This window comes from Tachypleus tridentatus, chromosome 12 (assembly GCF_004210375.1).
Source record: "Tachypleus tridentatus isolate NWPU-2018 chromosome 12, ASM421037v1, whole genome shotgun sequence".
Taxonomy (NCBI): domain Eukaryota; kingdom Metazoa; phylum Arthropoda; class Merostomata; order Xiphosura; family Limulidae; genus Tachypleus; species Tachypleus tridentatus.
In genome coordinates this window covers 76,748,684-76,892,862 of record NC_134836.1, presented here as the reverse complement: position 1 = coordinate 76,892,862, position 144,179 = coordinate 76,748,684, and the positions used below count along the sequence as shown (strand labels likewise).

The window sequence follows — 144,179 nt, the reverse complement described above, 5'->3', positions numbered from 1 at the left end:
CCCGTCCTCACACAGCCCGACTCACCACTGTCTTCTTGAGACACCACAACATCAATGTTCTTCCCTGGCCTTCCAGATCACCAGATTTAAACGCCTTCAAACATCTTTGGGACGAGTTGGACCGACGTCTGCGACGGCGACAACCTCAACCGCAGACTCTATCTTAGCTTGCAGCAGCTTTGCAGGCTGAGTGGACAGCCATTCCACAGGATGTGATTCGTCATGTCATCGCTTCCATGGGCAGGAGATGCCAAGCAGTTATTGATGCTAACGGGGGGCATATTCGTTATTGCGTTGAGTTACGTTAAACTCCACCTAGTGAGCGTGTACTTCGCCTTTGCAGACTTTGAATATTCAGCAGTGAATGTGCAAAGTTTCACACATGTCATACAGAACTATCCGGAATAAACTCGTTAACAATTTGTCTCATATTTTGCCTTTTGTGTTTCTTTTTTTGAAGAGTATATATTTTTACGTGTTACAGACACTCTCATATCAACCAACAAATTATATATTTTTACGTGTTATTGACAGTCTCGTGTCAACCAACAAGTTTTTTTTACGTGTTATTGACAGTCTGTTGTCAAGGTTGAAGTATGAGAATGCAGTTGACTGCGATGACCATCAACATTCAAAATGATTATTTCAACCAGTAACTTAATGATCTCTGAAATTTCTTTAAGCCAACACCACATTCACACCAGCCCCCACTAGTACAGCGGTATGTCTACGGATTTACACCGCTAAAATCAGGGGTTCGATTCCCCTCGATGGGCTCAGCAGATAGCCCAATGTGACTTTACTATAAGAAAACACACACACATTCACCACAATATTGAAATAAAAAAGAACACAAATCATGCAGACTGCCTAAGCACTATAAGCTCATTGTTTGTTTTGTTTTTCTCTTCTATTTCCTAAGAAACAAGGAGTGTGTTTATTTTCTGTCTTTCAAACAAATGGAAAATCATTTGTCAAGGGTTGCGCTACTTCAATTATGCCTTATAACAAAGAAATAACCGATAATCATTTGGAAGGCTAGAATTGAGTACAACTTCTATGTAGCGACACATACACACGTTTATACATACAAACAGAATATTAATACTGAAGAGTTAAGTACAGTAAAGTCAAACAATATATGTGTATACATATAATTCAAGATCTCCTGTTCACTTGGTCCGTATAGGTTAGTAAATATATATATATATGTTATGTACTTGTGTTTGTGTGTATGTATATATCTATATTCGGTGTGTGTTTAATTGTCTATAATATACTGATTGTAACAGTAACACTGTTGTCCTAGTAGCGATAAAAAACACGTATTGTTGATGAACACGTATTTCGGGTTGATAATGATAAAAGCACTTGTTGTTATTAGTCGAGATGAGTCTTTATTGTTTTTAACATGATGAAGGGAGTTTGAAAACTTACAATAATTAATATCTAATCAGTACGCCAGAGACACTTGAAATGTTACCAAATAGCAAGCGAAACGGCGGTGAAAATGTCGCTTTGAACAGAATAACAAGTGTAACAGTGTCCGGAAGTTATAATACTAATGTTTGACATTTATCACTAGGTGTTCATAGCAGAAGAGTTAGATATAATGACGTCAAGCGCTCTTACTAACGATGTTTGCTCACACTGTACTCAAATATTGGGGTTAGGGTTATAGAAATAGAGAGACTTGTGTAGGAGTCGTCTGAGCTTTGTGTGTTATCATTTTGATGTTAAAACAAGTTTGGTGTCGTTAAACTAATTATAGCACACATCAATACCATTCACTAATATGTATGTGTCTACGTATACGGTTCATAACATTTATAAAGTTAATTCTTAGTATATTTTCTCTTAGAGGTTTTCTGTGACATTTTAAAAAAAAATTCATATCGACATTTACAAATTTGAAAATTGATGGTAAGGTTTTGTCAAACAAAATTTAAACCTTTTTGGAACTTGTTAAGATACAAGTTATCAGCGTAGAATGTATAAGATATGTTTTCGGTTTCTCCGGAAAACAAATATTAAACAGTTGTGTTTGCTTGTTATTCGCTTCTCTTTTTTAAGTTTGTTTCACAACGTGATTAACATCGTTAACTTGAACTCGCTTTAATCAAGTTTGCTTTCGTTTTGTTCTGTAACTGAAAGATTTGAACTGGTTTCCTACTTGTATCGCCCCCCAAGTGGCACAGCGGTGTGTTTGTGGACTTACAATGCTAGAAACCCGGTTTCGATACCCGTAATTGGCAGAGCACAGATGGCCCATTGTGTAGTTTTGTGATTAAGTTCAATCAAAGAAATCTACTTATCTCTAACGGTTCTGGTATATATAAAAATGACGAGACGGTTTATTAATTATGGGATAATCACTGTACTGTCTCAAAATAGAAAGCGTTCCTTTGTGAGAAAGTAACAAGCTTATGTTCAAATCAGAGGCTCGATTCCGACGGTGAGCTCAACAGATAGCCCAGTGTGACTATGCTCTAGAACAAAAGACAAACCAGGGTAGGAAGCAGTTTTAAGCCTAGTCTATCTACTTCCTTTGATCTGCTTTCAATTGATTTAGGTCCGGCATGACCAGGTAGTTAGGGCTCTGATGATTTCCACGTGATAACTAGTTGCCTTCCCTCTAGTTTATCACTAATAAATTATGGACGGCTAGCGGAGATAGCCCTCGTGTAGCTTTGCGTAAAATTCAAAACAAATAATATCTTTCATACATTACTCTCTTACTTGTAGTAAATCGGGAAGTTTACTCCTAGAATTTTTTTTTTTTTTTTTACAATTTGTTACTGAGCAGTAGGCTTGAAGGCTCATAACGCTAAAATTTTGGATTCGATACCCGCACTGGGTTAGGCACAAATGACTCATTACGTAGCTTTGCGCCAAACAGTAGACACGCAACGACAATTGGTTACAATGAAAACTAGTAGTCAATCAGGATATTATGTGCAGAGATTTGTATCAGAATATCAACTCATTACCATAAAACAAGTTATAGTTTCTTTCAAACTTCCATATAAACTTATTGATTCCTCTTCCACCACTGAAAAGCGTAGAAATTAAAACACTGGTGGGAAAACGTATGTTTGATGATGAGTGAAACAAGAGTAAATCTGAAAATTACAGATAAAGTCTAGTTCCTAGTTTCTGTTTACCACAAAGACAGTGTATTCAGGATTGAAGCTCCCGCCAGTTAGAGACTCGAATACTCATTGAATATTGTTCATCTCATCATTTTTTAAAAGCCTAGATAATCAAAGACAAGAACCTGGATTCTGATTATTATAAAACCTGTGTTTTTAGGGGTTCACATCATGTCCATACGGATGCTGAAATGACATCACATTACCTTTTCTATATAATATGATATATTTATATTAGTTCCTTTTTTTACTTTCAGATGCAACTGGCAAAGCCCTGGTAAGATCTCGAGAAATAAAAATGAATTATGTGGTATGTAAACTTGAGTTTAAAAGTCACAATTTTGCGCAAAGTGACACGAGAGCTACCTGCGATAACCATCCCTAATTTAGTTACGTAAGACTAGAGGGAAGGCAGCTAGCTAGTCATCACCACCCACCGTCAACGAATAGTGGGATTGACCTCACATTATAACATCCTGAAAGGGCGAGCATGTTTGGTGTGACGGGGATTTGAACCCGCGACTCTCAGAATACGAGGCGATTGCCTTAACCACCTAACAATGTCGGGACTGTATGAAAGAATATTTCAGACAAAATTCTACCTTGTTTGTATGCCTTTTTGGATTGCCGAGCGAAAACAAAATAGTATGGATTTAGAATGGTTAATAAACAGTCTGTGTTAACAGTTTCATTTGGAATTTGTCAGTATGATATAAACATAAACTGATACTTTGCAACTTTGCACAAAATGTTTATATTCATTAAGGTAAAATCACGAAAATGTGAAACCAAACTTAAGTAATATATCGTTTATTACGTTGTTTCGTTTCTTTCCTGATATTAATACACTATTTCATAGAGTTTACAGAATGTTAATGTATAAAAAATATTCAGCTTGTTCGAAGATTTTGTTTTTTTTCTCAAACGACTAAAACTACCCGACGTGATATGATAAAACTGCCTCACCTTAACTATGAGAAAAGCTAATAAACATAGGCTTTGGAAACAGTGACAGTACAGGGACTTCGAATCTGAAAGACATTTTTTTTTCTTGTAATTAAACGACACGTAGGATTTGAGTTCATTAAATAAACACATCAAACTTGAATTAAAACCAAACTTTGCTAATAATAACCGCGAAGAAATAAGAAAGAATTACTTAAAAAAAGGAAAAGTCGTTATGAAAGATTAATGTACTTTTTCTAATCTAAACTTCCAATCTCCATTCATTTATTTTTCCGAGTATAATTTTTGCTCACGACTATTTCCATTTTCTTGTTGGTCTAGACGAAAAGATTTCGACTGACGAGAACATCATTACAGTTAACGTTATTCTTTTTTACAAAACTTCTTCGTCAGAAAAAAACAACATCCAATTAATGATGATTTATTTTAAATATCTTTGAGAAAACGGCTTTTAAACACTATAAATGGTTTGTTTGCTGTTAAGCGCAAAAAATGTACAATTAACTTCACGTTCCATGGCAAGGATCGAGCCACAGATATAATGAGTTCTTAAACTTACTGCTGAGTCATAGAGGTTTCGGCCCGGCATGTCAAGGTGGTTATGGCACTCGACTCGCAACTCGCGGGTTCGAATCCCCGTTACACCAAACATGCTCGCCCTTTCAGCCTTGGGGGCGTTAAAATGTGTCGATCAATCTCACTATTCGTTGGTAAAAGAGTAACCCCAGAGTTGGCGAGGGGTGATGATGACTAGCTGCCTTCCCTCTAGTCTTATACTGCTAAATTAGGGACGGCTAGCGCAGATAACCCTCGTGTAGCTTTGCGCGAAATTTGAAACAAACCAACCAAACAAATATAGAGGTTTCGTTCAGATGGCTTGTATTCTTTTGTTGAATTCAATAGTTTTAAGAGTTTTTATAAATTTTCATTTTGAGACGCTTTATTACGTCAGAAAGAAAACTCGTACAATTTGATGGTACTTATTTTTCTCACTAACTGTTCTCTTATTTATAAACTAACGAATGATAAACTGCGAAACTGAAGAGGCGTAGTTCTGTTGCAGCAGAACTAAAATACGTGATTAAACAACGTAATAACGAAAAGGTTAAAAAAATATTTATCGTAAATTACAGGGAAAATATGTTTATAATTTCATCTTGATAAACATGCACTATGATTATGATCATTTAGAATCTTGATATTCTGATATTATTACACGTATCACGCGCGCGCGTGATTATGTGTTATCCTAGCAGTTCTTTGGTAACAAGCAAAAGGGAATCCTAAGTAGCCGTCGCTGCACTTTAAATTATTTTAGGCAGAAATGAAATAAATTAACCAAAAGAGAGCTTTTTTATAATCCGTTTTTAGTAACTATAATTTTGTGTGTCAGCAATTTCAAGAATAGGGCGTATACACACCCGATTCGATTTTATTACTTTTCAGGATTTCTACCAGCCACCCTCAAATTTAAATCCTTTTAGGTATTAGCAAATTAAAATAATCAACGAGGCCTTGGACGAAGTCAAATACGTCAATCCAAGAGATCTTATCTCCAAATTCCAAAATTGTAATTATATATATCAAATATGTCAGGAAATGGAGCTATGAGGTAAAAGTTTGTACTTGAGAAAAACAACTCAGGTTCTATGAGCCGTTATGCCGCGGTTAAAATTAAAAACAAACATTTTTCTTTCCCTGCACGTCACCACAGACTATTTTACAAGTAATAAAGAAGTTCACACAACATAAAAAATGTTCGAATTGTAATTTTTTGACACAATAAAATACTCTTCCGACTTAATTTGGGAACTGGAATTTTCAACTGAACGACAATTTATTCGCACGTGGACTAAATTAACAGGTTAGATACTATTAGGTTTTAAGTTTAGCTGTTGCTTATACTGAACTACTAACCTGAAGGAAGATAGCTAATCAGCACGAGCCGTCTTAACAGCTTCATCTGACTCCTGGAACAGAAGAACGTTATTGGGTGGAATTTTTATAACGTTACACACCTGCAAGTATACAAGGTCTTCAACAGTATCACTTCTCGAACTTCGGACCTTTCGATAAGGTAAATTTGGTACAATACCAAGTTTTTCAGAGATCTGAAGTCTTACCCTAGACAACCTTTAAGAATATTTACATGTTGCTATAGGGAATTTTTTACAGAATTTATTGAATATTACAGAAAATCTTAGAGGTTTTATTTCCACAGATGATCTCTTAAAATGTTTATTTATTATTTAAGAAAATCTTTTATATAGGTTATATAATTTCTTTCTAAAAAAATATACCTTAGAGACAGTGTTTGTCACTACAGACGCTCCCCTTTCCCAATGATACACTGGTATGTCTGCGAACTTACAATGCAAGAAACTGGATTTTGATACTAGTAGTGGGTGAAACACAGATAGCCCATTATGTAGCTTGATACTAATTTCAACATCATCACTGCAGATGGACCCAGCATTGACAATAAAAGTTCGTTTTCAGACATAGAGTAAAGTTACTCGCAATTCGTTTTTTTTTTAATAATTTACTTCAAAAATGGAACGAGGGTTGTTGGTTGTTTTTTTTTTTCAAATTATATAACTGCCAATTTATGACTCTGTTAAAGAATATATCAAACAATATGTACCTGGTCCAACATCTCCAGAATACCAAGCGATGAGTGCTAATCAAAACAAATAATATAATAATACTAGTAACCGCTTCTAATAAGACTGGGCCCGATATAGCCAAGTGGTTAAGGCACTTGACTCGCAACTCGTGGGTTCGAGTCCCTGTCACACCAAACTTGCTCGCCCTTTCAGCCGTGGGGGCGTAATAATTTGACGGTCAATCCCACTCTTTGTTGGTAAAAGAGTAGCCCAAGAGTTGGCGGTGGATGGTGATGACTAGCTGTCTTCTCTCTAGTCTTACAATTCTAAATTAGGGACGGGTATCGCAGATAGCCCTCGTGTAGCTTTGCGCGAAATTCAAAACAACTGAGTTGGTGTGGAAATGTAAAGAAAGAAAATGATTGTTGTTAACGCTTATTTTGTATTTATTTTTTAAGAGAGTTGTTTTGAAAGTACAGAATATTTTTCAGAGAGATTATTTGAGTCTGTAGAAATATCTAAGTATGCTCATTTCAGATTAGAAAGAACACAACATGGACTTAAGTGGCACATCTCATAGTTGGCGATCATGATCAAACCTCTGTGTGTGTGTTATTTATAATCTTAAAATTTTTCCAATTTGTTTCTATCTGAATAACGTAAATTTTCTCTTACATTCATATCTACGTTAAATGAAAATGTGTTTTTAAGTTTATTTTTCTTTTTTGATTTTTTTTTCAAAACGAAATACGAGTATATCCTATGTTACCTAAAATGCTCGTCTGCACCTTGAACATTATATTTTGATAGCTCATAGATAATGCATACTTATACAGGAACTTGTACAGATTTTATTACGTTCTCTAGATTTGGTTTAAATATTTTTATGTTTAATTCATGTAAAGGATAAATGGTTAATCCCTCATGGTGTAAAAAAATATTTCATTTATCAGTATTCTTATCTTTTAACCTTCTCGTCTGTCAATACTAAATTAAGGACGGCTAGCGAAGATAGCCCTCAAATAGCTTTGCGCTTGCACGATATTCAAAACAACCCACCAGATAGCAAGCTTAGTTTTCAGTACATAAATATATGTATACACATATTTCAAGTGAGGCTTAGTATTGAAGTCTTATATTAATTCTGTCTTTTACGTTTACTAAGTTACGAAAAGACTTTTAGGGGCTCGTTTATTGAATTCCAAGTTCCCAGTTTTTGTGGGTTTTTTTCATTACGTTTTCTATAACCATTTTTTTTTCCTCCCCATTACGGTGGTTCAGCGGTAAGTGCAAATACTTATAACGCTAAAAATTGGGCTGTAATACCAGAAGTGAGCACAATACAAATATACTATTCTGCAGCTCTGTGCTCAAAGTCAAACAAACAAAACTATCTTTATTATTCAACTACAACACTTGACAGAGGTTTAATATAACAAAACCATACGGAGTTGAGTGCGTTATGTGAAAATAATTTTGTTTATCCCAAATCAGAAAGTCGTGTGATAACCACAGTCGCTTTGGAATGGTACGTATAAAAATTACATTTTGATATTAATATATGTTTCGTAGGTAATATTATCTTACCAATAATTGATTGATTTTTGTGAATGGTATGTAACAGGCCTTTACGATGTAAAATATCCGTACTCTCAGATAATAAAGATACGTTAAATTAGGGAGTTTTTTTTTTTTTCAAGAAGGATACGTCTCTTGTACTTAATGACATTGGAAAATAAAAGAAAATGGATCAATAGGGGGCACCAGGATCACACAGAAAGAGATCTTCAGCAAATCGTACTTGAATCGTGGCAAACTAATTCTTTGTTTTTTGTAAAATATGAAAATGCACATCATGAAGAACAGTGATAAAATGAGTGCACGTACCCCAAGTAACAGTACGTAACATAACCAAAAATGGTTACCTTCTAGAAAATCGACACAAGTCGCGTATACGCAAGTTGATCTTTTGACATTTCAGTTCAACCGTTACATACCTCAAGCAACTGAGGTATCCGCGCTATTACATACACAGGCACACTGAAAAAGTGACAAGACACAGTGTCTATGGATTTCTGTTCAATTGGAACATTAAACGAGTATTTGGATACTATCAACTTCATACACTAGACTGATTATGAAAAGTAACAAGGACGGGGTGTGTGCGTTGAACACGACATCGTTACAAGGAAGCATTTTTGTAATGCAAACTTTGCTATATATAGAAACTCGATCGTCAGAAAGAGCATGACAAGAAGTGGTGACAAGGACTATAACGACGTGATGAGATTCCAAACTCTTTTAACAAATCCTATTCAGCTCCTGTGCATCCGTTATTTTTCGGAAAAGTCAGTATATTGATTATGTGCATTAAAAAACGATAGACGCTAGATATGCTTGACTATTTTCCACGTGACTTAGCTTGTATTACTTTAACTTTTCTATTACCAAGATATCAAAGAGATCCATACGAACAACATGACTTACGTATGCCTCTCTCGATTACTTTAGCCACAAAGCGTGTAATAAAAACAAAGAGTGAGGAATTGTGAATCAGTTATTATAAGGCATGGAACTAAAATTTATTTGTGTTGGTACTTTTTTATACAGAATATATCTTTACTGGTTAACCAAAGGGTTAACTTCTTGATTTCAATTACGAAATAATTCATATCCCAGAGTTTTTGTGGTTAAATATGGCCTTATTACCTTGAGGTATGTATGTATGTATGTGTGTGTGTGACTCGTAATCTGAGCGTCGCGGGCTCGAATCCTCGTCACACTATATATACTCGCCCTTCAGCCGTAAGGGCGTTATAACGTGACGCTCAATCTCACTATTCGTTGGTAGAAGAGAAACCCAAGAGTTGGCGGCGGGTGGTGCTGACTAGCTGCCGTCCTTCTAGTCTTACACTTCTAAGTTAGGAATGGTTGGTATCAGTACTTTGTAAAGTCACATCTTAGTACATTTCTAGAATGTATCAGTACTTTCTAAGGTTACATCTTAGTACATTTGCAGGATGTATCGGTACATTCTAAAGTAACATCTTTATACATCTTTAGAATGTATCAATACATTGTAAAGTGACATCTTAGTACATTTGTTAGGTATATCAGTGCATTCTGAAGTCACGTTTTAGTATATCTGTAGGATGTGTCAGTACATTATAAAGCCATATTTCAAGGAATGTGTCAGTTTTCTAAAGCCACAGAGCACGTTGTTGGTTTAATTAAATAAGTAATTTTTGCAGACAAGAAAATGCACTCTTGTTAAACTTTATTTTGGAGTTACAGTACTGTTAGAAATATAAGTTTAGAACATACTTTCAAGTTTTCCTCCTTTAAATTGAGAGCGACGTGCTAGCTGTGAATATTTCCCATTGCACGTATCCTTCTTTGATTGTTTATTTGTTTGTTTTTGAAATTCGCGCAAAGCTACACGAGGGCTACTCGCACTAGTCGTCCATAATTTAGCAGTGTAAGACTATAGGAAAGGCAGCTAGTCATCACCATTCACCCCAAACTCTTGAGCTACTCTTTTAACAACGAAGAGTGGGATTGATCGTGACTTATAATATCCCCACGGCTGAAAGGGCAAGCATATTTTGTGCGACGGATATTCAAACCCGAGACTCTCGGGTTACGAGTCGAGCGCCTTCCTCTTTTGAAGGTAATTTTCCACATTTACATTGAAAACATGTACGTTAAATTTAGAAGCTCAAGTTTTACCCATGAAACATTTCATGTTTTACACTTGTGCTAAATATAAACATGGATATAACTATGCCTTACTTGTGTGTATATTTGTGTAAAAAGAAAGAAAACTGTATGTTTTCAAATAGATCTTATATACTAAAAACGATTCTTTAGTGTATTTACAGAACTTTTGTAATGCATTATCCAAGAGCTTAAACCTCTATATATTCTTTCTGTAATACACTGCTTTGTTACGCACAAAACTACGCAATCGGCTGCAAGTGCTTTGCTAACCCCATGTTTCGAAACCTGATTTGTAGCGTTATGAATCCTCAGAATTACCACTGAGCCGCTGGGAGACATCAACATATCTTGCTATTTTTGTCTTTATTTTTAGCGCAAAACGAAACAATGAGCTATCTACACTGCCCATATCGAGGAATCGAACTCCAGAATTTTACGCTATAAGTCTGTCTCACGGAGGGACTTGATGTTAGTAACGGCTAATATAGAAGTTTGAGCATGCGATCTTATAATGAATAAAATATTGAATAAATATGTGCCGCTGTATTGTGCAATATGCTGAAAACTATGCCTTCACAGAGGCCTTCTCCACTTAAGAACATGTTAAATCTCCATGCTTGTATTATTAAAATATTCAAGGTATTTGGAAGAAACCTGACTTTCATCAGATGCAACAAAAATACTTATGAAACAAAATTATTTAATTAAATAAGACGTAAAATAGGATGATAAAAAATCATAAGTTTTAATAAGTAAATGTATATTTCTATGGATACAAAAAGATCGTTAACTTGACCTTATTCATTTCGTTATATCTTATGGTATATTTTATTAAATATTCATATCTTATGGCACTTCCAGTACATTGTAAATTAAAGAATTTCCAATTCTTAGCCAAGTAACACATACTTAGCCAAGTAACACTTGAAAGGTTCACTTTATACGTCGAGCACAGATGTTTTTGTGATTTTTTTTTTTCAGAAATACTGTACCTTTTCTCGTTACTAGCATAGGAAAGAAGGAAGTGTGTCTATTTCTATGTTACTTTTTTTTCTTACGTAGATAGTTATTGATTGACCAATAACTGTTCTTAGAAGGAACATAGGTTTTTGATTTCACATAGAAGCCAGTTCTCTGGTTACTTTGATTCAAATGTAGCGTGCTCTTAGCGATATATATATCTCCCGTCTTTACTTTTTGTAATTCCTAACATGTACACGGGGGTTATCTCTTCTCTTAAATGTTTAAATTGCATGATTTGACAAATTATTTTTATCTAAAGGATAAGAAGTACTTTGATAACACGTATCTACACACATACATACGTGCAAAAAGCATCAGTCATTCGAATGTGCTGTGCTCGCATTTGTTCGAGGAGACATACTGGGACTAGAGTTAAAACGTATTTTCAACATCGAGCTTTTTTATTATAATATGTGTTATTGCATCATGATAACTCGTATTTGTTTGTTCGTTATTAAACGCGAAACAACACCACAAGTTTACTGTGCTCTGCTTACCGTGGGTTTCACAACAGAATCTTAGTTTGGTAAGATAAGTTATTGTGATTGTTATCAAAGCATTATACTTTTCTCCAACAATATCTACGCCAATATTTTATTATTTAGTGGGATAATATGGAATAAATTACTCTGTTTCTTAATTTGATGAAAGGTTCGCCCTCTGTAACTCGCACAAAAAATATTTCATCAAAACCAGAAGTTGTTAGCTCCAAATAATCTAACTGAAAGTTTTGGTTTTGTGTGTGACATTCAGTATAAGAAAGGATATCTCATTTAAACCAAATGATTAAATGGTTCTCAAATCTGTTACTATACAAGATAATATGTTTTTTTAACATGGAATACAGCGAAAGTTTGTTTGTGTGTTTTGAATTTCGCGCAAAGCTACACGAGGGCTATACGCGCTAGCCATCCCTAATATAGCAGTGTAAGGCTAGAGGGAAGGCAGCTAGTCATCACCACCCACCGCCAACTCTTGGGCTACTCTTTTACCAACGAATAATGGGATTGACCGACACATTAGAACGCTCCCACGGCTGAAAGGGCGAGCATGTTTTGTGTGACCGGGATTCGAACCCGCGACGATCAGATTACGAGTCGAGAGCCTTAACCACCTGGTAATGTCGGGTCTGGGAAAAGAATGTTCAATATTTGTGAAAATTACATTATATGGCAAAATCACAAAAACAATTTCACGTTATGCGTATTTAAAAGTTGTTTCAATTTTTGTATTCAATAATTATTTACTCTGTCTGCTGATAATTAGTATAGTTTTATCACGTGTAAGGATTTTTTTAGAGGCGTCATAGGCAGGAACAGTAGTGACAGTGTTGTTGAACAAACCTATGATTTATTGTTATTTAAAGTGGTATAAATATGACAAAAGATTTCAAATGATAACCTGTTCTACGTAAACATTAAATGTTAGTAATGTTACATTTGGCTCAACACATTGGTTCGAATTGCTTGCATATGTGACGTACTTCCCCTGGCGGAATGTTATGTAAATATAAACACTGTAAATGACACGGTTGGAAACAAGCAAATTTGTTTGAAGACTAAAAGCAAAATAACTAGTAAATATTGGGTTGAGGAATAATTCGTGAGCGTTTTTTCAAGTTAAAAAAATATATTCATAAATGAAACGCTTTCGCAAAATATTTCATGTCATTTGGTAGATAATTTTTTGCTCTAATAGATGGTGTGTTTGATTTTCATATGTCTTTAATTTTTGCTTTCATTTTCAGCTCATTAAATGGAATGTCAAGTGGATAAAATCGAGCGTTTTCGACACCATCTGCTTTTCGCATTTAATTTCTTGCAATTTCGTTTACAACAATGCATACTATATACCTAGGTATTACATGAAATAAAGTATCATAATAAATGTTTTGGGTGTAATGTGTTCATGCATTGAAGTATTGTATAGTCTTGCATGTAATGCTTGAATGAAATTATTTAAAAACGCTCACGAATTATTCCTCAACCTAATAGATCTTAAGGTTATAACTAATATTATGATAATTTAATTTTTGTATTCAGTATAATAAGGTGGAATTCGTAAGATATAAATTTAAAACATGATATATGAATACATGCCCATTATAAATATGATATATTCCAGTAAATCAAAATGTGGATTATGCAGTAATTTGTACTAAAACATGGCTCATGTCGCACATTACAACATAATATACGACATGCTTGTAGAGTACTAACAGGTAACAATACAAGTCATACATTTCAACACAGGTAAAGTAATGCATTACGCTACGCCATAAGTTAAATAATAGTAACATGAGTCGTATGGTGCATTTTATATCATATACCATAAAATACTCTACGTTACAATGCAGGTTATATAGTATACTACCTAATAAAATAAGCTACGTTTTTCACTTCGTTACAACACGTGCATTACGTTACAAGATAAGTCGTGCGGTACATTTTATCACAATATGGGTCATATAGTGTATTATAACACAGATCGTGTAATACACCACAAATAACATCGTTACAATATAATAAGGGTCGTTAAGTCCTTTACACTTGTGCTCAGGACGTGCATTACATTATATTACAACGTACGTCGTTTAGTTATTTAAGCTACGACATTGATCTTATAGTTGCTATAGTACATTATCAAGTAGTTAGCGTAGTATACTACGCTTATATCATGAGTCACATTGACATTTCAACATATGTTATGTAATAAACTACGTTAACAACGTTTGGCATATAGTACAACACATTGTAATATATAATATATATATATATATATATATATAGTGTAATACATTGCGTTACATCGTTGGGTTGCATACCTCATTACACAACACCGTACGTTGTATAATGCACTACATTACAGCATGGATCGCGTAGCATATTACATTAGAATATAAGTCCTGCATTACTCTAAATAATGAAAGTAATTGTATATTACTTCACAACAGGAATGTGTTAGTATATTATGAAATACCACACGTGTTTCAAAAGTACCTTACTTTAACAGTACTGCTATCTAAATACAAACCTAACTTTACTTCATACTGAATACAAGCTTAACTATACAAGTTACGTAATACATCTTTGAGGTTTTGTTACTGTATGCTAATAATAAGGACATGAACCGTCCTTCTGAGGTTGTGTTACTGTCTGCCAACAATAAAAACTTGAACCATTGTTTTAAGATAGTGTTACAGTCTGCTGACAACAAGAACCACTCCTGATTAGAAATCCCTCTGTTAGAAACTACTTACGTTGACGCCCGGCATGGCCAGGTGGGTTAAGGCGTTTGACTCGTACTCCGAGCGTCGCGGGTTCGAACCCCGATCGCACCAAACATGCTCGCCCTTTCAGCCATGGGGGCGTTACAATGTGACGGTCAATCCCACTATTCGTTGGTAAAACGGTAGCCCAAGAGTTGACGGAGGGTGGTGATGACTAGCTGCCTTCCCTCTAGTCAGTCTTGCACTGCTAAATCAGGGACGGCTAGCGCAGATAGTCCTTGAGTAGCTTTGCGCGAAGTTCAAAATTAACAAATAACTTATGTTGAACATAAAACTAAGTGTGTTAATACCACACAACAACGTGATCTCACTTTGTTTGTTCTCACGAAGCACATATTGTGTCAGATTAAAACAAAATTGGACTGTGACAAAATTTTATCGGTTTGTTCTTAGGATAATCAAGTCCGAAACTACTCGTATAGTTGCAAAGAAAATTTTAAGTACGAATAATGACGAGAGTGTGGCAGTCAAAATATCCGAAGTGTAATTACGTTTCGGATTTAAATCCGGGCTCGATTTCCCGTAAAGAATTGACCGCAAATAACCCAATGTGTAGCTCTGAGTTAGAATGAGAACAGTAATACCTCGAAACGTTTAATTAAATTCAAAGTCACTTTTAATATAGCATTAAAAAAACTTCAGTTGCTACAACAAAGAACAGAAATCATGTCATCATAGCTTTAAGTACCGAACAAACTGGTCAACAGGAATGTGTTATTACCATTACTCGTGTGCTAAAAAAAAAAGAAGGAAAAATTGCGCAGATTATCAAAGTTATTTGACTCACAAAAGTAAATTTCAAACAGACTTAGTACAATTACTTTTCCAAACATTATTTCAGTCTCAGATATGAAGCAGTTTTATTGTGCATTGTTCAACACTGACATTCACGTGCTCCAAACGTCAGAACAGTTTACTGAACAATGTCGATAATTTAACAACTTGAAAACATTCTAATTTAAAAAGTAGATATGAAACCAGAATTACGTGAATGCTAAACAATGTTAACAGTATTTGGTATTATGTATGTATTTGTGTGTTTAGAAAGTGTGAAAACTAGATTAGTCAATAGAAACCGTATGACACGAACATTATGTTACGTTTTCTTTAACAAACTTTCTCCACACGATAACGTGTAGTTATTTAGAAATGGGTATTAATGTCCAGTTTTCAAACCACCTGTGCAGCGTTAATGACATCTGTCGGAGAGAATAATCTTTCAAACACGTGAATCTGACACATCAAGAATATGTCAGTCCTACGACATCGTCGCTCGACAGATGTAATTACAATACCACGTTTTCTAATTTTCCTAATTTACTCCACTGCTTCGAATATAATGCTTAACTTTCTTCCGACAGCTTGAAAGATCGGTTGACAAGCCTACAGCTGAAAACGTGTATAAGTTATTAACGACGGGTAACCGAGAACTAGAACTTACTCTTGAGATTTAAATTTGTATACGAAAGTTTAATTAATTTTGGATTAATTATATTTTAAGTGGACTAATAAGAGTTCTGGAATGCCAAAAAGCTTATTACAACACTTAGATATACGCAAGATCATAGAAAACAACAACACATGCATAAACAGGATTACACACACATATATGCATACATATGGGAAACCATAACGGTGCACATAAACGAGGCTCGGCATGGCCAGGTCGATTTGTTTTTGAATGTCGCACAAAGCTACTCGTGGGCTATCTGTGCTAGCCAAGTGAGTTAAGGCGTTCGACTCGTAATCTGAGGGTCGCGAGTTCGAGTCCCGGTCGCGCTACACATGCTCGCCCTTTCAGCCATAGGGGCGTTATAATGTGACGGTCAATCCCATTATTCATTTGTAAAAGAGTAACCCAAGTGTTGGCGGTAGATGGTGATGACTAGCTGCCTTCCCTCTAGTCTTACAATGCTAAATTACGGACGACTAACGCGCGAAACTCAAAACAAACAAACAAACAAAAGCATATAAACGTAATGATAGTCCGGTAGAACAGTGAAACGACAGAAAAAAGTAGTTTGATAAAACAATTATCGCAATGTTTAAAGAGACACAAATGGTTTGAAGTTAACAATTAGAACTAAGTACCAGTTTCGAATTACTGTTTTGTTATTAATTGGACTGACTAGAACTGCATCTAGAAAATTGAAGAATCCGTTAAGTCGTAAGTAACCTTTCTTAAAACATTGTAATCTGTCTTACTGCTTTTTTGAAAATGTAGTGAAGTGGAGAGACAAAAGTGTAACTTAAATGTATAAGAAGAACGTTTTCTACACACACATATATACACACTATGTTCTAACTAATATTTATATAGGCCCGGTATGGCCAGATTGTAAAAAAGCTTGACTCATAATCTGAGACTCTCCAAACAAACAAATCAATCTTAGTTTAAAATTTAAAAAACCAAAACTTTTGTTGTTGCTCTGACGACAGCTTGCTTTAATTGTTGTATTTTTTTTACGATGGTTGTGACGTAGCGGTTAGGCGCTTAACTGAGGATTTGAAGATCCAAGGTTCGAGCCACAATATTTTGCTGAGCATTTTCCGCACTTTCAAACACGGATAAAGGTGTTATAATATTGACAACTAAAATCGCTATTCGGTTAAAACCAGTTTGTAAGTGGTGATTTCTACTGAAGTGCTAGTCTTTCCTCTGGTTAGGCCCGGCATGGCTCGGTGGTTTAAGGCACTCGATTGTAATCCAAGGGTCGTGGGTTCGAATTCCCGTCACACCAAACATGCTTGCCCTTTCAGCCGTTGGGACGTTATAATATACGGTCAATCCCACTATTCGTTGGTAAAAAGGATAGCCCAAGAGTTGGCGGTGAGTTCACTGCTAAATTGGGGACGGCTAGTGCAGATATCCCTCGTGTAGCTTTACGCGAAATTCAGAAACAAACGAAACAATATTTATATTGCACATATTTACCACAACATTTATGTTGATAATCATTTTGTATTTCTTGGAGGTTTCTTAACTTAGAAAATGAGCTACTTAGTATAATCGTTAACCCTCTCAGATTATTTCCTCATTAACGTTATAAATGTATTTACGGAGATAAATAAGGGTATAAAAATGTTTTGCTAACATAAGTAAGTCATAAAAAAGCCAGTAACCTAGGTAACAAACGTATATCAGTTTAAATGCTAAATTTTGTCAATACTTACTTATACAATATGATTATATATTATAAAGTCATATGTAATACAGAGTGAAAAAATACACACTGATTATATATTATAAAGTCATATGTAATACAGAATGAAAAAATACACACGGATTATATATTATAAAGTCACATGTAATACAGAATGAAAAAATGCACACTAACATTTCATAAGTTGTTGCTTATTTGTTTTTGGATAATGCATACAACACCAAGTCTAATAAAAAGGCTTAAAATCAAGTTTCGTGAAGTATTAAAAGCAGCAGTTTTAAAGGTTACATAACCTTTCAGATATGAGGATAAGAAGTCAATGCTAGTGATGTCAAGCTCAAAGTAATTCTGTCATTTTGTTTGGTCTGACAATTCATCCCACCTCCAATCGATATTGTCATATGTTTAGTGGCTAAGATAAGTCTACTATTCTCTGTTTTGTTAAATATTTGCTTACAGTGCACACTTTCCATAGCAGACCCTTACAATCAGAAGCGTGTTACAGTAAATGAAACACGCACACATTTCTCTCTGTAACCTTTAAACTTATATGTTAATATTCTGTCCCATTGCTCTGCTTGTAGTTTATTAACACGTGATAAAACCCAAGAACATTGATACGACAACGTGAAACGTTGAATACCGTTTTAAATTGTTTAAAATAATTTTGACGCCCTCTACACAGTTACGTTCATGGATTTAATCTTGTCAGGGTTTCATGTGTTTTATGTTTTAACTAAAGAAAATCGAATACGGAGATTATTTAATAGTTAAAGATCATCTCTTTCATGCCAAGAAGAGAAAACAACATTAAACAAAGTTATCTACACATATTTCCAATGTAGCCATTGCTGTTGTTTTTTTCTATATACGAACTTAAAAGTTTAGCTACAGAAGCTTTTAGAAAACTCAACAGAATCGTTCTTTAGGCCTAAGTCTAGATATTCACAACAACTCCAAACATGCTCTCCCTTTCAGCCGTGGGGGCTTTATAATGTGATGGTCAATTCCACTATTCGTTGGTAAAAGAGTAGCCCAAGAGTTGGCGGTGGGTGGTGATGACTAGCTCTCTTCCCTCTATCTAGTCTTACACTACTAAATTAGAGTCGGCTAGCACAGATAGCACTCGAGTAGTTTTGCGCGAAATTAAAAACCAAACCAATTTGGTTTAGTTTTCTAGTTCTTTCTTTTGGTTTTCCTCAAACACATCTCGTTGAAACATAAACTTTAGACTTATATTGACTAATCGGGTCTTCCTTATTCTGTTTATTAGGATATGGCTATTGTTAGGAGTTTTGTAGACGTTAAGTAGGCGTAGTTCTACTATAAGAATATTATATTATTATTTATAACACGAATTAAAAGAGTAGAGACTGAGAATATTACTTTTAAAGTTATTTACAAATATTAAAGATTAGTGCCTTTCCACAACTGACTGCAGACAACGAAAGGCAGTTGGAGTTTAGATGTTGTGGGTTCAAGCACTCAGCTCGTAACACTCAGCTGATCCTCCTTAAAGACTGATAAGTTTTAGATCGGCGTTTGGAGTTTGCTTGATAGATGAAAAATCCCAACGGATTTGGGTGCTTTGACAACAAATATTATTGATTGTGACAACGAGGAATGGTAGCGGAGACGTGGTTTTGAGTTTCAATTTTATTGTATTGCTTCTGGTTCATATTAAGTTCATTATTGTTTGAAACTGGTGATTTTAGTCGCTTATGAACAATTAACGTATTGCTTAGCATTGTATGTATTGATATATAAATAATTAACTGCAATTTTACGTAGAAACAAAATTATATAAAACAGACTTGTATCACTTGGGTACATACCATAAGGTGGAGGATAGGCTTGTTTGTTTAGAATTAAGCAGAAAGCTACACAGTGGGCTTTGCTCACCACGGGTATTGAAACCCGGTTTATAGCAGTGTAAGTTCGCGGATATACTGTTGTACCACTGGGGAACGTAGAGGATAGAAGCTATACTAATAAGGCTCACTACAGTAATGCCTTACCCATCTTATGGTGTGTGCCCAGATGATACAAGCCTGTTTTACAGCTGTGTTTTTATTTTATCATGTAATATTAAAATTACTTTCATCTAAGGTTTAAATACGTCGTGTAAAATTCCCACTATTACTTCTTATGATGAAGTCTTTCCTCTTTTCTCTTTAAACTATTTATATAATTGATATATATATATATATACATATTATATATTTCCTTCACATCTTGTCTATATATAGCTAAGGTGCTTGCTTTATTGTAGCTTATGGAAGTGAAGAACGTAAGCAACATTAAGAATCGTGCTTCAAACGAAAAACCAATTTGACGATCTATTAAACTTGTAACAGTATACACTGAACAAACAACCTTCTGGTGAATAACGAGATACTTCATAATAAAATACGACAATGTGTTCCTTTAAGTAATTATATTTCATATTTTTGACTTGAACAGTATCTTCTAGTACAAAACGGTTTGGCCTGAGAATCCTAAGGTTCAAACATAGTCAAGTTAAATTTAACTACAAATCTACCAGGACTACCAGCATGGAACAATTTCATCTTATCAAGTATACTTCTTGTCAGACAGAATTGTCGTTTGTTACAGTTATTTTAACTCACAACTGTAGATACAGAACGTGTTCAACAGTATATCGTGGTTTGAACCTTCCGATCCATGCCACTAGACCGCGCCAGGGTCGTAAAGTTTACTTTTTATAAATCTACATAATTATTATTGTTTTAGGCTTAGCTCTTTGTTTTAGTAAGATTTATACTAACCGTATTACTGGCTTTTGTTCTACTACTTTTACATACAAAATAAAAAGTATAATTTATCTGATTTTAGTATTGTTGCCATGCAGAATATCATTGATAAGGTATTTATTTACCTGTTTATCTTGAACTCTGTTATATGCATTTTATAGATTTTATTAAAAAACAACACTAAAAAGATAATATATTACTCTTCACGTCACTAAAGTAAATCAAAGCATTAAGCCTAATATGACTTTCATGTAGCTTCTATCGTGACCGAAGTAGTTGCATATTATGCCTAAGTTTGGAAAATAAATTCGAAACATTAAGCCTAATGTAGCATAAATTACGACCGTATTTTTTTCAACTTTGAAATGATTCTACATTAATATAATGACTCGCAAAATTATTTTAAAATTGCCCAAGTAAGCTTAGTAATGATATCGCGTGAAAAAGTATAAGATAAATAAACCACGTATCTAAGAATCATATGGTAATGGTCGTCCACTTCTATAAATGAAGATATATGTTATATTTTTGTAGCACACATTAGACTCATATGATCCTATTATGTCACATTAATTAAAACAGCTTATTCCATATACTGGACTAATTACGATGTAATGTTGTAAAGCAAAAACTTATAATGATTATAATACATTGATTTATGAATTTGGTATATCCTTGCCTAACAATATTTTTGGCTTACGTCACTGTGACTAGTTCTAAATATTTATGTCGACAATAAATTACAGAACAATCCAATATATCTTTCTTTAATGAGTAACGTGTATTGATCTTAAATCCGAAATTTAACTAAGTGAAACAGCGCATATGTGCATACGTATTTATCGAATTTTCTCATGCGTGGGCGTGAATCATGCTCGAACTGTAAATCACGGGATTCGTGACTCGCGTTCCTTTGTTAAAACGTATTCCACACTTTGGAGCTGCGAGTGCGTCATAAATGTGACTGTTAACTCCCACTACTCTGTCAAATAAAAGTAGCCAAAAGTTAAGAGCGTATTCTACTATTCTAACTGTTTTCCGATTAGTGTAACAGTACAAAATTAGTGACGGCTATTCGTTTTCAACCCTTGTGTAGCTTAGCGCCCAAAAATCTGAACTAGATTTTATGCCCACGCGTTACTTGTGGTTCCAAACTTAAAAAAGTTCTTTCTTCAATGTTGTTTTAAATATCATTGCTTAAAATCACCTCACAAAAAAACAAATGCTTTCTCTTAGGTGGAATTGTTAATCATAAGATCTTAATCGCTAGACCATATGAGAAATACATTCATAATCGCATCGCAAGGTCTCTTTCGCAGGAAGCCTACGAATTTGTTATCTGCTCTTTGTCCACCGCGAGTATCGAAACTCGATTTTTAACGTAGTAAGCCCGCACACTTACCGCTGAGCCATTGTGGAAACTTAAATCTTTAGAGGGAGAGAGAGACAGAAGAGAATGCGAAGAACCATTTCAAAACACATTTTAGTTACAATGTTCAAACGTTTCGGAATACCCTTATCGCATCTTCAGAGCTGTCTAAAAATAATGTCACAAACATATTTATTAACTACAACTACAGCGCCACTGATCGCTAGTTTACTTAGTTATTGAGTGAAGTGGTAAACGGAAAGATAACATAACAAGAATAAAAACAATTACAGATCATATTATGAAACAGCTGAGGTTTAACGGTTTTTTTTTAGTTTTAGAATAATTTTACGTATAAATTTATTATTTAACGTAAAGGTCAAGGTCTGAAGACCCTACTTTATTGACAGAGGAATCGTTAAATGAAATATAGTGACCTGTGGTTTCAGAATGTGAACGAATGGATAAGTGGTTAGGTTTAGGCAATGGACGGTCAATTCTGTTAAATACTACTAAATGCTCACATACGTTAGTTTACAAGTGGCGTTTCGTTTTTTAAATGTACGTGACCTTACAGTCATTAAATGTATATTTATACACGAGCTATTACTGTAGAATATTAGGTGGATGATCTGTATATTGAAATCAGTGCTAAACGAGGAGGCCAGGTCTGTATATTAGTTTGAACTGAATTTGAGGGTAGAAATTATTTATCAATGAGATGAGATTTTTATTATTATTTTGTAAAGATTGTGAACCCGCTAAAAGAAAAGGAGATAATGAAAAGAAATATAGAAGCGGTGTACAACAAAGTTAACAGGTAACCGAATCCAAAGATCAGGAAATTACGTGTAATATTTGTTAGAAAATCAGTGGAATAGCCGTTATTTAACAGGTGTTTACACACAAGTGTAATTTCTCAATGTAAAAGAAAGTAACTCGAGTAGAAATTAAAATTTCTTCCATGATGACAATGACTAGGTTTTATTTGAAAACGTTGGAAATACAATTATTATAATTAGTATAAAAGCATTTATACAGGTGTATAAAAGTAAGTATAAAGATATATAATGTATGTATCAAGGTAAGTATAAAGAGATATATAATGTAAGTATAAAGGTAAGTATAAAGAGATATATAATGTATGTATAAAGGTAAGTATAAAGAGATATATAATGTATGTATCAAGGTAAGTATAAAGATATATATAATGTTAGTATAAAGGTAAGTATAAAGAGATATATAATGTATGTGTAAAAGCATGTATAAAGAGATTTATAATGTATATCTGAAGGCACGTATAAAGAGATATATAATGTATGTCTAAAGGCATGTATAAAGAAATATATAATGCATATCTGAAGGCATGTATAAAATATGTCTAAAGGTATGTGTAAAGAAGTATAATGTCTAAAGGTATGTATAAAGAAGTATAATGTCTAAAGGTATGCATAAAGAAGTAGAATGTCTAAAGGTATGTGTAAAGAAGTATAATGTCTAAAGGTATGTATAAAGAAGCATAATGTCTAAAGGTATGTGTAAAGAAGTATAATGTCTAAAGGTATGTATAAAGAAGTATAATGTCTAAAGATATGTGTAAAGAAGTATAATGTCTAAAGGTATGTATAAAGAAGTATAATGTCTAAAGGTATGTCTAAAGAAGTATAATGTCTAAAGGTATGTATAAAGAAGTATAATGTCCTGAAGGTATGTGTAAAGAAGTATAATGTCCAAAGGTATGTGTAAAAGAAGTATAATGTCCAAAGGTATGTGAAAAAGAAGTATAATGTCCAAAGGTATGTCCTAAAGGTATGTCCAAAAGAGCTTATAATGTCTAAAGGTATGTGTAAAGAAGTATAATGTCTAAAGGTATGTCTAAAGAAGTATAATGTCTAAAGGTATGTATAAAGAAGTATAATGTCTAAAGGTATGTATAAAGAAGTATAATGTCTAAAGGTATGTATAAAGAAGTATAATGTCTGAAGGTATGTGTAAAGAAGTATAATGTCTAAAGGTATGTCTAAAGAAGTATAATGTCTGAAGGTATGTGTAAAGAAGTATAATGTATAAAGGTATGTATAAAGAAGTATAATGTCTAAAGGTATGTCTAAAGAAGTATAATGTCTGAAGGTATGTGTAAAGAAGTATAATGTCTAAAGGTATGTGTAAAGAAGTATAATGTCTAAAGGTATGTATAAAGAAGTATAATGTCTGAAGGTATGTGTAAAGAAGTATAATGTCTAAAGGTATGTATAAAGAAGTATAATGTCTAAAGGTATGTGTAAAGACATGTATATGGATCAATTAAATATAAAGGAATGTATAAAGACAGTCTTTGTTAACAATTTGAAGTTGTCTTTACAACTCAGTCCATTTCTGGTCAGTGGTGAAAGAAAGATACCAATTATTGTGTTGGTTTAGTATCATTTTAATGTTCCAGACGATCGAGTTATCAGCCTATTTAATTATCGGTATGATATAGATGTTGAGTGACTGATGTTTTTTTCCCTTTATTGATTAAAGATATGCCGGCTTTTAATCCGGGTTATTTCATATTTATTCTCACAATCCTCCCCCCCCTCTCCCACCACCAGCAAACAAGACGACCTTGTATAGGCCACTTGGTTTAAGTTTGGTTTGTTTAGAATTTCACTCAAAGACACAAGAGGGCTATCTGCACTAGCTGTCCCTAATTTTGTAGTGTAAGACCATAGGAATGGCAGCTAGTCAGTACCACCCACCGCCGATAACTCTTAGGCTACTTATTTACCAACCAATAGTGGGATTGATCGTACATTATAACACCACCACGGCTGAAAGGGCGAGTATATTTTGTGGGACAAAGATTCGAACCCGAGCCCCTCAGATTACGAGTCGAGTTCCTTAACCACCTGGCCATGTCAGACCATAGGCCTCTTTATCACGTAATTCACGTTCCCATACATTATGAGGTAACGAAGTGTCACAGCGAAAGTGATTTTATTTTCAGAAGCCTCAATTAGAAACATGCCATAAGTCATTTTGATATTTACATTATAATCGATTTTTAAAAATATGTTTCTATATGTATTTTAAGTCGGCTGTACGATTACGTCACTCTGTAACATAAATCGTATTATTGACGTTTTTGATACAAAACTAATACGGTAACTTGGCAATAATGTAGCACTTGCTTCCACAAAAAAAAAAAAAAAAAAAAATATCGAAATCGAAAAACCGTCACTCCAAAGTCGCAGTTTCTTCTCCCTAACTCTGCTTGTTCTAAAGAGGTTATGAGAGTGTTACGACCTGGTTTTACAAGGTATTTAAATGGTACTACATTTTGGATTAATTACTACGTAATTCCTAATTGCCTGATAGTGACGAATTCTTCTGTAGATCCTAAATAAAGACATTAATGATAAACAAAGTTATCTCATAAAACAGTTCACCAAACTATTAACATTAGTATAGAAAAAGATTTGTCTGGACTAAACGATAACAAGGTTCACACAACTGATGTATCAGTGTGTGTGTGTGTGTGTGTGTGTCTTATAGCAAAACCACATCGGGCTATTTGCTGCGTCCATCAAGAGGAATCGAACCCCTAATTTTAGCGTTGTACGTCCTTAGATTTACCGCTGTCCTAGCTGTGGAACTGGTGTATCATCAAACGTTAGATCAAATGGTCAATTAACACTTTTCCTCCAGCACAAAAATTAGACCAAAATTAGAGATGCTGAATTTATGTTGACTCTAAATGAATAAAAATCCGATAAAGATTCTGTTGAATTAACTAGGTGATACAATATGTCGAAAGGAGGTTCTATTGTTTCTCAACACCGTGCTAAAGTTGGAGCCTGAATATTTTTATTCATGTTAGGGAAACCTCAGATTAAAAAAGTTTGGAAACCACTGCAGTTTAGTAGACAGTAATGAATCTCGTAAAGACGGTTAAACTTTATTATAATTTCATTTTCAACCAAGATAATGAAATCAGCTTATGTATATGTAATTTTGCTCTAGTTTATAAAGTATTAAATGAAAAATATCATCATGATGCCCGGTTTGAGAGATCTTTTATTATCATCTTCTTTTTCCTTTAGAAATTTCGAAATGATTCATCGCAAAAAAAATCTTTCAACCTGGTTACTATGTCCAACATTGCAGAACTAATACGATTATAAAAACAACAAAATTACACTATTAGAAATTGGTCTGGTATGATTCATGACGCTGTAATTTCTGTGATGCTTTAGATTACACAATCTCAGAGAAATCTTACTTCATAAAATATGACTAATTTAGATAAGAAGTTGTTTACAGACAAAAATGGGATTCAGTAAGAATGTTCATCTCTTTAACAGTATTAGAGCACCACACATAAAAAACATGACTACAAACACTTGATATTAGAAAAGCTCATGTAAGCTAATTTATAGATGAATGTCATTGGTAAATTTATTTTCTTTCATAGCTGGGCCCGGCATGGCCTAGCGCGTTAAGGCGTGCACTTCGTAATCTGAGGGTCGCGGGTTCGCGCCCGAGTCGCGCCAAACATGCTCGCCCTCCCAGCCGTGGGGGCGTTATAATGTTACGGTCAATCCCACTATTCGTTGGTAAAAGAGTAGCCCAAAAGTTGGCGGTGGGTGGTGATGACTAGCCGCCCTCCCTCTAGTCGTACACTGCTAAATTAGGGACGTCTAGCACAGATAGCCCTCGAGTAGCTTTGTGCGAAATTCCAAAAAACAAACAAAACAAACAAACCTTCATAGCTTGTTTACTATGATATTATGTAATGTAACTAAGAGCCTAGAACTTAAGTACGGCGTCAGACGAATTGACCGACCTCGTGACCAAATTATACTCGTAAATTTGGCAGTGTAGTATTTTATGATTCACCAGACCTAATGCGTCTTCTTGCATTTAAATCGGAGATGACGATTAAAGTGCTTTCTTTGGTCATTCGAAGCTGAATGAATCTTCCTTGCTTGAGTCAAGTAAGATGGTTAAAGCTGTTTAAAGTTTGCTGGTGAAACAGGCCAAAGGAGCTGGTGCTTTTCCTTCATTCTTTTTTGACGTATTTGTCACATCGTCGATGAATAGGAGGTAACTTATGGCAAATATGTAATATTATTCATTTACCACCATTGTACGTAGCGTCAGTAGCTCCGATAGATTTGTGTGAGAAGTCAGTTTTGTCTTCAAGAAATGAAAGTAGATGTGTATGAGATTAATTAACCTACATATTCTTATTGCTACCCTTTCTTAAAAGAAATAGTATATAATCAGTTAAGTGGAATTCTAGTTAAAGAAATCATTGTTAGGAAAGCTTGCACTCAAGCTACATTTATTCAGTTCAGGTTACATTAGACAGAGCCATCTTGAGAAAAGTAATTTAATTAGGTAAAAATATACTCAAAAGTAAAATATGTTTGTTAATGATTTCAGTATGTATTTTTGGAAAGGTTATTTTAAAGGTTATGTATGGCATTATTGTCGTACTGGAGTGATAAACAAAAAGCAATATATTTTTAAAGTTATCATTCTTGGTAACTAATGGATAAACCATTGAGCTTATAACGTTAAACGTCGGGTTCCAATGTCAACGGTGGGCGGTGGTGCAGCTTTGTTCTTTTAAAAAAAAAAGAACAAAACCTAAAATCTGTTTCACATAGCAGACATGTTGGTCTACCAGATTCATGATTGAAAGTATTATTTTCTTCATTTATCACATTATATTATTTCTAACATACCGATTGATTTGGTTATTAAATTATAAAATTCAAAAGACATTTCTTAACACCAGCTTTCTGTGCAAAACTCTTCAGAAAGCTTCATAAACGAAGAAAATATACTTAGGCTGAGGATTGTGGAGTCTTGGACGGGCGTTTCCAATTTATCTTTCTGGTTTTGAAATGTCACGTATGATAAAGTAATAAACCCGTATTTTGGCAAAACAAAGGTTGCGCGCTGTCAGGTTTCATTCACTGGCTGACAAAGCGGTTGCGGGTATTTTAAATGTACAGTAGAAAGGAAATACAATGCATAAGTTAATCCTTGTTCATTGTCCGTTGTACAAAAGTATAATATTTATGGTTACAACGTGTGATCAGGTTAAACAAGAATCTTCTCGAACGGAACAGAATGTGTTGTTTTTTATTTAATAATTGTATGCATGATTTTGACAGTGGTGAAACTTGTGCATTATGACTTTTAAATGCGTTACGAGTGTTAACATTTTGGTCTGTAAACAGTAAAATTATATCGGACAGTGATATCAAGTTTATTTGACTTTGAGACATCTTCACAGTAACCCAAGTCGTTTGATTTTTTGAAAATAAACAAGAAAAACTGAACCCGTTTTCTAAGGAAGAAATTTTAAATTTATTCATGGAACAAATAATTTGGTTCACTAATTTATTTCCTAAATCTGTGTCTGAAATTTCATTACTTAATTATGTTTTTCGTGCGTTTCGATGAGCTTCCAAAATATTGATTTAACACTGGGTTAGAATGTGTAAAATTAAATTTCGTAGTTGATGCCAGCAAGTGTTCTTACATGTTTTTAGAGAGAATTATCGAAGATTAGTTGTGATCGAAACCAACTGGCAAAGAGACAATTACCGGGCTCGAGTTTTGTTTAATTTTTTTTCTAGTCTGGGATACGAGTGGATTCGTAACCGTATTTACAATCTTTCGTTAAATTATTAATTTTTATGAGTTTGTTTATGTATCTTTTTCTCAAGTTACTTGGAAGTGGTATGGTTGAATAACGTGAATGAATCATTTAGAATATTTTGCTCTAATTGTTTTTCATTAATTTCTAATGTCATAATAATGCTATTAGAAGTCAATACTTTCATTGGAGAAATGAAACAATACATGATAACGGAACAGACAAACTATGATTGCCAAGTTTATAATAGCTGAGAAAATCCTTTATCTTCCGCATATATCAAATAATTTCAAAAGTATTTATTAGTATATAGCAGATAATCTGCAAGAGTAGAGGTCGTTGTGTGTCAATCAAGCTGCAAAAACAATGTTATTTGAAACATATCTGATCAATATATATCATAAATGAAATAGGTGGATTGTTAATCATTGTACATCAAGATAGCTATAAGTAGATTGTTAACCAGTGTACATCAAAATAGCAATAAGTGGATTGTTAGCCATTATACATCAAAATAACAATAAATGGATTGTTAATCATTATAGAACAAAATAACAGTAAATGGATTGTTAACCAGTGTACATCAAAATAACAACAGCTGTTTTTCAGTGGAAGACATACGTTACCATATATGTAATATACTCATATAGGCGGTTAAATTTCTAATCTACGTCATGCATTTACCAAAAAGGTTTTGTTTTGGATTTTTTTTCTGATAAATTAGGCATCAAAACTGTTGCTAAACCTCTAACAGTTCAAAATAATTGTAAAAAATTAGTGTCCCAAACATTTTGTGCTTTCGTAAGTAATATATATATATATGTAGATTAAGGTATATTCAGGTACCTTATTCTTTTAAACCGTATGTCATATTTCTTAACGTCCATCGTGACTATTTTGTGACGTTTCAATTGAGTTTAAGATCCCATTTTGTAACAGATGTGCGTAAAAGCCATTTTTCTGTGCCATAAATGAGTGGAATAAAATTATAATTTCATATATTTACTTAAAATGCTAACGGTTTTCACAGATGTACATCTTAGATAAACTTTGAATTACACGTGTATTTTTTCTATTTACTTGTATATTGACGTATTCTTACAGATACGCACGTAAAGGTCGCTTTAGTACATCTGCTTACTTGCTATTATTATGTTCTTTATTTTGGTGTGATGAGTGTGTGTCAATTCACTATGATGATTCTGAAACTCTTCTTTATAAAACACATAAATTAGGCTCGTGATAAATGTGAGAATTTTATCAAGGACTGCTTTCTTACGGAGAATAATGTCAGGTTGCCAGCTTTCTCTGTTCTCAGTGGAAACCCATAGATTCAGAATCGGTGCGTTAGATTTAGTATTAATGTTCACAAGAAATCACTGTGTCTAGAGGTGCACAAGTATCCGGCCACGATTTACGAGCTACGTGATTATGAGCTGTTTCGCGTGTTGTAAAATTTACGATGTCCCTGTTATTTCGTGTCGTTTTTCTTGCCATAAAATTAACGAGGCTTATAGTTCCAGAGGCCGCTCTCGTCAGTAAATTTATGAGTGCGTGCTCTGAATTGATTTGTTACTTGTAAAATGTACAAGATTTGTATTTTCAACTGCCCTCAATATCTCCTCAGCTATGGCCTTCTCAAGATAATGGGATTTTTCTCTGCTCAAGACTTTCTTTGCTGCATGAAATTTGTAATGAAGTGTCTTAAAAATGCTATGTACATAATTATTCAAAAGAGAAAGAAAGTTTCCGACGCTCCTAGACTACCGTATGACACTAGCCATAAATTGTTAAGCCTAACAGCTACGTTGGTTAAGTCTTGTTCAACTGATGGCGTTCATATATATAGATTTATATTAATACATTTAATCAAATATACAAACAAAAATATATGTCAAAAACACTTGTGACATGTATATATACCTTGCATTTTTTGTTATAATTTAAAAGTGAATAACGAACACAATAAATCGAAACCCATGTTTTTTGAGTAAGCGATGCTATCTTGCTTTGTTTGTTTTGTAATTTCGCACAAAGCTACTCGAGGGCTATCTGTGCTAGCCGTCCCTAATTTAGCAGTGTAAGACTAGAGGGAAGGCAGCTAGTCATCACCACCCACCGCCAACACTTGGGCTACTCTTTTTATCAACGAATAGTGGGATTGACCGTCACATTATAACGCCCCCACGGCTGAAAGGGCGAGCATGTTTGGCGCGACTCGGGCGCGAACCCGCGACCATCAGATTACGAAGCGCACACCTTAACGCGCTAGGCCATGCTGCTATCTTGCAACATAAAGAAATCGTACCAGACCAAATCTCTTAGCAAGCTAACTTGGTATTAGACAGTGCAATAGAATAAAAATTTACTGTTTTTGTTTTAAATAACAATACACGAAATGTTTTCAGTCTTATGTAAATCAGAAATCTTACAAAGTTGATTAAGTCTTACAGTAATCAACGTCGTAACATGTTACAATTGTTTCCGAAATGTTAAACTATTGTGTGTTGTAATATTTTCAGCAATTAACTTTTGATAGAAACTTGAGATACCATATTCAGAAAATTTACAGTGTTATTACAATAAAACAGAGAAATTGATCCAAGCACGAGAATAATGATGGGCTACTGAGATCTATGAGATTTGTTTACATATTTTGTGTTTTTTTCTTATGAGTTTCATACAAGGAGCGTGTAAAAATAGTGTTTCAGAACTATGTTTTGTGTCTTACAAGTAACTGCTCGCGAGACCTTTCGTTCGATGTCAGAACCCATCAGTTGCGCTAATCTCATGTGCAGTACAGAAAACAAACAAACAACAACTTAATTTTTAAAGCCGTAAGCATCCAAATTGGTGAATCAGTGAAAGCCAATTATTTAATTTTTGTGTGTTTATGTGTGTTTTTCTTATAGCAAAGCCATATCAGGCTAACTGCTGAGTTCACCGATGGGAATCAAGCCCCCTGTATTTTTTTCGGAAACGTTTGTGATCAGCTTTGTATCTTTATACCAGAAGTACTCTTTATAAATAAAGAATTTATAGAATTAAACAAGAGAATGATTGTTGCAGGCACCGAAATCCAAGTCCACTTGTTTTTGGCCTAACATTAGTTAAGTCTTTATTAGGTACGGCCAATATTAAATAAAGACATAAATTAACACTAACTTATTTACATTTTTTGCTTCAGTTTAGTCCGGTTTAAACTTTACCGTGCTTATAATGTTATTTTATAACATAATGTAAGAACTTCCTACAATTTTGGATAAGTTTGTAATGTGTAATTGTACAAAATTTCTACTAAAGTACCTTTGTCTAGATCTGCTTACACGCATGCGCATTTAGCCAGTGAAGTGTGCGTGCATAAATAAAGACTATGTTTTATAATAATCACAGATGAAAAGAAATGTAAATAAACACGTCAAGGATTATATTTATTTTAGCCTTTATATTTTTCATTGCTACACTAATTTTAATTGGTTATCATTGTAACAATAATTTTGTATAGTTTGAAAATAAATATTTTGGGTTATTTCTTTTCTAATCGAATTGTTCCTTTAATTAGCCCTGTTAAATATTCACTATAGTTACTTATTTTTGGAATATGACATTATATATCGTCCTATCAGGTTGCGCCTTGCATTCTGTTATGTAATGCGAGATGAAGGTTTGTTTGTTTTGTTTTTGAATTTCGCACAAAGCTACTCGAGGGCTATCTGTGCTAGCCGTCCCTAATTTAGCAGCGTAAGACTAGAGGGAAGGCAGCTAGTCATCACCACCTACCGCCAACTCTTGGGCTACACTTTTACCAACGAATAGTGGGATTGACCGCAACATTATAACGCCCCCACGGCTGAAAGGGCGAGCATGTTTGGCGCGACCGGGATGCGAACCCGCGACTCTCAGATTACGAGTCGCACGCCTTAACACGCTTGGCCATGCCGGGCCCCGCGAGATGAAGGGAAAATTTAATCTTTCAATCATGTATTTCTTGGGGTTATTTTCACTCTCAAAATCATCGTCAGATAATTCAGGTGCAAGTGAAAATCATTGTCAGATAATCTAGGTGCAAGTGAAGATCATCGTCAGATAATCCAGATGCGAATGAAAATCTTTGTCAGCCAGCATAAATTCAATTGTCTTCTCAAGTGTAAATACAGTGAGGTGATTTGTTGCCTTTTTTGGGTCTGTTTTCTCAAAAAATTAAACAGTGTTTAAATGCAAATACTCCTGACGTGTTGAATAACAACATACCTTATACTGACAGCAAGAATCCCAGTTTCTAGAAAACCAGATTTGATTACAGCCTGAATGAGTAGTGAAAAAACTTTATTATAAGTGTACAACGTTTCGATAAGTTTATATCATCACAATAACATAAGCATGTCGAAAGGTTGTACATTTTTAATAACGTTTCTTTCACTACTCTTCAAGCTGTCTACAAACTTTATACACAATGGTGGATATGAATCGGCAGCTAAGATCGAAATATATGCAGGTTAGGCTTTATATATTGATTTTATGCCATCGATTTGCACTTCTAGAGAGAAATTCTAAACTTATTATGCACTCGCCCAAGAAACCTACATAGCACTTGACATTTCTAGATTCTTGAAAGTTCAAGATCACTCAATCATGTGGTTTGTTATGGTTACCTTTGAGATTTTCTGTGATTCTGGAAAGAAGGAAATATTTCCGTTCCAAATGTAGTATCATTTTACATCAGTAAAGAACGTGGTTCTTGTTCACAGTTTACTCTAATGTGTTCATTATCACTCTATGACTCTGTCGAGTCGTGGTGTCTGTGCAATGCGAGAAATCAAAATTACATTATTAACAGTAATTTATGTTTTATACACTAACCGAGTTACCAGAATATAGAAACATAAAGCCCATTCGATAAGATTATCCACCTCACACTTACATACAGATTGTTGGATTTTGTATCACGAGCTACACTCTTCTACGTACCTATCAAATTAATTCAAAATTGATCTATTTTTTCAATTTGGGTTTTATTCAGAAAGTTTGCCATAGACATGTTTATCTTGGGTATTTCTAGTCCACACTGTCGCTGTCTTTTCACTAATCCGTTATACTTAGATAGACCTCAGTCTGATCACATAAGACATCCACTGCTGTTCGGGATCACTCAGTTATTATTAGTTTAGCTAGCAGAAGTAATAATACCTATTGGATTAGCTGAAGCATAGAAGGGGAGGTTACCTACATAGATCTGTGCGTAATTCAGTGTGTAACTGGTTGGGCGTAACCTAGTGGCTAATGTGCTGGACTGTGCATCTGAGGATCCATAGCTGACCTATGGTTACCACAAAAATGCTTTCTGGATTTTGGGAGCATAGTTGAATTATAAGAGTGATTAGAGAACCGCAAGAGATGGCTAAGGGCCGTCTTGACTAGTTTCCACCCTTGTGGTTTAGCACTTCAAAATTCCAAAATAATCTAGCACTAAATAGTTTACTGTGGTCTTATTTTATCGCTATATTTCAACGAATTTCCTTTTAATTTGACTTACGTTCATTTGAATTTTCTTACCGTTCACCATTTCTATTTGTTAATAATTAACCCTGAGTTTCATTTGTCGGATCTGATATTATCTTTGTTTATACACATATTGCTGTACGTTTTTCTTTGCTTTCACTCAGGAGTTCTTAGAACTGTAAGTTCATTGGTCTAATTCTGTGCGACTCCTACCACTGCGGAAGATACTAAAGATATAGTTATAGTTTATTGAAGCTCTTTCAAAAAAAATACACTTCTACCATGATGGCATGTGTCACGTGCATTTGTAATGTTATCGTTTTGACTGAAATCCTGTTATATATTCTATAAACTGCATTCGTCTTTCACGTTTCTTACGTACGTCACTATTTTTCTTTCCAAACATTGAATAGTGACATCATGAAGTTAATTCTTTTTAGCAACCTCCAAAATATTCTGACATGGCAGGATTCGAGAAATCGGCCATTAATATGAGATGAGGAGTAATAAAAATTGACATTAATTTGTGGATAATACTGTAAGTTCGATTATCCTTTCAAATATATAAACAATGATAAATAGATACTACGTAGGATAGTTAGATGAACATCTTTAAATTGAGTTCAAATCCATCTCTTCTGGCTCTTTATATCATATAAAACTTTCGAAACAGTTTAATGCTACAAACGTATACGTAGGTGATAAACTGTCAGTCTTGATCAAAGTTGCATTAGACCACATATTTATTTTACCATATTCTGTTTAATTTATCTGGTATTAATGCCAAAACAGATGTGTGTGAAATTTTCACATCTATCTTTTGTCTGCCACTAGTCACTACTCAGAAATTATTATGATTAATACAAACTCGTCAGCCGGACTGGACTGTAAAAGCCAGACGTCTATCAGAGACGTTATTTACGCACGTGAAACGTGATACTTTGAGAGTTAAAATGCTTAATACTGTAACACGAAGATGTTATTCGTAGAACTCAAACCCATATGTTGCTTAGATGCCGCAGTATAACACAACTTCTTCAAATTTTCTTTGATCAGTAATGTAGTTGAAAACAAATATTTTAGCAGTTACATCTTAGCTGGCTCACTATGGGTAATGAAACAAAGAGCCAGAGGTTAGTTAGTGATACGATTTATCACTACCAAGGTCCCTGGTTGAGAATAATAGCATTCTTGGGACACTGTTTATAACAATTATAAGAAGTTAAGTTTCCATTGTCGAAAATACTGAAACTGGCGAATGGCGAAGTGCTGACAGTTACAATTTCTTCACAACTGAGCTAAAGAAGCCCATAACAAATAAATATAATATAGTAACTGATGTACCTTTCAACACACTGAAAAGACATAGGGGTCAAATCCAAACAAAAATAATCCATATCACCTTCTTGGGAATCGTAATAGTAAATAAAAGTTTGGTGAAAATTGATGCAACGATTCAATAGTTAAGCGAACACAGCGAAGGGGCAAGACACGGGGATCTCTTAAATGACATTGGGCATCAAAACCATACCACGGCCCACCTATGTACTCCCAAGAATGGCCCATTTGTTGAAAATCGGTTCAGTTTTTCGTCAGTTAGAAACTTTTGTAAAATAATATATTTTATAGACTAGAGTTTATACTAACCCATTATTTATGACAAAACTATTATTGTAAATTCAAACCAAGCAAACTTGAAATATCCACCTTCTCTTGTTTGCGAAATCAAAAAAGAACCATACACAAAATCACGTTTAACTTAGTACGTCTTCATGAGAAGAGGTAACATTTGGGGCTATCGTCACTGAATTGGACTTCTGATCTCTGGGGCAGCTTTGAGAGCTTTAAACATTCTACCAGATTTAAAACTAAATTATAGATTGACTTGTAATGGAAATTTTCTGCGTAATTACGCAGAGTTATATGGTATATACATATAATACATATAAACACACACGTATATATGTTGTGAGCTATCAGTGCCTTTAGTGAAATAATCGAAACAGGGATATCGGGTTTCGAGTATCTTATTGATATAAAAAACTAGGTAGTGGTTATAATAAAAAACATTTAAGATAACGTATATCTAAAAAAAATATGAATTTTTATTTTTACATATTTCACACGGACTATTTATTGCTATATGGGACACTTTAAACCAGATAAGTAGATCCTTATAAGCTCATCGGTACTGAAAGGAAACAAAAACAAACATAACACATTTCAAAGCACGTTTGTTGGACTTCTTCCTAACCCTAACATTCCTGGTTGTTGATTATTTATCAAACGTTATTAAATAATATTTTTCCTCTAAATTAATAAGCACCATAAACTACTATTTTTAACACAAGTAAGTGGAGAATTTTAAAGTCCACTGTATTCAGTATTGGACAACGTAAAATAGTGAGAATGATAACACGATAGATTTAGTTATTTCTCTTCGTAACTAATAGAGGGGGTTGTTGCTGCGGTCTTTTTTGTATTATCTGTTTGTTTTGAATTTTGCGCAAAGCTATTCCAGGGATATCTGTGCTAGCTGTCCCTAAATTAGCAGTTTAAGACTAGAGTGAAGGCAGCTAGTCATCCCTACCCACCGTTAACTCTTGGGCTACTCTTTTATCAACGAATAGTGGGATTGACCGTAAAATTATAATGCCTACACGGCTGAAAGGGTGAACATGTTTGGTGTGACAGGGATTCGAACCCGTGACTCTCAGATTTCGAGTCAGAGTCTTAACCACCTGGTCATGCTGGACCTTTTTGTATTGTCCTCTCCAAATTCTGTGTTGTTATTATTAGCAGAAGTAAGAATAGCAGTTACGATATAATATAGTTGTCGTTCATACTACTGAAAATGTTCGAGTCCTGTCTAATCTGTCTAGACCTGTAATGATTGGTCTCCTTAACACATGGACTGTCTTGATTACCAGGTGATGATGGCTCTTTCATGTCCCCATCCATAGGCACAGCGTTATGTCTGTGAACTTATAAGTCTAGAAACTTGGTTTCGATGGCCGTGGTACGCAGAACACAGATAACCCGTTGCATAGCTTTGTGTTTGATTGTAAACAAACAATCAAAACCGTAGTGCAATGTTACTCAACGAGCTATCAGCAGGAATCGAACCACTCATTTCAGCATCGCAAGACCGCAAATTTCCTGGCGACAGATCTAAGAGCGAAAAAGAATAAAACTCCTTGAGATTACGTTCTATTCGTGTTTTATAAATTCCAGTTGCTAGACACTGCAAAGTCGGATTATATCTTGGAACATTCACATTTCTTGCTTGAATGGCTCGGCTATATTGATAGGCTTAGTGATATTGTCTCTTTATAAGACATTCACTTCATGGAACTCCTGTGTAGAGAACCGTGCACTTGGTGACATAAATAATTCGTTGCGCATTGCTGGAACTTCGGTACTTGGTTGTAATGCCACGGGAAGAAATCGATAGACAGACGACCATGATAACTCTATTTTATGGGTTTGACACTAATGGACCGTGTTGCTGTTCAAAGATTAGTTTTGCAGGTGTTGCTACCAGCTTCATCAACGCAGTGTAACTATCACTAGACGGTTAAACTGAACATGTAATAGACTCCACCCCCCACCCCTACGCCTATGCGAAAGCACGTTTCTATGGTTACTAGTTATATGGCGCAAGATGAACTTAAATTGTATCCGTACGTATTAAGTCAAAGTTATTTAGATAAACGATAGATCACTCAGGGCATTTAGAATTACAATATATTTTTTTTATTTAAGTTTCATTTCACTCATGCTAGCAGGTTCGTGTTTTTCATCCACGTGCATGTAATATCTTCACGCGTTGTGCACAATAAATGAAAATAATAAAAAATGCACATGAGTCTCTTACTGATCTCACCATAAATTATAAACTAAAACTTTTCCAAACACGATTTTTAGATATCTACTCTTTATAGGATAAGGTGCGTTAAGATGAACTCTCCTTATATTCGTGTTCACAATAAACGTCTATAAACTACAAATATATGTGGCATGTGCTTGTGCCTGAATCTAAGCATTTCTCAGTTTACAAACATGCTTACACGAATTATATATTAAGAAATATTATCGCATTTTCTTCTCTCGCATAAGCACTATCCATGCGCAATAGAGGCTCGGCATGGCCATGTGGTTAGGGTGCTCGACTCGTAATCTGAGGGTCGCGGGTTCGAATACATTACACCAAACATGTTCGCCCTTTCAGCCATGGGAGCGTTATAATGTTACAATAAATCCCGCTATTCGTTGGTAAAAGAGTAACCCAAGAGTTGGCGGTGGGCGGTACTGATTAGCTGCCTTCCCTCTAGTCTTATACTGCAAAATTATGGATTGCTAGCGTATATAGCCCTCGTGTAGCTTTGCACGAAATTCAAAAAACAGACCATGCACATTAAACAGAAAATTGCTTAATTATATTTAACGACGAAACCTTTAAATTACTTCTTTCAGTCTTTTTTTTTTTGACGAAATCATTAGAAAGTTCCAAACGACTCTGATGTTTGAGTGTATTATGAATCTAGAATTACATTACTTTAACTATTTCAAAGTAAAATAACAAACGTCTTATGCTACCTGTAAAACTAAATCTAATCATCACACAAATAGGTTATGTGCTAACCCTAGTCATTATATTAATATGTTGTGTTTCCAAACCATGTAAAAATGAAAAAAAAACGTTTGAGATACGAGTTACAATTATTCTGTTAAAATAAGATACAGCGTAGAACAAACACAAGAGGATATTTTAATGATAATCTTGCCCATTAAATGGTATGTGGTTCAAACATCAAATAAATTATTAGCATGGACCTGGCACAGACTCATGATTAGGACGTTGAACTCTCAATCTATAGGTCAAAGGTTTGAATTCCGTCATTTGCTCTTTCAGTAGTGGGGGCGTTATAATGATAAAGAGTAGCACAAGAGTTGGCGGTGGATAATGTTTAACACTTGCGCTCCTTCTAATCTATCGTTCCAAAATTAGGGACGGCTACCACTTGCAGCCCTCAGACAACTTCGCGCGAAATTCAATAAATAAAGTCCTTTTTAACAACTTTAATCATAATTATTATGGACAAAATATTACTTAATATCTTAATATTTCCGCTGTGTAACAACGTTCTCTCGGTTCACGTGCAGCACTCTAGTAATAAAACACAGCCGGTACTTAGAGACTCTGTTACTCTACTAAATTATCCTTTACCACCAGGGTTAATTAACCTCTAAGACTCCTTAAGACTCAACGCAGCTAATTAGTGTAAAATTTCGACAAGCTACTGGTTATATTTACAACGAACATTTAAATGTGTGAACAAGAAATTGGTATTTATTCACCGGAATGCTGGCCTTACACTTTGACTTCGTATCTAACGACTGTCTTTAGTTCTTTCCAGAAATCTGTAATATGGTAATTTTAAAACAACCAGTTAAATCACAGGATTTTAATTTTGAATATTTTTCTGATCAAACATGAGGTTTAAAATAACCGTATAACAAAATAAAGAACAAAACTTCAGAATGAGAATAGAAACAACAAAGATACTTTATTGAAAATGACTATAATGTTGTTTATGGTTTTCTTCGTTACAATTGTTACACTGGATCGTTATTACTTACGTTAGAATAATACATAATATATCAACTGTAATATAATTTCGTCAAGTCTTTTGGTATAAATTGATAATTCTTAATGTTCAGATATTTTTCGACATTAATACCAAATTTTAAATTAGTTACTCTCATGTATCAGTTTCAGAATCTTGTAGGCTTGAAAATATCTTTTTGTTCCTTATTTTCACCATTTCAACTAAATCTTAAAGCTTTATACTACTTGCTTGGCTCGGCGTATTTTTATGTTACTTTTTGCACGTTGTCCATTTTCTTAAGCTTCCTTGCAGCAGAGAGCTATATCTTTGAAAAATCTAGGCTTATCTGCTTTAATGTTAGTTGTGAGTTTATCTACCTTCTGCACCTGCGTGTTTTCCATAGAATTCTTCGCTTCTGCACGTAGACTAGTAACTTGTCTCACCACAGCATTAGAATGGTAAAATAATCTTAATGTAAACATAAGATATGTCTTTCTATTTCTAAACGTTTAGGAAACAAAATGTTCTCTGTAAACTTCAATGTATTCTAAATATTTTATCTACTTATTTGGTGTGTGTTTACGTTTGCTTGAATCTCGGTAAACTATTCGTAAATCCAATCAAATGTGTTATAAAAATGTAGCTCCACGTATTTTGCGCGAATCTCGTAAAACATCCATTAATCCAACTGAATGTTGTTTTGTTTATTTTTGCGCGAATCTCGTTAAATATTCGTCAATCCAACCATAATACTTCTAATGGTCAAACATCCACCAAATAAATTGTCTTTATCACTAATTTAATATAAATTTTACGGTTCATTGTCTTCGTAAACATGATAAAAGTGTTTTAATTACTACCTGCATATTATCAATTATTATAGCTCAAAAGTGAACGACTCGTGATAACTATATACGCAACGCTGGTCAGATTAATTGTAACGACAGAAAGTCACAAGGTGGACCAGGAGAAGAGATTTTGTTGGAAGAAGTGAACAGTCATGCCCTTAAGAAAACACCTTTTCGGGAAGGAAATAAAACTTTACTATTGGCTAGATTTTTGCATAGTTAGCCAATGAATACAAGCAAAATACCTCCACTAAATCATTCTCAAATATTTTTTTAATTAAGATGTATTAAGCGTCAGACGTTAGCGTTTTGGAGGCAGGACCTTGCCCACGAATCGGCTACAAGGAACTAGATATGTTTAGTATAATAGGTTTGATAGTTAGAAGGTAAAATTTTGGTCACTTAAACTGTTTTTATTAAAACACCGTATAAGTAATTACGAAAGAGATAAAACACATTTCAGGATCCATTTGTAGGGTGAAGAATTATACAAATCGAAACTAGGCGTTGATAAATATATTCAAATCCACTGGGTAAAATACGAGACACGTGCATAACCCCGTTAGGTGGGTTTTTCAAAAGAACATGTAAGTAGGACAGAATAGCGCGTTATACAGGTTTGTTTCTTTGTTTTTGGAGCCACCTGATTCAAGTGAACACATACTGTTAATATCTATGTCCTTCAGATGGCTCAGCGGTAGGTTTCAGGTTTTAAAATACCAATGATTAAAATTCTGGGTTTGAGCCTCGCGGCAGACAGAATGTGGGTTCTTTATTGTGTAGCTCTGTACCTACACAAATAAACTGTAGAAATCATTTATAACAATGTATCTTCTTATTTCATATGCTATTTCTAAAAATGACTGTGACCGACGCATCGTATTTGGGACGTTCCTAAGCGTGATTCTTCGAACTTACAACAATAGAAACTGAGTTTCGATACCCCTTTTGCAGCTTTGAGCTTAACTACAAAGAAACACGTAAGCATGATTAGCATTTTTGTTAAAATAAAGCCTCTTTATTTTCGATAATCGAGGAAAGCTACATAAGAGTTACCTAAGATAGTCTCTCGACTATCCACTTGATAGATGAGATACCTCCACCAACTTTCGGGTTATTCTAATCAAATAGTGAGATTCAACCGTAACTTTCGTGACACGTCCATGACTTTTAAAGGTCGAAGCACGAATATAAAGTAATGGAATGCGAACATTATATCCTATGATTCACAATCCTGTAAGATAATCAATAGACCACGCCTGGAACTTAAAACATAGTTATTTATCTCCAAAAGGAAGTCATTCCAAAAATGATTGACATATCTCTGTTACTATGTTTCTGAACACACGTATATATATCTACAAAACTTTAGTTTCCTGTAATAAAAGAAAAAGCAGACATAAATGAAAATATTAAACTTAGCCTCAATAAATCAACAAGAAAAAATATTATGATTAGCATACGCTTACCATTTCTAAAATCTAATTATCTAACAATAGTTTAACTCAAAATTTAGAATATATTATTATTAATGATTGCGTTAGAACAAAACAAAATTTAAAGGTTATCGTGGAATGTCGATTAGAAACATAGCACATGGGAGATTCGAATTCCCATCCCACCAAAGTTAGCGCAAAGATCAATGGTGTAGCTTTACGCGAAATTCAAACCAAACCATAACCTATGATTTTAAGCCTGTTTCAGGGATCATTCACATAAAAATATTTTGCTGTTTTTTTTCTTGTAGGCCTTTGTGTTTTTTTTATTTGATGCTGGCATTTGTGTATATCATACTAATTGGATTCTATAGACGTACCACAAATGTTCAAGAAGCTATTGTATATCGTATTAGTTGGATCTTGGAGACGTACTAGAAATGTTTAAGAAATTCTTCTATATCGTACTAGCTGGATTGTATAGAAGTACTATAAATGTTTAATAAACTCTTCTATATCGTACTAGTTGGATCCTATAGATGTACTAGAAATGTTTAAGAAACTCTTGTATATCCTATTAGTTGGATCCTATAGACGTACTAGAAATGTTTAAGAAACTCGTGTATATCATTATTGTTATTCAGCCATGCAAATACCCATGCTTATTCAGATATCTTGTGAAATAATACTGTTTAGAGGCTAGCCCAAATACCTGTTTTTCGGAACATTTTTCAATTTGTAATGTATAACAAAACGTGCTCTGTCTCCTGGAGATAAGATAGACTGAGTTGCTTGTTGCAGTCACTTGAAAGTAACCATCTAGTTGGAACTTCAAACGACTGTTTTATTGCTAAATTCTATGGAAGCATGCGCATAAACTGTAAATTTTGCAAACAAGTGAGAAGAAAAATAAATTATTAAACTACAGTTTTTGTTACCGAAAACAAAAAGGGAAGAATTTTAAAAAAATGTCAAACACGGACTATGCTTTTATAAAAGGTTATGGAACCAAAAATAACCCTTAAACAATGAAATTTGGAGATGGATTGAATGGTTAGTGAAGAAACTTTATTAGAAATGTGCAACGTTTGGATAAGCTTATGTCATCACCATGCAGATTCAAGTGTCTAAGATTTTCTAAATGTTGTACATTTGTAATGGTTTCTTTCACCATCCATTCAAGCAGACTTTTCTTTAAAACCTTATAATAAACATTATACTAAAGTATCAAAAAGTGGTAAAAGCTATATAAGAATAAATATGACCGATAGTCTAGATAGACATTGTTATTAATAAAAACCTCAAGATCTGTAAAACGTAGTTGAAGATGACGAACATTAACTCAATCTGTAAAAGTAGTTGAAGGTAACCAACAGTAATTCAAGATCTGTAAAAACTAGTTGAAGGTAACCAACAGGAAATCAATATCTGTAAAAAGTAGTTGAAGATGGCCAATAGTAATTCAAGATCTGTAAAAAGTAGTTCGAGGTGAGCAACAGTAACTCAATATCTGTGAAAATTAGTTGAAGGTGACCAAAAGTAGCTTAAGATCTATAAAAACTAGTGGAAGGTGACCAACAGTAACTCACGATCTGTGAAAAGTAGTTAAAGGTGGCCAACAGTAACTCAAGATCTGTAAAAACTCTTCGAAGATGACCAATATTAGCTCAAGATCTGTATAAAACTAGTTAAAGGTGGTCAACAGTAACTCAAGATCTGTAAAATCTAGTTGAAGGTGGCCAACAGTAACTCAAGATCTGTAAAAACTAGTTGAAAGTGAGCAACCTAACAAACGCAAAATAACACATTTAGACCATCAGTTTTATCTAGCAGATGTCAACGTACCAGTTGAATAAGTCAGTTGAGTAACTGATGTAATAACTTCGTGCTCTAACTCAATGTTATCATACAAGTAGAAAAAATATATAAAGAAATGAATGAATAAGACAAATTAATCCACATAAAACATACAGTGCTGTTAAACTTAAAGGTTTTAGGAAGTTAAAATATTATTATATTATGTGTCTTTTCTTCTTTACTGTCTGCAACCTTTCAAATGTATAAAATAATATAATACAAATACAGCCCACCTTTTTCCCAGAATTAGTAATAATATTAAACATGCATGGCTATTCATACAGCACAGAAGGTTAAAGTATCAACCTTAAATAGGTAATTTATGTTTTTCTACATACACTCTACTGTTTTATTATTAATATTTATAGGACATGCAACTTTGAAACGCTGCATTTGTTCAGCTTAGTTGATTTTAGTATCAAATATTCGTGAATGTATTACTCTTTAGTATTAATCCCACTGGAGATTTCTCTTTCCCTCTCTCTAATGAATGGGTTTCCTTCTACGAATAAATATGAAATAACGTTAAGTTTTACGAATAATTCTTACATTTCCCACTAGTGTATAGTAGTTTGCACTGGGCTCAACCTTATTAGCTTCGCCCGATATCATATCTTTTAACGAATATAAAATTAGAGTGAAACTAACAGGAACCCTTACAAATATAACCATTGTAATATATTTTCGCCTCAAATTAATTGTGATCATAATATCAAAACCAAAGTCTTATTGTTTCTCTGTCGTTAATTAATTATAAAAAATAAAATGAAATTCAAGCAAAAAATTCTTCTTGCGTAAATTTGAACTTTATTTGTCCGCTATTAGTTCAAACCTGAATCTTTGATTCGTGATTGCCACGTTTTGCCATTTTTCCACTATTGAGTGAATGGAAATCAAGGGTTGAGGCACCAATTAGCAAAGGAACAAAAAGCAAAACATGAGCAAGTGAAATGTTTCTCTAGCTTTTTCCACACAAATTAATATCCATTTAACATATTCAGGTTATTAAAAACCTACTAACTGTGGATATGGTCACTGAGGCTGTACTCAAAAACACATCCTTGTGCAGCTTTTGTGTAAATAACAATTAATAAAGGTTTCTAATTGCCATCAAAAGTAACTTAAAACCACCACAAATAAATTTCTACAAGAGAATACTGTAGACATAATTTTTCGTTAGTTTCATGAAATATATATATATATATAATGAACTGGTGCAGGGACGCATTTATAAACAAAGTTAGGTCTAAGTGAAATAAACATTAAAAATACATTGTTCTCTTTGATTTGGCCTCTTTCATTGACTGTTGTTGATGAACAAAAAGTATATACATATATATATATATACATCATCTATTCATTAAAGATATACAGTAAACAAATCGTATCAAACGTGCTATATATGATTACCCATCACTGTCAAAATTATCAAACGTTTTATGTATGATTACTCATCACTGTCAAAATTATCAAACGTTTTATGTATGATTACTCATCACTGTCAAAATGCGAATGGTTATTGTTTTTCAAGTATTATCATTCCCTCAAATTTTTCGTCTGGGGATAGAGTTTTCCTTCAAGGTGACACCACAGCTTTAAACAAGCTTCAATAAAATATATTATGAAGTGAATGTATGTTATAGATATACATGTTATGTACATATATGTATGTTATAGATATACATGTTATGTACATATATGTATGTTATAGATATGCATGTTATGTACATATATGTATGTTATAGATATACATGTTATGTACATATATGTATGTTATAGACATACATGTGTCAGATTAAACGTTCTTCATCACGGTTATCCATAAGTTTCTGTCTTTCGTACTCTTTAACATCCGTTTGCTTATGTTACTGAGTACCCTGATATCTGTCCGTTTGTTTATGTTACTGAGTCAGTCACTCTGACATCCCTCCTTATGTTACTGATGTAGTTTAACCTAGGTATTGTTCGACTTTTTCCACCCTCTATTTTTTCTCAGTTTATTTTAAAAAGTTAAAAACGTGATGTGAATCGTTTCACAAAGAAGGGATAAACAAAGATCTTTCATCCACAGTTTGTGTGTTTTGTTATTAGTACGTTTAAACAAGGTGTAATATTTATATTCATGATTGAATTAATCTGTTCACAATTCAACTGTATTGTTACTTTTCTTGACTGTACTAACACCCCATTCGTTAAGAAGTGTCTGGTTAATTTCTGTCTAACCAATCAGTGGAGATTTTCGTTCGTTCCTATGAAATCGACTGATACTTATGATTTGAATACACAAGTTTAGTGTGTGTGCCTGAAATTATATATATATATATATGTATAAATCAGATATTTACTCTTAACCTTTCAGTGGCATTGCTGTACGTCTGAGGCTCAGATCACTAAAACCGGCTTCCATACGTGTGATGGGCTGTGCACCTGTGAATTTCTAAACTCAACTTATAGCGTGATAAGCCTTCAGACTTATCGCTGTGTCACAGGGGTTGGATAGATGTAGTAAATATAGACGGCTGGAAGATAGATCGAACTATTATATTCTTCAGATACCTTTACAAGAGTGTAATCTTAAATACTACGTTTCATACAATAATATACTATTCCATTCTCTATGTTTTAAGTCGGTAAGTTGTAAATATCTTATGTTACTCACCCACCTATCCACAGTTGCTGGGCAATAACACTAAAATTTATAACGCGGAAAATCCGATTTCGATACCCGTGGTTCACATAGCACAAATAACTACCTCATTATGCAACTTATAGCACAGATAACTACCTCATTATGCAATTTATAGCACAGATAACTACCTCATTATGCAACTTATAGCACAGATAACTATTATGCATTATGCACAACTTATAGCACAGATAACTACCTCATTATGCAATTTATAGCACAGATAACTACCTGTTATAGCACAGATAACTACCTCATTATGCAACTTATAGCACAGATAACTACCTCATTATGCAATTTATAGCACAGATAACTACCTCATTATGCACTACCTCATTATGCAACTTAGCACAGATAACTACCTCATTATGCAACTTATAGCACAGATAACTACATCATTATGCAACTTATAGCACAGATAACTACCTCATTATGCAATTTATAGCACAGATAACTACCTCATTATGCAATTTATAGCACAGATAACTACCTCATTATGCAACTTATAGCACAGATAACTACATCATTATGCAACTTATAGCACAGATAACTACCTCATTATGCAACTTATAGCACAGATAACTACCTCATTATGCAACTTATAGCACAGATAACTACCTCATTATGCAATTTATAGCACAGATAACTACCTCATTATGCAACTTATAGCACAGATAACTACCTCATTATGCAACTTATAGCACAGATAACTAGCTCATTATGCAACTTTGTGCTTAATAACAAACAAAGAACATTTCTGCCCCCTTTCTTCCAGGGACTTAGCGATAAGTTTGTTTGTTTGATTGAATGTCGGGCAAAGCTGCACGAGGGCTATCTGCACTATTCGTCTCTAATTTAGCAGTAAAAGACTAGACGGAAGGCATCTAGTCAATATTATCCACCGCCAACTTTTGAGTTACTCTTTTGCCAACGAATAGTGAAACTGACTGTAATATTATAACGTCCCCCACGGATAAAAGGACAGCATGTTTGGTGACGGGGATTCAGACCGGCTACCCTCAGATTGTGAGTCGAGTGCCCTAACCACCTGGCCATGTCAGGAACCTCAGCCGTAAGTCTGAGAGCTTACGACATTAAAAATCAGATTTTTATACCCGTAGTAAGCACATATAAATATTCCACTGAATACCTCTGTAATTAGAAAACAAGCAAATATATAATATTTTGGTTAGTTTTAAAGGATTTGAAAACCGATATAAAAATAATATTCACATCCCATTGTAAACTGAATTTCTGTGTTTAGCTAAAACTGTACTTCAAGACCAAATATCTATGCTGTATAACTTCTAATTAAACATTGCAACTTACATATATATAAATATATATATACACCATTGGACTTTTACAACTACTTAATAGGGTTAACTAGCAACCATCTTTAATTGTATCTTAAGTCTAGAAGTCTTTTAACGCTTTTAAGATTCAGTAAATTTGGCCCACAGGCGTCGGGCTCTGAACGGCCGTGAGTTCTAGGTCTGCTCAAAACGCTGTTATGCACTTGAGTCTTTAACCTAACTGTTTCAGTCCGTCTAGCTAATAAATGGGAAGTAATTCTCGATGACGAGAAACCCACTTAAAATAAAAATATATCTCTTTGTTAACCTCAAGATGACCTAGGAAAGTCGAAAGGTTGTTCTTTGCTTATCAATAAAAGTGTTAATACCCATACCAGCCGTTGTGAGATACATTGATATATAGGCAGTTAAACCCCTCCAAGGGGCATGTTGTATCATTGTTATCCTCTTCTGGCAATAAGGCCAAAAGTTAGAACCTGTTACTAAGTTCTGTTCAGGGTACAGGAGTGCCATCCTTCTGAGGTTTGCTGTGATTTCCTGAGACAGGTGAAATGTGAAAACATTATGTAAATATATAAACGAGTATTCTTCCTTACAGGAAAAGACGTGTATATATTTTTTAAACAAAGCCATTTAAGCGCATCTTTGCTTTACGTTAATTAATTGTAATGGGTTGTCGAGTGGCGGCGGCCAATGTACATAAAACTAGCTGCTGGTATAAACAGTACTATAAACAAGTAAATCACTGAATTTAAAAGATAAACGTGGGTTTGCTTGCTATCTTTTAAAACAGTTTTCATTCAGTATATTTATAAATCTACAGCATGAATTAGAAATAAATGAGGTAAAGTTTTCGTACGCGTGTGACAGTAGGAAGCTTCGATCGATCAAATAACGAATATATAATGAGTGTTTGTGCGTGTGTTTTTCTTATAGCAAAGCCACATTGGGTTATCTGTTGAGTCCACCAAGGTGAATCGAACCCCTGATTTTAATGTAAAATATAATGAAGCAATGTGCTCAAACACGGCGAACATGGTTTGAATTAAAAAAAAAAGTTTGTTTGGTTTTCTCTTTGAATCTTCGAATATGAACTATACCATATATAACGTTACGTTTGGAGTCGAAAACTGTGAACAGATCGATCATATGGTACTTTTGTGTTCGTCCAAGTGTCACACGCAGGAACGTGCCTTCAGAATTTGTGTCTTCAGAACAAAAACACTGAGGAGCATGAAATGTTCAGATCAGTGCGTGGTTCTTAAACACGTCGCTGTTGCATTATTTCATCCAGACGACCCTTGTGAAATAAGTCAGATTCCAGATACGAGACTCTTGTAAAAGTGAAATTGGAGCCTTTGGCACTTCGGCGAAAGAAGTTGCAATGTCAATACATCCAACCACATAACTAACTCAAGCTTTTGGTTGTCACAGAATACAATTATGTAAATAAAGGAGTGCAATGCCTGAAGATGGATAAACCTTTCCATCAACTCGTCGTGACAACAATATCCAGATGCTAAATGCTAGAAATTCGTCACGAAAGGAAACAAAGTTTCTCTGCTCAGATCTGCATCTTTATTTATTTTTTGTCTGCGGCGTAGTAGCTAATAGAACGTCTATGAGTTTTATGTTTTGTTATTGTTTTCAAGTATAAACTTTTAGCTCCGTCATATCTTGATCATTTGGAGATCTGATTACTGTTTTGGACCTCAGGAGGCCGTATCCTTGCAATTGATGTATTTGACCACACCCAAGGTCTCATAGATTAATTTACTCTAATCCTGTATAAAAGAATTTCAAATGCCACGGCTATTGAGGATTTCCTCGTGTTTCTCAACCTAGTTGAAAATTTTCAAACTACTACAAAATTAAGCGAATCTGCTAATTACAATATAAGGTATAGCGTTCGGGTTGTAAATACTTTTCGAAAATAATCTACGAACAACTATAAGTATCACTATTTAGCCATCATGCTATGATCAGTTTACCAAAGAACATTGCATTATATATATATTTTAAGTAAACGAATCTGACGAGAGACAACATTGGAAGAAAAAAGAAGGAAAATCTCTTAACTTCGTGGAACGCACAGCAAAATGAAAAGTTAAAAGTTAAGGAAACTACAACAATAAAGAAAACTTCAGTGTGAAAAGATTGGAACTTTGGAACAAAGACTTGCTGCTCAAGGGAGAAAATGGAAATTTGAAACAGGTTAATGGTTGGAGCGAAGGAAAAACAAGTGTTAGTAAAAATAATTTACAACTAGTTCACCAAATTAAAGTCACCCAGGTGGCATAGCGGTCTGTCTGTGGACTTATGACGCTAAAGGAAATAGGGCTTTGATACCCGTAGTGGGCAGAGCACAGAGAGCCCATCGTGTCGGCGACAGGTTTTTCTGAGCTGCCCCCGCTAGTATAGCGGTATGTTTACGGATTTACAACGCTATAATCAGAGGTTCGATTCCCTTCGGTGGGCTTAGCAGATAGCCCGATATGGCTTTGCTATAAGAAAAACACACATACTCTTCTGAGCTTTTGCCCTGCCCTCTAGTGGCTCAGCGGTATGTCTGCAGACTTACACGCGAAAATCCGGGTTTCGATACCCGTGGTGGGCAAAGCACAGATAGCCCATTGTGTAGCTTTATGCTTAATTCAAAACAACAACAACAAGCTTTTGCCCCACCATCTTGTTTTTGAATTTCACAGCTGGAGACGTCTAAACCTGAAAATACCAAATATTCCAGTTCATTTGTTCTTTGTTGTTTTAATAAAGATCCTTACTTTGAGAAGAACAAATCAGTCTCATAACACCTTTATCGATTTATGTTATTCTACTGGATCTCTTGATTTAAGCGATTTCGGAGAAATATTTCTGAATACTGATAAAGAAGTGCATTGCTTAAATAATGCTATGGTATTATAAGTGTATATATAAAAATATCTGAACAAGGCCAGCAACATGAAATAACTAATTTTTCATTCGAAAACGTTCAATGTTTTCTCTACCAAATATGTGGGTTTCTTTTTACTGCGCTACTAAATGAGGAAAACATTGAGATTTATAGGAAATTCAAAGATGAAATATTTAAAAACGAAATTGAACTTAAATGTGTGCTGTTTTTCTTTGGGGGTAGGGGAACTTCCTGTCGTCAATAATTCAGTGTTGAGGTCCCCTCACCACTGAAACATTATAACTCACCCTTCTCACAGTAAAATGTATACTGACATATTTTCTAATAAAATTCGAGTTTTGGTTACAAGTTATTGTGAAGAAATGTAAATAAATATACTAGGAAACGTGCAGGGAGTATCCTAATGGTTAACGCGCCGGATTATTGATTGAAGAGTCCTGAATTCGAAACGTAATGCCGCTGAACACGTTCCCTTCCTTGCGCCGAGGACGCGTCATTCAGTTTAGATATTCGCTCGAGATTCTGGTAGCAGCAGGTGCTACTTCCTGGCTAATCTCCTTTAGATCAGAAACAGCTGTACCAGATTTCTGTTATAATACAGTCAGGCTGAAAATTTCAACTCTGTTGGTTTTTCCTAGTGAAAAGGGAGCGAGTTGAATGGTTAGCGTGGAAGACTGTGAACCTGAGGTTTCGTGATTCACGCCGACTTACGGTATTTAATAAAAATTCGCGCTCCACATTTTGCAGCCGTGGATGAGTTATAAGAGTAACGGTCAAATTTCACTAGTAGCCCAGGATTTGGCGATTGGTGGTATCAAGCACTCTACTTTTCTCCAGTCTATAACAGACGGTTATAATAGGCTTATAATGATAACATCTAGTTTCAATACCCGTGGACGACAGATTACAGAAATGTCGTTATGTAGTTTTTGTGCTTAGCAATAAAGAAACAAATTATTTGCTCTAAATTTAAAAAAAAAGAACTAGTGAAAAGTGATTTATTTACTTTTAGCCGCGGCATTACGGCTCTGAGGTTTTCTGTTTCTTTTGTTGTTATTTTTTTAAGTACAAATTCTCACATCATAGCATTATTATTTCTAGACCGTCGTTAGATCTGATTACAGTTTTTGAATCAGGAGATCAAACCCTTTCGAAAGATTTATGTATTTAACCACGTCCAGAGTCTTAAACATTAATTTCCTCTAATCCTGACTAAAACAATTTGTATTTGAGAATAAGCTGGTAAATATCCTGATGAGTATATTTGTTTGTTTGAAATTAACCACAAGTTTACACAATGGGTTATCTGTGCTCCGCCCACTAAGGGTATCCAAATCCGGTTTCTAGCGCTGTAAATCCATAGATATTGGCCCGGGATGGCCAAGCGTGTTAAGGCGTGCGACTTATAATCTGAGGGTCGCGGGTTCGCATCCCCGTTGCGCCAAACATGCTCGCTCTTTCAGCCGTGAGGGCGTTATAATGTTACGGTGAATCCCACTATTCGTTGCTAAAAGAGTAGCCCAAGAGTTGACGGTGGGTGGTGATGACTAGCTGCCTTCCCTCTAATCTTACACTGCTAAATTAGGAACGGCTAGCACAGATAGCCCTCTAGTAGCTTTGTGCGAAATTAAAAAAAAACAAAACAAACCGTAGATATTCCGCTGTGCCACTGGGGAGGGGCTCTCATGAGTAATAAATTTGAACCAGTTGTAGGTACGCCTGAAGAATAAAACATTTGTGTGCAAAATGACTGATGTATATGTGATACATACTAAGAGTGTTTTGTTTTTTTTATTAGTATAGCAAATTTAGTAGTCGCGTTTATCATAAGCATCAGTTGACGCGGAAAGCTTAGTTTTACTTCGTGCCTTTCTTGAGCTTGCCAGTTCTTTGCTATTGCTCTGTTTCACACTTTCTAAAACGCATTTGTCTCGGCTGTTGAAATATGGCTGGTTTGATTAGCGATAACACCACAGACAGCGCCTTAAAACGTTTTGGAACTAAACTAAGAACCGTATTTATAGTCGCAATGATAGACGCTCGAAAAATATCATAGGTCGTGGTCTTCATAGAAAAAAAAAATAGTTTTAAGAATTTAGGGCTGAAAACGTTTTAATATTGTATTGTACCCTAAAAATTGTAAGACGTAGTTTAAATTTCAGGATTCCTGATTAATATATTGTCAATATATATTTGTTTTAAAGCTTTTATTTATTGTCAGAAATCACTTATATATGGAGTATATTCGAGTAACCATTTGTGTACCCATGTACGAAAAAAAACAATCAACAATTAATGAAAATCATTGTGACCCTAGTTTTACAACTACAGAAAAAATTTTATATATATATGTGTTTACATGTGCATATAATAAGATATTATACAGAGGCCCGGCCAGGCCAGGTAGTTAAGGCACTCGACTTGTAATCTGAGGGTCCCAGATTCGAATCCCCGTCACACCAAACATGTTCGCCCTTTCAGCCGTGGGCACGCTATAATGTTATGGTCAATCCAACTAACTATTCGTTGGTAAAATAGTAGCCCAATAGTTGGCGATGGGTGGTGATGACTAACTGCCTTCCCTCTCGTCTTACACTGCTAAATTACAGAGGAATAGCGCAGATAGCCCTCGTTTAGCTTTTCGCGAAATAAAAAAAGAACGTTTATGTTCATCAGCTCTAAAATTATTTTTACGAGTTGTTTTAGCGTAGGATATCTCTAAAATGCATAAACGTTTCTATATTGACTAATTCATCACAGTGTAATATGGATTCCGTTTACCCTTCAAGCTGAGATGAAGTTTTATATAACAATAATCATTATTGATCACAGTAGTGTTACTAGTTGGCAGTATATTAAGTCACGTGCTTTTACGACATACCAAAATAAAGCTCTTATACATTATGTTCGTACGGTTGCTAGGTAAGAATAAAAAATCGAAAATAAAAAACATCATATGGATCGTATGGGACCAAATATATTAGTGAAAACTCTTCATTATGAAATTGATTTATTTCGTAGTACAAGTTAAATAAAATCATATTAGATGAATATATACAGGCCAAATAACTCGTTTAGGGTTACTTTGTTTGTTTTACTTTTTCGCGCAAAGCTGCATGAGGACTATTTGCGCTAACTGTCCCTAATTTAGTATTCAAAGAGTAGAGAGAAGGCAGCTAGTCGTTGACAGTTCTTGGGCTACTCTTTTACCAATGAATAGTGGGATTAACCGTTAAGTTATAACGATCCCACGGCTGAAAGGGCCAGCATGTTTGGTGGAAAGGGGATTCGAAATCGCGACCATCAGATTAGGAGTCGAGCCCTCTAACCACCTGGCCTGACGATACGTTATGTGATTCAAAGAATAAAATAAGATATTTTTCACACTTATTTATTTTCGAATCATACATACAGGAAGTAAATAAATAATATGACATTACGATATCAAGAACTATATTTTTATTCTAATTGTGCTTTTATTTGAGAATTGCTTAATGAGAATTCTATCATTTTTACTTATCTTCACATGGACAGTTTTTGACTTTCATAACGATAAATAAATATCATTTTTTTTATTTTAGTTGTTTGTTTATAGCTAAGCACAAACAGCTACACAACGGGCATTCTGTGCTCTACCCACCCAGGGTATCGAAACCCGGTTTCTAACGTTCTAAGTTCCCCACATTACGCTGTGCCACTGTGTTAAATAAAAGTATTTGAAATAAAATGCAAACGTAAACGAAATATTTTTAGTTGAACAAAAGTAACCTCTGGTGAACAAAATGAGAAACATTATACAATATGTATTTTATCCACTTACAATTATGACGTCACTATTTTGTATTGGTAAACATCATATCGTGTGCGTGTCAATTCAGTCTAACGATGACGTTTTAATTGCGGAGATAGGTTTTATCTTTTATATTTCTTAAAAGTTTAAGTATAGTAAATGAATTTCAACGAAACTATATTAAGATAAACATTGTGTTATCTCTTTTATCGTTGTTGTTTTTGTCTGTAAACTATGTTATTCAGAACATGAAATATTGCACTAATGTGGGTAAAACCACATGGTAACACATATATATAAGATCATACGGGTTCTTTAGGCCTATTACATAATAGTTGCAGTGGACTGAAATAATGCTTTCTCTTGTGTTTAATCAACTGGTAAAGTTTTTAGTGATTTTAATTTTATTAAAGTCTTTATTTGAAAGCACTTTCTATGCTTCTGTCGTTTTGTATTTGCTATTTTGACTCAATGACACAGCGGTTTCTTATCAGGATTCGTTAACTTGTTTTGCTGGATGTATTTTTTCTTTTTGCTTTAGTTCTTTGTAACTAGGTTCGTGACCATCATCAAAGAAATTTGCAACAACAACAAAAACATTTTGGCGTGTTGCTAAGCGACGATGAAGCTCTTTTACTATTTGAAAAAAAACAATACCATTGTAATTTTTGTTCGCGGTTCACTAAGCAATTCGTTTTATTTTAGGATTTTCTGGGGTTTCGTCTCAAGAAACAAGTCGAGGACCACGGTTCCTTGAGGAACCCCGGGGTTGGTAGAATTCGATAATAGCAGTGGTGCTGTAGTCCCTTGTAAAGCCGAAGGAAAACCTGTTCCATTCCTTAAGTGGGTCTTGCAAGATGGATCACAAGCACGTGATGTTCCAGGATTACGTCATTTCCAGCCGGATGGATCACTCGTTTTCCATTCTTTTCGAGCAGAGAAGTATCAACAGGACGTACACGACGCCATCTATCGATGTATTGTATCAAATACAGTAGGAAATATTATTAGTCGGCACGTACGAGTGAAAGCTTGTAAGTTATTTTTCTCGTTCCTTCACAGTGCAACTAGTTCTGTTTATTTCTGATAAACAACGTCTAATGGGAGGTTGTTGTAAATGTACCTTTCTCACTAGCAAAAATATTGTAATCTGTTAAGTGCAGACGTTAGTTTGTAATGTTATCAGTTATATTGGATTTTCTGTGTATTTAGTGTTGATTATTCACTTACGTTATACAATTCAGCATTATCCCATAAGTACGTTTAGTACCTCAGTTACTCTATATCAATTGTTAGAGCATAAGGGTCTAGTCAAAAGTAACGCAATCATAGTTCTTAATTTTCAAGAACCTCTTATAAAGGGGAAGTTAACTATATAGATCACAACTGAAATAAAACAAATTCTGTTTGTTTTCTTTAATTTCGGGCAAAGGTAAACGAGGGCTATCTGTATTAGCCATCCCTAATTTAACAGGGTAAGCAGCTAGTCATAATTCTTGGGCTACTCTGTTTTACCAACGAATAGTGGGAATGACCGTAACATTATGTAAATGAACCCAAAAGAAAACATGATCTTATAACGCATTGGTTTATCAGTTGAACCTCTTCGTCATTAACGATACTTTCGGCCATAATCCCAATAACACCTCATCAACTTTGACCAGCCTGGTAAGATTAGTCTCATTCTAAATTTGTATGCTAATATAACAGTCCGAAACAATCTTCAGTAGTGTGAAAATTAATAATGATAATGAAGAAACAAGTAATTATCGAAAATATTTTAAATTTATGACCAATACTGACCTAAATTTAAAGAAGAATAGGTTATGCCATTCAGTTGATGAACTGTATCTACCATTGCATTATGTCAAAATAAAACTCTCGTAGCGATTACATACTCTTACACGTCATTCTTGAGCTCTCGCATTTTAGTTGATCATTGCAAGATAAATAAACTCACCGCAGAACGATTTTGAAGTTTTGCAACTCTCAGTTGATCAACTTGCTTTTAACAAATAACATCACAGCGTCAAACTGTACAGTGAAGCCTTTAACATTGTTCTAAGATGTTTAATCGCTCAGATGATCTCAAACTACGTTATATGATTTTTGAAATTTGAAAATCCATAAATTCCATTCCACTTCTATTACTGTTTACTATGCATACAATTAAAATAATTGTAACGCATTCTCGTCAAGATAATTTTGCAATTAATTTATTTGTCAATAATCCATCGTGAAACTCATTATTCAGTTTGAGCTATTAGAGTTCAATCACATGCATTCAAAAGTCCTCAATGTCCCATCAATCTGCAAGCATTTCTTAATATAAACAAATTACTAAGTTTGGGGTATTTCACTTCAATCACTTGCCAATAACTCCCGATATATCATAAATCTGGAATTCCTGTTATCTGAAAACCCAATGAAATTTCTACACACGATATTAAGTAATAATGCCTTCTATACAAATGATTGCGTTGATTAGATTTTTCCGTTTACAGTTAAAGCAATCATTCTACAAGCGAACTACTAGACCAGTTATAGTGCTTATAAATTCATCTTGCTTGATTACAGCTATGTGGAATTGATTTTTACGTATTATCACGTTCGAGGTTGAATGAAGTTATAACAACGATTAACTGTCAGATATTAGTAGCGAACTTGGTATAATACAAGCTTTAATATTTTATACGATGTGTTTCAAACTCATTAACTTTCAATCTCGTAAAGAAAAAACAAAAATAGTCCGCCACATTTTTGCATAATCTATTAAATTGTTTTCTATTCAAAATTCTTACTGCAATACATAACCACTTAATTATAAAACCTAAATCACTAATGTAGTATTACATGTGTATAAACCGACCAGAATAACTTTTGGTTGTTTAAATCGCAGCTACATAACGGGCTATTTATTCTGTGCTCACTGATAGGAATCAAGCCCCAGATTTTAGAGTTATAACTTGGAAACTTACAAAACCCTTTTCTAAACAAATCATTTAATCTTTGTAAATTATTTCATAATTTGTCTTGCGATGTAAGGTTTAATAACTATATAATTTGTTTTTACTTGTTTTAAAGTTATGTCTAACAGAGAGACATTATTTGAGACAAGTAAATTCCACGTAAACGAGGAAGTAGTCGTAAAATAGTTAGGAAACGACGCCTACATTGATATTAATTTATTTTACCATCCGGAGATGGAATACAGTAATTTATCGTAGAGACCAGGACATAACAATACTCAGTGTATCAACGAACATATATATTATAGTTCCGTAAGCTTCTACTTAATGACAAACGGAAAAGTTCGAATAATTAAAACTTCCATGTTCCTTTACACCTTGTGACTTTTTGTTTTCATGTACATATTTTTTACACATTTCATTCAAGGTTACAAGATTCATGTGACTTAAATATGTTTCCTGTTTAATAATAGCTTTATATGTTCAGGATATTTAATTATAGTAGATATATAATTAGTTAATAGCGACTGTTACATTTCTATAGTATAAATTTGTTGTCACCCTCTAGTACAGCGGTAAGTCTACGGATTTACAACGCTATAATCAGGGGTTCGATTCCCCTAGGTGGACTCAGCAGATAATTCTTTGCCATGAGAAAACACAGACATACCTATAATCTTTCGTATACAACAACCTACATGTTCATATCTGTTGTCAGTGGCTGAAATTCTGTAACCTGTCAGTTACCATCTATACTTAATGAAATATCACTTGAAACTCATTACGAAAATTATTTATGCACCTCAAAGAAGCCTTATGACTATTCTACTCAAGTGGACACTGGACAGTCATCGGATGGGTCAAAACGGGATCATTATGGAGGGTTATTACTTGCTTGTTACTTACTTGTTTATTCTGAAATACAATGCTACGTTATGGGCTATCGTTGTTCTACACATTTTGGATATGGAAGCCCAATTGATTTATTTATTTTTGCGTTGTAAGCCCATTGACTTACCTTGAGCCACATAGTGGTAGTTGTGGTACAGAGCCATTCTGAACTGATACCAGTGTTTCAAAGTAATGTTAAAAGAATGTGTAAAAATGTATCTCAGGACGATTGGTAAGGGTATTAACACTTTTACTAACAAAGCAGAGAACAATGTTTCGATTTTCCTAGGTCATCTTCAGGTTAACAAAAATAGAGATTGCAACTGACCGTTTCTGGGTTTCTCGTCATCAAGAATGTGTAATTGTTTCCAAATCAATAACATAATTATTCATACACCTTGAACAAAGCAAACAATTAACCATAACGAAGGAATACGAGAGTTCGCTATAGCTGCAGTCGTGTGGTACTCACTTCGAGAATGAATCATGTGTTCGCAGCCGTAACTGCATTTTGTAGAGGCAGTTGAAAAGAGATTCGTAGGTTTGGTCCGTATGTCAGGCGACAATATATAACAGCAGTTGTATCAGAAACATATCACGTAGGCCAATGACATGCAGAGCAATAAGCTCTTTATTAGTGACTTGACCGTCATCGTACGACTACATAACAGTCGTTTACCATTTTAGAGAGAGAGAGAAGAAATCCAGATCCCGCCCTATTTTCATATAGAAACATAGCCCATGTTACAGAGTATTAATGATATGGAATAGTACAAGAATAAATATTAGTGTGCTTAGTCCTACACAAAGATAGCACTAACGTCACAGATTATAGAGATTACATCAGTATGAGGTGCAAATGGCCTTGATGAATTGTATCTCCCACTCTTACCATGGTAAGTAAGTCAAAACAATCATTGAAGACAAAATGGAATGGCTTGCAAAATTTGCCAGTCTTAAACATTATTAAATGATTGAAATGTTCTTAGCGAGCACGACACATTTTGTCTGGTGATTGCTGATAGTAAAGACTTATTAAAAATGGGCTTTCATGGGAGTGATCAAAGGTACTTATCTGGCACGCAACAAAACTTGATGTTTGTGGTGGCCATAATGCATATCGAAGTTTGACCTTATGATTTATAAAGACATAAAGCTATTGACTTCATGAACCGTAAAATGTATAAAGCTACTGACGTCATGAACTGTAAAGATAAAAAAGCTACTGACGTCATGAAGCGTAAAATGTATAAAACTAATGACGTCATGAGCTGCAAAGATGGTATATTCCTCTAACAATTTGTCATTGAGAAACTTAGGGTCCTAGAATGCCAATTATTTGCATTTCAGATTATAGGATAGATTTTACAGACCCGCAAACTTCATAAAAGTTGTTTTGGTTTTAATGACACATTTTGTTTTATACAAAGATTTGGAAAATAATATTCTTCTTTTTATGTCACTGAACAATATTTTTACAAATTGTGATGAAAACATTCTGATTCAATTTATTATTTCATATACCCCAATGATTATTTTTTATTATTACGTTTGTTAACAAAAATACAAACAATGTGAAGAAAATGGAAAAATTTTGATGTCAAACGAATATTTATCATCATTCATTCTGATATCTTTCTATGGAATCTACGTCTTTTAGTCTCAGAACTACGTGCTATGGTCTTTCTTTCATGTATTGTGTCTGGAACATCTCGTTTCAATGACCAGCAGTAATCAGCCATGATGCTAATGTTTCATCTTCCCTGATACCTCCTCTTCATTTCCCTAATGTCTTGATGAAACATTTCCCCCTGCTCTTCGCTGATGATATAGAGATTTTCAAGGAAATAGTCATTATGTGAATGTAAGAAATGAACTTTCAAGCTCATATTACAACCCAACCCTTTGATGTTAACAAGCATGTTATCGACAATATTTTTGTTAGTTTGGGTAATGGTTGTTCCCTAAAAACTTGTCAATAACATCTTTAGAGGTAATCCACGCTTCTTTTCCAACTTCTCTCATTGTTCTTTTGAACTGTTCATCTGAAGTCAGTTTCCTAACCCGAGGACCAACAAAATTTCCTTCTTTAAATTTCTCTTCTGAAAAAGCTGGAAATTGACCACCTAGGTACTTGAAACTGTCGCCATCTTTGTTTAAAGTCTTTACAAACTGATTCATTGAGCCAAGTGTTACGCGAAGTGGAAGTAACAGGACTTTCTTTGTGTCAGCCAAACTTTCGCGTTCAATCTTTTTCGATCCTGACTTTGTGTGGTCGTTGCTTCCTAATCCAGTGCTAACTTCGTTTTCTGCTGCCCATTCACACGAAAACATGGAGTGTTAACCCAACAACATGCAAAGACTTTTAATTCTCCACAGAGTAACCAGATATGTTATTTGTATTTGAACTTACTTAGAAGTTCAAGATATTTGTCCACTTCTTTCAAATGAATAAAATGAGTGATAGAAACAGACGGATATCTGTTACCATTGTGAAGCACATCTTTTACACTTCTTTTAGAGGAATAGATGAACAATCACCACTCATTTGTTTCCTAGACTGCAGTTCCCAGCGTTAGTATTAATTCAGTAATATGGTTGCAGTAAGCCAGTGAACCTTCTTGCGAAACGTATGATATATAGTCTTTCTCACGATTTCTGTACCATTAAAATGATGTCCCTGGATAAATTAAATCCTTAATATTGATTTTGGACTCCGAAATATCTGAAGAATCCTTTGGAAGGTCCAAATCAGTAAGTTCAGCTTATATGAAAAGCTGTGGTTCGTCAGACGTTTCGGGTTGAAAGCAATCCCTGCCATCATTTCTGTTGACGTAAGATTAAGAATCAAGTGAAACTATAACAAGAATCCCATATGAAGTTGGTACAGACAGGTACATCAGGCTCATAAACAACAGATTTAAGGTTGGGATAAAAAATTTTCCTTTTATTTCGAGTGTTGCAGCCTTGCACATTACGTGAGCAAACATAGCAGTCATCTCCGCGGTTTCTAGGCTCACGTTAGATCATTGGTATTCGAAAAGGCAAGTACCTTCTCTAACCTTTAGTCCATTGTTTCATCTATTCGACACAAATAGTGCAACTTTCTGAGAAGCCCATAAGATTTATTCCAAAATACGCGTAATACGCTGTCTTGAAGTATAACATATATACTCTTCAAAACAAGAAACGCAAAAGGGATATTTTTGTTATTTTAAAGAGAAATATATGTAATAACGTTACAAGCTCAGAGTATGTGATGTTACACGTGATAAGGCACTGAGTGTCAGACCAAAATGACAATAGAAGTTGTGCACTTTCAAAACGGAGGAAAACATTGGATTTTTTGCCCAAACGTATGCGTGTCTAATAAATTTGTTTGAGAGATCTGCATGTTCTGCAAGCGCAACATGTGCAAAATCCCTATAAAAGTGACGGGTTCTCGGTTTCTATAGCTCAGTGTTGAGCCACCGACACGCAATACAGTTACGCCAAGACTGACTGAAACACAACGCAACAACGCCATTGGTTGTGGGAAGCAGTCGAATCTCGATCAGATGTTGCCAGAGCTGTGAATGTCCACCCAAGCACCATTACAAGGCTATGGAATCGTCACCAACTACATGGATCAACTCGTGACCGTCCACGATCTGGCAGACCTCGTGTGACCACGCCCGCACAAGATCGCAACATCCGGTTACGTCACCTTCGGGATAAGACCACCACTGCGACATCTACTGCCTCAACCATACCAGGGCTGCGTAGGATTTCCCATCAGACCGTACGCAACCGTCTACGAGATTATTAGGCCCCATGTGCAACCCATCATGGTGAACGTCAACGACGTTTTTCAACATGGCAACCCCTGTCCTCACACAGCCCGATTCACCACTGCCTTTTTGAGACACCCCAACATCAACGTTCTTCCCTGGCTCTCCAAATCACCAGATTTAAACCCCATCGAACATCTTTGGGACGAGTTGGACCGACGTCTGCGACGGCGGCAACCTCAACCGCAGACTCTACCTCAGCTTGCAGCAGCTTTGCAGGCTGAGTGGACAGCCATTCCACAGAATGTGATTCGTCATGTTATCGCTTCCATGGGCAGGAGATGCCAAGCAGTTATTGATGCTCACGGGGAGCATACTCGTTATTGACGTTGAGTGACGTTAAACTTCACCTAGTGAGCGTGGAATTCGCCTTTGCAGACTTTGGATGTTCGGCAGTGAATGTGCAAAGTTTCACACATATCATACAGAACTACCCGGAATAAACTTGTTAACAATTTGTCTCATATTTTGCCTTTTGCGTTTCTTTTTTTGAAGAGTATATATATATATATATACAAGCAAAACTACTCGCCCTCAGTAAGGTGAAAAGTTTAAGTTAATCTATCAATTTAAATTATTTCATGGATTTTGTTTCTTTATAACACATTTTCCACAAATATAACAGAACGTGTATGGATCATTTACAAAACCTCTTGTTGCCATAGTGACGAATAAGTAATATTGAAAATAAAAAAAACAATGTCAAATTTCATGCATGAACAATTGCTATCCAGAAATGTCACGTCATTAGGTGACAATATATAAGCTCGTGGTGTGATTTTCGTGGCTTCTAGAACGATCTATAAGACTCTCACGTCGCGATTGGTCAAGCGAAATCTGTAGCCAGTGGTTGTCAATATATTAAACATAACAAAATATAGCCCGATTTCAATGAAAATTATTCACTTATATAAAAGTACGTATAATGTGTTGTAAAAAAATCTGTACGTGATGTAAGTAAATAGATATTTTTAGATTCAGCGTACACTAATTTCTGTATAACATATAAAATTGTCAATATAATAAAACTATTGCAGCTCTAATTCAATTAAATTGGAGGGCGGTAGAAAATAATCCAGAGGACCTGTGATAAATAAGCTATTATAAGTTCTAGTTATTTATAATTATTTTGTCCAACTCGTGTATGTGTGAATACATATTACAATTTACATGCATAAATCAAGTTATATATGTGTTATAGCTATGTGTAAGTTTTAAATTGTATAGTAATTTGAATTAAGGTCACTACTATTTTCTGTTTAGTTTTCATTTATGAATTACTACACAAACAAAATCAATTTATTATACTCACGTATAACAATGATGTATAATAAACACAATATATATAATACAATGAAAAAGTACCCGTCCCCAGCGTTGTGAATAGTTTAAGTTAATATATAAATTTAATTCATTTTGTAAACTTTAAAAGGTAAACTGTATTGCATTCTTGGTGTCACTCACAGCCAAAGTTCTATGCTATTTATACAATCCACTCCGAAAAGTAATTGTTGAACATTTCAGTCATGTTAAGAGCCGCTTAACAACATCATACAATAAATCTATATTTTTAGTCTTTAAGAGGTCCAGACATGGCCAGGTAGTTAAGGCGTTCGAATCGTAATCTAAGGATCACGGGTTCGAATCTCCATTACACCAAACATGCTTGCTCTTTAAGCCGTGGGTAGCAAAATCTGACAGTATCTGGCATGATTGAAGCATCTGCAATGACAGTTGAGCAATTGCGGGTATTGCGAACAGAGGAAAATTACAACAAGATATTTGATGAAGCTGAGAAAAAGGTAACTTCCCTAGATCTGGTGCCTATTGAACTACCACGCATTCGCAGACCCCCCAGAAGGATCACAGGTGATGGCTCAGCACACCATTCTGCAACAGCTAAAGATTACTACAGAAACCAATATTTTGAATTTGTGGACACAGTCGTAGAACATCTGACCACTAGATTCAGTGTAGACAACAATGACTTGAGGCAATGTCTGGCACTTGATAACATGATCACATCCGGCAAGATTGACAAATCTGTTATAAACTTCTATTCAGAAATCTCTGCACAACGGCTCGAGTTTCAGTTGCCCATGTTCAAAGGAACAACAAATTCTGAAAGGTGAGAAAGATGCTTTCTGTAAAATGTATGAAACAAGCCAGCAGACGTTTAGTAAAGTGTTTCTTCTCATGAAAATTTTGCTTGTATGTCCAGTATTCAGCTGCGAAAGTAAACGCAGCTTTTCTGCATTAAGACGGTTGAAGACGTGGTTAAGGTCAACTATGTCTCAGTGCCGCCTCAACCATGTGGCAGTTTGTCACATTCACAAAGATAAATATAGAAGAGCTTATCAAAAAATTCATAAACAGTTCATTACATAGGAGGTCCACGTTTGGAAACATGTACACTAGAGGACTAAATGAATCTTACTTCAATGAAAAGTATGAATAATTATGTGCTACGTTGTATTGATGTGTAATTTTCAAGAGTTCGCAAAGACATTTTAATTATTTTTATCAAACAACATAAACAGTTTTTCAGTAGATATAAACTTATCAACAGTAATTACTAATTTTATTAATATTTGAAAACGTAATTCATACAATGAAAGTTATTAGTAACCTTGTCAAGTATAATGGCCATCTTTTATACTGTGCAGTGTGCAGGAATAAATTCATGTGGCAGTTAATTTGTGACACATTTGTCTTTATTCTATTAACATTTTGAAAACTGTTCACAACACCTCACTTATACAAACCTACATGGAAACCTTGAAGTATCGTGGCAACAAGATTACTCTGTGACTGCATGTTTACAGCTTTCAGGTTCACGTAATCAGAGATTACCAATTTACAAATTGAACAGTCCACATAAGTGGTTGTAAAAATCATCCCTCCTCCCATCGGGTGTGAAAAACCTACGCTCATGTCTGGAACTCTAGACGGGTCATTAGATAAGTGTAACCAAATCGTTTACTTATCTCTGGAACTCTAAACAGGTAAGTAGATGGATGTAAACAAACCATTTATTTTTATCTGGATCTCTAAATGGGTAATTAGATAAGTGTAATAAGATTGTCCCTCATTGGGATGACAGTAAGTCTTTGGATTTACAACGCTAAAATCAAGGATTCGATTCCCCTCGGTGGGCTAAGCATATGGCACGACGTGGCTTTGGGTAATTGGATAAGTGTATATAATCTATGTTCTTTTTTTTTTTCACAGTAGCACTAGAAATATTACTAGATGATTGCTCAGATGGTTTGATACTGTCTTCCAGAAAATTAATTATTTCTATTCATGGGAAAGTAAAAATTCCAATTTTAATATAAAATAAGTTGAAACAAAATAAATCGCATTCTAGTGAAAAAACAAATTTTCGTACAATATTAGTTATTAGATGAATAATGTATCTGGCGTGTTTTTGTCAGTGGATAATTCACCATAGATGGCCACGTCGTTAGGGCGCTCGACTCGTAACTTGAGGGTCGCGGGTTCGAATCCCCGTCACACAAAACATATTCGACCTTTCAGCGTTGGGAGTGTTATAACGTGACGATCAATTCAACTATTCATTGGTAAAAGAGAAGCCCAAAAGTTGGCGGTGGGTGATGATGTTTAGCTGCCTTCCCTCTTGTCTTACACTGCAAAATTAGAGACAGCTAGCGCAGATAGCCCTCGAGTAGCTTTGCACGAAATTCAAAACAAACATAATCTCGTGTAACTTTGCTCAAAATGCAAAAGAAACAAACAATCTTTAAGTTACGTCACGTTTTGAAATCTGAATTATGGTGGGATTAATTTCTAACAGCTTAGTATAGAATATCCTACTTACGAAATAAATTTGACATCAGCATTATTTATGCCTGTTCTACAGCCACTTGAAATGTGAATGTTGAGCTTTGCCTGCGTGCACAGCTTTGCAAACGAGATACAGGCGAAAGTTCGGACAGACACCAGAGTTTTCAAAATTTATAAGTTGAGCTAATCAGATTAACATCATTGTTACAGCGTGTACCAGGCTCATTAAAAACACACCAAATATTACGTTCTAGCAGTAAGAGTGTTGTATGTGTAACAATTTGATGTTACCTATCACGGTTGATTAAAAATACGAAGAGTTCTTATATTTTTATTCGAAGAAGGATGACATTTCTAGCTCGCTCTCTTCTTCAGATCATACAAAATTAAAAATTAAAATACAAAATTCCACGTAAAGCCGAGCAAAAAAGATAAGTAGAAATGAAGATTTACTGACATACAAAATCTTTCTACTTTTGTCGTTTGTCGAAAATATATTTGAGATTACCTTAGCTTTCCAGCTACAGCGCAGATTTACTCAGGCTGTTTCCGTCTTATAGGATACTGATTAATGTATAATTACGTTTCTATATTACAAAGTATATACAATGAGTAGCTGAGATGTTAAGTGAACGAAAATAGTAACTTTCTATTAAACCAGTCTATACATGTCCAGCTAGTTCCTTGTAATCTGTGCTTTATTTGATGTTACCTTTTATTATGAGTGTCGAGTAAGATTTAATATTTAGAGAGATAAGATCGATATATTAAAATTATTTTGAATATAAAAATCAGCAAGTCGGGTGATAAACTCGATCGATAAAAGGTATCAATGGACTAGAATGCATCGGAACTACATCTTAAAATTGTTTTGTATTCTGTAGGTATTTTTTTACCATCGAAAATTCATTGCTTTTGGGTTTTACGTAAAAAATTCATACGTTCGGGCCATATAAATGTGTTCAATCGGGGATTTAGAATTTTAAAGACGGGAATATCCCTTGTGCTTACTACTATTGGGAAATAAAGGAATGTGGATCAACTTGGGCTATGAGGACTATCAATAGAGAGACTGCAACAAGTTGTACTCCACCCGAGCTATACAACTTGAGATATCTCGTACCAGTGAGAATACATGAACAAAGCGTTCAGTGGCACAAGATGATCGTGTAACCCAGGCAACAGCATGGAACCCAGTGAAGAAATATCTCTATCTGGAAAAGAAACAAAAAACACATGTACACAAGTTGCATCCGCAACACATCAAGCATACATGTACCTTGATTACTGTAAACTCGTACCATTTTCTACCGGTCAGTTAGTTGCTTTGCTCCAAAATATGCCAAATAAACAAACAACCTACAAGTAAATTATTTAAAAAAGTTTCTAAAAGTTTTACACGGTATGTCATGAAAATCTTCGGAGGAGTTCATAATCATCGCTGGATGCAGCACCAGGAACAAGTTATGGATCCAGAGAGTAAGTGTCCTGGATACATTGTACCACACAGGAATACCAGTTTTGTAAAGAAACAAGGTTCACTATGATAAGACTTTCAGTCATACCTCCTGTTAAATCTCGCATGCCTCAAACAGCGGAAGAATCAAACAACTATGAAGACAAACTGATCAAAACATCACAAGTGAATCCCCTGGGCTTATGTGAAATCAAACTGTTGAAAGAAGTGCTGAGAAACCACCGTGTTCGTGCACTGCGTGGTTTATGGAAAGAGCACAGAGAGAAATTACGTGTTTTGGACATAACAGTCTTACGACAGAGTTTTTTACAATGGAAACCAAGCTGTTACGAAAAGTAATGAGTCAAACTAAGGTGGTTTAATTATGGCTAAAGTCCATATATACAGGTTGAATAACAATCATGTCGTATCCACACTGTGAAATTGTCCACCTCCGTGATTTCACGACCATGTCTTGTAACATTTTCTAAATTGGTAACATGGATGGTATAAAAATTTTGTATTTCTATTAATCTTGTATATATTTATATTTTTAAATGAAAATTGCGTTAGGCTTTATATTTGGTTCTTAAACACTAGTCCTTTTTTTGACTTCATCATATGTCTGTGGAATGACGTGCGTACATTTATCAGTCATTATTAGTTTGTAATTATCCTTGGGCCTGCATCAATCCCATCTTTAGAGCTTTAAAAAAATCATTCTACTGAACCGACTTATTCTGCGTGTACGTCTGTGGTAGTTTTACATGTAACGTGAACTCAGAGTACATTCCAGTGTGATGAGTTCCAAGCGTAAAAATCAGCCAGTAATATTATCAGTTGCTACTTCGTGCTGTTTCTATGTCTTTTTAACCTACTTAATTAAACTCTATGTAAGTGCGTGTACAGTAAATATTCGATTTTATACGATGGCATATTCTACCACAATTGCTACGTAGAAACGACAAGCTTTGTAAGACTGCCAGATACAAAAGTGTCAGTTTATGTCAGAATAGTATATTTCTAGGCTAAGCTGAATAATATTACATTTATATTTTGTTCTAATCCTTTCAAGTTAATGTTTCAGTTACTCCTAAATTTAAAGTAGGTTTGAATAGTCTTTTCAATATCAATATTGAAGATTTGGCTTTGCTAATAAGCCCAGGGATGATAATACAACATTTCTAAAATATTTGTGGATGTATGTTTTTATTTGAGATTTAATCTCGCACAAAGATACACACGGCTATCTGGGAAACTAGTCACATCCGGACAATCCTATATCTGAACGTGATTCAACCGTCACTCTTACAATATACCCAAGACACCGCACTATGTAGCGTTGTTTTTGGTTTTTGTAGAAAATATTCGCGAACTACACACAGTATGGGAGTTCACAGTCCTGGAACCAAAGACCGCGCTTGACCAGTTTCTGGTACATGCGCGTTCTTCATTCTTAATAATATAATCTCATGATAGAAACCAAATGATAATGTCATGCCAATATGAAATGCGAATGGAGTGAAGGCAGTAGACAAAGAAGTAATAACAGCCATGCATCTCCAACTTTACAAGTAAATACGTCGTTTATTTTCGATACGTTCACTCAAACCACTATTTAATATTACGTTATCTCTCAATTTCCTGGAAGTATGCTCGTAGTTACTGAACCATACGTAGAAATAACAATTTTATTTTAAAAGAACTTGCACATACACAGAAGAAAAAGCATCTCTAATCATCAGAATGTAAATCATAACGCCACTGGATTGCATGCCACTCTAGGAAGTAGACCAATCAGAATAATAAATGAGATTTTCTCCCTCTTTCCCCCAATTTACGATTACATCCCCTGAGGTCACGCACAATTTGATTGTACAAAAAAGCACAGTTCTAATGTAAGATTAACACAATCATAAACTAAAAAAAAAAGTGCGTTTTTAAGGTTAGGTTAGCACACTTTTTCGTGAAGAAGTATGATTAACTGTGCTGTAGTTTATTCAAGTGTCCAGAATATTCCATTTCACTGATTGAACTAATATCCTTTGTAAGATCTAGCAAGGCGGTTTTTATTCTAATTTGGAGTATTTCTCTCTTTCTTGTTTGCTTTGTTAAAAAAAAATACGAGGCTACTAAATAAATATATGTGTCTTTTTCTTCCTTTTCATTAGTATTGGATAATAACGGTACAGAATAATGATCATTAAACTGCCCTGCTCTCGGCATTAATATTTTTTTACATATATTATTATTAAATTGGCATACAGTAAACCGTCGATACGGAAAGCTTAGACCGGGAGTATATCTTTTTATGTCTTATCCAATTCCTTGAATTTACTCAAACATCATTATGTCAATAAATTACTGAAATGTGCAAAAAATTTTCTCCAATTACGAGAATAGAATACAAATATTAATGATGTGTTTACACTTGTTATACAGATAGATGCATTTGTAAAGGTAACTACACTAACCTGCTATGGCTGAAGTAGCAGGCTGATAGTGATATACACTATAATAAGTTTTAGACATTAAGTATTCTATTCCATGTTCAAAAAAGAGACAGTGGAGTATAGATCACGAGGCCTGGCATGAGCAGGTGGTTAAGGCGTTCGCCTCATAATCCAAAAGCGCGAGTTCGAATCCCCATCGCACCAAACACTCTGGTCCTTTCAGCCGTGGGGGAAGGTTATAACGTTCCGGTTAATCCTACTATTTGTTGGTAAAACAGTAGCCCACAAGTTGGTGGTGGATGGTGATAACTAGTTGCCTTCCCTCTAGTCTTACACTGCTAAATTAGGGACGGCTAGCGCAGATAGTCCTTGAATAGCTTTGAGTGAAATTCAAAAGGAAGCAAAAAAGGTCATGAAACGTTACGCCAGCTGGCTCACTTTACAGTTCTAAATTAAATGTTTTATTTCTGTTCGATGACGACAACAAATTTTGTATAGGTGTACAGAAACGTTGACTTAACTTGTTGTATGATAAGGTATAGCGAAATAACTGCATTCAGCAATATATAACTTTAATTATTCCACCATTAAGGGCAAGAAAAGAAAATGTGTGAGTGTATGCTATTACAAAAGAGTAGAATGTGTGGAAGTACACGCTCACAGAGACACGTCTTCAAAACACAACAACTGATTATACATACCGAGGGACAGAAATTGGTTCCTTCTGTCTCTCTGCCCTAAAATTTATCGAATCTTTGTGGCTATACCAAAGTAGTCCCCCACTGGTACAGCGGTAAGTCTGCAGATTTATAACCCTAAAATCAGAGGTTCGATTCCCCTCGGCGGACTCAGCAGATAGCCCTATGTGGCTTTCTGATTTCTCCTAAAGTATAGGGTTCGATTCTCGACTTCCATAAATCATCACCACATTCATAATCCGTAATACTACTAGAAACAGCATCGAAAATATCGATCTGTCAGTTTGTTCAGAACTTCAATAAAAGTCATTATTTTAAATATAGTAATACATGGTGTGAGTGAAACATAAAAACACTTTTTTTGTATTGGAACAAAGTACGTGGTGTATTGTTTGTCTGTTTTTGAATTTCGCACAAAGCTACTCAAGGGCTATCTGTGCTAGCCGTCCCTAATTTAGCAGTGTAAGACTAGAGGGAAGGCAGCTAGTCATCACCACCCACCGCCAACTCTTAAGCTACTCTTTTACCAACGAATAGTGGGATTGATCGTCACATTATAACGTCCCCACGGCTGAAAGGGCGAGCATGTTTGGCGCGAAGGGGATGCGAACCCGCGACCCTCAGATTACGAGTCGCACGCCTTAACGCGCTTGGCCATGCCAGGCCAAACGTGGTGTATGAGAAGCCAGGAATCAAAAAACTTGTGCGTTATAAGAAGTTTTACAAAAAGCTAAAGTATAATTACACATGTTAAAATTGTTCAATGTTCTCTTGATTAACCCTCAAACTAATGACTTCTTTACTGACCGTTTAATAGATGTAAAATCAACACATTCAGTAATTTTGTATTGTTTTTCTCTATTAAAAAAGAACATTTGAATGAAGTCATCCATATTCCATATCAAACAAAGAGGATATCATATGAGGAATTAATAGGTTGAACTGCAATATTGACAAAATTTTATTTCATTTTTGTATGCTCTGGAACAATCGAAGATACCAGGGCGGGGAAGCATAGTATTATTGCTTAATGATGTCTGAATTTTGCCTCACAGTGCACGTCTAATTTGTGACAGTGAAATTTCCATGTTTATTATGTATCATTCTTTGGCAACTTGCCAATAGCAGTGAATGATCATTTTTACTCCCCTGTAACTACAGTACCTTACACCCCTCATCTTGTAGTTATGAAACTTTCAAATTGGTCTTTATATTTAGAATCTACACAATCTACTCCGAATTAAGAAGGCTATAAAAACGCTGACAATATGTAGGTGCATTAGATTTTGAAAGAAAATTAGAATATTTTAAAATTGTATAAGCATTCAAACCCTTTGTTACTGCAACCCGAAATCACTTCAAGTGCGAAAGAATAGTTTGAAAGGTCACAGCATTAGTGTGTTGGTCTCTGGCTGTGCATAATCAAAGTGGTTTAACATGTCTTCAGAGTAAATGTATCTGAACTAACTATGAAGACTAAGGAACTTTCCAGATAAGGCATGGCCAGGTGGTTAAGGCACTCGACTCGTAATCCGAGGGTCGCGGGTTCGAATCCCCGTCACACCAAATATGCTCGCCCTTTCAGCCGTGGGGGCGTTATAATATTACGGTCAATCCCACTATTCGTTGGTAAAAGAATAACCCAAGAGTTCGCGGTAGGTGGTTATCACTAGCTGCCTTCTGTCTAGACTTACATTGCTAAATTAGGGGCGGCTAGCACAGACAGTCCTCGAATAGCTTTGTGCGAAATTAAAAAACAAATAAATAAGTGAGTGGAAAAAGATTACTGATAAAGGATAATCTTAACTCTTCTATAGAGTTTGCAGCAAAGCATGTAAGTAATGCTACAGACATGTGAGGGAAGGTTTTGTGGTCAGACGAGACAAAATTCAGCTTTATGGCTTAAATTTAAAACGTTATGTCTGACGTAAGCCCAACACAGCACACCACCCAGTCGACACCAACACAACTGTCAGTCATGGTAGTGCCAGGATCAAGTAATTGGGATGTTCCTCATCAAGAGGATCTGTAATGTTTGTCAGGAATGAGGTAAAGATGGATAGTTCCAAGTACAGGCAAATCCTAAATGAAAACCTGCTTGGGTCAACCATGAATATAAAATTGGGTCAAAAATTTACATCTCAGCATGATAAGAATCTAAAATGCAAAGCCAAGGCCACTGTGAAATGGTTTTAAAGAAAGAAAGTGAATCTCCTAAAGTGGCCCAATCAGAGTCCTGACTTGAATCCAGTGAAACATTTATGACGAGATTTGAAGATTGCAGTGCATCAACGATCCCTATCATTCTTGTCAGAATTGGACAATTTTGCCAGGAAGAATGATCAATAATTATACCATCCCATTGTACAAAGCTGTTAAAGACCTATCCAAAAAGACTTACAACACTACTTCCTGCCAAATTTGTTTCCACCAAGTATTGACTTAATTGAATACTTATGGAATAAGCGAATTTCAATTTATATATTTTCTTTGCAGGTTTTGCTGACATTCAAACTCCTTCATACGTAACGTATATTACCGTCTTACAAAAGATATATATATTATTGTCTTACGATAGATGTGTATTTATATGTAGATTACTGTCTTACGATAGATGTATATATATATATATATATATTTGTCTTACGATAGATGTTTGTATGTATGTGTATATATATATTAGTCTTATGACAGATGTGTGTGGATATGTACATATGAATATATTTGTCAGTGTATATATATATATATTACTGTCTTACGATAGATGTTTGTATGTGTGTATATATATTGGTCTTATGACAGATCTGTGTGCGTATATATATATACACACAGTGTATATATATATATCACTGTATTACAATAGATGTGTGTATATATATTACTGTATTACAATAGATGTGTGTATATATATATACATTATTTTCTTATGACAGATGTATATATATATATATTACTGTCTTACGACAAACGTACAAACATGTGTCCTCGCTCTAATATAGAAAAAGCTATACTTATATTTTGTGGCTGAACACATTGAAAACAGATTAATCTGTCAAACTATCAGTGACATGAATGAGTCATTAGAATTGGTTAATATTTGATGAATTACGATTTGAGGATTTTGTTAGTATATGAATGTTTAGAGTAAAATACAACTTACATGCCTCTTGATTAGGAACATATATGCTAAGTAGTATCAGATTGCTTGGTCTTTCTGTTTCCTGAATCTTCTAAATTTCTGCCTATAAGCTTCTGATATTAACTCATAAGCTTCAAAACTGTTTCTTTAACAATGTCATACTTACTACTTTGTTCTACTGAAAGTGCCGAAAATATTTCCCTGGCTTTACCAATCATTACCCTCTATAACAGCAAAGTTCAAACATTTTTATGCCATTTCCGACTAGCAGCAACTTTTGCAAACTGCAAGAAGTATTTATCGACTTTTTTTTCCTGGCCTTTTGCCACTAGTTTGTTTTTTTGTTTTGTTTTTTGAATTTCGCGCAAAGCTACTCGAGGGCTATCTGTGCTAGCCGTCCGTAATATAGCAGTATAAGACTAGAGGGAAGGCAGCTAGTCATCACCACCCACTGCTAACTCCGCATATTTATATACTATCATAAAACTCTAGAACTTTCTAGCCTTTAAAAAAAACTTCCGCACGTGAATGTCATCACATCCTTTCTGGAAAGTTCGATTCTAGTAACATCGCTGACCACTAATCTGCATTCCACTTTCGGCAGTTTATAAATTTCTAGACCAATGTCACGAGCGTTCCAAAATATTCAATAACTTTTCTGTGATTCACGAATATTCGATAAGAACCAGCCATATTAATTATGCTAAGGATGCTGACCAGGTATTAAGTTCAATATTAAAATCAGTAAGATTTACGTTCAACCATTACAGTGTTACTATTTACTATTAACTACCACTACCTAGTACCAGATTAAGGCACTAATAAGTCAAAGCGTCCGTTTCTAAATATTGGGCTACTTTATTCGAAAAGTGAGAATTGAACACCAGTCTTATAACGTATTGACGCTCCAAAAAGAAAATCACGATTCTGACGGATCAAAACGCATATCTCAGGTTCACAGTTCACTAACCTTCAGGCCGCGCCTGTTCTCTAAAAAGAAAAGAGTAAAGATTCAACTTCTACTTCAAATTTAAATCTTTTGTTGAAAGAGGACCATTATTTGTAGATCTTCCTTTGGAGGATAGCCTGTAAGTTTAGGAGTTTACGATGCTAAAATCCGTGGTTCGATTCCCTAGAGTGAAGAATGTAAATAGCCTATTGTGTAGTTCTGTACTAGTAAATCGACAACCTTTATCTGCATTGTAATAACCCCAACAAACGAAATTGTATCGTAAAGAAGCTTTCATATTTTTAGAAACTTCTGATATCACTGAATAAATATTTTATGTAAGCTCGACTGGGACTTAAATACATAAAATAATTTATTAGTGAGTAGAGGGAAAACAAACAAACAAACCGAAGAAAATATGTTGTTGTACAAAACCATTCAGAAAAGGTGCTATCACTAGTTTGCACGTACATATTATTTCCCCAAAAGAGCCAGAAGATTGCCAGGGGGTCACCTGTTTCAGCCACTCGCACTGCTATATAGTAATTGTTGTCTGTCATTCAGTTAATACACACTAAAATGGCGTTACATAAAAGGACGCTTAACGTTGCAAATTTGCATTATCGTGACGTCAGTAAGACGTGCACATACCATGAATCACGAGAAGAATTATGCATTCTGTAGGCTACAATACAGCATGACATGTAAACTTCAAAAGCAATAATTAACATGCGGGGACCCTGCGCAAGTACAACAAATACGTATATATTTATATAGTATATGTGAAAATTGCTGGACACTGAGTTCTAAGATTAATCGAATTGATGGTTGAATGAATGGATTCATGAAGAAGAAAGAGACTATATTTCATAAGTGTATCCGATGGGATAAAATTTAGAAACCAATGTAGAATTTTTGTCTGTGAAAAGTAATACGTAAAAACGTCGCTTGATTTTAGTTGATTTTCGATGTACAGCCACATGATAAGTTAAATCACAATATTCAACTGAGAGAGTCATTGGACATAAACTTATGAACTGGAGGTATTTTTTCATATCGATTAAACTTTAAAACTGATCTTAATGTTGAATGACTTTTTAAAAACATTGTAATGTTTTTACGGTATAAAAATACAAGTTTCTTTTCTTCTAATTTTCCAGCAATAAAACAATTTTATAAAGTGCAGGTGTTTGATGAATTCGTTACGAAGGGAAATATAGCAGTGATGCGATGCCACGTGCCTTCCTTCCTTCGTGACACTGTCACTTTCACGTGGGAAAGAAATGACGGAGTGAAAATGACGTCAACGGCTTTACAAGGTCAGTAAGATTTTAACGTAGAATTTTTCTCCTATCAATATGATTTTAGTGTAGAGTAACTCTCTGTTCAGTAAGAAAGGCTCTTGAAAAAGATGTCTTCCTCAGATCGCTATTCAACCAGACTATTTGAAACGAATCCCATCTTGGCAATAATACGTTTAACATCGGACTTTTTCAAGGCACGGCATTGGCTGATTAGCTCTCACAAGTAGTATCTATAGGTGTTGCACTCCACCATAGGCCTAATAAGTTTGTTATAAGTCAAGAATAATGTTTGTTCCTACTTTCTCTTCGAATTTATGGTAGAAAATGGATATTTAACAACTGTTCCTGCTTCTTTCAAAACCTGTTTTGTTCATCTTGTCCTTTACCAGAATAATTCTAATTTTTCAGTCGTGAGAGGTCGTTATTTATTTTCGTACTTGATCTTTCGAAAGTAATCGAATTAAAATAACAACTGGAAAAACCTTCAAATAATTTTATGATATTGGGTATTAAACTACTGAACTTTTTATAAGATATTTTTTTACCTTCGGTTGTTTAGTCCAATAAAGTAATTTAATTGGTCTAATAACAAAAATATTTATTTTCTGTCCGTTTGTCCAAGAAGGTATAATTCCAAACTCAAAGCTGTTCACATGGAGTGCGCGTGAGTTGGAGGCCCTTGTCCAACGACTCGGACAGTTAACATTTATTCATCTGTTTTTACCGTCTATAACTAAACCCATAAAACAAAATTCACAATGTAATACCCACAATATCTTATATTAAAACACGTGTAAGCACATGAAACTTTGAGCAGACAGCGATTGGAATTGCTGCTACCCGTGTATTTTGCCCCTTCTTTTGTTAGAAAGACTCTCATGGTCTATAGTATATTGGATTGAAGGGCTTGCGTACGTGAAATTGATTTTCCTCCAAATTCTTTAGAAAGAAAATGGTTAGACTGCCAAAGGAAATGTAATATAACATAAGATGATACTTTTGTTTGGCCAACATTGTTGTTTGAACCCAGTTACTCTTCTAGATATGCCAAAACTTACATTTATACAGGCGATACGTTCAAAAGAACAGGTCGATTTCTGACAAGTATGGAACAGCGTACGTTTTGACTAGTTATTCGTCCAGAGTTTACTGCTTTAATATAATAATACATTTTAATAATTAATAAAATATGAGAATAAAGCAACATAAGCACAACTTGTCAACATTTGTTATTAATAATTATAATTATTAATTATTCATAACTAATTTTTACCTTTACAACGACTTGTAGCAGCATAAGATATAACCTTCAAATTGCAACTCCAGGTGAGACAGCGGTATACATTTAGAGACCAGTTTTGCTTGTTTTTGAATTTCGCGCAAAGCTACTCAAGGGCTATCTGCGCTAGCCGTCCCTAATTTAGCCGTATAAGACAGTGGAAGGCCGCTAGTCATCACCACCCACCGCCAATTCTCGGGCTACTCTTTTACCAACGAATAGTGGGATTGACCGTCACATTATAACGCCCCCACGGCTGAAAGGGCGAGCATGTTTGGTGTGACGGGGAATCGAACCCACAAGTCTCGAATTACGAGTCGAGTGCCTTAACCACCTGGCCATGCCCGGCCAATGGTGTTGGTATAACATCCTGAAAGCAGTAATAACCATAAATGATTATTATTTCCCTAACAAGATCTGTGTGCCATGTTGCAGTTTTTAATCAGAAATAATGTAGCTGGATATCCCCTGTAGACTTCCTTTTACGTTACATTATTAATGAGCTACTGTAAGCCACGAGTGAATACTGCTTTTACATTTTCGACATTTGTTAACTCACCATTGTCACGATTCTGTGTTACGCTATAATTGACACGACTGTAGATTAGAACTGGATAGAGTTGGAATTACCTGGTATTATGGCCCGTCACGACCAGGTGGGTTAAGGCATTCGACTCGTAATCTAAGGGTCGCGAGATCGAATCTCAGTCACACCAAACATGCTCGCCCTTTTAGCCGTGGAGACGTTATTATGTTATGGGCAATCCCACTACTAGTTGGTAAAAGAGTAGTCCAAGAGTTGGCGGTGCGTGGTGATGACTAGCTGCCTTCCCTCTAGTTTTGTTCCCCGCTGGTACAGTGGTAAGTCTACAAATTAACAATGCTAAAATCAGGGGTTCGATTCCCCTCGGTGGATTCAGCAGATAGCCCAATGTGACTTTGCTATAAGAAAAAACACAGAAACACAGCCCAATAGTCTTACACTGCTAAATTAGGGACGGCTAGCGCATATAGCCCTTGAGTAGCTTTGCGCGAAATTCAAAACACAAATAAACAAAGCAAAACCTGGTATTAAATTGTAAAAACCAAAACAAAAAATGCAGGTTTGTGCTGAACTTATCTTTAAGGCTTTCTTCTTGTGCTAAATTATAACTGACACGATTTTGTGTTAATTACAATCAACAGTTTGAAAATTCAAATAAAATGCGATAATTCACCTAAGTGAAATGGAAAAATAAAAAAAGGAAAAATACAGTGAGTATATATATATATGTAAAAACGGTTCGTTTGGGTTGAGAAAATGTTTTACGTAGAGAAGCGAACAATGTTTCGACCTTCTTCGGTCATCGTCAGATTTTTTACGTAAAAATTTTCTCAACCAGAACATGACGATGACTGAAGAAGGTCGGAGCGTTGTTCGCTCCTCTACGTAAAAACATTTCTCAATCAGAACCTGACGATGACTGAAGAAGATCGGAGCGTTGTTCGCTACTTTACGTAAAACAATTTCTCAACCAGAACCTGACGATGACCGAAGAAGGTCAAAACGTTGTTTGCTCCTCTACGTAAAAACTTTTCTCAACCCAAACGTTCCGTTTTTACATATATATTTCTCTACAAATGAGTTTTCTCGACATCACTGACAGTGAATATAGTTTTCCTTTATTGTGCTTCCAGCAGAAAATAAATAATTACAAATATTAGGTCCGTCAGTGAATCTCAAAGTTATTTGCGTAAAATCATTATTGATTTGTTTTTGAACAGGTGGCAGATTCAGTATTCTACCTTCAGGTAAGCTTTATATTAGAAGGGTGACAGCAGACGATGGAAGAGCCAGTTATAGTTGTTTTGCTCGACATCGCTTGACGTCACAGGTTATAAGCAGCGTCACTAGTGGGCGTCTAATTGTTAGAGGTGAGATGTGAAACATAGTCTTATTCTACAGTGTTGTTTTGTAAGTAATCTTTAACACTTAGATTCATCAAATCTTCCAAACGATTATTCACATATCTACAACTATAATTATTCAACTAGGAATTATATATGAAAAACGTCATTAAACAAAATATAAAATTTATATTTCGAGTTTCCAGAAGAAAAGAAGAAGAGCATTCTATAAGTAGTGCAATTATTTGAAACTCAAGAAATTTAAATATAATTTTTTTCGTTGTTGGTCATCAAGTTCTCTCAATGTTGTGTTTTTTATTTCTTTCAATGGCGTCTCTTGTTTTCGTTGAAACATATAAAATGGACAGTATTGAGAATTTGACCTACTTAATGACCATTACAGATTTCTGACCTCTGATATCCGATATTACTTGCCTTAATTAGAATAGTTTTTGTTTGTAATAGTAATTTTTGGAATTATTACTTTCAAAATGAATTATAAAACGCTTAATAAAAACTTGTTTATACTGTAAATTTTTCCGATAGCGATTCTGCAGTAGTTTCTAAGAGTTCCAGGACTTCGTACACGAAGTACTAACTAAGTAATATAGGTGCAAATATTGTGTTCAGAGAAATACTCGGGTAATTAAAAACCTCATGATTTTCCTTTTGTATTTTTCATTTTAATTATTCTCAAGTAAGAAATGTTTTTTCGTGTTTTTTTTTTTTGTTTTTTAAAACAGAACCACAAAGTCAGTTTGCTCCAAATATTGTTGACAGACAGCATCTGGTTAGAGCCAAAGAGGGCGACACTGTCGAGTTAGGTTGTGTCGCTCAAGGGAATCCTGTCCCAACGTACAGGTATTCTTATGTCACTAAATGTTTAATTATTTATTTTTAATATTAATTTATCTTTTTATTTAAGTCCACATCAGTTAACTTTTATATATTTTTAATGTTAATTTAGAAAAGTAAATGATACAATAGTACTATGTTGTTATTTTTATATACTTTCAACACGAGGTTCTAAATTACTTTTGTAATGACTGAGTATATGTAGGCTAGTTTGTTTGTTTGTTTTGAATTTCGCGCAAAGCGACACGAGGGCTATCTGCGCTAGCCGTCCCTAATTAAGCAGTGTAAGGCTAGAGAGAGGACAGCTAGTCATCACCACCCACCGCCAACTCTGGGGCTACTCTTTTATCAACGAATAATGGGATTGACTGTCACATTATAACGCCCCATGGCTGAAAGGGCAAGCATGTTTGGGGCGATCGGGATTCGAACCTGCGACCCTCGGATTACGAGTCGAACGCCTTAACACACGTGGCCATGCCGGGCCTTGGAGAGAGAGAGCCGTTAAATCACATAATTTTATACTGTATTGACAATGAAGCATTCTATCCAGACATATGATTTATAATAATTTGAAATTAGCAGTCTCTCTGATTATTACGAAATTAATCATAAGAAGCAGGTAACATTCTGAAGATTGATATCCCGTGTCAGATATTGTAAAGTTCTCGGTTTTTAATATCTGTTCAGGTTTGTTTGTTTTTTTATTAACTGAATGAACAGAACGCAGCAAGGCTTGGAACAAGAGATGAAATTTTGGACGTCATATTAGCGGTTAAATTTATCGAATAAAACTTGTTTTTTAATTAATAAAAAATATTAATGCCATTCTTTGATCGTATTAAAATTATATATTATAATTTTAATTTTTCTGTGCACTTAAAAATAAATATTTCCACGTTAAAGCTTCTTGAAAATTACGTCTATCCCTCAAATGGATCAGCGATAAGTACGCAAACTTATACCTCCAAATTCCGGGTTTTGATATCTGTGGTGGGCACAGCAAACGAACAAAAAGCACTATTAACAAAACAACAGAAGTAGAGCAAGTTTATTCAGCAGATAATCCGATGTGGCTTTGCTATAAGAAAAAAAACACAGACACACACAAGTTTACTCTTCCTTAAAGTATCATTTAAGTGCCATCTACTAAGCAGAAGAAATATAATTCTACAGAAATGAAAGTAACTCTAAGGGTAGAACGCCCCTTTTTTTTTAAAGCAAAGTGTTATATATTTGTTTTACATACACATTGTACTCTAACATCTGTTGTTCATTAAGTACCATAAGTACCACTACGATTAATGATGATGAAGGTTTTAGTTAAGAATGTTATATGTATGTAAAGGCAGTATGTAAACACAGTTTTTGTTTTTAAATAATTGAATTAAATATCAACAAGTTTGTTATTGGTATGGATGTGAAAACGTCTTTCTTGTTTCGTTTATCGAACGCCGTAAATGGCGCGACATTTTATTAGCAATGTCTGTGAGTTGTTAAATTTTTCTTATTACCTTCATATACATACATAGTTTCGGAAAGAACAAAACAAAATACCAAGTCGATTAAAGCTAAAAGAATAATTAAGTACAACAATGTTATGTAAGTAAAACTTTAAGTTTTTTTGTTTGTTTGTTTTTGAATTTCGCACAAAGCTACTCGAGGGCTATCTGTGCTAGCCGTCCCTAATTTAGCAGTGTAAGACTAGAGGAAGGCAGCTAGTCATCACCACCCACCGCCAACTCTTGGGCTACTCTTTACCAACGAATAGTGGGATTGACCGTCACATTATAACGTACGGCTGGGAGGGCGAGCACGTTTGGCGACTCGGGCGCTAACCCGCGACCTCAGATTACGAACAATGTTATGTAGGCCCCCAAAAAAAAAAAACTTTAAGCAGAACAATGTTATGTAAGTAAAAACTTTAAGCAGAACATTCTTACGTAAGTAAAAAATTAAATAAAACAATATTACTTAAGTAAAAAACTTTTATTAGGCGACGTTTGAAGTAAACGATTTTTAGCAAACCTTGTTTGTCAATTTTACTTATTAAAATGTTCTGTTGTTCCAGTTATGTTAAAACGCGTGTGTCAAACTGAATTTTAAAAGCCAGGAGCAAGAAAGAATTGAATAGCAGCAACCAAAACTACGAAACCAGTTAACAACAAATGTTTGAGAAAAGGTTGCGCTTTTACATTTTATTTCTTTGTTCAGTCTTTCTGGTGTGTGTTCTCACTCCAACCAAAGTCACGTCGGGCTATATGTTGAGTCCGACGATGGGAATCGAGCCCCTAATGTTAGCGTTGTAAACCACTAAAACTAGCGCTGTACCACCGGGGAACTATTGTGGATTGAATTCGAAGTTTATTCATTCGGTTTCAGGAACAAGAAAGAGGAAACTAAACAGTATCTACAGCTCCAGTTTAGCCATAGGTTATTAATTCCATTAATATACATATATGTATAATATAATATAATAATACCTCCATAAATATATATAAGAGAAAACAATACGATATTTCTTCAGAGTATGGATGTTTAATGAAATAAATGAATATGTTAATATCTTATCGTAGTGATACAAACCCGCAGCTATGATAGAATTAATATTTAAAATCGCTTTATCTTTACAAGAGCACGTGTTTCCAGTTACCTTTCTCTAAAGTTCAATACGACCTCAAATTAAATATATCCACATGGCGATGTGTTCAAGCTCTAACAAATGACAAAACAAACAGAAGTACTCAAGCACAAGAGATTTAGTTGGTGTGTGTAAACAATATATACCAATGTCTTTTATATGTCATGCCATTTTGGAAACAGTTATCCTTTTGTTAAGACTAAAACTAAACTAAATAGTTCAATTACCTTGTTTATTCGCCTCCTTGTATGTAAATATGGAAGATAAAATAATTACGTTCGTAAGAAAAACATTTCTCCAAATAACGTGTAGCTGCTGTTCCATTTTATAATAAAATTCTGAACAAAATATATGTATATGTGTGTGAAAAAAATCCGTTTACATTGTAATGAGCTGTTTCAGGCTACCCAGATACATGTGTGTGTGTATATTATTACTAGTAGAATATTTCCATGAAGTTATGTTTAATCCTTCCTGTGAATTCAAGCGAAGTCTATAAAGTTTTAGAAAAGAACATTAAACGGTTGAAAAAAACATATTTTTCAACAAAGCGAAAATTTAAAGATTCAGTAAAAATAACTAAATGTAGGCACTGTGTAATATTGAGTCTGGTAACTGACTTAAAAATAAATTACTCATCTCTGCGCTGGTTATTGTTACACTTCTATTGTTCTAAGAATTTCCTTCTCTTCTATTTTTCATGCGTGGTGTCTGCCACGTTTTAACAATGAAGTTAGTTCAAGTTTAAAAACAGTTGCTAAACGTCAAGTTTAAACTTTAGTAAACAGAAAGTTTTCTTTGTTATTAAAAAAAACATTTCCTTTTAATCGCCCTGCTTGCATGTTCTTTATTCACTCAATTAGATCATTGCTGCTGGTCGTATATATTTTATAACGCTAGAAATGAGTACTATCTATAATTTACTTCTTTAATACTTAAACTAATAGCAGGGTCATACTTTCAACACATTGAAGTATTAATTTGTGTGTGTGCGTTTTTTTTAATAGCAAAGCCACATTGGGCTATCTGCTGTATCCACCAAGGGGAATCGAACCCCTGATTTTTAACGTTGTAAATCCGAATATTTACTGCTGTTCCAGCGAGGGACCATTTATTAGTGACAATGAAGGAAAGGCTCGTTTTTACGATATGGTACAATAACGAAACACATATTATATACCGCCAGTGGCACAGCGAAATGTCTGCGGAGTTACAACGCTAGAAATCTGCCTTTGATACTCCTGGTGGGTAAAGCACAAACTATCATTTTGTACCTTTGTGCTTTTCTTCCAACAAGCAAACTTTTATTATACAGTTAATCCATTTCTTGCTCACGTGCGTAAGCTACTCCTTTCCTTTTGTACCACATTCTTCTATCGGAACTTATTTTGCATATTCAATTATTCCAGTCTCTATCTAGCTTATTTTATGCTTACGTAGGTGGTACAAGGACAGAGAAATAATCTATGGCGGACGTAGAATAATCCAAGTGGACGGATCGTTGATTCTCCAGTACGTGGGCTCCACTGATTCAGGAAATTACATCTGTATAGCAAACAACACGAAAGGCGAGGAAAGTGTTGATATTAACCTCATTGTCTCTGGTAAAATAACCTCACTTATTCTATTATGATTCAAATTATATTTTTTTCTTCTAATAGCTATGAGTTGAAATGCTGTAGCCTTAAAATCACTTCTATTAACGTTGTTGTCGACGTACCCTAAACATAACCATTACAGTAGACCTCGACGTAATTGAGAACTTTTATCAGAACTTGTGGCAAACCGGGTTTTCTTATAAATAAAAGTACCCGCGTATTAGAAATGGTAATGCTACTTCTGCACAACAGGCTATTTATTAAACTTTTGTATACCAAGCACAACAATACAGATAAAAATCAGATATCAGTGAATTTAATTCACTGTTACTATTATCCGAATCCATCAGTAACTACCATTGACATAAACATACTTTCCTATATAGAATTACCATGAAACTGAAATTTTATACCACCATAGAAAAAAAAAGAGAAATTCCCTTTAAACATCACGGTTCAGATAGGCAGTTACGTACTAACATATATGTATTGTTAATTTATATTGTGTTTCTAAAATAATCCTCGTCTGAGAAAAAAAAAATTATCTATAAACATTACTGTAAAGTAGTTAAAGATGTTACAAAGAACATTATCCTCGCATTTTCTTTATTATAAACATGAAAGTACATATAGGTAAAGAAGTTAAGAAAAACGTTACCCTCGCATTTTATTTATTATAAACATGACAGTAAATTTGTTACTGATGTTAAATAGAACGTTACTCTCACATTTTTATTATAAGCATGAAAATGTTAGTTAGAGATGTTAAAATTAACATTTCCCTCACATTTGATTTTTTATAAACATGACATTAAAATAGTTAAAGATGTTACAAAGAACGTTACTCTCACATTTTCTTTATTTAACATGACAGTAACGTAGTTAAATATTTTAAAAAGAACGTTACTCTCACATTTCATTTATTATAAACATGAAAGTACATATAGGTAAAGAAGTTAAGAAAAACGTTACCCTCGCATTTTATTTATTATAAACATGACAGTAAATTACTGATGTTAAATAGAACGTTACTCTCACATTTTTATTATAAGCATGAAAATGTTAGTTAGAGATGTTAAAATTAACATTTCCCTCACATTTGATTTTTTATAAACATGACATTAAAATAGTTAAAGATGTTACAAAGAACGTTACTCTCACATTTTCTTTATTTAACATGACAGTAACGTAGTTAAATATTTTAAAAAGAACGTTACTCTCACATTTCATTTATTATAAACATGAAAGTACATATAGGTAAAGAAGTTAAGAAAAACGTTACCCTCGCATTTTATTTATTATAAACATGACAGTAAATTTGTTACTGATGTTAAATAGAACGTTACTCTCACATTTTTATTATAAGCATGAAAATGTTAGTTAGAGATGTTAAAATTAACATTTCCCTCACATTTGATTTTTTATAAACATGACATTAAAATAGTTAAAGATGTTACAAAGAACGTTACTCTCACATTTTCTTTATTTTAACATGACAGTAACGTAGTTATATATTTTAAAAAGAACGTTACTCTCACATTTCATTTATTATAAACATGATGGTAAAGTAGTTAGAGATGTTACAAAGAACGTTACCCTTACATTTTTTTTATTATAAACATGACAGTAAAGCAGTTAAAGATGTTAAGAAGAACGTTTCTCTCGCATTTTCTTTATTATAAACATGACAATAAAATAGTTAAAGATGTTAAGAAGAATTTTACCCTCATTTTGTTTATTATGAATATGACGGTAAAGTAGTTAAAGACGTTGTGAAGAACGTTTCTCCCTCATTTTGTGTATTGTCAGGATCACATTGTTAATTAAAGATGTTAAAAAGAACGTTACGCTCATGGATTATTCAGTATTAGTGTGATAGTAAAGCAGTTTAAAGACTTTAAGATGGGCATTGGATGTCGTTGTTATAGTTTGTTTTTTGCAGTGCCACACGATGAGCTATCTACATTCTGTCCATTGCAAGGCATCAAACCCTAAATGTTATGCCGATTTTCTGTAGACTTAACAATGACTTAATGGGCTATCTTCATATTGGTCATAGCGAGGAATCAAACTCCGTATTTTTACGTTGTTAAACCTATAATTTTCCCGCTGGACCACTAGAGTTAACGCCTTTTTCTTCCAATAGTGGACAACTAATTATAAATCTCATTCGCTATTTGCTTCCGAGTAATCGATTTTGCACTTATTGTATGGGCTCAATTCGACTGTTTTTGGTTTTTGTCAGAAGTATTTACACTGGTTTATCTTTTTATTTTCTTAGCTGTTTTTGCTAATCAATATCAACAATTTTTGTTTATGTGCGTATCTGAAGCTTCCCTCTCTGTTTACGTCACGCCTCAGTACCACATTGCTGACATCGGTCGTCCTACTACATTAAACTGCTCTATAACAGGATATCCGATTCACACTGTTCAATGGATGAAAAACGCCGCTCCTCTGGTAACAAATTCCAGAATCACACTAATAGCGCAAGAAGTGCTTTTCTTCTCCGTGGTTAGAAGAGAAGACAGAGGCATGTACCAATGTTTTGTTTATAATGACAAAGAATCAGCACAAGGAACAACCGAACTAAAGTTAGGAGGTAAGTCTATTCTTTCAATTGTTCTTTTATTTCAGCGAATTTAGTTCGAAATTGGACGTAAATCATTAACAATTTGTTAGATTTTGAAAATAATATCAGATTAGCACAATATTAGACGATGAAAGTCAGTACAATTTATATTTTTGTGTGTGTGTGACATTTTGACTATGGATTCTAGAGTGTTAAGTATCACTTTACAATTAGGTATTAAATACCAATACAAATATGGTGGATTTCTTGTTATTGTTGTGTTTGTTTTACTTTATGATCGTGGTGGTGTCTCCAGTTTAAACGATGATTGTCACCACACCGCTATGCTTTGAACACTACTATAATTCTGTATTAATTTGTTTTGCATTTTTTTTACTAATTTGTTGTTCAGACATGGATATAGTGGCTATCCTGCCTTATTAAGTTTGTATCCTGATGATAATTGAAATGTCCTACGCACCTTAATCGCGTCCTGAAAGTAACAGTTATCTAGTTATGTAATTTAAAGACCTACAATGCTTTGTGATACTAGATGCTGTCCTCCATGTGGTCAGAAGTTCAAAATTAGGAACCTGAACCTTAGTACTATCTGACCTGTCCGTTTTGCGCGTGTCGCCTTTGATGCTGCTCAGGCTAAAGATTATTTTCTCACAAAATCAGGTGAAAGTAACAAGTACCGTTGTTGATGCTGTTTTATCACAAATCTACACAATGGAATATCTGAACTTTGTCCACCGCGAGGTAATCGAACCCCGGAATTTAGCGTTGTTCGTTTCTGAACATATTTGTGACTAATGCAGATTGTGCATATTAAACCTCTCGGTTTAATAGTTGCAAAAATGAGAATTTATATTTCTCTTTTCACTACTATGTCAGATTACGAGTCGAGGGTTCGAATCCCCGTCAAACCAAACATGTTCGTCCGTTCAGCCGTGGGGGCGTTATAATGTGATGTTGAATCCCACTATCCTTTTTTGTTTGTTTCTGAATTTCATGAAAAGCTACACGAGAGCTACCTGCGCTAGCCGTCCCTAATTTAGCAGTATAAGACTAGAGAAAAGGCAGTTAGTCATCACCAACAACCAACAACTCTTGAGCTACTCTTTTACTAACGAATAGTGGGATTGACTGTAACATTATAATGCCCAAGAGTTGGCGGTGGGTGGTGATGACTAGCTGCCTTCCCTCTAGTATTACACTGCTAAATTAGGGACGGCTAGTGCAGATAATTTTCGTGTAGCTTTGAGCGAAATTCAAAAAACAAGCAATCTTCACTTCTCCAGTGACTCTGAAGGCTTATAACGCTAAAAACCTTTGCAGGACATTTTTTTGAATTTTTGTATTAAGTCACTGATTACAAAAAAAAAATCTATCATGGAACGTCTTTTCTCCAACTTCAAGAAAACTATAAGTTCTATTTCAAAGCAATCTAATAAAGTGTTTTACCAATTGCATGTTTTTTATTGTATTCAGCTTTACGTAAAATTTGTTATATAATGATTAAGCCTTCTAGAAGACTGTTTCTTTGAAGTGTAAATTAGAGAGTTTCGCCCTCTTTTGATGAGTTTTTAGTTTGACATATCTGTCCATGAGGCATTTAATTTTCTCTGTTTTGACGAAGTGAGAAAGCAGGCATCTAAATAGAGTAGACGCACATTTCTGTGAGTCGATAGCGGTGGTTGGGTTTTCACCATCTTTGCAAATTTGGAAGGAAAAAGAAAATTTGTTATCGTGTTAACCCAGGCTGCGGAGGAATGTGTAAGTGATTTACTATCAGAGGAAACGTCTAAATGTCAATGGAAGGTTTCTGTGTAAATTGAACAGGTTTATGGAGAAACTGAAATAAGATGGAAAAACATCGGGTACAACTCCAAACATATCTCCAAAGTTCTGTCTTCTCCAGGTGTGGAGAAAAGGATTTAAAGTTTGTCAGTACCTCTAAATTCTTTTGTTTAATATTTTTTATCTTCGTCACGGTTTCGTCATCCTGCTTATGTGTAAGATCTCATTTTGATAACTGATATATATATATATATATATATGTACTTATAATAAAGCAGGCAGGGAACTGAAAATTGAACTAATTTGAATAAGTTACTTGAATGAATCTGTTGCTAGTGTTACTGTTTTTATTATCTTTGTTTGCTTGTTTTAATTTCGCGTAAAGTTACAGGAGGACTATGTGCGTTAGCCGTCCCTAATTTAGCAGTGTAAGACCAGAGGAAAGACAGCTAGTCATCTCCATCCATCGCCAACTCTTTAGATAGTCTTTTACCAACGAACAATTGAATTGACCGTCACATTTTAACGCTCCGCGACCCTCACATTACGAGTGGAATGCCCTAACCATCTGGCCATACTGTGCACCTTTATAACCTATCAAATACATAAACAAAAAATAAAGCCGACGTACGCTAGCTAAGCTTTTGTCCCCACCCAGTGTTTCACTGATAAGATTGAGAGTTTAAAACGTTAAATTCTAACCCTGCGGTGAACATAGTGTAATTTTACTGTTAAACAAACTCTTCAATTCGATTATTTTGTACTTAATTAAAGGTACATTTTGATTGTTTGTTGCACTTGGCTGGTCTTAAAATTACAATCTAAAATTTTTTGGATAACGATGGCAGTCTGCAGGTTCGAATCCCTGTTACAGAACATTTCCAACTGTTGAAGAGTGAGGTTATAACGTGAAGATCAGTTCGTTGGTATAAAGAGTAGCTCAAGAACTCGCTGCGAGTGCCTTCCCTATAGTCCACCACTACTAAATTAGGAATGGCTAACACAGTTGGCTTTACAAAAAAAAAACTCCAAATAAACAAACAAACCTAATTCTAGATAGCAGGAAGTTTGTAAGTGATAAGGTTATTTACAACTTACCTTTTTTTCAGAGGTTCCTCCAACCTTTCTATCAACGTTTACAGAGCAAAACTTAAAACCTAGTGTTGAGCTTTCGCTAAGCTGTTCTGCTTCCGGAAATCCTTTACCACAAATCACGTGGACCATGGAGGACTTTAGCATTCCAGAATCATCCAGAATTAGATTAGGAGACTATGTAACTTCTAAAGGGCAAGTAGTGAGTTACGTCAACATCAGTGACGTAAGAGTTGTGGACGCAGGAGAATATTCTTGTATGGCTACGAATATGGCAGGTATGACAAAACATTCTGCGAGTGTTAATATCTATGGGCCTCCAGTTATTCGACCTGCGAAAAATATTTCTATTTTGGCTGGAAACACCATGACGCTACGATGTCCAGTGGCAGGATATCCAATAAGTTCGTTTATGTGGACACGAGGTGAGTTTTATTATTTCTAATTATTATCATATTATCTTTGTAATTCAGGTTTCAAGTAGTTGTTTTTTTATCAGAAATTTTAACAAGAGTAAAACTAGTAGAGCAAAATGATTGTTTTTATATTCTGATAAGTTACTATTTAATTTGGTCAAAACAACCAACAACGATGTATTCAACGACACTAAGACAAAGATTTCATAACTGTGAAAATTGTATTATGTACAAGGACTGACATTTCTGTATTTTTATTAATCGAAAACTAAAGTGTGTTCACTTCCAAGATCAAGTAAGTTAGAATTTTTTTTATTAAAACAGATAAAATATCTCATATTGTTCGATGTTTCCCGCTTTCTTGATATCGGTGGTGGATGCAGCGCAGATAACCCATTAGTTGTGTAGTTTGGTTTGGTTTTGAATTTTGCGCAAAGCTTGTTTGTTTGTTTTGAATTTCGCACAAAGCTACTCGAGGGTTATCTGTGCTAGCCGTCCCTAATTTATCAGTGTAAGACTAGAGGGAAAGCAACTAGTCATCAACACCTACCGCCAACTCTTGGGCTTCTCTTTTACCAACGAATAGTGCGATTGACCGTCACACTATAACGCCCCCCACGGCTGGGAGGGCGAGGATGTTTGGCACGACGGGGCTGCGAACCCTCGACCCTCAGATTACGAGATCCACACCTTAACACGCTTGGCCATGCCAGGCCTCGCGCAAACCTACACGAGGGTTATGCGCGCTAGCCGTCCCTAAATTTGCAGTGTGAGAGTAGAGGGAAGGCAGCTAGTCATCACTACACACCGGCAACTCTTGGGCTATTTTTTTTACCAACGATTAGTGAGATTGACCGTCACATTATAACGACCCACGGCTGAAAGGGCATGTATGTTTGGTGTGACAGGGATTCGAACCCGTGACCCTTAGATTACGAGTACCTTAACCACCTGGCCATGACGGGCCTCATTGCATACCTTTGCGTTTAACAACAAATAAATAAATATTGTTTGAATTTTAAATGCTACACTGTAGCCAAAATTCTGGCATGAAGAGATTGTTGTTTTACAATGATCTAAGTTATGAATAGTTTTAAAGTATTTTACTGAAATTGCATCAAATAATGCAAATATTAGTTTAAAACTTTTTTTTCATTATTCGTTTAAATTTGAGGAGAGTTAACTAGCCAACTGTATACTATACATTTGATTAAGCAACTGAACGTGTGATGCATTATTATTAAAGTATCTTATAGGATTATAAGCCTGCTAGGTGTCCCAGCCCCATAGTGGCTAAGCGGTGACTCCGAAGGCTTATAACACTAAAAACTGGGTTTTGATACTCGTAGTGGACACAGAACAAGTAGCCAATTTTGTATCTTTATGTTTAACAGTAAACAAGCAAGACAAGACGCTTCGATTGTGTTTTATTTTCAAAATACAGGTAGTAATTTAAGTTATTTTTACTGTATTGGAATACATTGTCGTAACATTAATTGATTCACTATGGGTTTTTTTAATTCCGAAGAAAAGGATCAAAATTTCCCCTAAAATATTACATTAAAAAAAATAGAAATCAATGGCGTAAAAATGTACAGTTAAAACAAAAATTAGTAGAGATAATTTATTTGTTTGTAGTTGAGCATAATGAAACTACACAATGGGCTATCTGTACTCTGCCCATCACGGCTATCGAAACCTGGTTTTTAGTGTTGTAATTTCGCAGACGTTCTGCTGTGGCACTGCGGAAACAGTTGAGATATAATGCCTATTATTGGTTTCTTGGTTGTAATATTCTGTGAATTTTTTTTGGACCACTTATAGTTGGGGAAAAAATCTTCATCGTACAAATAATTTTTGTTTTCCTGGTTTTCTGCAAACAGCTGGTTCTCCACTGCCGAATTCTCTTCGTCAAGAGCTTAAACCTGGCGGGAAACTTCTTGTAAAGAACGTGGAGCGTGCGTCTGACGAGGGAGAATACACGTGTACGGCGAAAAATAAAAATGACCAAAGCGCAAGTGGAAAATTGTTTGTCTCAGTTAATGGTAGGTGGTTGGTTGTTTTTCTAGGTTAAAATGTTTACGGTGTTGTTAGCTGTTCAAGACCAGGCAGCTGTATTTAAAAAATAAGGGTTAAATTACAATTACATTCTCGGATTGATTTATTGAACATGTCTGGTGCAAAAAATATAATATTTGTTAAATAAATATATAAGCTGGTAAGGAATACAATAGTGAATACTCCATCTGAAAATACATATTTAAAATTTTGTTTGTTAAATACATCTTGATTGCGAAGGAAGTTCTAATCTTTTTTAAACACTTACCAAAAAAATTGAGATTAACAGATTGATAAAATGAAAATTTTAATTTCCTTGAAACAAAACAAAAGGACCAAAACACCGCCATTATTCGAAAGTGATGGCACTTTTAAAGCTCAGTTTTCCTACTTTTTCTGTCCCTTTTATTTGTAAATCAACGTCCTTCTGAGCTTCTAAGAAAACGTTATGCAGTTGGTGGCAGACAAACGACAAATAAAATATATTTACTTGTCATAACGTTTCTCTCCGTTTATAAACATGTTATACTGTTTTGAAAGTTAAGTATGTTTTATATTTCATCAGTTTTGTTAGCGCCTTCAGTGTGATGTTTATTAGCTAAGCCTAATCTAATTACTTTATGTAATAATAAATACAAGAGTTAAGCCTATCTCGTATAATTTAACTGACCATTTTTAGAGTACTATGAAACATACTTAGCTTACAAGACAGTATAACATGTTTAAAAGTCGATGCAATGTAAAACATACATGGCTTTCAAATAGGTATAACATGTTTAAAAAACTGACGCAATATGAAACATTAATTGATCATAGTTTGATATGCCACTGGAGAAAAATATGATAATAATGTATAATTATGATTAGTTTTTTTAGTTTTAAGTAATAATCTTGTGGTAATTTTCTTAAAGCGACCTTTAAGCAACCTTCAGGGTGTTATATTAAATAATGTTGGCCAATGCCGTGGTTCGCTTCACCTTACTTACACTCCTCAAAAAAAAATTTGTGTTCCGCACGAAGAAGTTGCGAATGCATTATGAGAGTAGAGTATCATTGAATTCCAATTATTCGTCCTGCCAAACGTAACCCTGGTATAATGGTGACTTTTTCTGTTTCTTATCTCTTCGGAACGTACAAATTGTTAGTGCAGGCAGGTCTTGTGTAAAAAAAAAAGGCCCGGTATGGCCAGATGGTTAAGGCACTCGACTCGTAATCCGAGGGTCGCGGGCTCTAATCCCCGTCACACCACACATGTTCACCCTTTCAGCCGTGAGGTCGTTATAATGTAACGGTCAATCCCACTTTTCGTTGGTAAAAGAATAGCCCAAGAGTTGCCGGTGGGTGGTGATGACTAGCTGCTTTCCCTCTGGTATTACATTACTAAATTAGGGACGGCTAGCGCAGATAGCCCTCGAGTAGTTTTGTGCGAAATTGAAAAAATAAAACAAACAAACAACAGATACTTCACCGAAAAGTGAAATAACTTTCATTTTTTGATCTCCTTTAGCTTTGAAACGACGTGTTTCTGCCTCTATTTATATAACAAGTGACTCGTTTATGAACAACTCAGAAACTAATTTGTGAGTTGTTTTTTTTATTATTCACATTTCCTTTATTTGTAATTATTTTGCTCTAGTGGCGCCACATATCGACGAAGAAGTCTTTCCTGAGAAAAGAACAGGGACTGAAGGAGAGAGAGTAAAACTGTTGTGCAATATTGTTAAAGGAGATCTGCCAATAAGAATCACGTGGGATAAAGATGGCGTCCCTTTAAGTCGAGAACGAGGCAGAAGAATCCAAAGTCTGGAGGATTCGTCCATGTTGATTTTGAAGCACTTAAAATACAGAGATTCTGGGAATTACACGTGTCATGCGTCCAACTCGGCTGCGTCTGACAGCAGAACGACAGCCTTAGTTGTCAATGGTAATATCATGACGGGAGTTTGGTGTTCCATTTCTGAATCATTTTCTGCCACATTTTCTGAAATATTTATGATAATTTAAACCGTTTGAATAAAATCAACAAATATTAGTAGAGTGAATTACAAACATTGTTATTGCTAAGAAGCACTATAAAAGTAGAGGTGAAGCTCACATAATAATTTTTGTTAGTACTTTGTATTTCGTTTTAAAATTCTGATCTACAATGTCTTTTTAAGGTAATATTTTAAGATGTATTTCTTACGTTTTAAGCTGATAATAATGAAATAAATACACATGAAATATTGTAAAAAATATACAGATAGAAGCAATGAAACAATATATTTGTCTATATTCCTTGCAAATTCTCTGATACAGTTGTTCATAAAATTCTTATGAATGTAACAATTAAAATAGTTTTTTTTTCTTACCAATCCACGAGTAACAATCACTTCGTGACCTAATATGATGATAAATTAACTGCGATAGACAGTTTTTATTTTTAAAACTCCATTGTATAATATCGTACAGTGCCACCACGCTGGTTGTTAGAGCCCATTAATAAAGATGTCATTCGGGGTGAACAACTGACAATTGACTGTGTTGCGGAAGGCTACCCCAACCCACGGATGTCGTGGAAGAAACAACTAGGTAACAAAGTTGATATGTCTTTGATGTTGTTGTTGATTCATTCGCAGGGAAATTTTGACGTATATTTAATAATTATAAAAACGTATGATTTCTATATGAAATTATTACTTTTTTAATCTGATGTAAAATGGGGTTGGACGTGACGTAGAAGTTAGGGTGCCAGTTGTGAAACTAAGGGCTTATGGTTCGCGTCCTGCTGCTATAAAATCTCGTTCCGCGCTTTAGGGTCGTGGACTTCTGGATGCGTTATAAGGATGACAGTGAAATGTCACTATCCCAAGAACTGGCGGTTGACGTTATTCACCAGTTTCCCTTTCGCTAAGTCTCCCGCCATTACAGCGGTAAGTCTTCGGAGTTAAATCGCTAAAATCAGGGATTCGATTCCCTTCGGTAGACTCAGCAGATAGCCCGATGTGATTCTGCTATAAGAAAACATACACACATCCTTCTGTTAATCTATCGGTTCAAATTTACAGATAGCCAGTGCTCATATCTCTTGTTTAGTTTTTCAGGAATATTTTAAACAAACGAATTAAAACTACAGAAATCTTGTATATATACACGTATGACGTCAATACTTAAATTTTAGTTTTGAATGTGAAAGAAGTAGCGGTTTACTCACGTTGCTTAACTTTCAAATGTTCTCAGTTATAATCCAGAACAAGCTGTAATCTACACATCTAACGTTCGCCATCTGTCTTTTAATTTGTTCTCAGTCTTAACTTAATTATACGTTATACGTAAATTAAACGACTTCACTACTTTGATTTAAATTTGACCTCAACTATCACGTCGTGTTTTGATTCATCATGCTTATGTGTCATCACTTACTAGTAGGCACCGGCATGGCCAAGTGGTTAAGGCGCTCCACTCCTAATCCGAGAGTCGCTGGTTTGATCCCCGTCACACCAAATATGGTCGCCCTTTCAGCTTAATAAGAGCATTATAATGTAACAGCCAATCCCACTATTTGTTGGTAAAAGAGTAGCCCAAGAGTTGACGGTGGGTGGTGATGACTATCTGCCTTCCTTCTAGTCTTGCCCTGCTAAATTAGGGACGGCTAGCGCATATATCCCTCTTGTAGCTTTGCACGAAAGTTAAAAAAACATTTTGTGCATCCGCACTTTTTTTAAAGAATGAAAGAGTGAGTTAAGTGACGAAATGTGACACACGGATACGCATTAAAATGCTTTTATGTGTTGTAGTAATTATTTATTATTTTCATTAATAAAACTGTTAAAATGTCTAATGTTACATTATTGCACTGTTGACTCCTAATCACTCGTGCCATCCAAGTGATCATTTGTTCACCCTAAGGCGCCCCCACACCTTGAAAAACGCTTTCATATATAAATACTAATTCGTTTATACTTTATGAACACAATACAATGTTCCGTAATATCATATGATTAATATTTAGTATGTTTCTGTTTGCCATAGAAAGTACATGTTTTTTGAAATAATTATTCTAACACAAAATATTTTTTTCGTACTGTCTACGTTTTTATTCAATTCGACTCTTCCAGAAGTGTCATGTTGCTACATGTATTATTATTATCAAAAGCATTTTTTATTTATAGTTTTTTTCGTATCGTTAAATAGTCTAACCTTCCACGTGTGTTTGCTTTTTAACAATCGAGAACAGTGTTTACAGTAATTCGGGATGACGAGAAACCCACTTGAAGGAAAAATGTATTCTTAGGACGGCTGGTACAGGTATTAAAACTATAGTTAAAATAAAGTACACTACAACGTTTCGACCTTCTTAGGTCATCTTAAGGTTACTTCAGGTTAACCTGAAACTGACCTAGGAAGATCGAAACGTTGTTCTGTACGTTATTTTAATTCAAGTTTTGATACCTTTACCAGCCGTCATGAGAGTACAGTGTTTACAGCAGTTTAACCTTCCACGTGTATCTAATTGTTAACAACCAAGAACAGTGTTTATATTTACTAATATTTGTCACTTTTATTGAACCACGATTTCTTCAGATTCAAGTCTGGGAACATTTCGAGAAGTCCACCCTAACTACCGAACACAAATATACAGCAATGGCACTTTGGCCATTCAAGACTTGGAAGATGGCGACGATGGACACTATATATGTCAGGCTACTAACGGCATTGGAAGTGGATTGACCAAACTCGTTGACATCACTGTTCACGGTAACCTGTTTTATCATTTAATTAATGTTCATCAATTTTGAAATATAAAATATGAAATATAAGGAATCTTTGTTTTTAAAACAAATAAACAAACAAAAATTCAATAGATTTGGGGGGTCGCGAAAAATATTTAGATGGAAAGGGCCTGTAAAGTACTATAGTATGAGAACTGCTAAAAACGATAATAACGTTCTAAACTGATTGCAAATATAACGTTTAGCCTGATTTATAACATCGAAGTTATATATAATTAGTGTTTTACGCGATACTAAAGCTCGGCATGATCAGATGGTTAGGGCACTCGACTCGTAATCTGAGGGCCGCGGGTTCGAATCCCCTTCACACCAAACATGCTCGCCCTTTCAGCCGTGGGGGTTGTTATAATCTGCGGTCAATCCCACTATTCGTTGGTAAAAGAGTAGCCTAAGAGTTGCCGGTGGGTTGTGATGACTAGCTGCCTTCTCTCTAGTCTTACACTGCTAAATTAGGGACAAATAAAACATCTGAATAATATAGTAAGCACGTTTTAGTGTTATACATTTCTACTATCCAATAACGTAGTGTTTGCTACACTTTTCTCATTCACGCTCTCCCTCAAATAAATGTTTTTTTAGTTTCCACTTCCTTTTAAAAAAAAAGTGAGTTAAGAGGCCACATTAAAAACGCGGAACACATTAAGTTACTGTATGTGATGTAGTAATTAATTATTATATTCATTAATAGAAAATATATTAAAACATTAATTTGCATAACTGCGCTACTGATTCTACCCTAATCGCTCGCGCCCAAAATTGGTCGTTTTCGCACTCTGGTGAGTGTACCCCACACTTTGGAAAACATTTGAGAATGATGAGTTTTCAAAAAGACAGCCCCCTAGTGGCGCAGCGACATGTCTGTGGACTCTCACTTCCATAAATCGTGTTTCGATACCGTTGGTAGGCAGATCACAGATAGTCCATAACTCGGGAAAATAGTTTTTTTCGAAGACAGGTTATTCTTATTTTTGTATAATGATAATGAAATGTTTTAAGAAGAAGAAAACAGTTAAAACTATACGAAAATTCACTGAACCCTCGTTGCTCATGTCTGGACTCGTTAAATCCTTCAAGTTAAAAATATATAGTAATTCAGTGTCATGTGATTTTTTACCCCTATAACTAAGACATGATCTTGAGTTATTGTGGCTTGAAACAATATGAAAATGCATAAGGTTTGTGATAGCGATAGGTGGTTTAATAGCACTATAAAGAAAACATAAGGCTCGAGTTAGTATCTTGTGGCTTTTAAACACTATAAAAGAGGCATAAGGTCCGAGTTAATGTCACGCTGTTTTAAACTGTATAAAATAGGCATAATGCTTAACTAAGTGTGGTGTATTTGGAGTTCTCTAAAGAAAATAAGTCTCAGATGTGTAGCTTTTCACAGAGTTACATAATTAAAGTGATATAAACTGCTGAGAACCTCGTGAAAGGTCACTGACAGAAGTTGGTTTATTCTCATCTTAACACTCCTACGAAAAGACGTTTCTAGTCCTGATTTCTCCAAGCCCGTTCCCCTGGCTATGGTTTCGCTAGATAGTAGATAGGGACAGTGGGAATCTTGTTAATCCATTCATTAATGGATTTAAATGGCAATTTCATTTAAATACAAAATTATTAGCCTAATATTAATAACCTTTCAAGTTGCTCTGGGGCCTATTAAGCCCCACTTTTCGTAGGAGTGTTAAACTTAATGAGATCTGAATTATGTAAGATGGATTAAAACCGTTTCTAATGTGTTGTTTTACTGCGGTCCTACTAAAAGTAATTTCATAGGCATTTTATGTGGTGCGGAAAAAACTCTTTAAAACACCTTTCGAAAGTCACGTGAACAAGATGAAATATCAGATGCGTAGACAATGCCTCCGTTTCAATATAAAATTCCCATTTTGTGAGAAGGACGTGAAAAATATTGAAGATAAGGTTAGTATCAGCAATAACTTAAAGTCTTATTCAAATCACCTAATGGATCATCATGTGAGTACACTGTATGTGGACTACACAGTGGAAAATGTTGAAGACAGAAGAGTAGTGGTGAAGTTATAAGTACAGTATCTTTTCTCTTATGGAAAGTTTGGTCACGTGACATCATTCCAAATATATATAAATGAATAAACAGCTCGCACTAAAAGCATGTAGATTTGAAAAAGAAAAACGCAGCGTGATTGTTTGGAAATAGTTCGAAACAAACCACAAACAACTCTGGATTGAAAACTCTGGACACCATAACTCTGGATTGAAAACTATAGTAACTTCGATGTGAGATTATTTCTGAAATGACATTGAATTATCTTCGCTTCTTGAAGCTATTAAACACCATTTTATCCTCTCAGATGTTTACTCTTTCTTAGAATTTTATAAAAACATGTGTTGCACGAAAAGATTATATGTGGATACTGAAACCTTTCTTCTACTGTGTTCATTTTCAGCTCTTTTTTTATGCACTCATAGTCATGAAGCTTTGCCAAAGGCAAGAGTCATTTTATTCAAACTATAAAAAATATTTTCCTTTTTTGAGATCTCTTAGATATCATCATGATATGCAGAAATGTTCGTCTTATGTCTTATTCCGCGGTAAGTAAATAGATAAACTTATGAAAATTACGTGTTAAAGAAAACAGATATAATAATGAAAGAAAGTTAGATTGATACGTGGAAGTTGTATATTAGATCAGTGGGCCGTTTGAAAACATAGAAACAGTGCAACAAAAATATGTTTAATACTACTACACAGCCGTACATAAATCAATTACTTATTGTTACTTCAAGACTCATTTTCTTTTATTTCGATGTAAGCTCATTAATTAATGTACACATCGTGATTTAAAAAGAAACTTTTACATAAAGTTCGTTAAGATAGCTAAAACGTCTTCTTTTAAGTAATTTCGTCTGCAAAATTTCCTGTTGCAGCTAATTTTAGAATAAGCTGTTTGACATTGAATGTCTGAAAATTATGGTCTTGCGTTTACTTTTGCTTTTACCATTAGCGCCTCCGAAATTTGAAACTACTTTCACCAGCCAGACCGTTGTGAAAGGAGAGCAAATAGCTCTGAAATGTGAGGCGGAAGGTGATCGACCAGCAGTTGTGAAGTGGCAGAGAGACAAACATCCACTGAACCTGGAGACAGAAAAGAGGTTTAATATTTCTTTATTTTTATATATCCTAAACGAAATCGAAATATTTGGCTCTGTATTTTTAGTAAAGAAACAAGGACTGTCTGTCTGTCTTCCCCAGTTTGAAAACGTTGATCAAAGGGAGGACAGGCTATCAGTAGTATTCTACAACCCATAATCACATCAGCGACGAAATAAAAAAATACATTTTTTTCTGTAATGCAAAGAATCGTATTGGAAAAGCTAATAACACAAAACTACAGTGACTTGTACATTATAAAACGTTTTTCTTGAATACCATACTGATTTCATTTCTCTAGATATCAACGGAATATATTGGGATTCAGTGATTGGTCTGTTCATAAGGAACCAATTTTATTTCACAATTTCTTATTAAACTTTCCTCGCCAACAGATAAGTGGGCAACACAGACTAAACGTTAGTGGTAATATTAATGACAAGCAGGTCAGACCTGTAACCTAATAAATAATTCAAAACGTTTCCATATCAAAGTTAAAAGGCCAGACACGGCCAGGTGGTTAAGGCTCTTGAATCGTAATCTGAGGGTCGCGGGATGGAATCCCCGTCGCACCAAACATACTCGCCCTTCAGCCGTGGTAGTTTTATAATGTTCCGGTCAATCCCACTATTCGTTGGTAAAAGAGTAACCCAAGAGTTGTTGGCGGGTGGTGATAACTAGTTGCCTTCCCTCTAGCCTTACACTGCTACATTAGGAACGGCTAGCGCAGATAGCCCTCGAGTAGCTTTGCGCGAAATTCAAAACAGACCAAACCTAATTTCAAAACAAATTGTAAGAAATATTAATTATCGTCAGGATATATCAATACCTTCCTTATTTTAATCCCTGAGTTCTGAAAAAAATGAAAAAGTTAGAAAGTTTGGAAAAATATTGTATGAAATGTTGTGGAGAATAGGAAAATTGAACCAAAAAATAATTTAACGTAGTCTTGGCCCATCACTTTATCTTTAGTCTGGTGATAGTTATATGATGTTTTTATATATGATCATAGATACAAACAAAATTTCATCATCTTGTTGTCTACCATTAAGTTACAACACCTTTGAGTAAAGATATTTTTTCTTTTGTAAAGTTGACCACAGTGTATAGGTACCTAAAGTGGTGTTACTTACAATTATGAGAAAAATCTGAACTATTAGTGTTAGGTGAGTGGACGTGCGCAGGTTTATCAAATCTGGTATTTTGCATGGTAAGTGATCTAGAAAACACTTTCAAATTGATGTGGCCATCCTGATAGCATAATTTATAAAAAAATATATTACTCTGCTGTATTATTTATGACACAGTTATTTGAGAAATTGTTAATAATCACGTACAACAGAAAACTAATTTTAAATACATTAATGTACGAGAGACATTTTGGTTTTACTCTTCTACCTTCTAAAGTGATAGGACCTCATCTACCTCCCTTTTTTTAATTAAAGGTTATATAAAAATTTAAAAATGATGATAACAAAACTTAAACTTGACATTATTCCTGTTTGCTTGCATTGAACGTTTTATAGCAAAGAAAAGCTAAACATTAAATATCCTTCATATAATTAGGTTCTCCATGCGACAAGCGACCACCGAGTCAATAATTCAATCAACTCTCATTATTTCATCTACCGATAGATACGACTCGGCTCTTTATACCTGTGTCGTAACCAACGAGTATGGCTCAGGTGAAACAAACATCCAACTCATTGTGCAAGGTACGACTGCTTTATATGTCATTTATTCTTTAATGCTCTATATCATGTTAACTCTCATTTATGCAGTTGATCAACTCGCTTTCTCCAACTCTGACTTATTAAAACGATTTCTCATAGAGAAGCGATGGACTGTGTACTTCGTGGAACCATGTAATTAAGCTAGTTCAACTTTTCCATAACTTAATAACGTTCGTCACATTTTCGGTTAATTTATTCTAAATGAACCTGAATGGCTCGGTAATAGGTAATCAACTAATGTATATACTATTATTAGCATCTTCTTGTACACGTATTTTGCGATTTGTGTGTATTTTTCGTTTTCGCAAATTTACATCGACAATGTCAATGTTAAGCCACGGTTAACTTAGTCTAAAGGATTGTAAAATTTGTTTAGTTGTATGTGTTAGAGCAAAGCCATATTAGACTATCCTTCTGCTGTGTCTACCGTGGAGGAATTTAATCCCGGGCTTTAGCGTGTTAAGTCCGTGAACTTACGGCTGTCCAATCGGAGGCCATGAGTAGCAAAACGTAATACTATAATATTAACAACTATCCAGTTATTTTTATTCAACTTACTAGGCTTAAGTAGCTGAGGAATCAAATCCATAACAGTGTTGGTTTGTGACGATACATATACACACAAATAAAAGATAAGAAATATTCTTACAGTAGCAACACACGAATTTGTATCTCATCTCTATAAACATATCAATGATATTTTTATGGGATTTACAGACTCATGTTTACATGTCTTTTTCTTCTAGAACCACCTAGTCCTCCAACAGACGTTTCTGTAGTTACAAAAAGCAGTCGGACAGTAGAGTTGTCATGGAAACCATCCTACAGTGGAAACAGCGCTATCATTAAGTGTACCATACAATACAAAAACGTCACAAGTAAGAAAAAAAAAGACAAATATGTATTTCGAAGTAAGACGAATATACGTTTCGTAATGGATGTCTCATATTAGAGTATCTAGAAACTGATATAAATTCTTAATTCCAAGGATCAAATAACATGAATCGCTAGATCTTTCTGAACAAACTTTATTTGTAATGATAATTAGGTGCATAATTAGTTGTAATAACATTATACTATAACAAACTTAGCCAACATAGTAACAGGGAATTACAATATTTACCTGGAAATAATGGTGTGGTGTTTATAGATTAGCAGTTGCTGGGTATAATGGCACATTGTTTGTAGATTATTAATAGCTGGGTATAATGGCACGTTGTTTGTAGATTAGCAATAGCTGGGTGTAATGGTGCGGTATTTGCAGATTATCAACAGCTGGGTATAATGGTACGATGTTTGCAGATTAGCAATAGCTGGGTATAATGGTACGATGTTTGTAGATTAGCAATAGCTGGGTATAATGGTGCGGTGTTTGCAGATTAGCAATAGCTGGGTATAATGGTGCGGTGTTTGTAAATTAGCAGTAGTTTGGTATTACAACACGTAGTTTGTGAATTAGCAGTAGATGGGAACACTACAAGTTTGATAAATAACACAATGTAGTATATCAAAGTACACGTTTGATTATATAATATATATATATATATTATTGATAACAGATACTTCAGACCATGTGCTTAAATTCATCACATGAGGTCAACAACTAAAGGGCACATCTATGGATTATTTTAAACATATTTATACCGTTTTACTGCCAAATGAACATATACACACAAAGAACCAAAATTAAACACTACGTTACTTAATCGATTAAATAAAATTGCAATCTTTGATTCAGAACATTTCCAGTAATGTATCTATCTTGTGTAAAATTTTGAAAAGTTTTGGTTTATGAATGTGGGAAAACTATTCAAATCATGAAAAATACGTAAAATACTGTGTGTGTGTTTTTTCTTATAGCAAAGCCACATTGGGCTATCTACTAAGCCCACCGAAGGGAATCGAACCCCTGATTTTAGCGATGTAAATCCGTAGACTTACCGCTGTACTAGCGGGGGTACATAAAATACAATAACAATGAAACAACTTGAATATCTTCTGTAGGAAGTCAGAAACTCCATGAATTGTTTAGTTTTATTGTGAATTTATTTTTTTTCTAAATTTTTAACGATCAATATTGTTTTTAAAAATAAAAATTTCGCAGCATGAATGTTTTTGTATTTTATAAGATATCGTTTTTTGTTATTTGTTTTAGAGCAAAAGACAAAACTATCTATTTTCTATTTCCACCGCAGGAATAATTCCCAGAAAGTTTCGTAAATCGAGGGTGGCGGGTTCGAATCCCAGTCATACCAAACATGTTCGCCCTTTTAGCCATGGGAGCATTATAATGTAACGGTCAATCTCACTATTCATTGATAGATAAAAGAGTAGCCCAAGAACTAGCTGTGGGTGGTGATGACTAGCTGCCTTCTCTTTAGTCTTATACTGCTAAATTAGGGACGGCTAGCGCAGATAGCCCTCGAGTAACTTAGCTCGAAATTCAAAACAATCCCCGACATTTCGCGTTGTAAGTCCCTAAACTTACCGCTGTACCACCAGGGGACGATATCACTGGTATTCCGTCTATAACGTTTCGGTTGAATTTTATAAAACGATAAAAAAAAGCAAAAACAGCGTAGAGCCAAATTAATTTTATATATCTCATTTAAATATTATATGGTTCATCTGTAAAACAATTATACATTTGCGGACTTACAACTCTAAAATTTGGTGTTCAATTCTCAGCGATGAACGCAACAGATAACACTGTGGTTTTGCTCTTAACCAAACAAATATCTGTTTGTCTCACAGACGAAACAAAATATAAAATATTGAACAGAAGGGCGGGTAATTACGTAAATGCGGGAGTGCGAGATTTTAAGGGATATTTATTGATATCTTCAATTGATTGGGCTTATGAAGTTAGCTCGCTCTCAATACGAACCCCATCTCTCAGTTGAAAAGTCAACTGATGTTAGCCGCGAATTTTCATTTCACAACATATATTGAAATAAGTTTAGTTCGCATCTCCTCCACGACTGATAATTAGTACTGTGAAAGTGTATATATATATATATATGTATGTTAAACGTTACTTTGATCAATAATGTTTTGTGGAAATCCAATCATTAAATCAATGAGGTTCTGCTTTAATTTGCCATTTCTACGAGTGAATATCTGTTATTAAAAGTAAAGTTCCGATGATAAGATGTGGCTTAAAAATCGTTATAGGTTGTTTTATTTGAGTAGGCATATTATATAATAATGATTTAATTCTTAAGTTCTAGAATTTGGAAGAAAATAATTGAACTCAATTAAACTTAAGAATCAATTTTTTTTTAAAGGTGATTACTTAGAATCTCGCTTCCCATATTGTGATCAAATGTTTAAATGTTATGTAAAACAGTTCATTATATTTCCTAATAGAATGTTCCGTATTTTGTGCAGGTAATTGGGAACACTGCTCGCAATTGGTGCTCTCAGGCTTTGAAACTTCCGCTACCGTGAGAGGTTTACTTCCGGTTACTTCCTATGATTTTCGAATCATAGTTGAGAATGAGTTGGGAAGAAGTAATCCCAGTGACGTCATTAGCGCAACCACATTGGAAGAAGGTAATATAACTCATATCGTTATTAATATTTAGAATAAAAGTATGAATATTATTTATAAAGACTTTTTGTTTCGTCAAACAAGGGTAAAACATATTCAAAATTGTTAGAACTACAGAAATATTTTTCTTAGTTTAAAAAGTACAATTTTATTATTATTTTAATCAAACAAGTGGTTTGTATTGAATTTCGCGCAAAGCCACTCGAAGGCTATATGCGCTAGCCGTCCCTAATTTAGCAATGTAAGACTAAATGGAAGGAAGCTAGTCATCATCACCCACCGTCACCTTTTGGGCGACTCTTTACGAATAGTGGGATTGACCGTCACATTATAATGCCCCCACGGCTAAAAGGGCGAGCATGTTTGGGGCAACGGGGATGCGAACTCGCGACCCTCAGATTATGAGTTGCACGCCTTAACACACTTAGCCATACCGGGACCGAGCAACTGCTAGAAACGTTTCGTATTTAAACTGGTGATTTAACAGCTCTGCGGTAAATAAAGGTATAATTATTATTTATAAAGGTGTAATTATTATTTATTTCCACAGATATTTTTATAGATCTTCTAGGAACTTCTGAGTGGAAAATCATTATAAACTACTTTAGAGGAGGGCCTGGCGTTGCCAGGTAGCTAGCACACTCGGACTTGAGTCAGAAGATTCATAGTTAATTGCCAGTTTCGGGAAAAATATTAAATGAATGAAATTCAAATTCCACTATTCGATGAGACGATACCCGGCATGGCCAGATGGTTGGGGCGCTTGACTCTTGATCTAAGGGCCGAGAATTCAAATCTCCGTCACACGAAACATGCTTGCCCTTTTAGCCGTGGGGGCGTTATATATAACGGTTAATTCCACTATTCGTTGCTGAAAGAGTAGCCCAAGAGTTGGTGGATTCTGATGACTAGCTGTCTTCCCTATAGCCCTTGGGTAGCTTTGCGCGAAAATGAAAACGAACAATCAAAATGCATCCCCAGAATTAACGATGTGTCTTTCTCCTACCCTGAAGTCTATCTTATCAAAATTAGAGGTCATTAAAGATAGTGATGTGCACACATCCTAACTTTGCTAGGAATTTTTGAAACAAAACAAAAACTTAAGGTGCAATAGAAACACTTAGTGTGCCTTCAAGATATCACTTGGAACCAAAAACAAATTGCCATGAAAAATATGCAATTAGATTTTTTTTAATCCAATAAGGGTTGGGCTGTTTTGAATTTCGAGCAAAGCTACTGGAGGGCGGCTACCTGCATTGATAGACTAGAGAAAAAGCAGCTAGTGAACACCACCTACCACCAACATTTGGGGTTCTATTGTACTAACAAACAATTGGGTTTGGCCGTCGCGCTATAACGCTTTCACGATTGAAAGGGCAAGCATGTTCGATGATGGGAACTCGAACCCTAGGCCTGTAGATTGCGAGACGCAATAAGGCATAAAAGTATGTTAATGTAAAGGTATCTCGGGTATATTCGAAAGAGCGTCAAAAGCGACAAGAATGTATGACGCGGATGCTCAGTGATTGCTATTCCTAATATTTAAATCTGTTTATTGCTATTGAAACAGGATTAGCAATCGAAGGTTTGTTTATTTTTTTTACATTTGCACAAACTCTACAGAGGACTATGCGCTAATGGTCCATAATTTTAGACTAAGAGACTCAAGAACACAATAACATGTCACTAGCAAGTCGCGAACCCTGAACCTTCAGATTACAAGCTTAAAGAAAAGGGAATTAAGTCACTGTGTACTCCTTAAAAGAGATGAGCTGTAAGGAAATGACAACAACAAGGAACGCTTGGACAGAAGGAACATATTCGAAAATCCAAATGCAACAATGGTATAAGAAGTAAATATATGTCTGCATAAACTGCTGGCCAAAATGTTAAGGCCAATGAACATAAGGAAAAAATATGCATTTTGCATTGTTAAACTCAACCACTTATTTGAGTATAACTTCGAAAGATGTAGATAAGAGAAGGGAAAATAAAAATAAAAAATATTTTTAGCATTTAATAGGGAAAATGTGAACAATATGAAATTAGTCTAAATACTAGCTGGTCAAAAGATTAAGACAATACTGAAACGAAGCATTAATCGGTAAACACATAACGAAATTTACACATTTGTGTTCAAGTATTAGCGTTGTCAACATCTCCCACTGAACTCTTCTGTGTTACATTGAGCAAAAACATGGCAAAGGCTAAAAAGTTAACAGAGTTTAAACGCGGCAGAATTATCGAGTTGCAAAAGCAAGGTCTCTCTCAACGTGCCATCGCTGGTAAGATTGGACGTAGTAAAACTGCTGTTGCAAATTTCTTAAATGACCTTGAGAAATACGGAACGAGAATTTCAAGTGGTCGGCCCAAGAAAATTTCGCCGGCGTTGAGCAGAAGGATTTGACGCGTTGTCCGGAAAGACACCAGCCGATCGTCGAACCAGATTAAGGCTCTTACGGACGCAGAATGCAGCTCAAGAACAATAAGACGGCATCTACGAGAGGAAGGCTTTTAAAACCGTAAACGTCTTCAAAGGCCACGCCTCCTTCCACATCACGAAACAGCTCGGTTAAACTTTGCTGATAAGCACCAAACATGGGACGTAGAAAAGTGGAAGAAGGTTGTGTTCTCTGATGAGAAAAAATTTAACCTGGATGGTCCAGATGGCTTCCAACGTTACTGGCACGATAAGGATATCCCCCAGAGACATTTTTTACACGACTCAGTGGAGGAGGTTCCATCATGATCTGGGGTGCTTTCTCCTTCCATGGAACAATGGAGCTTCAGGTTATACAGGGACGTCAAATAGCAGCTGGCTACATTGGCATGTTGGAGAGAGCATCCTTATTGACTGAAGGCCCTCATTTGTGTGGAAATGACTGGATCATTTAGCAGGACAACGCTGCAATCCACAATGCTCGCAGGACAAAGGACTTTTCATGGCAAATAACGTGATTATTTTGGACTATCCTGCGTGTTTGCCTGAACTGAACCCCATTGAAAATGTTTGATGGTAGATGGCAAGGGAAGTCTATAGAAATGAACGTCAATTCCAAACAGTGCATGACCTTCGAGAAGCCATCTTCATCACTTGGAATAACATTCCAGCCAGCCTTCTGCAAACGCTTATATCGACCATGCCAAAGTGAATGTTTTCAGTTATTCGCAATGACGGCCGTGCAACTCACTACTGAGACCTCTTGTTGAGCATTTCCTACCTTGTTTAGGACTTTTTTTTGGTATGGTCTTAAACTTTTGAACAGCTAGTATTTAGGCTAAATTCATAGTGTTCACATTTTCTCTATTAAATGCTAAAAAGGATTTTTTCCCTTTAATAATTTTCATCTTTCGAAGCTCTACTCAAATAAGTGGTTGAGTCTAACAAGGCAAAATGCATATTTTTTTTAATGTTCTTTGACCTTAAGAGTTTGGCCAACAGTGTATATATAGTTTGTTCAATTTCGCGTAAAAGTACTAGAGAGCTATTCGCGCCATTCGTTAATTAATGGAACCCACCGCACATTGTTTGATTGCTTTTTCACCAACGAAAATGAGATTTATTATAACATTATAGCATCCCTAGGTATCAACTGTGCGTTGAGCACCTCTGACTTTAATGGGTCGTTATAAAATAAGGAAAGGAAAGAAAAATTAAAGTAATGACACGTAAACATAATTTGCAAAATAAATAAACTAAGTAAATAAACAAAATACTAATATGGACGATAAATTAATTAGACGTTAAAATATGTAAACATGAAAACGTGCTTTTAATAATGTTGTCGAGTGACACAAAACAAAGGGAACTGAAATTAGAATTACCCAAAGAGAGAGTACTTTTTGTTTGTTGTTTGTTTTTCGCGCAAAGCTGCACGAGAGCTATCTGCGCTAGCCGTCCCTAATTTAGCAGTGTACGACTAAAGAGAAGGCAGCTAGTCACATCACCCACCGACAACTCTTGGGCTACTCTTTTACCAACGAATAGTGGGATTGACCGTCACATTATACTGCCCCCACGGATTGAAAGGGCGAGCATGTTTGGTGCGACGGCGATACAAACATACCGTTGTACCACTGGGGGGAGAGAAGGCAAAATGAAAATATACCAAAAATAAATAAATAAATATAAATATAACAACCTTAATTACGAAAATTACTGGATGTAACAAACAACCTTAAATGGATTCACAGTCCAGCATGTCAGCCACAAATAATGCGTTCGCGTTTAATTCCATCGATTTTATCCAGTTTTTTGGATAAAAATTTTATTAAATCCAGTTTTCTGAAATTATATACTCCGCCAATTGACTTGCAACACTTGGTAATAATGTCTTACAACGTTGGTAATTTATTAATTTTTATCCTTCTAAATCGTTTGACTTGGGGTGAATTGATGTAACTGTTGCTTATAATTTTAAGATATTTCTGTTTATGCCGTTAAAAAATGAAGAATAGCGTTAAAATTCCCAGGCTTTTACTTTATTTTCAACATTATTGAAACTACGTTTTTCAAATAGAGTTTATTTTATTCGTTGTATCACTTTTATTTCCATTTATTTTAGGGTCAGTGTTGTTATGATATAATTGACATGTTCACGTGATACTTTCTCGGCGCGTGCCGACCATAAAATTTCTTTAAATATAACAACGCAATTAAAGTAATGAAACTGCAGAACGTGCACAGTTTCAACAATGTTTTTTCGGTCCCAGCGACCTCTATAATTAGTCCTCGCTTTCACTGAGATTCCATTCATTTTTAGTGACTCTGTATAAATTTACATATCATTCAAATAAATATACATAGCTCTCCACAACTACTTCAGTTTTCTAGTATGCTCACAATCTCCATGTACTTAAATATTCCTGTCCACTATTTCATTTTAACTGTGTTATAAACTGCACGTGACCTGGTTGGTATGGTTCAATATTTACTTTTTTTTTTTTTAAACCAGAAATGTTAGTTGGTGATTGCAAGCTAATCATTGTAGTTTTATAGTCACTAATGTTTTCAAGACATAAGAAAAATGACTAATAGCTTTACTATAGTAATTCACAAATCTTAAGTTTAAGAGAAAAAAAAAGATTCTTCGGGCTGTTGTTTTGAATTAGGCATAAAGCTACACAATGGGCTATCTGTGCTCTGCCCACCACGGGTATCCATACCCGGTTTCTAGCATTGTAAGTTCGCAGATATACCGCTGAGCCACTGGAGGGCCTTCTTCAGGTTAACTACTTGTTGATTTTCCGTCCCGTCAAAATATGTAAAATGAAATTAAATATTCAGATTTCTTTCACCAACTAACCTTAAAAGCTAAATATTGCCGTTATTTCGTGCCACTTAGGGTGACATGCTAAATATTGCCGTTATTTAGCATGACATTTAGGGTGACATTTGAATATTTTACTTCAGAGTTGTAAAACATTAATATTTCCTTGTTTGCAACCGATTTTATGTGTCGAACTGAACTGAATGTTTACAAGTGATTCTATCACTGAGGGCAAGTGAATTCTCACAGGGGAAAGACCCTCCAAAATGATTAGTAGCTTTAAAATCGCTTAGACTGTAGTTTTCTAGATGATTCGTTTTTATAACTATTTACTTTAGAAAAACACCCCTCCCCCCAATGGCACAGCAGTATGTCTGCGAACTTACAACGCTAGATACTTGGTTTCAATATCCGTGGTGGGCAGAGCACAGATGGCCCATTGTGTAGCTTTGTGATTAAATTGCAAACAAACATAACAAGCATAGGACGAACTACCAATCCCATATAGCAGCAGATTTAAGAACAAACTCAGGAACAACACACACTTCCAAAAAGCCATAGCAACAAAAAGGAAACATTGTGACTTAATGTTTCCCCTCAGGGGACCCTTAATATTGTGACTCTTCGTTGCCCCTTCACAAACACACCGAATGAAAAACAACAAAAGATACGGATTGTAACTATACAGAGTATCCTCCCCCACACATACACTTATTAACAAGTAAATATGGATTGTAACTCTGTAGCATCTTCCCACATATACCCATTTAATAACAAGGAAATATGGATTGTAACTATATAGTATCTTCCCACACACACATACTTAAAAACAACAAATAAATATGTATTGTAACTATATAGCATCTTCCCGCACAGATCCACTTCATAAAAATAACGAGATATGGATTGTAACTATATAGTATCTTCTCACACACACATACTTAAAAACAACAAATAAATATGTATTGTAACTATATAGCATCTTCCCGCACAGACCCACTTCATATCAATAACGAGATATGGATTGTAACTATATAGTATCGTCCCCAACACACCTACTTAATAACAACAAATAAATATGTATTGTAACTATATAGTATCCTCCCCTCCACACCCACACATATTTAATAACAAGAAGTAAATATGAATTTTAACTCTCTAGTATCCTCTCACACACATACTTAAACACAGCAAATAAATATAGATTGTAACTATATAGTATCTTCCTACTTAATAGCAACAAGTAAATATAGATTGTAACGATATAGTATCTTCCTACTTAATAGCAATAAGTAAATATAGATTGTAACTATATAGTATCTTCCTACTTAATAGCAACAAGTAAATATGGATTGTAACTGTACAATATCCTCCAACTTAGGCAAGTTTAATGTTTTGTTACAACGCTCGAGGTAAAGAAGTGTCCAGAGATTTAATTAAACTGCTCGTTTGGATTAACTACAAAGTGTATGGTAATATATTTACATTGTTTTTCTTACTCATATTTGAAACAGTATAATCAACATTTGTTGACTTATACAAATAATCTGGTGAATACACCATTTAACAAATGCGTCTTTTAAAGTGTTTAAAAGTTCTTCTCTATGGAAACTTCTTGTGGTTTTTATTTGTTTGTGGTTATACTCAAAGCTGCACAATGGTCCGTGTCTGCTGTGCCTGTCACGGGTATCAAAACGCAGTTTCTAGCGTTATAAGTTCGCAGGCATTTCGCTGAATCTAATATGTGTTTATTATCTATTGATAGTTCCTGGTGGTCCCCCAATGGATGTTAGTGTTGAAGCCACTGGAGCCACATCATTAAAAGTCACCTGGAAGGTATTGTCAGTTGAATTACTTCTTTTTTTAATTAAACAAAAATTAACTCAATGTAATGACGAGAACTAAAGGAAACAAAGATTGAATACGTTATATGAAAACTCATTTGGAGCGTCATCACATTGCTACGGTCCAGTTTGCCTCATCCAGTCATACTCTATCTGCTTCTTGACAATGGTCTTGCAGCGTAATTTCCGTTGGAAAAGATTTCTATGATGGCCAAAGCACACCACACCCCATATTTGCTTTCCATAATCCATGTAGTGTAGGAGGACGACGCTTTCCTAACAATAGTTTCAACAGTCTGGAGACTTGATCAGTATGTCTTTGTACATAATAATATTAACTGCCATTTCATTTTCCACTTGCTTAAGGCATGATCAATTGAAAGAATATGCTGCAGAAGCAACAAGTGCAGATGTCATTTGTGTTATTTTTCCAGAGAGAGATTTTTCTTTATTCTGCTGTATACTGCTGTCTGTGACATGTAAATACATTTTCTACTGAATTTTGTGTTCGTGAATTCTTAGCTGTTAGAAGATGCTGCACTTTGCTTACCGCTGATGAAGTATGACTTATTTCAAGTCTTTTTTCTGATCGATCCTGGTTTCCAAAGTTAATCCATATTCTTTTGCTTTTAAATAACACTAAATATAAAGTAACAAATGGTATATGCCTCTCTTGACATTTCTAAAGCGTAAATCTGAATACATCTTTATCATCTTAGTGTATGAATATCTTGCGTCTGGAGCAGTGTTACATAACTTTTCCAAAAACAATTGGTTTTTGGTGACTTCACGCTACCTAAGCAACACGAAACAATATCCAAATGCCATTTTAATACACTATTATATCGGCTGTGATTGTCATGTGACTTGTTGATATGAATATTCAAAACCGCTTTAACATAATGTATTCCACTCTTTACTGAATTCGTAGTGAGATAATAAATTTCTAAAATTGAAAGTTGAAAAGTAGTTTCTTGTAGAAAACTAAATTTCTCTAGTATGACTTCGCAACAAAAATACCAGCTTAAAAATTACAGTTGAAACTTTGTACTGTATTTACCATTTATAAGATTGTGACAAAGGAAATATTAAAATAAAACCTAAGAAATTAGAAGTGGTATACGGGATTGTAGGGGGCGTAGCCGCTTATACTCTCGTCCCTAAAATATGTGCCAAGCAACGGTCAGTTGCACGCTCTCTATGTTAACTTAAAGATGGCCTAGGAAAGTCGAAACATTGTTCTCTCCTTTATTAGTAAAAGTGTTAATACAAACAAGCCTTTTGAGATACAAAAGAATGAATTACGCCATATTTTTTGTTCATTTATTTTTGTTTGTCTAAAATATTCATCCACAGCTGCACAAGGTTTATTTGCACTGGGCCTAGCATGACCAGGTGATTAAGGTATTGGTCACACAATATTCTACTGGATCCTTCCTCACTGACCGGTCACACAATATTCTAATGGATCCTGTTTCACTCTACTGGTCACACAATATTTTACTTGATTCTTTTTCACTCACTGGTCACACAATATTCTACTGGATCCTACATCACAGACTAGTCGCACAATATTCTACTGGATCATTCTTCACTGACTGATCACACAATATTCTATTGGATTCTGTTTCACTCACTGGTCACACAATATTCTACTGGATCCTTTATCACTCACTGGTCACGCAATATTCTACTGGATCCTGTTTCACTCACTGACCACAAAACATTCTACTGGATCCTTCTGCAGAGGAATGAAGATTATCTTTGATGACATATGCTGGTTGGAGGAGTCAAGACTCTGCCAGAAGAGGAGTTAATATTAACTTTGATGACTTATGCTGGTAGAAGGAGTCAAGACTCTACCAGAAGAGGAGTTAATATTAACTTTGATGACATATGCTGGTAGAAAGAGTCAAGACTCTACACGTAGAGACATGAAGAACGATGGACAAACACACGTGAATTCCTTCACTGAACTGACAGTTTAGATTTGATGGTAACCATAATAACCCTGTTATACGATTTTATCGTTCTAAAGTAATGAAAAGTATGAGGATTACATGAACAAAGCAATGAAAAAGAGAACGCCTTAATCCGCATTGATGTCGGAAAGTGGACCTTTTTTTTCTTCAGGGGTAGAAGGCGGAAATAAGGTCTCACCTTTCCAAGGCACTCGATTATACAGCATTTTATTTTTCATGCAAATGAGTAGAGATAGTAATATGGTGTAAGTTGATTTTAGTTGGTTTGTTGAATGGTAGTCGTTGAAGAAGTTATGATTATCTTGTTACAGTGGGACAACCTAAAGAATATTGCATTTCCTGTATTTGTGGAACGCTATAGGAAATCATCTAAGTTTTTCATGTCATAGAGCTCGCCCTTTCTAGACGTATATGTATATAACCTCAAAAAACAACAACTTGAATCTAGCTAAAGCCCAATATAATGTAGAAGTTGAAATATCATTACATTTGAAGCTAATTTTAAGAAAAGGTGTAAGAACTAGCCATGTTGAGATTATGTGGTGGAGACACTTTGCATTAGCCCGCGAATGTTGGCCACTCTAATTTTTTTTATTATTAATTCCTATGTATTATTTTATCATTTCAGCCCCCACGGGGAGATCTACTTCATGGTAAACTGCTGGGTTATTACGTAGGTTACAAACAGAAGGACAGCCAAGAGCCATTCCAATATAAAAACGTCGAATCTCCCGGAAACGGAGAAATCACCAGCTACCTAACGAACCTGAAACGTCTAACCTCTTACCTTGTCATGGTGCAAGCTTACAATAACGCAGGACCCGGACCTAGATCTGATGAAATCCAGGCTAAAACCCTAGAATCATGTAAGTTTCTTACATACAGTTGTGCTAGATCCAACCATAATACGAAATAAATGAAAGTTTGTCAACAGTAGAGGCTTGATGATTAAACTCTCAACTTGCAGTCAGTGTATCGCGGGTTCGAAACCCGACCTTCGCTGAATATGCTCACTCTTTATGGTTGTTGTCAGAGCCATCCACACCGACTGTAAAAAAAATATTAATTAATATAAAACACACGAGAGGTCAACGCCAAAATTAAATAGTATTGTGACCAAGAAAGAATAAACCATGGCGAATTCTAATATTTTAAAAACACCAATACAACTGGAAAAGTACAGCAATACGAAACACATCAGCGACATCTGTATGTATTTTACTTTTGTTTAGCCTAACTATTGTAAATGTCTTATTCTTTCATTTTTAGCCCACTTCCCCCTTAAGAGTATAAAATGAAATGTAATATATTGTTAATATACGTATATATTATAAATAATATGTTACATAAGTAATTTAACTTTTTAGGTTTATCTTTATTTAAATTTACTTATGTTTCACTCACGTAATCATTTCTTTCTTTGTCGTCGACAAATATTTTTACATTTTTATTTTCAGTTTAAATATAATTATTGTTTTAATACTAAAAAAACAACAAATAAACCAAAGAAATAAACAGTGTCTCCTTAAAACATACGCTTTATTATACGTCTTAGCCCCTCCTACTTCTCCTGGATTAATTGTGGTTTCATCTACGTCATCTTCAATCTCTATTGAATGGGAAAAGAACGAAAACGTCGTGTCTAAAGGTAAGTAGGTGAAAGTAACTGACAGATAAATAAGTAGAAAATACGTGCACATAGACGGGTGGATAAATCACTTCGCACAAAGAACGTTGGATAAATAACATTTCGTGGAAAGAATACAATATGAAACTATACTTATTTAAAAAAAAATATTTGCTTGTTTTTTCGTTTGTTGTTGTTGTTATTGTTTTGTTACTTTTGGACTCATTTGCTTGCATTTACAACGACTTGCCAATAAAGGTGTCACACAGTTGTTTCATGGAAAATCTGAGAGCATCTACCGCTGAAAATCGTGTCTTGATACCATCGACGGACAGATTACGGATTGTCCGTTGTCTATGTTTACCCTTAGCGACGGCCCGGCATGGCCAGGTGATTAAGGCACTCGATTCTCAATAGTGGGATTGACCGTCCCATTATTCGTCGGTAAAAAAGTAGCCTAAATGTTGGCGGTGGGTGGTGATGTCTAGCTGCCTTCTCTCTAGTGTTACACTGCTAAATTAGGGACGGCTAGTGCAGATAGCCCTCTAGCAGCTTTGCACGAAATTCAAGACAAACCTTTCGCAACAAATAAATAGAGAATGCGGCGACCTCTTGTGTGAGCAATTCTATTTAAATGACCCAGTAAACATGTAGTGGGAAAAATCACCAAAGGACTGTAAATGTTTTAAATATTAACATTATTCTCGGGAAAAAATTGTGTAATTTTGAAATAATCGTTTTTAGCTTCAATATTTTTATACGTTATAGTGCAATGTATTTAGATTATACGTATAATTTAAACTTTGCTCAAAAAACATTTATCATGAATCAGTTACTTTAATTTATTAAATTTGGTGGAATAACTGTATATTACAAGGAGCGTAATATTTGTTTGTTTGTTTTTTAATTTCGCGCAAAACTACACGAGAGCAATCTGCGCCAGCCGTCCCTAATTTAGCAGTGTAAGATTAGAGGGAAGGCAGCTAGTCATCACCACCCACCCTCTACTTTTGGGCTACTCTTTTACCAAAGAATAGTGGAATTGACTGTAACATTATAATGCCCCCATGGCTGAAATGGCGAGCATGTTTGGTGTAATGTGAGCCATAACATATCAAATTTGGTGAAATAACTGGAGGTAACACACATGCTCCTAAACTTTAAAATTGTCAGACATTCCATATTGTTAAAATGATTTCAGACTGCAAGGCTTACTTCTTTAGAACAGCACAGTTCCTGTGTATTTGAGTTTTTCTTGAACCCAGACACCAATTTTGTTTATTTCCTAGATTATATTCTTCATTATAAAGCAGAGGGAAAAGAATGGATAAAAGAAACGTTATCTACAACTGCAAACAACTATACTTTAAAAGGTCTTCAGTGTGGCACTCGATATAGACTCTATATGACTGCCTCGAACAGTTTGGGAACAGGGGAGCCCAGTGCCACTGTTATAGGTCGAACCAAAGGAGGAGGTAACTAGAATTTCAGATACTAGATGACAGCACTATACTTATCAGTTTGTTTCAGTACTTAAAATACAGAGTTTAAACATTATAATAGACGTGATTTTTAATTTGAAATAATTTTCCGTTGTTTCATTCTCCGTAAATTGATTTTTTAATCATCCGTTGAAGTTTATATTTAAAAGACAGTAAGAAATAGTGATAAGAGTCTTTTGTTCTCAACGTGTTTTTTAATGCAAATACGAGAAATATAATCCTTTGCGTGTATAATCGTGACTGATAAATAGAAATATTTATACTGTGAGCTATTTAGGTGTTTTTGAAGTGTTTATAGTTAGAATATTCAAGATTAATTATCCATTTTTCATAATAAATATAACTGTCTTCACTATCATCATATGGAAGTGCTAACTTTAACAATTACATGATATACGTCAAGTAGTCCCCAGTTAATAGGTTTTTCTCATTATTATTTCTTGTAAGAAGTTTTCTAGCTGTTAACTGATGCTTAAAAGTTTATTATCTGATTCAAGACTACAAAACTGAGTCTTCTTGCTACAATTTCAAAATAACTATATTTTATTTTTCTGTAATGTTGTAATGTAATAATGCACTCACTGCTCTTCAATATTTATTTTCATTATTTATTTCCTGCAGAAGATTAGCTGCCGTTTTTAACATTTTCTGTCTTAATCTGTTTCCAGCTCCCGTCTCTCCTCATAAAAGAACGTTTTTGACAGTAAATTCGACTTCTGTAAACATGAACTTAGGTTCATGGGATGATGGGGGATGTCCGATACAGTACTTCTCTGTTCGTTATCGACCTACATTTCAACACGTCTGGAACACCGTAGCGTCCCGCGTGATGGCGCTGCAAAAGCACTTGAAAATAGGCCACTTGACGCCTGGTCGGGACTATAGTCTCTTAGTAAATGCGTACAACGAAGCAGGAACAACGGAAGCTGAATATATGTTCCAGACATTAAACAAAACCTTGTCCGGTAAGAGAGGCTTCATCAAAACTTCATATTGTACTCACTTACAAGACATGGAACATTGGTTTGTTTTGAAGTTCACGCAAAGATACTCTGGGGCTGTCTACGTCCCAATTTAGCACTGTATGACTAGAGGGAAGGCAGCTAGTCATCACCATCCATCGTCAATATTTGTGTTACCTTTTTACCAAACAATAACGGGATTGACCGAACATTATAATGCACTCACGGCTAAAAGTGCGAGCATATTTGGTTCGATGGGGATTCGAGCCTGCGACCCTCATATTACGAAGTCCAGTTCCTTAACCACCTGGCCATGCTCGGGCCTAACATGGGAGAAGTTATGACTGCTGTCTACATAAAATATACACTGCTGGCCAAAATCTTAAGGCCAATGAACATAAAGAAAAAATATGAATTTTGCTTTGTTAGACTCAACCACTTATTTGAGTAGAGCTTCGAGAGATGACAATAAGAAAAAAGAAAATATAAAAAAACCTTTTAGCATTTAATAGGGAAAATGTGAACACTATGAAATTAGCCTTTAATACTAGCTGATCAAAAGTTTAAGACCATACCAAAAAGAAGTCCTAAACAGGATAGGAAATGTCCAACAAGAGGTCTCAGTAGTGAGTTGCACGGCCGTCATTGCGAATAACTGCAAACATTTGCTTTGGCATGGTCGATATAAGCGTTTGCAGAAGGCTGACTGGCTGGAATTTTATTCCAAGTGGTGAAGATGACTTCACGAAGATCATGCACTGTTTGGAATGACGTCCGTTTCTATAAACTTCTCTTGCCATCTACTCCCAAACATTTTCAATAGGATTCAATTCGGGCGAACACGCTGGATGATCCAAAAGAATCACGTTATTCGCCATGAAAAAGTCCTTTGTCCTGTGGGCATTGTGGATTGCAACGTTGTCCTGCTGAAAGATCCAGTCATTTGCACACATGTGAGGGGGGCTTTCAGTCAATAAGGATGCTATCTCCAACATGCCAATGTAGCCAGCTGCTGTTTGACGCTCCTGTATAACCTGAAGCTCCATTGTTCCATGGAAGGAGAAAGCACCCCAGATCATGATGGAAACTCCTCCACTGTGTCGGGTAGAAAATGTCTCCGGCGGGATATCCTTATCGTGCCAGTAACGTTGGAAGCCATCTGGACCATCCAGGTTAAATTTTTTCTCATCAGAGAACACAACCTTCTTCCACTTTTCTACGTCCCATGTTTGGTGCTTATCAGCAAAGTTTAACCGAGCTATTTCGTGATATGGAAGGAGGCGTAGCCTTTGAAGACGTTTACGGTTTTTAAAGCCTTTCTCTCGTAGATTCCGTCTTATTGTTTTTGAGCTGCATTCTGCGTCCGTAAGAGCCTTAATCTGGTTCGACGATCGGCTGGTGTCTTGCCGGACAACCCGTCGAATCCTCCTGCTCAACACCGACGAAAATTTCTTGGGCCGACCACTTGAAATTCTGCTTCCGTATTCCTCAGGGCCTTTTAAGAAATATGCAACAGTAGATTTACTACGCTCAATCTCACCAGCGATGGCACGTTGAGAGAGACCTTGCTTTTGCAGCTCGACAATTCTGCCACGTTCAAACTCTGTCAACTCTTTTGCCTTTGCCATGTTTTTACTCAATGTAACACAGGAGATGTCAGTGGGAGATGTTGACAACGCTAATACTTGAACACAAATGACTAAATTTCGTTATGTGTTTACCGATTAATGCTTCGTTTCAGTATGGTCTTAAACTTTTGACTAATTTAGGCTAATTTCATAGTGTTCACATTTTCCCTATTAAATGCTAAAAAGTTTTTAATTTTATTTTCCCTTTTCTTATTTTCTTCTTTCGGAGCTTTACTCAAATAAGTGGTTGTGTCTAACAACGCAAAATGCATATTTTTTCTTTATGTTTTCATTGGCCTTAAACTTTTGGCCAGCAGTGCATATCCATTCACTCCCAAAATAGGCAGCCAAAAGAAGCTACAATAACTGTTTCAAATCTCCATTTTCTCTAATTACATCCAGTGCCAATTGTACAAATGGCAGCACACATTGTCACATTGATGATTTGCAATGCGCAAGTGCTGTCATTACATTTTAAGGAGCTTTCGTTGTAGAGAGAAAAACGGTACAGTTTCTGTAAAAATCTTCTTTTCCTTTAAGCCTGTATTACAACCAGTACTTCTTTAAAAGAAAGTTCAACTTCATTAATTCTTGTCTTAACTGATTGAGTTCTTGCCTATCTAACGACAAGCTGAGAACATAACTCACTAAGGACTATTTGGTTCTACAAGGTTGTCATTACGTATCAATCTTTACAGTTCGGGAAATCATATAAACTCCTACAAAGTGCTAGTCTTCACAAGTGGTAACAACAACCATCCCATAAATCAATCGCCCCTTTACTGAAATAAAACTGCCCAAACTAGAATAAAACATAATTTTTACAGCTTGTAAACTTATGCCAGTTTGTTCTATTGGTATTCAGAGTATAATACAATGAAATCAGCAGCCTTAATTATATGAATCTCCCGGATGATCTTCCAAACTCGTAGAATATTAGCTCTTACCGTTCTTTTCTCAAGAGAAAATACGTCTAGAAATCTTAACACGTCCTTGTGAAATAAATAACCCTTCCATACCTACAATCACATTAGTAGTCTTTGAACTCCATCCAATAAGAAATTATCAGTTCTTGGATAAGGAGACCAAAAGTCTGTAGAGTACTTTCAAAAATGTCGTAATTAGTGAGCAGTATAAACAGATAATCATTACAATTCTTGAATAAGGAGACCAAAAGTCTGTAGAGTACTTTCAAAAATATCGTAATTAGTGAGCAGTATAAACAGATAATCATTACAATTCTTGAATAAGGAGACCAAAAGTCTGTAGAGCACTTTGAAAAATGTCGTAATTAGTGAGCAGTGTAAACAGATAATCATTACAATTCTTGGATATAGAGACCAAAAGTCTGTAGAGTACTTTGAGAAATGTCGTAATTAGTGAGCAGTGTAAACAGATAATCATTACTTTTGACATGTAATCGATGTCTACAAATACATTCTAAATTATATTAACTTTACCACTATTAACAGATTTGTAACTTAACGGCTTACTTGATTTAACCAAAAATTCGTCAAGACCCTCTCCTTCAGTCACGCTATCAAGTTGGAGCCCGCTTATGTATAAAAGGTGGAAGTTCAAGGCTACATTATAACTCATAGTTGGTGGTAAATATCAGTCAATCTAAATCACAAAGAAGCCTGTTTTAAACTTTATTATACTTAAAACAAATGTTTAGCTTTTCTCTTTCTATTTCATGGTGATTATTATTCATCCATGTCTTGGTATAATTATTACCTCTCTTTAATTTAATTCAAAGCTCTTCAGCTATGTTGTAGTTCGTATTAAAAGTACTCGTGCATGAATTTATATTGTGCAATTGTTAGATTACTCGGCCTGGTACTGGCTTACCACTACAATAAATCAAGCTCAGTCACATATAGGTCTTATTACTAACTTAATCGGTTTGTTTGTTTGGAAGTTTGCGCAAAGCTACCTTAGCTAAGTGTTCCTAATTTAGCAGTGTAAGACTAAACGGTTTGGTTTATTTTGAATTTCGAGCAAAGTTACACGAGAGCTATCTGCGCTAGATGTACCTAATTTAGGAATGTAAGACGAGATGAAAGGCAGCTTTTGGGCTACTCTTTTACCAACGAATAGTTGGATTGACCGTCACATTATAACACCCCCACAGCTGAAAGAGCAAGTATGTTTGGTGTGACAGGGTTTCGAACTGGCAAACAAAAGGGAAGGCAGATAGTAATCACTACACTATGCCAACTCTTTGGTTGTCCTTTTACCAACTAATAGTGGGATTGACCATCACATTATAACGCCCCCACGACTCAGTTCCCAACGTCTTATTGTTAACTTAATCTGTTTGGAACTGGTGTTCATCGTCAGAGGGAATCAAACTCTTTCCCTTATGCCTTATTTTTATATAGCTCACGTTTCTTTAAAATAACATATAAATACATTTGTGAATGTATGTGACTGTAAATATAAGAATATGTTAGATATAGCTATTATTACTGGGTTTGGCAATTTGTGGGTTCGAATCATAATTACCGAATATGCTATTCTTTCAGCAGTAATAAAGTGTATTTAACTTTACATTCATGTTTACTACAGTATTAGAGTGTATTTAACCTTACATTCATGTTTAGTAAAATACTAAAGTGCATTTAACCTTGCATTCATGTTTACTACAGTACTAAAGTGTATTTAACCTGACATTCAAGTTTACTGCAGTACTAAAGTGTGTTTAACCTTACATTAAAGTTTACTGCAGTACTAAAGTGTGTTTAACCTTACATTAAAGTTTACTGCAGTACTAAAGTGTATTTAACCTGACATTCATGTTTACTACAGTACTAAAGTGTATTTAACCTTACATTCATGTTTACTACAGTACTAAAGTGTATTTAACCTTACATTCATGTTTACTACAGTACTAAAGTGTATTTAACCTTACATTCATGTTTACTACAGTACTAAAGTGTATTTAACCTTACATACATGTTTACTACAGTACTAAAGTGTATTTAACCTTACATTCATGTTTACTACTGTACTAAAGTGTATTTAACCTTACATTCATGTTTACTACAGTACTAAAGTGTATTTAACCTTACATTCATGTTTACTACAGTACTAAAGTGTATTTAACCTTACATTCATGTTTACTACAGTACTAAAGTGTATTGAACCTTACATTCATGTTTACTACAGTACTAAAGTGTATTTAACCTTACATACATGTTTACTACAGTACTAAAGTGTATTGAACCTTACATTCATGTTTACTACAGTACTAAAGTGTATTTAACCTTACATACATGTTTACTACAGTACTAAAGTGTATTTAACCTTACATTCATGTTTACTACAGCACTAAAGTGTACTTGATTTTCTATACCAAGCTTCCGTATTTACGCCACCACCAGTAAGACGACCGGAGAGTAGGAACACGTCCTTACCGTTCTATCGGAACTTGACTGTTATCTTACCGGTTGTGTTCTCCATCATTGTGCTTCTTGTGGTCACCACAGCTGTTTTGGTGTGTCTCAGAAAACAGTCAGATGGCAGTAACGGTGAAAGCAGTGCAGGTAATCAACCATACAGTTTCTTGTAATCCCGTATTTAATCGGTTTTTATCATTTACTGCATTGTCCTGAGTAACCTAAAGAAAACTACCGAAAGAATTTTCTTGACGGGTAGTTTTGTAATTAAACTGAGATTTTACATTCAATTTACAGATACTTTAACAAGGCTAATAAATTAATTGAGCCCTTGAGGAACCTCAACGCCCTCTCATTTTCGAGCACTGGACGCTTGTAATGAATAAATAAAAAATACATTAACCTACTAAGGAGCATCACAGAATGTTTACCATGATACACATAACTAAATTAATTTCCGAATACAAACATCCAAAAAAGAAAAACACATTTGGTGTAATATAAATATTGTGGTATTATGTTTATGACATCTTACGTGTGTTTTTATTGTAATATCAGAGCTATCTAATCCTCACGAACTATTCTGAAAACTGAAATAGGGAGTAATTGATCAACTGGTTGCACGTATTTAATACAATAAATTTGAAAATATTTTTTGAACTTTGTAATAAAAATATCGAATGAACGAAAGTGGAAGTTTCTAGCTGCAATATTGGTTTAATAGCAATGATAATATTTTGTAGATGGTACAATAAATTCTTAAGAACTGAAATACCAAATTATTCTACCAGTTATAAAGATGTTGCCATAACATGAAATCGATCTGATAAAAATTAATTCGTATTTACTTCATTGTTTACCTGAATATTCACGTCAGTGACTTTTTTATTTGCAATTCGATTAAGCCTTCTTAACAAGTACTCGTTAAAACGAATAGTTGTTCGTGTATTTTTTGCCATTTTAAAACTGAATAAATACTGCACGTGTGTATTCACGATTAACTATTCCCGCCTTAGTTATGCATTTTTATTTTTCTATTAAAAATTAACTTTTTGCATAAATTTGTTTTTCAAACAAATTTTGTGTTCTTTTGTCAGAAAGCCAACCACGCAAGGGTAGACAGGTTGAAAATGTCGGTATGACAGAGTTTCCCCAAAAGCCTCCGAAAGAAATGGAGCAAACATACAAGCCGTCGTACTATTCCTCGCCTACAAGAAAACCGACACCTATTGCTGCTAGAGGGAGACTTCGTATGTACCAATTCAGTTGTAGTAACTAACTTGGTATAGTTAATTTAGTGTTCATCACTCATTATCAGCATTCATCAAATGCTATTGGAATTCTCTGTCCAGTGCTAAAGTAGTTGTAAATAGTAAAATATATCAGACAAATGTCTAGAAAATCCCCTACAGATATTTGTTTTAAAACTGGAATTTAAAACTTCGAAAACGCTGAAAATTCACTGTTAGACTTTGAACATTCTAGAATTGTTTGTTTGTTTTGAATTTCGCGCAAAGCTACACGAGGGCTATCTGCGCTAACCGTCACTAATTTAGCAGTGTAAGACAGAGAGAAGGCAGCTAGTCATCACCACCCACCGCCAACTGTTGGGCTACTCTTTTACCAATGAATAGTTGAATTGACAGTCACATTATAACGTCCCTATAGCTAAAAGGGCGAAAATGTTTGGTGTGACAGAGATTCGAATCCGTGACCCGCGAATTACTGGTCGAACGCCTTAACCACTTGGCCATGCCGGGTTCTGACCATTTTAGAATCGTGTTTCATGTAATCGACTTTCTTATTCGTAATGTTTTAAAGATCTTATACTACGAAGAGTTTATTTTCTTTAAATCACACTTCTAAGCTAGTTTGGATGCACAGTTAATATATTTTATGTGGTAATACCAAAACTTTGAAGTTCAGGTCCTCCTACTTCTAGTAGCACAAAGATGTGTCTGTGGACTCACAATGCTAGATATCGGATTTCGATACCCGTGGTGGGCAGAGTACAGATACCCCATTATGTAGTTTTGTGCTTAACTTCAAATAAACAAGGCCCGACATGGCCAGGTAGTTAAGGCACTCGATTCGTAATCTGAGGGTCGCGGGTTCAAATTCCCGTCACACCAAACATGCTCGCCCTTTTAGGCGTGGAGGCGTTATAATGTTACGGTCAATCCCATAATTCGTTGGTAAAAAGAGTATTCCAAGAGTTGGCAGTGTGTAGTGATGACTGGCTGCCTTGCCTCTAGTCTTACACTGTTAAATTAGGGACGGCTAGAGCAGATAACCCTTGTGTAGTTTTGTGCGAAATTAAACAAAACAAAACAAATTCCAATTTTCAGTCTGTCACAGTGTTACCGTTGTAAGTTAAAACGCTAATAAGGCTGCATTACATACTTGAATATCTTAGTATTTAATATCATTACAACTACCTCTTTTTTGTTTGGTAAATTTAACTATGAATACAAGAACTCTAATAACGATTATTTTTATGTCTTTTAAAGTATGTTACGTTTTAAAATCTCTTGAGTTTAGGATGTAGAGATGAAAACCATGAATATGCTGAACCGTATGCTTCTGTACCTCCCCCGCGATGTGTGGTAGACGAAAGGAACTGTCCAGCCATGTTATCAGTAAGTTACTGAAGTTATGGTGGATCTTTCTTTTAATTGGTAATGTCAGCAAAGAATGTTAAAACTTTCCAGAAGCAACTGGCTGCTAAGGTTAACAGAAAAATTATGACATGTTAATGGCGCGTAAAAATACTGAATTTTAGTTATTTTCAAAATAAAGAAGCAGAGCTTTTCTCAAATTAAATTAATAAGTTGAGTTATAGTGTGAAGATGAAATCCTAAACAAACCCTAGTTGTTTAGATCGCAAAAAAAGTAAACTAAGTCTCGCAGACTACGTGTTTGTGCGATGAATTCTCTTTAATTTGGAGATGTGAATATTTGCATCAAACTCGACTGAAAATCTAGACGTCAAACTGGAAACAACCACACAGGATTTCTGAGAATTAGTGCGAGGGACAGGTTCACTATAATATTGTTAAACAGATGTAATAGGAATTATTATGATGATGAAACAGGTGTAATACAACATATTACAGCAGGGTTCCCAACCGGTGTGTCGCGACCCCCTGGGAGGTCGCGAAGCCTTGGCAGGGGAGTCGCGTAGCCTTGTTAGAAGTAGCTTGGGATAACATTAATTTTATTGCATCAATTACATTTTCATGCTCTTACTTTTTTTTGGTTCGATGCAAAGCAAAACGTGTGCTACGTTAGTTCAATGTCATTAGGTGATATTATGGGTGTATGTATGCGTGCCTGTGAGTGAATGTGCCTGTGTGAATGTGTATATGTCTGCAACTGTATGTATGTGTGTACTAGTGAGTAGCGAGTATGTGAGTGCACGCGCACGTACGTATGCTTGTGTGTCTGTTTAGCTGTGATTAAGAGTGTGTGTGCTCGCTGTCGAAACGTGAGTCACATGTCCGTTGCTGATTGGTGGATGACGAATCGCGCGACTGGCCACGCTCCCTTCCCTCCCAATACTTACTCCATCATTACTCTACCTGCACCCCCACAAGTAGTCAGTGTAAGATCTACAGTTGCCAAAGCATTCATTATTCAACATTTTTATTTTATTTTAACAAGGAGATAAGTAAGCAGTAGAGGTGAGTTGTGTCCATGGCTAAACGGCGCAGATACTCAGAATGCTACCTCAACATTGGCTTCACCACTGTGATCGCCAACGACGGCATCGAGAAACCAAAGTGTGTTGTGTGCCAAAGAATCGATAGAAGTGGGTCGTTTCAGCAGCAGAGTGCAGCCGTAGTGGAAGCTTTATATGAGATTGCATTCGAAATTGCTAAACAAAAAAAGCCTCACACGATTGGAGAAACACCTCTTAAACCCTGCATGATGAAAGCAGTAAATCTTATTCTTGGAGAAGCCAGTGCAAAGAAGATGCAGCAAGTATCCCTCTCAAAGAATACTATACAGAGGCGCATTTCTAAAATGTCTATGGATGTGAAGGAACAGGTTTTGACTGAAATCAAGGGTTCCCCTTTGTTCTCCTTTCAGCTCGACGAGTCAACAGATGTAAGTTCATGTTCTCAGTTGCTTGTCTTCGTGAGATAAATTAATTCAGGTGACATCAAAGACGAATTCTTATTTTGCAGTGCACCTGAAACCACAACAAAAGCTGATGATGTCATGGAAAAAGTTAACTTTTTTTCAAGACGAAGATCTTCAATGGGAAAACGTGTGTGAGGTTTGTACGGATGGGGCACCGGCTATGCTGGGATCGAAATCAGGATTTCAGTAGAGAGTGAAGAAGCTAGCACCTCAAGCAAAGGGCATCCACTGCATGATTCATCACTATGCTCTCGCCAGTAAGACTCTCCCTGCCTCTCTGCAGGAAGTGCTTGAATCTGTAATCAAAATTGTAAATTATGTGAAGACACAAGCACTCAACACTCGCCTATTCAAAGAACTAAGCAAAGACATGAATGCTGACCACGAAGTCCTTCTCTTCTACACAGCAGTACGTTGGTTGTCGAAAGGAAACGTTATTAATCGTGTCTTTGAAATGAAAGATGAAATAAAGCTATTCCTGGAGACTTAAGAAAGAAAAGATCTTGTAGCTCACTTCGAAGATGAAGCATGGAATAAAAGGGTTGCATACCTAACCGACATTTTTGACCAGCTGAACAAGCTCAATTTGAAGCTTCAAGGAAGGGAAACACATGTTCTCCTTTTGCAAGATAGTCTTCGGGCCTTTGTTTCCAAACTGCAGAACTGGCGTCGGAAAACCAATCTTGGAAACATCGCTATGTTTGAAAAACTTTGTGGAGTGACGGATGAGTCTCAGATCCAACTGGATCAGTTCCTCAAGGATGAGATTACTGAACATCTTCAGTCTCTAGAAAAGGAAGTCGAGCGTTACTTCCCTGAGCTATCACAGGAACAGGAGGCCCTGGTAAGGAACCCATTTTGTACTGAACTTGATGTATCCAGCATCCCAGATGATATTCAAGATGAATTTCTGGATCTAAGGAACGACTCTTCAGCTCGTGATCTCTTCAAGGTGAAATCCGTGACTCAGTTCTGGTGCGCTATGTATCAGTCATACTCCAAAGTCAGCATGATAGCTTTACGTGTCCTTGTTCCATTTGCTTCTACCTACTTGTGTGAGGCAGGATTTTCCACTCTTGTCAATATAAAAACAAAGAATAGGAACAGATTGGATGTTGGAGATGACATGAGACTGGCTCTAACAAACGCTCGACCACGAATTTCAAAGCTTGCTGCTGAAATGCAACATCAGGCATCTCACTAGCTGGGTTGGATAGCTGTTCAAACCTATTTTAATATTATTTTAAAAAATATATGTTCTTTTTGTGAATTCAGGTTGGACCAATGTAATTTAATTTGCTGATAAATAATTACAGAATTTTTAAATATATTTTTTAGATGTTTCTTTCCCTCTCCTTCACAGAAAATAAAAGAAAAATTAAGCTGCTGATAGTAAGCCCTAAGTAGGGGGTCACATGGGTTTCAAACTTTTAGGTAAGGGGTCGCGAGTGCCAAAAGGTTGGGAACCCCTGTATTACAGTGTTGCTTGTGTATATGATTATACGTATAGGAGTGATTTAACTGTAACAGTTATAATGTGAATTATAGTTGTCATTGTGTGACAATACTTTAACGTATCGTATGTTGTCTTCTGGTGAGAAAGCTGACATTTTTATAAAACACAAAATTCCAAACAATTTTTCACTCAGTATATACGGTTGATAATAATCGGAGATTAATAATAAAGTTACAACTTTTTAGATTGTTTGAAACTAACAACATCTTTTAACAGAAGCGGGTATATCAGACATTATCTCATCTTACAAGGATTTTTCTAACGGACTTTTTCCACGGTTGTGTAAAACAAAAACGCGTAGAGTTTTCTGTAGTTTTGGTTTCATTTTGCAGTAAATGTGCCTACAATTTTTTGTTTCTAATATTAGACAAGGAACGACGGTCCTTACGCTACGATAAAAAGGAGTCCGCCTCGACCTGTGTGTTATTTGCCCCCAATGAACCAGGGTGAGTGGAGTGAACGCCATTCCGAATTCCACGTATATTTTGAATGTTTTATAATGATTATTAAAGCAATATAGATGGTTAAGATTTGTGTCTATATCAGAAATACCAGAAATTATTCGCTGTAAATATATATTCCACAGCCTGAGAGACCATGAAAGCTCCCGCAGCCCAGAAGAGAAAATAATAAAAACCAATAATTAGGAAATGTTCAATAACAACAATAGTTCAAACTAATGCTTTAAATAAGCAGCCACGCATGCGTACTGGTGAATTGCGTTTTAATGGTTGCACGCGTACAAAGTTGTTATTGTCTACATTTAGGTGCTGTGAGCTGATTTACGTTACAATAATGATTCTTGCAATCAAAGCGAGTTGAAACGTTCTAATTTGAAATCAATATAGCTGTAACTTCGATAACGTCATATTTTCAAGACAGACAGCAAACTTAGATGCCAAATTGTAAGATATTTTTTTTGTATTTATGGCTAAGCCAGTAATGCTATCGAACTCTTTCGATATGTTTAAAATGTTGGCAGATGGAGTACACCCAGCCAGTAGCACCTTGCTTAGCATTACCAATGCTAAGGAATTGGCTCACTCTTGTAAAGCACCTTCCGCTGAAGTTGTGAAGAATATTTTGTAATATCACAAGTTCTTGCCACGTTCCGCCAACTCATGTTAACACTTAACATACTTGTGTCATTTAGTTACGTAGCAGATTATAAGTTAGAAAGGTATACATATGTATTTGAAGAACCCGGGCTTTATGTACCAGCTTTCTAACAGCTTAAAATAGTATGTGTATGTGTGTCAGCTAAATTTTGTGTGACATACCTTACGGTGTGCTAAAGTTAGTATTATAATATATATGCAGGGTGGCCCGTAAGTCCCTACCCATCCATATATCTTATGTATCCAGTGTATCTGTGTGTTGTCCCTCATTCTCGCTGCATATATTATGCGATGCCATGTTCTGTGAGACATTTTCCTCAACATGGGCTTACATCGATCATATTCTCTGAAAAAAGGAATCAAATGTATAATACATGCGTAATTGAATATAACATAATAACATATGGATGGGTAGGGACTTACGGGCCACTCTGTATACATATATGTGACAGTTTATTTTCTCTTACAACGATTTGTGACAAGACAAGAAGCAACAAGAAAATAGATCTGGTATAAAATCAATGTGGCTCAGCAGTAAATCTGTGGGTTTATACAGCTAACAACTAGAATTTTATCCATGCAATAGACTGAACATGGGTAACCAACCCATTATGCAGCTTTATGCTTTAAAACAAAGTAAAAAATCAAAAGAGTAATCACTGTTAACAGGAAGGTAAGTAACTACTGTTAACAGGAAAGTAAGTTCAATTAACCACTGTTAACAGGTAGGTAAGTTTTGTTAACCATTGTTAACAGGAAAGTAAGTTTTAATTAATAACTGTTAACAGGAAGGTAAGTAAATACTGTTAACAGGAAGGTAAGTTTTATTAACCATTGTTAACAGGAAAGTAAGTTTTAATTAATAACTGTTAACAGGAAGGTAAGTAAATACTGTTAACAGGAAAATAAGTATAATTAACCGCCTTTAACAGGAAGGTAATTTTAATTAAACACTGTTAACTGGAAAGTAAGTTTAATTAGCCACTGTTAACAGAAAGGTGTGTTTAAGTAGCTACTGTTAACAGGAAGGTATATTTATGTAACTACTGTTAACAGGAAGGTATGTTTACGTAACTACTGTTAACAGGAAAGCGAGTTTTAAGAAAATACTTCAATTTTGCTTTTTATGTGCTAATTAAAGGTACAGTTTGTACTGCTCAAACTATTAATAATAACGTGTAGCATTTTCGGTTTAATATGTTCTTTTATTATCACATAAAAAATCCTTAAACAGATTCGTCATATATTTTGTTAATATTCCTGTTTTTTATTCTGCGAATTTTTGTGATCCTCCTGAGAGACTTGAGTTTCATATATCACATACGATAGAAACAGCATGTTACGTTTTATATTTCTCCAAATAGACCAAAGGTTTAATACCAATTCACATTCATTGAATTCCGTTTAGTTATGTACACACGCCGTATACCCAAACTTTATCCATTAGGAGTCAAACTGAGGTCCACACAGCAGACGACCTCTCCTGAAAGATCGGGTCCATACTGCCAGTCTGGTTCAAGTCCATCAGGTTCCAGTGGAGAAAGGCCAAGCAGCATGTGAAAGTAAGTGAACATATACAAATGAACAGTAAACGTTCGATCTTAGAACTATTACAACATATAAAATCCCAATCGATCGATTACTTACTCTGGGAAATAATAAAAATCAATTTCTTAGAATCGTTTGTATTAGGAAATAAATACAGTTATCAGTATTAATACAACCTGGCGAAGAAATCATTTTATGTATTCTACCCTACTATAGGCTTACTTTCTTCACACTGAAAGAAGGCTATAACTTCATTATTTACTGAAAGTCAGAGGTCATTTTGGTCAGTATGTCAAAAAGCTATTATACTATGAGTACTAATGCTTTATAATACAAATTAATTATTCAATTTTAGTTTGTTTCAAACAAGATATATAAAGAATGAGTTATTTTTTTATTATTTGCTTTGAATAAGGCTACATACTTAAATAAATAAATAAAATATAAAAATTTGAATATTACTAACAACGTTTCTGTCAACAACAAATTATGGTGTTTACGTTGCTTTTCCATTGGCTTTATCTGACTTAAAATTTCATACTTATTTGTTGACGAAAACGTTTAAAAATGTTTTCAATTATATCTTTGAAAACTTCCACTCTATTGTGAAAGTCGTGTCGTGAAGTTGTTTTTGTTTCTTACTATATATGACCACTTTAAGCCAAACATGTTTCTTTTGATCCAATCAATAAATCGTAAAAACTGGGTTTCTAGTTGTCCCGACTGAAACGAATCAACCGTTTAAATCGAAGTGATTCTTTCCCTGTAAAACATGTTTGTCTGTCTAGTACTCGTGCCATGTTCATAAATCACTCGATCATATGAACGCTATTATAAACCTGATAGTCAACAGAAAGACACGGTATAGTCAAACTTACAGTGAAAGAGTTGAATATCATTTTACACTGAACTGGGGGTTAATTAAAAATCGTAGAAACTAGGTCACTAGAAATCTCGAATGAATCGTTTAATTCATCATTCAGCCATTTTCAATTATTTATAAGTATCACACAGCGCCGCCCTGTTCGTAAAGCACCTTGTCAACAAATCACTATAACCTTCAAAGTCAGCGGGAAGTCTGTATAGTTAGGCTTAGAGTAATCAGCTTAGATATTTTTTATACTGAACTGTTACATAATTACCAGTATTGGAATGAAATATAAATCACTAAAGTATACATTTTTTCAACTGTGTAAAACAAATGTACCCATTTGAGTGTACGACATTTACATTTACAGTTCGAATTTAATGTAATAAAACTAGTATAGAACCATCAATCAGAAAGTGTTTTAACAAAGATTCGAACATTTCATCTATCCATAGTTTCGTAGAAGAGGTAATATATAGTGACCTCTAGGTCAATTTATTCACAGCATTTGTTAATACTAACGGGTCATACCAAGGCTCTGCATACACTGCTTACTCTACATACACTGCTTAGTTGTTGTTCTCTAAATAAAAAAGTAGTAGTAGAAACGTGGACAAACAAACAGCAACAGCTCTAACAAAGTCTCTTTCTTTTATTTCTAGCTATATGAAGTGAAAGATCTTCGTTTATTGCTAAGGAACGTTACGTTTTTGTTCACTTTGTTCTATTATTATTGTGTTATCAATGGAGAGCAGGTTGAACAGTTACACCCCTCCGTCCCCGTGAAATACATCGTTTCCTTGGTCCAGACAAACATGGCGGAAGAATTTTACTAGACTTAACCGTAGTCGTAACAACGTTGTTTAGAGGAAGTAATAAACCAACCATGCGCAGATCTTGTTACACTAGAGACACGAGTTTTCTCTTCGAATATTTTAAAAAATCCATCAATTTCATTCTTGTTCAATCAGAAATGTTCATTAAACTTACTATGTTTGTGACGTTTGATCTTTCTCACAACTCGGTTACCATCTGTTTCATCTCAACAAGTACATGATTATATTGCTTAGAAGAAAAAAATAATAGTTCGTCTCGTATGGTATAAGTGGAAATTAACTGCCAGTAAATATCTGTTTGTGGATAATTTAGTAAACTAAAATAATGATTACAGAATAATTGTAATGTTATTTCGCTAACATATTATAATTTATTCTTTGATAGATTGTTTAGGCAGAGTGTTCATGATGAAACTTTGTAGAATGGACGGCAACTGCCTCTTGTAGAGACGGAAGACTTTCAAAACGTCGTCTTCTACACTTGTATCTCCACAACAGGCAGTTGCCGTCCATTCTACAAAGTTTCATTATATTATCATAATATAGTATATCGTTTCTACCCAATGGAACAGGTTTGTTTCTAATCGCTATTTTTAGTTGGATTTTTAAACATTTATATAAATATATATCCATACATGAAACTCTCCTATTATCATTATGGAATGACCTGATTTGTTTTCATTTGTACTAGTAACAATTGTGAAACGTTTCGTGACAGTCACTTCAGTTATGAATCGCTGTGTAGTTTTGTTGTTTAACTTATGAGTAGAAACGCTTTTGTTTGCCCATGTCTTTTGGATATAGAACACAATCAATTGTGTGCCTTTCGTCAGCTAATTCGGATCAGTGCAGAGGATTTATGTGGTTATTTCTTGTTTGTGATTATCGCCAAATAGAGTAAGATGTACAACTAATGTATAAAAGCACATTCTGTATATATATATATATAAAGGAGGATCGATGAAACAAACTAATTTTTGGTATCTGATTTTTTTATATCCAATTTATTTCTCTGCCGGAAGAGGACACTCTATCAGGTAGAAACGTAAGCATTCTCGCGCATACGTAACACCCAACAGTATGGTGTTTGTGTTGTACTCGACGATTTTTTAAAAATTAAATGAACAATAAGGTTCGTGGATTTAATTTTATTAGTATTTATTTTCACATTTTCCGCCCCAAAGTGACACAACAGTGTCTTCGTACTCATAATGCTAGAAACCGGGTTTCGATACCCGTGGTGGGCAGAGCACAGATAGCCCATTGTATAGCTTTCTGCTTAATTATAAACAACGTAACACCTGAAGTTTTCCCTAATTTGTTACTATATTTGAGTAGACAAGGTTATGAGTAGAGAAAGACTGATTTACAGTTAAACTATGAAAACTTACAAGTAAAAGAAAAGTATTTAAATATAGATAAACAAAATTTAGTAGTTTATTCTGATGTTCCACAGCACGTTTCTTTTAGTCAATAATGAAACCAAAACCAAATATTTGTTTAATATGTGTCAATTTCTTAATACAATTTATTATCTGTTCTAGCTCTATAAGGGCTGAAGTTCCAGTATAATGACCGACAATAACGACGTCACAGCAAATGATATTTAAGATTTGTACCTTAACTGATGTTTTTGTAACGTAAACACAGATTAATTCGTCCAAATGCATCAGTTATGGTCCACGTTTGTTTGTTTAGTTTTGAATTTTGAGCAAAGCTACACGTGGGCTATCCGCGTTAGCCGTCTTTAATTTAGCAGTGTAAGACTAGAGGGAAGGCAGCTAGTCCTCACCACCCACCGCCAACTTTTGGGCTTCTCTTTTACCAATGAATAGTTGAATTGATCGTCACGTTATAACACTCCCAACGCTGAAAGGTCGAATATGTTTGGTGTGACAGGGATTCGAACCCGCGACCCTCGAATTACGAGACAAGCGCCCTAACCATCTGGCCATGCCGGGTTCTGACCATTTTAGAATCGTGTTTCATGTAATCGACTTTCTTATTCGTAATGTTTTAAAGATCTTATACTACGAAGAGTTTATTTTCTTTAAATCACACTTCTAAGCTAGTTTGTATGCACAGTTAATATATTTTATGTGGTGTAACTTCAAGTTACGAGTCGAGCGCCCTAACGACGTGGCCATCTATGGTGAATTATCCACTGATAAAAACACGCTAGATACATTATTCATCTAATAACTAATATTGTACGAAAATTTGTTTTTCACTATAATGCGATTTATTTTGTTTCAACTTATTTTATATTAAAATTGGAATTTTTACTTTCCCATGAATAGAAATAATTAATTTTCTAGAAGACAGTATCAAACCATCTGAGCAATCATCTAGTAATATTTCTAGTGCTACTGTGAAGAAAAAAGAACGTAGGTTATATACACTTATCCAATTACCCAAAGCCACGTCGTGCCATCTGCTTAGCCCACCGAGGGGAATCGAATCCTTGATTTTAGCGTTGTAAATCCAAAGACTTACCGTCATCCCAATGAGGGACAATCTTATTACACTTATCTAATTACCCATTTAGAGATCCAGATATAAATAAATGGTTTGTTTACATCTATCTAATTACCTGTTTAGAGTTCCAGAGATAAGTAAACGGTTTGGTTACACTTATCTAATGACCCGTTTAGAGTTCCAGACAGGAGCGTAGGTTTTTTTACACCCGATGGGGGGGATGATTTTTACAACCACTTATGTGGACTGTTCAATTTGTAAATTGGTAGTCTCTGATTACGTGAACCTGAAAGCTGTAAACATGCAGTCACAGAGTAATCTTGTTGCCACGATACTTCAAGGTTTCCATGTAGGTTTGTATAAGTGAGGTGTTGTGAACAGTTTTCAAAATGTTAATAGAATAAAGACAAATGTGTTACCAATTAACTGCCACATAAATTTATTTCTGTACACTGCACAGTATAAAAGATGGCCACTACACTTGACAAGGTTACTAATAACTTTCATTGTATGAATTACGTTTTCAAATATTAATAAAATTAGTAATTACCCGTGATAAGTTTATATCTACTGAAAAACTGTTTATGTTGTTTGATAAAAATAATTAAAATGTCTTTGTGAACTCTTGAAAATTACACATCAATACAATATAGCACACAATTATTCATACTTTTCATTGAAGTAAGATTCATTTAGTCCTCTAGTCTACATGTTCCCAAACGTAGACCGCATTTGTGATGATCTGTTTATGAATTCTTTGATAAGCTCTTCTATATTTATCTTTGTGAGTGTGACAAACTGCCACATGGTTGAGGCGGCACTGAGACATAGTTGACCTTAACCACGTCTTCAACCGTCTTAATGCAGAAAAGCTGCGTTTACATTTGCAGCTGGATACTGGACATACAAGAACATTTTTCATGAGAAGAAACACTTCACTAAACATCTGCTGGCTTGTTTCATGCATTTTACAGTAGGAATCCTTCGCACCTTTCAGATATACTGCTTTTGTTGTTCCTTTGAACATGGGCAACTGGAACTCGAGCCGTTGTGCAGAAATTTCTGGATAGAAGTTTATAACAGAGTTGTCAATCTTGCCAGATGTGATGATGTTCTGAAGTGCCAGATATTACCTCAAGTCATTATTGTCTGCATTGAATCTAGTGGTCAGATGTTCTACGACTGTGTCCACAAATTTAAAATATTGGCTTCTGTAGTAACCTTTAGCTGTTGTAGAATGGTGTGCTGAACCATCACCTGTGATCCTTTTGGGGGGTCTGCGAATGCGTGGTAGTTCAATAGGCACCAGATCTAGGGAAGTTACCTTTTTCTCAGCTTCATCAAATATCTTGTTGTAATTTTCTTTTGTTCGCAATACCCGCAATTGCTCAACTGTCATTGCAGATGCTTGAATTATGCCAGATACTGTCGCTGATTTTGCTTGGAATGCACGGTTTAGTTCCTCTTATGCAGCTAATGGATGCTGAGCCATCAGCAATCCTAAAATTGTCTTTCCTTTGTCAAATCTGTCCAGCAGACCTCGTGCTTTCACTGCTACATCTGATTTTTCATTTGCTAATTCAGACAAAGAATCAACAATGTCACTGTAGTGATCATTAGGACGTGTAATTGCAGATAGGCGGCACAACCAGCGTGTTGGACACAGTGGGCGGATGTATTTAACTGGACCATTGTGGCTGTCTGACGATACAATATTTTCAAAGATTGTCTTGTACTTGCCTGACTTGTGAAGCAATACACCAAGTTCATGTACCCACTGGATAGAATCCCGAACACATTCACAAGGTTCAACTGCATGTTGAATTATTAAATTAGCCTTGTGTGCTCCGCAGTAAAAAAACAAAGCTGGCAGTTGTTTCTCTTTTATTTTTGCCTTGCATCCACTGTACGCACCACTCATGTTAGCGGCTCCAACATAAGTTTGTGCTCTTAATCCTGACAGTGGTAAATTGAGTCTAGTCAGTACATCAAGTATAGTCGAGGATATTGTTTCACCAGTTGTATTGGAAACACTGTACAAACAAAGAAATGTCTCATGGACGTCAAGGTTCTCATCTACGTATCGTACACATAATGCTTCCTGTTCGGCACCTGTAAAATCTTGAGTGCCATCAATCATTAATGCAAAGATTTTACTTTGATGCACTTCGTGTGCTATGTTCCTCAGTATTTGATGGCTGAACATCTCCATTATTTCATTCTTAGCCTGGGGTGATGTGAATGTGGTTTTCTTTGACAAGTAGGCCGTCAACTCAGGATCTTCCTCTTCCAGAAGCTTCATTAACTGCAGGAAGTTCCCCTCCGTATCAGTATGTCCACGTAATGCTAAACCTTGACGCAGTAAGAAACGTAAACTTCTGAATGTTTTGGCTAGACTTCTTTTACATTCTTCCTGCTGCTTCTTTTTTTCCATCATGTAGCTGGACAGTCACTGGAGTTACATCAAGTGAACCTTCTGGATATATAGCGAATCTGTGCTGAGAGGAGGATTGGTGTTTGTTGAATTTCTGTTTTGCTTTTTTCCAGGTGTAAAAACCGGTGAATATGAAGGTGTACTCCACTGGCCTCTCCAATTTCCCTGTAAAAAGGCCTCTATTTTCTGCCTTGGCACTTTGAAAGCATATGACTTTTTGAGTCTGATTGTCGAAGTGCAGCCATGGGAACTCATTAAACCACTTGCCCTGGAAGTTGATATTTTGAGATTTTGCTTTCTGTAATGGTATTAGTTGTGCGTCTGGATGATATGGCTTTCCACACTGTATCTGTGGAGTGTCAGAGCTTTCATTACTGCAAAACTTGTTTCACAACTACCTGGTGGTTCTTGATGTGCCATAGTTGCACAAGTATTTTCAGACTCGTCCTCTGAAGAACATGGTATTTCCTCTGTATGGCAAGTTTCCATTCTTTTGCTTGAGGTTGTTAGATTATTAATTATCTGCATCTGCATTACTAGTACTAGTAACTGACTTGCAGAACTGTCTAATATCGGACAGTTTCAGACGCTTGCTTGTCATAGTTGGAATCTGTTTCCCAGATGACTCAACAGGCTAAAATACAGTCTTTATTGAAAAACGAACAAAGATAGAACAGAATGGAAGTAGGAATTCTGGGTAGGTATTTGGGTTAACTTATTATTCTGTTACCCGAAGGGAAACGAAAAATAACCCAGGGCGGTCAGAAACTGTTGTTTCTCTTCACCCCACACGAGACAAGAATAAATTAGTCACCTGATCTCGAAAATAATTAACTGAATTAGAGTGGCACGTTGGTTGTTAATCTAGAGTGATAGTCACTAATGGCCTTATGGAGTTAACAGTATTGTGCATCTAATTGAGGAGCGTCGGGAAACAGTTGAGAAGCGGGCCGACGAGCCGGAGAGAAAACGAAGAATGAAGAGAAAAGGTTCAGCACATTTCGTCCGAAGAATTATGTGGCGTAAATATTGTCGAAGTGAAGGGTGCAGAGAGATGCAAACACAGTCCGTCGACATAATTAAGACACGTGACTTTGATTAACTGGAATTTAAACACTTACAATTTAGGTACTAAATTTTGGGCTGGGATCTATAGATCCTATGAAACAAAACTTTTGCTGTGGGGGGAAACGAAAGTACCCCGAAAAAACCCACTTTCACGACCAGGGCGCCGAATAAAAGGCCCTGACCGTGCCCGGAAGAAGAGCTGTAAGAAAAAAATACAAGGATTAATTAATAGAGACATACGGTAACAATAACAAAGAGATGTGCAAATGATAATAATAAACATAGATTGCAACTAGGGTGCATTTTAAACAAAGAAGACGAATGTTAGAAAGGACATGACGGATCATCTAGGATACATAGATCTGATTCCAGCTTGGCCGGAGGAGGAGTGTTGATGAAATTCTTCCTAGGTGAAAAGTGTATATTTATATTTCTCCTGAGTCCAAATGGGTGACGGAGGAAAGAGTCGGGATCCATGGATGACTTGGATGAAGGAGTAATCTGGGCTTCTTCCTGTACTAACTTGCTGGATGCTCTTGTGAGTCGCATGTTTCCAGGAGTATGGATTTTTTGGTGATTCATGGCTATGTTTGTTTGAGAATCATCGTCTACTGTTTGGACATGATCGGTCGAAGCTGAGGCTCCACGAGTTTTAGTCTCTTGAGTGGTCGTTTGGGTGTTCTGAGTTATTTTGTTACAGGAATTTGTGTGGGTACACTTGTCGGATGATTGATTTAAAACTTGCGGAGGGTCGATGGGCGGAGTAGATATTACGTTAGGTTGCAAGACAAGTTCAGGTTGCTTGGGTGTCCTTGGTTTGGTTGGGTTGCGTCGGGGCGTTCGGCACTAAAGTGTAAAATGTGATAAAAGCACCCATTACGTAGAATGGTGTTGGCAATATGTTTGTAGATTGTGACTATTTTCACGAAGTTAGTAGCTTGTTTGGTGGATTTCGAGAAGATTCGGTGGACGGCGTACATAACTAACTTTGGTTTTCGATGGCGCATATGATTTCGCTTGGGTGTATGGAAGGGTGTATTCCTCTCACAAAAACAGAAAAAAAGGCTTATTCGGCTTTTGGTCGGTTAGTATATGATATTTATTTCAGGTGTTCCACGGCTCGCAAAGGTATTCTAGGTCTGTAGGCGTTGACGGCTGGAGGAGAATACCTCCATTCGAAGAATCCGTGTTCCGGACGGGTCTATGGAAGCACTGGGCTTGGCCTGGGCAATAAAAGTAGCTATTTGCAGGGGCGAAAAATGTGATGGTAGACCGTCGACGATTACTTGCGGGACAGGTGGTGAGATCGGGGCGGTGGGTCCGGGCAATGAAAACGTCATGTTGGCAAGGCAGTGGGAGAACACACGTCTTTTTGCTCGGCGTCAAGGAGGAAACGGAAGTAGGATTGATTGATACTGGACAAGTGTTTAGGTTAACTTATTATTTCGTTCCCCAAAGGTGAACGAAAAATAACCAGGGGCGGTCAGAAACTATTGTTTCTCTTCACCCCACACGAGGCAAGAATAAATTAGTCACCTGATCACGAAGATAAATAAGTGAACTGGTGTGGCATCGTGGTTGTTAATCTAGAGCGATGGTCATTAATGACCTTGAAGTTGACAGTTTTATGTATCTAATTGAGGAGCGTCGAGAAACAGCTGAGAAGTGGGCCGGCGAGCCGGAGAGAAAATGGAAGTAGGACTAAACTGTACAATGTATTTCAGTCGAACGCGCGAACCTCACAGTGACTACCGAGCCGACTGACCGCCTGGGCATCGCTGGGACAATAATGGTGCTAGTTACAACACAAGTAATTGCAAATTTCTCGAAAATACTTAAACAATCACAAATATATTATATTCCTGTTAAAGCTCATCAAAAGGCAAACACGTTGTGATATAATGTCTATAAGCACGTCTATTAAATAAAAACACCTAAAGAAAAACTAGCAATACAATTCAAGTAGAGGCTTCAGGCCGTTGAAATCGCTCCTTTTGTGTTCTAATTATACAAGAAAATAGAATATTTTTACTATCTATGATAAGAGAATATATTGTTCTTTTACCATAAAGCACCAGCACTTTATTAGAGGGCGTTGATACTCTGAAATTTCATGAATTAATGATGGCCACAAACACAGGTCTAATGAGCCCTGTTGTAAAATCGTGGCTCAGACTAAAGGGAGCGGAGGGGGGTGATGTTGAGCGCGTCTGGATCCGAGCGGCCCGAACCTGTCGTTAACTGTACACTAAACGTACACTGTGGTCAGCAGTTCGGCAGCTAAGGAGAGTAAGGCGTTCAACAATAAAACCGGCTAGACATGCATAAGAACAAATGGCGTTGGAAAACCGCACAATATACACATAAGATTGATGCAGCTACAAGCTACAAATGGCCTGCCAGATCTAGATTACAGGAGTTTACGCTTGGAAGTAATATTTTCGAATTTCATGCTTTGTTCAATCTGTTGTGATGAAAATTTTACTTAATCTTACACTACGTACAAGATGTAGGTAGATTCTGTGATAGTGCTTGCAAGACTTGCATGTATACTTAGGCCTACTGACTGATACTTACGAACTATCGCTTAGGTCGAAAAGCTAAGAAGCACGCCTATATTAAAGATGTACATTACGAAAAAATAACCAACATTTGGAAAAACTTATAACAAAACACAACATTCAGTAAACACCAAATTTATTCAAAAACCAGGTACAAACTTAAAGTCCATATTATGTAAAAACTATACTGACAAACACAACACCAACGTAATTTATAAAATACAATGCATAACTGCCACAATTTCTATATTGGAGAAATGAGCAAAAAAATAGAAACTAGATTCAAAGAACACTCACACAAAAACAACACCTTCACACGTTTTTTGAACACTGCAAATCAAATAAACACAACGTAACCATAGAAAACACCCAGATTTTAAGTAGGGAAACAAATATAAACAAACGCAAAATTAAAGAAGCCCTACTTATAGAGCAACTAAAATCAAAATTAAACCAATATAAAGGAACACCTTTATACCTATACTAATTAATAACCTATATCCAACTGCAACGCCCCCTACAATCCCGTACCCGTTTATACTCTCATCCTTAAGATATGTGTCCGTCAACCGTCACATTCAAACTCTCTCTCTCTTTATCTGAAAATGACCTAGGAAGGTCGAAACGTTGTTCTCTCTTTATCAATAAAAGTGTTAATACCCATACCAATCGTTTTGAGATACAAATGTAGAGTCGAGGGAATATTAAACAACTAGAGTCATGAATCAATTCTTATTGAAGAATATAACATACAAATATTAAAGGAAAAGCTTGTATTATATGATCAAACCTGCTTTGTAATAGGATGGGTGTATAATTTCATCAATTATTTATTGAAGAATTAGCAAGTAACTTTTCTATGTATGAAACAGAAAAACGTGCAGGTTTTCTTGCGTAAATTGTAATGTGCATCGATCAGTATTTGACTATAAAATAATATAATTACCACTAGATGGCACAATTATCAGAACGAACCTGTGTGATTCAGTGCTCGACAATAAAAAATCATTAAAAGATTAACCTCTAGGTTTAAGTGTAGGGAAGGGAAACCATTTGACCACAAAAATATGAAATGTCATGACCTGACACGCCACTCATTAAGGTTATGTAACTGTCTCACTAGACACTAATTAAATAAAATTATAATATTCCTCGTACACAGTTATTATACTGTTTTACTCTTTTTTAAAATGAATGAAGTATCGAGAGACATCTAACGGAGGAAGACAGCAATAACTCTGCTCCATGAATACACACTGTATTTAAAAAATAAACGAATTACAACACCATGAATAACACCGAATGTGTGTTTTTTTTATAGCAAAGCCACATCGATCTATCTGCTCAGCCCACCGAGGGGAATCGAACAATAACACCGAAACTATTGATAAGGATGTATTACACTTTATTTTTTTTGTAATTAAACGAAAAGCTACACAGTGTATAATTTGTGCTCTACTCACCACCTGTATTTTGATACCGTTTTAAGTCCACAGACATGCCAGTGGGAGGTAATGTATTGTGAATTTAATCACTATATGTGACATTATGTAACATAGAAGTTTTGATTTTATATAGTAGCTAATATTCAGAGTTTGCAGATGTGTCTGTTTTCCCAAATTTTTCCGAGTTTGCTAACAAATCTTTACACGTTATTGGATACAGATTTACCAGCTCTACGTATTACTAACGGACACTGCAACGGCAACTTATAGACTGTCTGTTTACACACACATAAAATAACAAAGTTCACTTACAAAAGTACAAATAAAAACAGCGAGTTAGACCTCTACTGCAGAGATATAACATTATTTTAAAAC

The 144,179-nt window shown here is 35.2% G+C and overlaps 1 pseudogene across 1 annotated transcript; it reads left to right on the top strand.

The window, feature by feature from the left end:
- The first annotated feature begins 53,792 nt into the window (after positions 1-53,792).
- Positions 53,793-133,784, top strand: LOC143235670 (cell adhesion molecule Dscam1-like; annotated as a pseudogene). The gene is made up of 27 exons (XR_013019348.1): positions 53,793-53,811; positions 55,385-55,713; positions 76,032-76,190; positions 79,219-79,368; positions 80,085-80,202; positions 84,278-84,441; positions 86,768-87,037; positions 89,920-90,327; positions 92,202-92,363; positions 94,013-94,300; positions 94,828-94,947; positions 96,940-97,113; positions 100,139-100,286; positions 101,851-101,999; positions 102,764-102,895; positions 105,408-105,572; positions 112,606-112,676; positions 115,295-115,532; positions 116,222-116,314; positions 117,583-117,768; positions 118,464-118,760; positions 123,748-123,933; positions 124,884-125,036; positions 126,328-126,425; positions 129,816-129,894; positions 131,975-132,128; positions 133,645-133,784. The product of XR_013019348.1 is annotated as a cell adhesion molecule Dscam1-like (transcript).
- The last annotated feature ends 10,395 nt before the right edge of the window (positions 133,785-144,179 follow it).